The following is a 121,896-nucleotide window of genomic DNA, read 5'->3' as shown; positions in this document are numbered from 1 at the left end:
GACCTACAGTGCAGGTGTCTTTGCTTTCGTGGGATCTTTTTTCATAGTGTGATTGATTCTCCGTCAGTAGATCCAGGATAGAATACCACGGCAATTATTGGGAGGTCCAGGATAAAAAGGGTTAAATGACCCTCCTTTTACCCTCAGGGCACCATTCATTAAAGTTAGAATACAAAACATATTGATTGCGACAACCCCCCCACCCCCATCCCCATCCCCATCCCCATCCCCGAAATAATGTGCAATGTGACTGGCCGGTGAAGCAGTAATACAGGACCCAGGCCTTCAGAAGTTACTATCTGCTGACTTTACTGGAGGCTTTGCTCTCCCTGCTGGAGCTCTTGCCGCGGGGGGCGTGGAAGGAGCCGGAGCGGGCCTGCCTGCCACAGCAGGTCTCCTGGGGGTAGGAGCGGCGGGGCGGGGGGGAGCCCGAGGAGCTGGGGGGGGAGCGGCTGCAGCCCAGGCCTCCGTTGCGGTGCTCCAGGCAGCTGCTGCGGCCGCCGCGAGACGGAGAGGAGCTGAGAGAGCGCTGCAGGGAGGCGCTGCGGGGGGAGGCGCTGGTGCTCCGGTGGGGGGTGGACGGGCTGTTGGGAGGAATTTTGGTGTTGCGCTGGGAGCCGGGGCTCTTGGACTGTGTGGAGGCCCTGCTCTTGGGAGCGCTGCCATTCTGGATGATCTGAGCCAGGCAGGAGAACAGGTCCGAATCGGTGCTGCTGCTGCTCAGGATCCGGTATCGGCGCAACCTGCAAACAAATGTCAAAGAAGATGAAGACCTTCAATGCACACAAACACACACACTGCTATGACTCTCACTGCATATACACACTATACTAGGAACTTCAGCCTGCTACTGATTTCTGTTCATCTTAGCCTAAAAAAATAAATAAATAAAACCTTTTAAACCTAAGCTGTTGTAATGTTACTATTTAGAAAATACTTTATATCATATTAATGCAAATGATGATTTATGCAGAACACAATAGGATATTAGTGAAAGCAATTGAGTATGAGGAACACGCAAACAATATGAAGTATTACTTAAACTTTGATTCCAGATATTTATTTATAATTAAATATTAGAAAAAAAATGTTTGCCTTGTTAGGGGTCTTCCCAAATTGTTACCAAAAACAAAATGTATCTCTATTACATATTTTTATGAAATATTAACAATTTAAAAGATTTCACTGAAAATGTTCACAATGTCACCACAGTGTATGGACTGGATTCTCCCATTGGAACAGTGAAGAATGCCAGGGATGCCTGCGAGGAGAGATGATATATCAGATTAGACATGAGAAATGGATTCGGTGGAACCTCCTACCTGCCATCGATGGAGGAGCGGCTGGGGGGTTTCCCAGGAGGCGGGTGCGGCAGGAATGGTGCAGAGCTGGGGACGAGCTGCTCGGCGCTCGGGACAGACACTGGCCGGGGGATCTTGCTCTTGCGGGAGACGGGGCTGGTGGAGGGAGACACAGAGCCAGGCTCCTCCCCCTGCCTGCTTGAATGCAGCTCGGACTGGGAGCCCAGGCAGGACTCCTCGTCGGAGATCGGAGCCCGATCGTCCTGGGAGCGCTCTGAGGCTGAGGACTGCTCCCCCAGCAGGGCTGCTGCCTGCCTCTTGTCTGGTGGAGGCTGCCAGGACTCGGTCTGATAAGCCTTCTTCTGCAGCAGCTTCTCTTTCGCAGAGATGGCCGTCAGCAAATCCAGAACAGGGTCCACCTCCGGCGCCAGCACAGGGATACGGCTTAGCCTTCTAACCGGATCCCTTCTGCCCTCCGTCACTGCCTCGTTCGTGGTGGATATGTCCGGGGCTGTCTCTGCACCCTGGGCCCCGTTTTCCTTCCAGAGAATGTCGTCTGCTGGGGACTGGACCCTCTCCATATTCCCTAGGCTTCCATCGGGCCGAGCAATACGGAGAAAATGTGGTTCTGTGGATCTGTCGGGGTACCCGGAGTCACTCTCAGGGTCCATTAGCTCCTGGTAGGTGCTGTACTCCCTGATTTGGGGCATTGAGCTTTGCGAGCTGTCTGCAGGTGGGGAGACATTTCCATTGGCGAAGGCGTTGGCAGAGTCGTGTGCTGGGATGAGGTTTGGCACAGGGCTGGAAGTCTTTGGCCTCAGTTCCTGGTCTCCCAGGGAATCAGTTGTGGGAATTTGCTGGCCTTCAGAGGACTCGGGAGGGAGGGGAGTGGGCAGCGTCTCCCCCTCCTCTCCTGCTTCCTCTGGCCTTGCTTCCTCTGCTCCCTCGTCCTTCACCGCGCTCTGTCCCTCCGACTCTGCCCCTTGGAGTGCCGTCTCTCCAGGCCTTTCCTGCGGAGAGTCAAGCTCAGCTGTACTGTCCATCAGCTGGCAGTCCCCATCCCTCCTCTCCAGCAGGAGGCACTGTGGCGCACTCTCACTAGCAGACTGCATGGATTGCAAGGATGGTCGGGGGGCAGTGAGCTGTAAAATAAAAACAGAAGAATGAATTTCAATTACATTTGCAGACCATGGGACTGAACAGCTGGGTACAATTGTCAGCACAGCCGAGTGCAGTCAGCTTTAAAATGAAAGCGCAGAAATCAGGAATTATTGAAGCTTGGACCACAATGATTGAAGCTTGCTCCATTTACCCCCTGATCCTTTCATTTACAATCTTTTTTGTGTTTCTAGCAGTGCTTGCACATCACACCAGCTAATTCCTTGCTGTGAAAAAGCAATTTCTATTTTTCCCCCCTACATAACATCACATCCACTATCACAATGTTTTTTTTTTTCTTTTTTTACGCACTGGACCCTCTTAAGGTTCTTCCAATTCTCTTTCTACAAGTTGCTCATTGTTGACTATATCGGGTTGCTCTTTTTTATTTTCTACATTTTCTTTTTCATCATCCATTCGGTTTGGTAATTTCCACATTCATTGACACTATTTTGGCTTAAAAAAAGTCATATTTTTTTAGCAGTCATTTTAACGTTCCAGCCTCTAGAAGTGCTTAAAACTGAAAACCCACCCCATTCAGCTCTCTGATTGGTTAAATGTAGGGTTAAGACGTAACACAGGAACACAGCTGCCATGTGGTTCCAAGCTGTTTTTTTTTTCAACCGCGCGTGCAAGTGATCTAGTCTGCTAGCAGTGCAGTCAATCCTTATCGTTATCTGCAAGACGGGCGGATAGGGGTTGTTCAGATGGGCGGCGACAGTCACTTAGCCAGGTGACCCGCCCAGCTGAAACGGCCTGGGGAGAACCCTGGAGTTTAGATAATTAAAACAGACCCATAGAAATGTTTGCCTACTTGACATGTGTTTATTTATAGAATGAGATGCTCTTGAGAATTCATTATAGTGTTTACAGTTGAAGTATAACTGCGCAAATATGCTTATACTTGGGTACTCGCTGTTTTGAGACACAATGCAGTTACTGCTTTGGTTTCCTATACAAACCCATGCGCCTGTCCCTGAGTATACCCGCCCCCATGGCTGAAGATCAGTAAAGGGCATGGGGGCCGACATGTTATTAAATATGGTTTACTACAGACCAGCATAGTTGTGACAGTAGATACAAGACCATATTAAAGCCCTGCAATTGGATTTGACTTTGTGCTTTCTCTTCAACTCTTTTCTAAAATAGTTTCCAAGCCCACCTAGTATATAAGCACACTCCGCTGTGTGCTATGATACAGTATAGATGAACTACACACAGAGGCAACACAGGGCACAATGGGGGACTGGGGGCCCTACAAATCCCCCACACTACAGACACATCAGGGTTTAGTCCCCCTCCCAGCTCTGCTGCCTGCTCTTTTCAACTCTCTTCTCCTCTCCTGATAGGTGTAGTCCTGTAAAAATCCTTGTATAGAGAAAGGATTGGGAGGCTTTCTTATTGCACAGTTCTCCAAAGCTCTATTTCCAGCTGCACCGGTACACTGGGCGCAATCATGGATTTCGACAGCAGACGGCGCTGTTGAAATGCACATCAGCTCAAGGCTCCCAGGGGATTACATGCACTATTGCAACATTGCAGGAAAGGGCAAATGAAGAACTAACATCCCACCCAGTAATTCTGCACTGGTAACAAATGAATAATATCTGGGGGATGGATTGCTCTTTCAAATCTGTAGTATGTATGTTCAGATCATTGTACAGAGTATGTCAAGGATACCAAGATATTTAGGCCCTGTCCACACTATGCCTTTAAACCGTATTAGTTGCATTTAAGCCGGCTTAAAAGTGCTAAATACGGTTTGCGTCCACACTGCGCAGCATTTAATACCGTACTCGAGAACCAGACTCGAGACCACCTCAGGAGGTAGTCTCGAGTCCGGTTCTAATTAGATCGCATCAGGTAGTGCGGTTTATCAGAAGTGTGGACGCTGTAATACCAAACTACATTTTTTTGTGTATCCTCCAATATCCCAAAATGCTTTGTGCTATGTTTGGCGAAATACTCAGAGCAGGCGCCTGAAGGACTTGCTATCAGTGTACACTCCGCACTAGTTATTCATTTTTATGCTTCAAAAAATCTGTCAGGACATCTCTGTTAAACTAGTGGAATAACAAAAACACAACGTTAAATTAGGCGATTGCAAAAATGAAATGCGAGTTAAAAGTAGGATCGGGGATGAACAAATTACGTAATTTGTCAGCTCTGTTTGAAATAAAATTATAAGGACCAGAATTAGGCTCAGGCAAGATATGAAGGTAAAAACAAAGATTGTTTTGTAATTAACAGCTTTTTCTGAGTTTAATTATAAAACAGAATTAGCTCAATTTGTTTAAAGGGACTTCACCTGATTAAAAATAAAACCTGAAAACTTCATGCCCTACTTGTGTGTGTTCGGATTTACTTTTTCCACAATACTTGTTATATTTATTTTTAGCAATATGGACCGCTGTTAATATGGGGCATAACACATTATTTTAAAATAAAATACAGTGCATGGTGGGATACTATCGTATTAATTTCCACGGTTCGCTGCGCTGCTGGGAATTGTAACTGTACTATTCTAATGGTGTGTGGATGCATTAAGCCTGACTAAACATGAAAAGGTACTTCAGTGTGGACGCTTTGAGCTGGATTAATTAGAGCAGCTTCGAGTACGGTTCTCGAGATTGGTTATGTAGTGTGGACAGGGCCTAAGTGAAGTGGTTTGTTTGGCATTTATTAATCTATCTCCATACTTCCTGGATGTAGTGTTTATGAAGATACATTTACTGCTGGAAGTGTTTTCTGCTCAAATCACATAGTAAAAACCCTTTAGAGCAATGGTTCTCAATCTGTGGTCTGCCGGCTCCCTTCAGACGTTCTGTGGAAAGGTTACATAATTACGGAAAGGAAGCGACAGCATAGTTTATAGATCCCATTGCAAAACCAAAATGTGACACCTTAAAATGCATACATCGAGAATATCCCCAAGCTAAGGTGGGCGTTGTGTGCATTAACATACTGCTGTAGTTTGGTTTAACCAACAAAGCCCTATGTTAATGCAACACAACACACAAGCCCTGGAGTGTTATCCCGCTTATAAAATGGATACAATAAAAAAGTGTTTTTGTTTTTATTTTTTTAAACAAACAATTTAATTTATATATCCTTCCGCTTTGGAGAAAAAACAGTCCCTCGAACAAGGTTCTATTTGTTGTAAACATTAAACTGGAGGTTTTCAACGTTTCCATGGATTATAATTCATTCAAATGGATGAAGCCTCTGTGCTGGTCTTAATTGCTCCATAAACAGAGCTGACATAACCCGCAATGTTAGCCTTGTTAGTGACCAAGCATTTAAAATGCCAATCATGTATTTTTGCTGAGAATGAAAAGATACAGAAAAGGAGGCAAAGGCAAAGTTCACTGTCCATGCATTACTACCACTGACCTGAAGAAGCCAATACAAAAATACATGATTGGCATTTTTAATGCTTGGTTACTAACACGGGTTATCAATGCGGAGCAACTAAGACCGTCACGGAGGCTAACACAACAAAACTCAGTACTCTTGACTAGCCGAATTGTTTACTGAAGCACAAAATTATCTTAACAGGCCGTTTACATTTTCAAGACAAACTCTTTTTAAATCAATTACTATTTCTTTGTTTAATCAAATTTATAAAAACACCAGCTGTCTAATTTTTATTTTCTTCGATTTAAGTCTTTCTACTTTAGATGATCGTCAGAAGGATCTGCACACCCATTGCAGAGACACTGAAAACATGGCAAAACATGGAGGAGTTTCAACGGCTTCTGGGATTTACAGTTCACTCACACTGTCTCCTCAAGTACCAGGACTTGGATACGAACTGAACATGGAGTATAGGTCAATTTTGTTTTCTCTGACTGCTACAGAAAGAATAACATTGAGAGGCAGATTTTAAGAGGGCAGATTTACTGGAATGAGATTTGTTTTATGTAGTCATAGTGGAGGTGCCCTAATATTTTTGGAGCCCACTGTAAAATTCTTGCAGGTGTGTCTGGCCCCTTTGACGGTGTAATAAATCAAAGCTTTAAAAAATACAAAAACATTTCCAGACAGTTTTCTAGACCTCACTACACGTTAGTGGCACCCATTCATCCTGCAACACTATGTTTGTGGTGAAAGAACACTGTTTCCTCTCCCCCTTCACTTCCTGTGTTCCAGGGAATAGGAGCCTTCCTTGACACCACACACAATGGACAATATTCTCAAAGCTCTTTACTCCAAAGCAGAAACACACTCAATAAAGTAACCAAACCAGATCTAAACAATCAGACTTTTAACGTAGGAACTTGGAAGTAGTCTCAAGCTGTTTCTTGTTTGTTTTATAATTGTAATGTTGTTTTTCACTTTCAGATCAAATGTGCGCTAATGACGACTTGCAGAAAGTAGTTTTGAGAATCTAGCCCAGTGTTTAAACTGGGCTAGATTCTTAGTCTTTTAAGGAAAAATAATATCCTAAAAGGCTGATCATTTTATAGAACTAGAACCAAACCACAAAGAAATGTAATCAAAGGTGGTTTGTTTCTAATTTTGTAAAATGTATGTGGATGTTTTGCCTTTTAAAAAAAGAAAAGTTTCTTAAAGACTGGAGTTAATACGGTGTTGTCCATGGTTTCCTAAGGGCAGCCTAGATCATAGAGCTCAGGTCTGCTCCCTTTCCTCTGACACAGGAAGGAAGAGAGCTCATAGTGTTGAAGCAGGGAAATAGAGTTTGAAAATTAAAGCCACCAGCAAAACCGCAGTTCTACTTTACAAGAGGTAAGAAAAACATTATTTAAAGCCTTGATAACACCTTTTTAGCAACAAAAAAAAAAAAAAAAAAAAACAGCCAATCAGGGGAGCTCCCAGGGGGGTATAGTCACCTGCTGTAGCTGAGCTCTAGAGATGCGAATGACAGAGGGGAGCTTGGCCGCGCCCGGCACAGTGGGCAGCTTCCTGTGCCCTGGGGACCGGGTGAGGACGGCAGTGCGGGAGGCCTGGATGTCGACGGAGTGGCTCTTGCGGAGGCTGGGTGCTTTCTTGTGCAGAGGGTCCGAGAGAGTGGAGAGGAAGGCTAGAGGACTCGGGGAGCGGAGGAGGGGGCTTGAGATCCGGCTGTACTCGGGAAGAGGAGGATGAGAGGCGGGGAGCTGCGATGGGAACAGGTATGAGAAATGGATCAGAACTGCACAGCTACTAGTTTGGAATATCTGAACTTCTTCAAAGGGAAAATGAATCACGGGTGGGTGCCAAATTAACAGTACTTGAACTTTACTTACCGAAATATCTTTTTCAAGAAAACTGATATTCTACTGTCTACCGGTGTTGTACACTGGGAGATTTTGTTTGAGTTACATTTTGTCCAGGACTACAATCCAACAATGTGCTGTGCAGGGAGACACATTTGTAAAGAAACGAGCATATCCTTATAAATGTACTATGCCTTTACCATAGTTTACCCTGGTTTGTCATGTTTATTATTATGCTTTACCATACCTCGTTATTCTTTACAATGCATGGAGCATAGAAAAAACCCAGAGGCTAGAAAGGATTTAAACTAGGCAGGGGGGTGATTGGGAACCCAAAATCAGGTTCTAGTTAGGGCTAAAGGAATAAGCCACATAGAATAAAACATGAAAATGCCTGTGTAAATGCCAGAAGCATCGGAAATACATTGTTAGAACAAGAAGTTTAGTCCTAAAGATTTTCAGAAGAATTTCACATGCAGGGCATAAACTATTCCAAAAAGCTAGACTGGACAAAAGAGGAGGAGGTGTAGCTCTATATGTTAGGGATGGGCTAGACGTAAAAAAACATTGACTTATCACAGACTATTAACCAAAGCGAGTCAATGTGGCAAGAGCAGGTAGATAAAAGCACTAAAGTCTTTTCTATTGGAAATAAGCCATTCCAGGTTTTACTACAAGCTTGATTAGCCACATTGTGGAAGCTCAGGTGTGTTCTATTAAACTCATAGCAAAACCAGGAATGGATGAAACTGCTATGCAATGGGAGTCTTATTTCCATCCCTGCCCAGGTCAGAATAGAAATGATGGCAAATTATTATATGAAGCAATTAGAAATGCATGAAGGGGCAAGAATGCTGTAGTCCTGGGTGATGTGGTACAGTAGAAACTGAAGTGACTGATGCAGTAAATGACTGCTTCCTGACCCAGTGTGTCAAAAAACAGACAGATCAATGTTAGACCTGGTTTTCACAAACACCCAGGACATGCTGTGTGATACAGAAGAAGTTGAACCACTGAGGTCAAGGGACTAAGGCCCTGTCCACACTATGCATTTAAACCATATTAGTTTCTTTTAAACCGGTTTAAAAGTGCTAAGTGTGGTGAGCATCTCCACTACAGAGAGTTTAATACAGGACTAGAACCGGACTCGAGAACAGCTCAAGAAGTAGTCTCGAGTCTGGTTCTAAATTAGATCACATCCGGTAGTGTGGTTTGTTAGAAGTGTGGACGGTAGAATACCAAACAACATTTTTTGTGTATCCTCCAATATCCCAAAAAGCTCTTTGATATGTTTGGCGCATGGACATTGCAAATAGAATAGGTACAGGCGCCTGAAGGACTTGCTATCAGTGTACACTCTTACTGGGTAGTCTATGGTGACAAGAAAATCTGTCAGGACATCTCTGTTAAACTATGTGGAAAATAACAAAAGCACAACGATAAATTAGGCGACTGCAAGAATGAAATGCGAGTTGAAAGTAGATCGGGATGAGCAATTAACGTAATTTGTCAGCTCTGTCAGAAATAAAAACAATGCGAAACAGATTCAGGCTCAGTCAAGATATGAAGGTAAAGACAAGTGACATTGTTTTGTAACAGCTTTGTTGAGTTTAATCAAGAAACAGATACCTCTGTGAAATAATGTATTCCAGAGTATATTTTCTTTTTGTGTGGGGTTTGAAACATATGCACATTCCGAAAGATGCTACAAAGCTGATGATTATGTGCACTATTCATATAAAACATTTCTTCCTAATTGACAATTGTTCAATAATGAGAGTAACTGAACTCTAATGTGGTAATTGACATTTATATTAATAGGCTACATTGTGTATGAGTTCGCTGGTGTGTCGTCATGAGTTCCGAGTCTGAACCTGAAATCCCATTGACACAGATGACATTTTGTGTTATAAGTGAAGATAACAACGAGGACTTTGTTTTAAATTTAGACCATGGTGGCATTAGAAAAATAAAAGGAATGAAAAAAACAAAGGAGAAAGCGGAAAGTAAGCGTTTTGCTGCACCTAAAACGGATGAAGAAGTTAATATCTTTGCAAGCGATCCATTTTCTGGAAGTACTCGCGCAAAATGTAAATGGGCTGTGAATCTGTTTGAAGTTTGGTTAAATGAAAGGAATTCAAAAGCTGACTTTAAATCTGAGATACGTGTAATTAGTGGAGATTTAGTCAATATGGATAATGCTACTTTGTCATACAGCCTTAGATGTTTTGTGACAGAAGTAAGAAAATGTAACGGAGTGGAGTACTGTGGTAATTCACTATACAAACTTGTAATGTGTAGACAGCATTTTCTAAGACTGCAGGGACGCACTTTAAGTTTGTTAAATGACCCAGAGTTTGAAAGTTTTCGCAGTGTTGTTGATGGGAAAATGAAAATGTTGACCAAATCAGGAGTTGGTTTGCATAAAAAGAAAGCTAAAGTTATTTCCGAAGCACAAGAAAATATATTGTGGGAAATGGGACTTCTTGGATCCGATACACCTGAAAGCCTACTGAACACTCTGCTTTACCTGTTTGGAATACATTTTGCTCTGCAGGCAGGGCAAGAGCATCGTAATCTAAGGATCGGAGTTAATAGTCAGCTTCAGTTAGGAAAGGACTCGTTTGGACGTTTTTTAAAATATACAGAAGACGTAACAAAAACAAATAGAGGTGGTCTACAACATCGCAAACTGGAGTGCAAGGAAGTCGTTGCATACGAGAACAGCAGCCCTGACAGATGTGTGGTGCGACTGTATGAAAAATATATGGGACTACGGTATGTTTTTTTTATTTCTTTATTTTTTTATTATTGTTTTAAATTTATTTATTCTAAAACTATTGGGCCGTTGCGCTGTAACTATCGTACATTGTCACGTGTTTATAAAAATGTGTGGTAAAAATAAGGATGTTTTTCTTTATTTGTAATATCATTTTATATATTCATTGTTTTTATTCTATTTACAGATCAAAGGATGGGAAATGTGAATCCTTTTACCTGCGGCCTTTGCGTACTGTTAAATTCAAATCAGTGGTATGGCGACCAACCAGTTGGCATTAATCAATTGACCCAGATTATTGGGAAAATGTGCAAAAAAAGCTGGGTTTGAAGGATTTTATTCTAATCATAGTTTGAGAGCTACAGCTGCTACACGTTTGTTTAATCAAGGAGTTGATGAACAGTTAATTTGTGAAACAACTGGGCACAGAACGAATGTGGTACATTCATACAAGAGGACAAGTGACGAGCAAAAACATGAGATTTCTGAAATACTGCAGAGCAAGAAACCAAGAAGTGGATCGATTTTTGATGATGGGGTTACAAACGTTAAATGTGGTGACATTTGTGGTGATCTTGAACCTATTGAGAAGAAATGTGAAATCAGAATTAGAAAGGGGGATGTTTGTGTGGAAGTGAGTTTGTAATGATTTTTTTTTCTTTTTTCATGCATTTAATTAACACGTTAATAAGCCTGTAGCCTGCGTAATTATTTATTTTTCAGTACTGTGTGCTGAAATTGGAAATCAATTATGTTTAAACGGTATAAAAGTAAAGCTAATTGTTATTATAATTGCTGCTTATTAAAAAGACACACACTTTTTTTTGTGAATTGTTTGTGACTGTGGTTTGTTAACGAATCCCCAGTTTTCTGTGGATTCGTAGCTCAAAGTGTGGATTCGTTTATCAACAATACATCTGCCCCGCACTCCCCTTCTCTTCAAAGCCACACTGCCACTTTAGTTAGACGATTCGTAGATATAATCCACTGAAAGATCAAAGGGTGACGTCACAGAAATGTTTTAAAAATGGGATAAACCACGGTTTATAATCCAGTGTCTCGTGCCTAACGGCACTCGAAACGGTGGATTATTTTACAGATTCAACACTTACCGTGGTTTATCCCTTACGTAAAAAATTTTGGAATAAATTACTTCCAGTCATTATGAAGTATGATATATATTTATATTAATTTCTTCTTTTTCATATAAAATCTATATTTTTCAGAGCAGCCATAAAGTTAATGAAGGCACATTCCACATCAGTTTGCACAGCTGTATGTCACAAAGACGGCCGGAGTGGGTGGCGTCAGACCAGAAACAGGAACACAAACGACAGAGAGATGGGGTTTTGGTGAGGCTGAACGCGTGATCGCGTTCAGCATTTAATAAACAGAACAGAAAATAAAAGGTTGGAACAGACAAAAACACTGGACACGGCACTACACGCCAAAATAAATAGACATACAAAACGACTAAACGCTAAACAGACGGTGCAGGACAGACAGACGAACACGGTGAGTACAAACACTTCTATTCTTCTTCTTATTATTATTACCTCCGTCTCCAATCCCGTTCTCCACTCACTGAACACCAACCACGAGTGACTAAACGTGCATCTATTTATACTGTTGTGCTGGGATTCAATTACTAATTAATTACTCACTTGAATCCCAGCACGTGAATTCATTACGTGAAACCCCATGTTCACATATTATATTTTAAATGCACGTGCGTGATGTGCAATCCCGTGCCTAAATACAAATATACACTTTTTAAATACACGTGAAACACAGACCCGTTTATATCCCGTGTACCAATCTATACACCAACATTTACACACGCAACACGCAACACATAACACAAATGCACACAGGGGCGGGGCGCTTTGCCACATATACCCCCCCTTGTGCGCAGCACACATGGCCTCAATGGCCACCTCCCCCCTTAAAAATCCAGCAGTCCAGGACAAAGTCTCGGGCTGGGAAGGGAGGCTTCAGTGGGCCCATGGCTGGCCATGCTGTCAGCACCCCTGCCGGTAGTGGCACGGCTGACAGCCTGTTGGTCCCGTCCTGCAGCGAAAAAGCTGCGGGGGCAGGTGGTCCCCCGACCTCCCCCTTCTTCGTAGCCGGCAGCTCCCTCCTGTGGGGCTCCGGCCACAAGAACTCCTGCAGCGAAACTGCTGCTGGGGAAAGTGGTCTCCAGACCTCGTCCCCCTTCTTTGTAGCCGGTAGCTCCCTTTGGTGGGGCTCCGACCACAGTACTGCCGGCAGCGAAGAAGCTGCAGTGGGAGCAGGTCTCCGGACCTCCCCCACGATCTCCGGCAGCGAAACTGCTGCAGTGGGAGCAGGTCTCCGGACCTCCCCCACGATCTCCGGCAGCGAAACTGCTGCAGTGGGAGCAGGTCTCCGGACCTCCCCCACGATCTCCGGCAGCGAAACTGCTGCAGTGGGAGCAGGTCTCCTGACCTCCCCCACTTTCTTCGTGGCCGACAACTCCCCTTGGTGGGGTTCCGGCCACAGTACTTCCTGCTGCGATGCGGAGCAACTAGCAGCCCCAAGCAATGCGGCACGGCTGGCAGCCCCAGGCGAGGGTGAAGCGTGGCAGGGAGTCAGGACCAGCCGGGATGCGGGTGTTGGCCCTCTTCTCGGCCTCTGCGACCAGGCGATTCTTACCCATGCTTCCCTCAGCAGCCTATGCAAGGGCTGCGGAGGGCCGCCAGCTTCACGCCCTGGTCTTTCTGGTGAAGGGAGAGGCAGCTCCTGCTTCTCTCCCCCTGATGGTGATGGAGGCAGAGGCAGCTCCCGCTCCTCTCCTCGTGATGGTGGGGAAAGTGATACCAGCAGGCATTCATCCTCTGCTGGTGGGGGAAGTGATACCAGCAGGCATTCATCCTCTGCTGGTGGGGGAAGTGATACCAGCAGGCATTCACCCTCTGCTGGTCGACAGGGACCCAGCAGGCATTCACCCTCTGCTGGTGGACATGGCGGAGGCAGAGGCAGCTCCTGCTGCTCTGCTGCTGCCGGTGGAGGTGGCGGAGGCAGAGACAGCTCCGGCTGCTCTGCTCCTGCCGGTGAAGGTGGGAGCAGCGTGTAGTCTCCTGGCGACGGAGGTGGGAGCAGCATGTCGTCTCCCCCTTTTTCAGGGGACTGGTGCTGCTCTGCCTCTCTTGCAGGGGACTGGTGCGGCTCTGCCTCGGAAGGGGAAACCAGCAGGCATTCTTCCTCTGCTGGTGGAGGTGGGACCAGCAGGCATTCTCCCTCTGCTGGCAGCTTGGTTCCTAGGGTTATGGAAGCCCCGACTTTCCTCTCTTTGGGCTGTGGACGCACCGACTCCTCCCTTTTGGGCTGTGGACGCACCGACTCCTCCCTTTTGGGCTGTGGACGCACCGACTCCTCCCTTTTGGGCTGTGGACGCACCGACTCCCCCCTCTTGGGCTGTGGACGTTCGGGCTCCCCCCACTCAGACGTTGGACGTTCGGGCTCCTCCCACTCAGGCGTAGGACGTTCGGGCTCCTCCCACTCAGGCGTAGGACGCTCGGGCTCATCCCACTCAGGCGTAGGACACTCGGGCTCCTCCCACTCAGGCGTAGGACGCTCGGGCTCCTCCCACTCGGGCGTAGGACGCTCAGGCTCCTCCCACTTGGGCTGTGGATGCTCAGGCTCCTCCCACTTGGGCTGTGGACGCTCAGGCTCCTCCCACTTGGGCTGTGGACGCTCAGGCTCCTCCCACTTGGGCTGTGGACGCTCAGGCTCCTCCCACTTGGGCTGTGGACGCTCAGGCTCCTCCCACTTGGGCTGTGGACGCTCAGGCTCCTCCTCATAACTGCGGAAGGGACAGTTGGCGAACAGATGATCCTGGTCGCAGAGGAGGCACCCCGGCGTTGGCTTGTTAGATCGCCGTGGATGTCTGGCCCTTAGGCGGCACTCCTCCTCCCTGTCCTTCACCTCTTTATCCTCCTTCCATCCCATTTTATTTATTTATATATATTTTTTTTCGTAATCCAACTTTTTTTTTTTTTTTTTCAAAAAAATGCGGTTCCTGCTCTGGCCTGAGTCCTGGAGGCGCTGTCGATCCCACGCAGGACACCACGTGTCACAAAGACGGCCGGAGTGGGTGGCGTCAGACCAGAAACAGGAACACAAACGACAGAGAGATGGGGTTTTGGTGAGGCTGAACGCGTGATCGCGTTCAGCATTTAATAAACAGAACAGAAAATAAAAGGTTGGAACAGACAAAAACACTGGACACGGCACTACACGCCAAAATAAATAGACATACAAAACGACTAAACGCTAAACAGACGGTGCAGGACAGACAGACGAACACGGTGAGTACAAACACTTCTATTCTTCTTCTTATTATTATTACCTCCGTCTCCAATCCCGTTCTCCACTCACTGAACACCAACCACGAGTGACTAAACGTGCATCTATTTATACTGTTGTGCTGGGATTCAATTACTAATTAATTACTCACTTGAATCCCAGCACGTGAATTCATTACGTGAAACCCCGTGTTCACATATTATATTTTAAATGCACGTGCGTGATGTGCAATCCCGTGCCTAAATACAAATATACACTTTTTAAATACACGTGAAACACAGACCCGTTTATATCCCGTGTACCAATCTATACACCAACATTTACACACGCAACACGCAACACATAACACAAATGCACACAGGGGCGGGGCGCTTTGCCACACTGTATTATTTATTGTTTAAAACACAGAACATTGTTTGGAAGAAATGTGTTTTCTCTCTCACTCGCTCCCTCACCACTTGCTGTTCCCTTTTCATATGGGATCGGCAGCGCCTGCGTTTCAGATAAACCTTCCCCTTACCTGGTTAGTTTGAGACACAGTCACTTCCTCTGTACCGTCATCACAATCTCAAAGCTAACATGTAAATGAGGCCACACCCCGAAGGTTATGCCGATCCTTGGCACTAACGCAGACGGATAAGGACGGGGCAAAGCATGCCACCAAAACCGCATTACAGGGCAAAGGCAGTTTGCTCCTGTTTGCGCCGTGTTTTTTCATCAAAATCAGGGGCAACGGGTTTTGCCCTTGTGTTACAGGTTAGCCCTGTCATCAATATCGGGCCCTGAGTGTTTGACAACTGCCATGTTCAGCTGAAGAATGATGCTAATTTAAAAATCAACATTAAAACTGAAATATAACGAAGAAAATAATTCAATTGGAAGCTTGAATATCAAACTGTTCATTGACAATGGCATAAAAGGCTTGGCAGCACTCAAAACACACAAATCACTTAGTAACCCAGACTATAGTAATTCATGCACAAGAGCTTGCACACTATTTCCAAGCAGACTACATAGGCTACTGGGAATACCAGCATCAGCCAAACGCCACAGTATAGCCAGGATTCCAGCTAGGATGCACAGTGCTCAAATCATTCTGCTAGGTGTGCAGTGTCAGCGGGCTTCATCGGAATTGGGTTTATATTTTTAGAGTTATCGGTACAAAAAGGTCTGCCCTGTTTTTTTCCCTTCAATATATATTTTTAAATACAAACCATTTTCATGCTCACATATACATATTGTATTTGTTGCAGATCCAGTGTTCTATGCTCTGTATAAACCTTGTATTCAGTATAAGGAGGATCATCAAGTGAAAAATATCACCAGCGAGCAGTCAACATAACCAGACATGTAGGACTGCAAAATATGATGTGCAAATACTGAAACCAGAAACCCTCTACAAGCCAATACCCTAACCCTAATCACCATGTGCATTCCTTTACATTCTGCCATTAAATAAATATGCACGTGCTAAAACAGGTCTAACCAGATACAGTATGTTAGTAACATACATCTCTCACGAAGGATATAAATATCAGATTACAGCTTCCACGATAAAAATCCAAAACACTGAATCTCGTAATAAATGTATAATGGAAGTATGAAAAAACATGGATGTTACTAAGAGTGTTAATATGTTTAAAAATCATCCGAATGTTAAATGCTTAGAATTCTAAATTCTATCAGAAATATAAATGTGAAAAATAGCTTTAGTTTTTATACAATAGTAACTATAGAGTGTCAGGTTATGTATTTAATATTCATACTCTGTACCTTATACACATCAGTGTTGTACACGTAGTCTTGACCCACATTAACACTGTGGTCATGTAATTTAAACTCTTGTAATGGGTTATTGGAGCGGTTACAAACATTCCCAATGTGTAAAGAGTTTAAATGTTAGAAAATGAAACAGAATAGAACGTCCCTAGACATAACAAAGCTTCAAATACTTCAGGTAGATCGTTAGCAGTTCCTACTTGATTTCTTGCAAGTTTGTATAACATTATCACTGTGTTTTCCTTTACCAAATGAACTGCAGTAAATTGTTGTAAATACACAATGGCTTTGCAAAAACACCTACACTCCCCTTACAAGCTGCTTATTACTGTAACTGATCTGAAAAATCAATTGAAAAAAGGAAAATGTAAACATAACGCCAGATAAAGCCCTATTGATCCCTCAGGCTCATTTACACCGTGACTCCATTCGGCCTCTCAGGCAGTGAGTCAGCCGGGTCCCTGCAGGACAGAAGTGCTGACCGAAGCACTCTCTCACTTTCACACCATCCCCACAGGGGTACGAGATCAACGCTGTGGATCTCTGTATTTGCATCTACTCAAGAGTTCAGGACAGAAGTGCTGACTGAAGCACACTATCACTTTCACACCATCCCCACAGGGCTACGAGATCAACGCTGTGGATCTCTGTATTTGCATCTACTCAAGAGTTCAGGACAGCATGGAAGCAGGCTGACCCATTCTCCTCCTCCCTCACTGAACTAACCTGGAGGCCACTATCAAAACATTCATTATTAATAGTGATGGCAGAGGCGGACTAGTCCTGTTTGAATACTTGTTAAAAATCCAAATCAATATTTTATTATCTGTTAGCTTTTCAACATGTAATTAAACCACCACAAAAGTTTCAACTATTCAATTAAAGAGACTGAGAAAGACTTCTCGTCCAAACATTTGTCACTGAATTTATTAAGTTTCTTTTCGCATTTCTAAATTTAGTACCACTGGGTGTTTAATTTGGATTATAAAACCAGCACATTGTTCTTGTACACCTGTGAAATAAATACTTCCTTGTCTTTGGCCAGCACTCGCCAGCTGTTCTGTGAATGGAACACACAAACACTTGCCCATTACTTTCATTATTCATAGAAATCGGATCATTGTTGAAAGTGCCAGCACCTGGAGGATAATTCCTGTGAATATATTACTATTTACTGTTCAGGAGCATGAAAGAATTGAAGAGCAGGACATGTTTGAATTTGTGCAGGCTGTTTAATTAACACAAATGTGGTTTTGTAGTCATCTTTAACCGGTGGCTTCTCAACAGAGTTTGCCCTTTATTCTTGTAATTCAACACGTTCTCAAACAAATGTCAAGATGTTTTAAGTAAGTGCAAAGACAAAGGGGAATAAGGCATCAGTATAAACCTAGCAAGAAACTACTTGATTGCTGGAAGCAGTTAAATGAACATTCCAAACATCATTGTATTTCAAATTTTGGCTTAAGAATTGAAAAATCATTATAGGAGTGAATGTAAAATCTGTGCAGCCCTATTTATCCCACCTTTCTAATCTTAACCCCCCCTCTCCCAGCCCCTGCTTACCTGCGTCAGGGCTCCCTCTGCCAGGGCCTCTGCAGGGCTAGTGGGGGTGATGGGTGGAAGCTGGCCTCCCACGCTCAGCTCCAGACGGTCAGTCCTGAGCCCGAGTGCAGGCCCCACGTGGCCCTTCCCCTCGGCGCTCTCCTGCCCTGATCCGGGGGCATTGCCAGGCTGCTCTGTGGACGGGGACTCCTCTGCCAGCTGCAGCACCTCTGGCTCCTCGTCTGAGGGGCTGCTGGTTACTTTGGTTCCCTGTATAGAGGCCCGGAAGTCCTGAAGGTCATGCTCCCGGTCTACTAGCACCCACTCCCGGGAGTCCACGTCTTGCCGGCCAGAGCTCAGATTGAGGGCCACGAAGCCACTGCTGGCAGCTCCTTCGCCCTGCTCCTGGGACACAGGGGAGCCCAGCTTGGAGCCTTCAGGCAGGAGCTCCTCGTCATAGTGCCACACCCTGTCCGAGCGGCCTGTGCCTGTGGCTCCACCCTGCTGGGGAAGAGGTGTCGCCGCTGCCTCCTTATCCAGGGCTTCTTTTGGCTTCACAGAACTGCTAACACAGGAGAAAGGAAAAGTGAGTCAGAGGAAGAGAGGGAGGGGGTCGTTGGAGATGAGAGTAATAACTGAGCAGATGGGGAATGCTGTAGATTAACTTTTGCACAGTAATTTTGCAGTTTTTCCATGGGGTTTTTCCATGGTTATACTATGCATTTATCACAGTTTACCATGGTTTGCCAATTTTTTTTAATATGCTTTTCCATACTGCTCAGAGTTTTACAATGCTTAACTACAGTATGCTGTTAACTTTTAATATGGGAAACTTTTTTGTGAGGGAGCTATGTGTGCGAGGGAGCCGTGTGTGCGAGGGAGCCGTGTGTGCGAGGGAGCTGTGTGTGCGAGGGAGCTGTGTGTGCAAGGGAGCTGTGGGTGAGGGGAGCTGTGGGTGAGGGGGGAGCTGTGGGTGACGGGGGAGCTGTGGGTGACGGGGGAGCTGTGGGTGACGGGGGAGCTGTGTGTGACGGGGGAGCAGTGTGTGAGGGGGCTGTGTGTCAGGGGGAGCTGTGTGTCAGGGGGAGCTGTGTGTGTCAGGGGGGAGCTGTGTGTCAGGGGGGAGCTGTGTGTCAGGGGGGAGCTGTGTGTCAGGGGGGAGCTGTGTGTGACGGGGGAGCAGTGTGTGAGGGGGCTGTGTGTCAGGGGGAGCTGTGTGTGTCAGGGGGAGCTGTGTGTGTCAGGGGGGAGCTGTGTGTGTCAGGGGGGAGCTGTGTGTGTCAGGGGGGAGCTGTGTGTCAGGGGGGAGCTGTGTGTCAGGGGGGAGCTGTGTGTCTGGGGGGAGCTGTGTGTCTGGGGGGAGCTGTGTGTCAGGGGGGAGCTGTGTGTCAGGGGGAGCTGTGTGTGTCAGGGGGGAGCTGTGTGTCAGGGGGGAGCTGTGTGTCAGGGGGGAGCTGTGTGTGACGGGGGAGCAGTGTGTGAGGGGGCTGTGTGTCAGGGGGAGCTGTGTGTGTCAGGGGGAGCTGTGTGTGTCAGGGGGAGCTGTGTGTGTCAGGGGGGAGCTGTGTGTGTCAGGGGGGAGCTGTGTGTGTCAGGGGGGAGCTGTGTGTGTCAGGGGGGAGCTGTGTGTGTCAGGGGGGAGCTGTGTGTCAGGGGGGAGCTGTGTGTCTGGGGGGAGCTGTGTGTCTGGGGGGAGCTGTGTGTCAGGGGGGAGCTGTGTGTCAGGGGGGAGCTGTGTGTCAGGGGGGAGCTGTGTGTCTGGGGGGAGCTGTGTGTCAGGGGGAGCTGTGTGTCAGGGGGAGCTGTGTGTCAGGGGGAGCTGTGTGTGTCAGGGGGGAGCTGTGTGTCAGGGGGGAGCTGTGTGTCAGGGGGGAGCTGTGTGTCAGGGGGGAGCTGTGTGTGACGGGGGAGCAGTGTGTGAGGGGGCTGTGTGTCAGGGGGAGCTGTGTGTGTCAGGGGGAGCTGTGTGTGTCAGGGGGGAGCTGTGTGTGTCAGGGGGAGCTGTGTGTGTCAGGGGGGAGCTGTGTGTGTCAGGGGGGAGCTGTGTGTGTCAGGGGGGAGCTGTGTGTCAGGGGGGAGCTGTGTGTCAGGGGGGAGCTGTGTGTCTGGGGGGAGCTGTGTGTCAGGGGGGAGCTGTGTGTCAGGGGGGAGCTGTGTGTCTGGGGGGAGCTGTGTCAGGAGCTCTGTGTGGGGAGCTGTGAGGAACGCACCATGCCTCCAGGAAGCGCTCTGTGCTGGGCTTGGGCTCCAGGGTGAGCCTCCTCTCCAGCTCGAAGCTGTGGATCGAGCGCAGTTTCCTCAGCAGGGGGGCTTCCCGGTCTGACTGCACGGTCTCCGAGCGCACCCGGACAGGAGAGCCCATGCTGGGCCCCGCATGTGGACTGTTGTTCCCCTGGTTCTGACTGTGCTCCTCCTCTGTGGCAGCCTGGGTTGAAAAGACAGCAGAGAAGAAAAGCAATGTTAGGGAAAGGTGCGGGACTGGCAGCCCTGAAGCCCCTTGTCTGTCTGTCCAGAGGAAGCTGTGAAAGGAAGGAAGCTGTCTGTCTGAAGCTATAAACAGGTGACAAAGAATATTACTAGGCATGTCTGACATTGTATAATCCAAAAAGGACAGGATGCTGCTAATTATACAAGTGCTGAAAAATAGCTATTTGAATAACTTTTCATATCCTATGCTACAGAGGGCGTAACTTTGTTTATTTATGTGTAATATGCAACAATAAATATACAGCTTTTACACCGAGGCAGTCGTCTGACCCAAATTCTCCACTCAGTCACGCTGTACATTCGAAGGAGGCAGACGCACTCTTGTCCCCTCTGTAGTTATGATTAGCACGTTATTAGCCAATCATATTCTTCCATTTCTTCTGATGGCTTGCATGGAACGCTGAGTAAAGCCGTCTAAACAATAGCCAAGTGTGACATGCCTCCTCTCCCCTTTTGCCTGTTTAGCCAATCATCGGCTATGTGCCCACATCGATGACCTCGGTTTGCTAATACTGACGAGAGTGAAAGGAACGAAGCGTGGTTTAGAAGGACGTAGCGAATGCCTCTAGATGAATTCATTTACATTGTAATACAGAAAAAAATTATAATTAAGAGTACTGTTTCTGTTTGTTTCTTCAAATTGTGATCAAATTGTGAATTGCTTATTAAATAGATACGTTTCATATGTACAAAACTGTATATCATTATTTTGTTGGTCATTTATTAAGTTTAGCAAATTAAGTCAATAGGACGTGCCTTTCTCCAGCCTTTGTTTAGAAAATATTTTCATCGCATTGTCTTGAGCAAAACACAGACCTTAATAATAGAATAATGCATACTGTGGCAGTATAGCATACATTTACATTTGTAAGCCTTCGTACTTGCATGATGAACTGTATACCCTGACATTAAGTATTCCATGTATTTGTGGATGGTTATCATACCGTGCACATTGTATTCCAGCAGTAGTAGCAGCAGTACTTGTAATTGAAGTCATCAGTGCAAGCACTTTTCAATTCCTCAACAATGTCTTGTCAGTAAGTGCAGTGTTTATGTTACCTACAGCAGTGAGAGAAATACCCTTTTCCTGCCTGTTGGAATCAAACATGTTTCTCGGAGGTTCAAAAAGGAGGGCTGAATAAGGCACAAGCCGAGACGTCTGTTAACTTGATTTCCTATAAGCTTCTGATTGACCTTGTTGAAGTTATAGATGAAGTACCCTGATGGCTTCTGTTAAATCCAGCAGTGTTAACTTCCTGCTATACCCAGAGCCCCCCATTCCTGTGCGCCTGCAGGACGAGTCCCCCTACCTTCCAGACGGGGGCTCTGATGCGGTTGCGGTTGCGGTCCAGCTCCTCCCACACGTCTGTCTCCTGGTTCCGGAGCTGGTGTCCTGGCGAGCCCGGCAGTCTCTCTGGACAATTCTCCCCGTCGCTCAGCTGCTCGTCCTGCAGCACCTCGTCAGTGTTCTCCCTTAGCAGGTCTCCAGGCATCAGGGAGGCATTGGCCATCCTGCAGTCAAACACCAGCACACACATTCACATGTAGGCTCATACATTCATACAGAGAATATCGAACAGGGTGCTGTACCATATAATATCCACTCCAGGAGAGGCTTTGCTGATTAACCAGGTATAAACTTAGAATTATAAATAGCTTTGGGAGTTCATGCAGTGTGTCACCTATAGTAACTGTGCTCACATAGTGTCTTTATATAAGTCTGCCATGACCCCATACAAAAAGCCATTACTGAAGTATTGTTGAAATACATCAAGGAAGTACAGTTGATTTTTACAGTATAAACCAGAAATACATGAAAAATCTACTTTTTGTATTATTCTAAATAGAAACTCTACAAAATCCTGAGTGCAATGCACTGTAGCCAGGACATATTGGTCTTGTCCATTCTCTAAAGAAGCGGGCAGCAATTATTGACTATTTGATTACAAAGGCATGCTTGAGATGTACCTGTTTAATAGGGCAGGTATACATTAAATACATAAAAAAAAACAGTCTGTCTGCTTGAATGGAATGGTACTGGGTCTGGCCTGGGTGGTATCTGTGTGTCTGTGAAGAGTGTGTGTGTGTGTGTCAGTGCGAGTGTGTGTGTGTGTCAGTGTGTCTGTGCGAGTGTGTGTGTGTCAGTGTGTCTGTGCGAGTGTGTGTGTGTGTCAGTGTGTCTGTGCGAGTGCGTGTGTCAGTGTGTCTGTGCGAATGCGTGTGTCAGTGTCTGTCAGTGTCAGTGTGGCTGTGCGAGTGTGTGTCAGTGAGAGTGTGTGTGTGTCAGTGTGTCTGTGCGAGTGTGTGTGTGTGTGTGTCAGTGTGTCTGTGCGAGTGTGTGTGTGTGTCTGTGTGAGTGTGTGTGTCACTGTGTCTGTGCGACTGTCTGTGTCAGTGTGTGTGTCTGTGAGTCTGTGCGAGTGTGTGTGTGTCAGTGTGTCTGTGCGAGTGTGTGTGTGTGTCAGTGTGTTTCAGTGTCTCTACACAGTTTTGGATGCGGTACCTACCCCAGTGCTGCGGGGGTTTGTCTGGTGTGGAGCTGGGGGGTGTTGGAGGTGACATTGATGGTCAGTGTGCCGTCAGTCCCGGTCCTCTCCCAGTCGTAAGGATCATTCTCCACCACACCGAAGGTCTTCATGCTGTTTTCAAACACCGACATCAGCAGCTACACAGACAGACACAGCACACACATTTCAATACTAAACACTTTGATAGCTGTGTTAATGGAAACCACTTCCAGGACCTGTATACATTTAGAAACATAAAACTGAAACATATTGTGACATTATAGCAATGCTCTGATCCCGAATACTGGTTGGAAGGGGTAGGCAGTTAAATATGCCAGCAGACCTGCCACTTGAACAGCGCGTCAATGAGTACAGTCAATTCTCAAGAACACGAATTTCAAGGGACCAAATACAACGGTATTCCTATTATCAGGAGTCTAAGCCAAATGCATCCTGTCAGTTATTATTGAAGTTACAGTAACACTGAAAGCAAATTTCAATTACAGAACAATGAAAAGTACTAAAAGTATTGAGAACGTTACTGAAAATAAAGTGAACATTAAAAAAGTATACATTGCAAATTCACTGCACTTGCAATCTGCATTCTGATCAAGGGCATTTTTAAACCAACCACAAAAGGCATCCTCAACATTAGGCATTTCCCTATATCCTTTACACTCAGCTGTTCGAACTAGCGCATTTCATTTCATTCAAACTTTTCTTCCCTGGGAGGACTCCAATATAATTTGCACTAACAAAAAATGAATGAAAGTATGGCTTCTGTTTCTATGAATTCCATTTTTTCAGTGCTTCTTTTTAGCTATTTTCGAGTTTTATAAAAATCATTTTTCCAGGGCTTTATTATATAATGTATGAAATTATAGTTTTCGGTAACTTTCCAAAATTCTTGGCCGTTTTTTTCTGTCATAATATGAATAGTAACTAGACAATACTTGCACACTTCAATTGTACCTTCTTTTCTTTGCTGTCTTCCACAATGAAATCCTTATGGTCACGGGCACATACTTCTGGGGTTTTTGTGCGTTTAGGCATTTCTTTACATTTCGCCACAATTTGCAATTCTGTTTTAAATTCCATGACCGTGTGAATACTTCCTCTCAAATTGTAATATAGCTTTAAATCTCGTGAGCAAGAACAATCCTCAGTTTCTTGTACCCCCATTTTAAATCTCGCAAGCGTGTTAGAATCCTCCAATAGATACGTAGGAATTTGCTGTCACTCAGTAGTTGGGGGTGGGTTTAAAGTATTCAGAACGAATCAAAGATAGATACAAGTCAGGAATGAGGGACACTGCCCAGATGCACTGGGAAGATTTTTTGTTTTTTTTGTAGGTTACTTTATTTAGCTTTTTCACTGGGAAAAGGGTCAAGTCAATGTGAATTGAGTAACCATTTCTATTGCTTTTTGGTGGTTATTGGCTATACACCGATTTAATTTTAGTTTTATTGGTTTATAGCGGTGTGACAGAGAGCGAATGAATCCTAGTCAACAATCTCCCTCCCGACCTGTGAGGGCGCTGTGTAACAGGAACAATTTGCCCCGGACTGGATGGCTTTGCAGCTCATTCCAGGGTCAGTCGGAAGCTGGCCATCCATGAATGGGGCGGAGCCATAATACCAGAAGTCATCGCCTTAATACGGTAAACGATGTGTCAGTCACGGATTGGAGGAGATGTGATTGAACTCACTACCGAAGAGGGCGGGACTGAAGGTACATCAAGGGGTATGGCAAAGCAATCTGTTCCTCTGTTATGGTTATGGAAATGACCTGGAGGAGTGAAAAGGAAACCGTGAGTGTTTTGCATTGTATCTGTCTGTTGAATCTCTGTCACCTTTGTAACAGAAGACTGAAATCCGGATGCTGTCGCTAATCAGCCAGCATCAAACCCGGACTACACTGTACTACTGTTTCACTGTCGCTGTATAATTCACCACTTGCACCAAGGAGCACTCCCTATTGGACTTGATCGTGTGTGTGTTTAAAAAAGAGTGTCTCTTTATTGTCGTTATTATTATTTCGGGACTGAACCCCACAGTTTTACTGACTTTACACATAGTTGTATATAGTCAGAGTTATTATTTAAAGCAATTAATGAAGCTTCGTTTTCACCACTTGAACTGTATCACTGCATCACTGCTACACCTGTGCACTACAAACCACTTTGCCAAAATCGGTTAAAACCAAAAATCAGAAGCCCTAATTATAAGATGTAATTTACAATAATAAGCAACTGCTAAATTTGGCCAGGGTCGTGTAGAAAACTCATAGTATCAGGAAATGTGTCTCATCTGAGTTTGTTTTATGGAGAATTGACTGTAATTGTCTAAGTTAACATTATTATTTGAATTCTACAAGATAATGAAAGCCAATGGCTTTTCCACCCAGACTCAAAGGAATCCAGCTGGGACTGACACACTAGCATTGTTGCAGCAGCTACAGCACTTCATTCCTGTCTCTCCCAGCTGCTGGTCAAGGGAAGCAGACTAGAACAGCTGAATGCTGAACTTCACATGCAGCCAATTCAGAAAGACTGTGGCTTTATCATTTGTTTTGATAAAGCCAAGGGCTATGACTGATCTGAGCTGTTTTTCCACTGCAAAGATCTCAGTGTTCACCCATCTTCTCAATTGACTAAGAACCCAAATGGGAGAATTTCACTTGAGAGAAATGCAGGTACAGTGAGACAGTGACGATGATAATTTATGGGATTTAATCATCAATTATTACAAAATCATTTACTTTATTAACGTATGTATCCATGTAATGACAATTGGCAGAGTTACAAAACTGCACAAAGATAAATGATTTCTTTTCTTTTTTAATTTTTTTTTTATGAAACAGAACCAGTTTCCAGGTCCATGTCTGTTCTGTTCTGTTCCTTAAGGAAGCAGTGTGTGATAATATTTGTATTTTATCATACTATTACCATAAACAAATTCCTTATGGATAACCCTTATGCTAGTCAGACTAAGAGAGAAAACAATTATAGAATCATGTGTGCGTTTCAGGCAACCCGTTTTGAATTGGGTCAATCTCTCAAATATATTTCAAATTGTTTGTACAGTATGTACATTTTAACAAATGCAGTGGTTGGTATAGGTTATGTGTAGGGCTGTATTCTTTTCATGGTAAATGCTAAATTGTTCAATATTTCATTTTCAATGTCCACCTTTTAAAGACATTGTATGTTCACCATAAGTGAATTATCAAACAAAATAAAAACATAAAAAATATAACACCCGTGAAATGTCCCCTTCTTGTACTGGACAGAGCAATCTTTAGCAGAAATATCTTTGATGCAGCTCTTGTCTTTTTTGTTGAAGACATTGTAAAGAAATCACACAGCTCTATGCAGTGTGTTCAAACTAAACTGGCTGCCAGGTTCCTAAATGCAGGGTAACAGGCGGCACGTCAATAAGGCAAACATTTGCTGTATTTATTTTTAAATGATAAAAATATGTTTATCTACACTATTCTTTCAGAAATGGGACTTTTCACGGGGAACTACATATTACACAGCAATGGGTACATTTACAGGAAAATGTAAAATCTGTGACAACCGTGAAAGAAATACAGCCTAAATCATGTGTTTCTGTCCCTGTTTTGAGACCCAACACACATAATCTAGAACATAGTTTATACTGCAGTCCTGTCAATAGCATAGACAGAGAGCAGCTACTCTGTGAGCAAAAGATCATTGCACTCAAAATGGTGGATACCAGTTCAGATCTCATGTGGTTTTACCGTGTAGTTGGGCTTTGTGAAGTAGTCCAAGCTGAGGATGTGATCGAGGAAGACGGTGAATTCAGGAGGAAGGTGCTTCAGCATAAGCCGGTGGTCGTAGGTGTCCTTCAGCTTCCCCACTTGCTCCTGGGCGAGGGGGAGGGGGTGGGGGAAGGGGGGTGGAAAGAAAGTGTTATCAAACAGCTCTCAGGGAGATCCTTTAAGGTCAGCTCCACCAACCCCAAACACCACTGATTTCAACCCATAGTTGGGACCAGCTACTATAACAGTCTCCCACCCCTCCCCGATGGACTGTTTTGTTAGAGGACACAAATTACGGGAGTATGTATCCATGCCAATGATTAATCATGTTTATTCATCATTCAAGAATCATTGGGTAGCCTACAAATAGTTACTTAGTGGTCAAGATATAATAGATTGTGATTCATTGATGCACAATTAATTGTTACACCCCTACACAATCATGTTAAATATTACACTAAAATAGAGAAAGTAAGTGTTATATTTAAGTTTAGCCTTCATTTAACAGGAATAACCTAATCATCTAATATTTATTTATTTTTTTAATTTAGTGTATCCAATTATAATTTTTCCCCCAGTTTTGGAATGCCCAATCGCTTTTCCCCTCACCGCAGGAATTCCCCACATGGCTCAGGAGACCCGAATGTTCAGTGGGCGTCCTCCGATCCCACGACCAAGCCAGCTTCCTTTATCACCCAGGAACTCGAGAGCAGATGTCAGATAGCTAACGACCTCTGGAGGACAAAGGCCAGCCCTACAGGTGTCTGCTCTGAGCTCACTTGGCGCCTGTTTCCCCTCATCGCTCTACAGCGAACCCTGCTGGCCAGGCGCCCAGTGAGTTCTTCGCACAGTCAAACTAATATTTTAACCTTGTGCTGATCAGATAGCACAATTCTACTGAAAACTATTTTTAAAACTCAGAGCACTAGGCATCTCAGGGATGGAAAGTACTATTGCATAGCAGTTTCACCCATTCCAGGTTATACTATGAGTTTGATTAGCCATGGTGTATAAATAACAAGTTCAGGTGAGTATTACAAAAAGCATATTAAAACTATGAATAGACTCCTATGCAATGGGAGTCTTATTTCCATCCTGTATCTGCATTGCAACAGTTAATCTCAGGTACCCTGGAACAGAACAGAGTTTACCTTATCCTTTATTTTCCTCCAAGGCAGCTGTCCAACCATGAATTCCACCAGCATGTAGAACAGGGACCAGAGATCATCGTGCCGACCCATCTCCTGCACAAACACAGAGCGTCACTGAGAGCAGGCACACAGAGCGGTACTGAGCGCAGGCACACAGAGCGGTACTGAGCGCAGGCACACAGAGCGGCACTGAGCGCAGGCATACAGAGTGGCACTGAGACACAGAGCGGTACTGAGCGCAGGCACACAGAGCGTCACTGAGCGCAGGCACACAGAGCGTCACTGAGCGCAGGCACACAGAGTGGCACTGAGACACAGAGCGGTACTGAGCGCAGGCACACAGAGCGTCACTGAGCGCAGGCACACAGAGCGTCACTGAGCGCAGGCACACAGAGTGGCACTGAGACACAGAGCGGTACTGAGCGCAGGCACACAGAGCATCACTGAGCGCAGGCACACAGAGCGTCACTGAGCGCAGGCACACAGAGTGGCACTGAGACACAGAGCGGTACTGAGCGCTGGCACACAGAGCGGTACTGAGCGCAGGCATACAGAGCGGCACTGAGCGCAGGCACACAGAGCGGCACTGAGCGCAGGCACACAGAGCGTCACTGAGCGCAGGCACACAGAGCGGCACTGAGCGCAGGCACACAGAGCGTCACTGAGAGCAGGCACACAGAGCGTCACTGAGCGCAGGCACACAGAGCGTCACTGAGCGCAGGCACACAGAGTGGCTCTGAGACACAGAGCGGCACTGAGCGCAGGCACACAGAGCGGCACTGAGCGCAGGCACACAGAGTGGCACTGAGACACAGAGCGGTACTGAGCGCTGGCACACAGAGCGGTACTGAGCGCAGGCATACAGAGCGGCACTGAGCGCAGGCACACAGAGTGGCACTGAGACACTGAGCGGTACTGAGCGCTGGCACACAGAGCGGTACTGAGCGCAGGCATACAGAGCGGCACTGAGCGCAGGCACACAGAGCGGCACTGAGCGCAGGCACACAGAGTGGCACTGAGACACAGAGCGGTACTGAGCGCAGGCACACAGAGCGTCACTGAGCGCAGGCACACAGAGCGTCACTGAGCGCAGGCACACAGAGCGTCACTGAGCGCAGGCACACAGAGTGGCTCTGAGAGCAGGCACACAGAGTGGCTCTGAGACACAGAGCGGCACTGAGCGCAGGCACACAGAGTGGCTCTGAGAGCAGGCACACAGAGTGGCTCTGAGACACAGAGCGTCACTGAGCGCAGGCACACAGAGCGTCACTGAGCGCAGGCACACAGAGCGTCACTGAGCGCAGGCATACAGAGCAGCACTGAGCGCAGGCACACAGAGCGTCACTGAGCGCAGGCACACAGAGCGTCACTGAGCGCAGGCATACAGAGCAGCACTGAGACACAGAGCAGCACTGAGACACAGAGCGGCACTGAGCGCAGGCACACAGAGCAGCACTGAGACACAGAGCAGCACTGAGACACAGAGCAGCACTGAGACACAGAGCGGCACTGAGCGCAGGCACACAGAGCGTCACTGAGCGCAGGCATACAGAGCAGCACTGAGACACAGAGCAGCACTGAGACACAGAGCAGCACTGAGACACAGAGCGGCACTGAGCGCAGGCACACAGAGTGGCACTGAGACACAGAGCGGTACTGAGCGCAGGCACACAGAGCATCACTGAGCGCAGGCACACAGAGCGTCACTGAGCGCAGGCACACAGAGTGGCACTGAGACACAGAGCGGTACTGAGCGCTGGCACACAGAGCGGTACTGAGCGCAGGCATACAGAGCGGCACTGAGCGCAGGCACACAGAGCGGCACTGAGCGCAGGCACACAGAGCGTCACTGAGCGCAGGCACACAGAGCGGCACTGAGCGCAGGCACACAGAGCGTCACTGAGAGCAGGCACACAGAGCGTCACTGAGCGCAGGCACACAGAGCGTCACTGAGCGCAGGCACACAGAGTGGCTCTGAGACACAGAGCGGCACTGAGCGCAGGCACACAGAGCGGCACTGAGCGCAGGCACACAGAGTGGCACTGAGACACAGAGCGGTACTGAGCGCTGGCACACAGAGCGGTACTGAGCGCAGGCATACAGAGCGGCACTGAGCGCAGGCACACAGAGTGGCACTGAGACACTGAGCGGTACTGAGCGCTGGCACACAGAGCGGTACTGAGCGCAGGCATACAGAGCGGCACTGAGCGCAGGCACACAGAGCGGCACTGAGCGCAGGCACACAGAGTGGCACTGAGACACAGAGCGGTACTGAGCGCAGGCACACAGAGCGTCACTGAGCGCAGGCACACAGAGCGTCACTGAGCGCAGGCACACAGAGCGTCACTGAGCGCAGGCACACAGAGTGGCTCTGAGAGCAGGCACACAGAGTGGCTCTGAGACACAGAGCGGCACTGAGCGCAGGCACACAGAGTGGCTCTGAGAGCAGGCACACAGAGTGGCTCTGAGACACAGAGCGTCACTGAGCGCAGGCACACAGAGCGTCACTGAGCGCAGGCACACAGAGCGTCACTGAGCGCAGGCATACAGAGCAGCACTGAGCGCAGGCACACAGAGCGTCACTGAGCGCAGGCACACAGAGCGTCACTGAGCGCAGGCATACAGAGCAGCACTGAGACACAGAGCAGCACTGAGACACAGAGCGGCACTGAGCGCAGGCACACAGAGCAGCACTGAGACACAGAGCAGCACTGAGACACAGAGCAGCACTGAGACACAGAGCGGCACTGAGCGCAGGCACACAGAGCGTCACTGAGCGCAGGCATACAGAGCAGCACTGAGACACAGAGCAGCACTGAGACACAGAGCAGCACTGAGACACAGAGCGGCACTGAGCGCAGGCACACAGAGCAGCACTGAGACACACAGCAGCACTGAGCGCAGGCACACAAGGAGCCTGACAGCATCCTTTGCACAATTTTTATAAAAAAATACATAAAATACACAAAAAAGAGCCAACCTGACACGACAGAGCCTCAATGTCAGTTCAATAGCATGTTTTTTTTTTGGTTTTTTTTTAAATGTGTGTGCAAGCTGTTGGATGTTTGTTTATAAGAAAACGTGTGAGGCTTATAATATCCGAAAGCCTTGTTTGATTGATTTGAAAATATGTCAACAGCTTCATAAATTACAACGTTTACATGCACAAGGAATTAATCAATTTAGCAACTGGTTCTTTTGAATCTGAACACAAATGTATAGAGTCTACATGCCAAAAACTCAATGGAGCTTGGTGATTCAGATTAAACCCAGATTCGGATATGTACAGGACATATAGCGGATTTTAGAATCAATTCCTCAAGGTAGTAGCTATAATCCAATTTGATTTTGAATATAAAACAGAGTAAATGATGGGGGAACAAAACACCTCAAAAATACCGCCACTGATTATTGATAGAGTACATCTACGGGCTGTCATTTGCAAGCACACACTGGTGTTTGATCTTGTCTTACTGCCTATTGCTCTGTCATTGTGTAAATGTTTGATTTGTGAACCCTTTCTTACCTTGTTTTTGTGTGCGTTGACGGATGCGTACCGTACCGTGCCTCTGAATCCAGCCACAGGCCGAGGCTGTGAAGCAAAATGACAAGGAGACATTAGCTTGGTTGAATGTACATGCAAAAATGTCACGCTATTTTGGTAGTACCTTTCGGGCAATTTGGGTTAATCTACATGTAGTTCTTTTAGGCAGCAAATTTATTCTTCGAAATGTAAACTAGCCTATTAATATTAAAATACAGGAGGTTATATTTAAATGTTTCTGTCTGAGTTCCAGTTTGGCCTTGAGGATTACTGATATCATGCAGCTTTCTTAAACTGGGTTTCCACAACGTTTGTAGGTTGTTTAGAAGCACCGCAGGTGCAGCCTGCCTCATTTGGCCACCAAAAAAATGTAATAAAAAAAGCACGGGGGAATGCGGTTACATTTTTTGTTGCTGGGGAGCCAGTATACCAGTAGCCCATAAAAGTTCAACAAATTCCTCAGTAGATCCACTGGGACATTTTTGTAACTTTCGCTTTGTAAGTCCTGCAGCAAGCTGATATTAAGCCCCATATTTGTCTTTTTGAACAAATTCAAGGAGCCAACAGGTTTTTTTTTTCATGTCGTTCTTGTGAAACAGTTCTTGCCCTATGAATGAGGGTCAAGAGATTTTACTTCAACTCTATACATGGACGCTCAAGCCCACAGCAATAATGCAGGAGACAAATGTGACTGCTTTTGTTCTTAGTCAGTACCCATGATAGATGCTACTTAAGGCTAGTGTAACATGAACTGGATCTCGCTGCTCCGCTCCCTTTCGCTGCTCGCATCCAATTTGAAACTTGTACTCGCCTATCGCTGTACTGACCTTTCTGCTCCCTCCTACCCATCATTTCTCCCTACACCCCGTCTCGCCCCTTACACTCTTCCATCAGATTAGCTGTACCCCCCTTCCGCTCCCACAGCCCGCTCCTCCCTTTAGTGGTGGAACAACCTACCCACGGATATCAGGACTGCTCAGGCGCCTCCTCAAGCACACCTGCTCAGACAGCATCTGTAAATCTCACAACTCTCCACTATACTGGACTATATGGCACCCAACTGTTCCAGTACTTGCATCATCTTGTACTTGCACTGAACTGCTCCATACCTTGCCGGATTCTACTACTGCTCTTAATTATAACTACTTCCTGTATCTTGTACATGATTTTACTCATAGGTATCCGTATTCACGTTTTTTGTAATTGCTCTTATTTGAAATCGTTCTCATCCACTTATCATACTTACTATGTGCTCTTAATGGACTTTACTTGTATAAGCAAATATTTTTACTATATGTTTAACTGCACTTAGTCGAACTCTCTCTTAAAGGTAAAGGGAGTCTGCTAATAGTCAGCATTTTTTCACACCTGCCTAAAACTTTTGCACAGTACTGTATGTATGCATGTATGTATATACAGTGCCTTGCGAAAGTATTCGGCCCCCTTGAACTTTGCGACCTTTTGCCACATTTCAGGCTTCAAACATAAAGATATTAAACTGTAATTTTTTGTGAAGAATCAACAACAAGTGGGACACAATCATGAAGTGGAACAAAATTTATTGGATATTTCAAACTTTTTTAACAAATAAAAAACTGAAAAATTGGGCGTGCAAAATTATTCAGCACCCTTAAGTTAATACTTTGTAGCGCCACCTTTTGCTGCGATTACAGCTGTAAGTCACTTGGGGTATGTCTCTATCAGTTTTGCACATCGAGAGACTGAAATTTTTGCCCATTCCTCCTTGCAAAACAGCTCGAGCTCAGTGAGGTTGGATGGAGAGCATTTGTGAACAGCAGTTTTCAGTTCTTTCCACAGATTCTCGATTGGATTCAGGTCTGGACTTTGACTTGGCCATTCTAACACCTGGATATGTTTATTTGTGAACCATTCCATTGTAGATTTTGCTTTATGTTTTGGATCATTGTCTTGTTGGAAGACAAATCTCCGTCCCAGTCTCAGGTCTTTTGCAGACTCCATCAGGTTTTCTTCCAGAATGGTCCTGTATTTGGCTCCATCCATCTTCCCATCAATTTTAACCATCTTCCCTGTCCCTGCTGAAGAAAAGCAGGCCCAAACCATGATGCTGCCACCACCATGTTTGACAGTGGGGATGGTGTGTTCAGGGTGATGAGCTGTGTTGCTTTTACGCCAAACATAACGTTTTGCATTGTTGCCAAAAAGTTCGATTTTGGTTTCATCTGACCAGAGCACCTTCTTCCACATGTTTGGTGTGTCTCCCAGGTGGCTTGTGGCAAACTGTAAACGACACTTTTTATGGATATCTTTAAGAAATGGCTTTCTTCTTGCCACTCTTCCATAAAGGCCAGATTTGCAGTATACGACTGATTGTTGTCCTATGGACAGAGTCTCCCACCTCAGCTGTAGATCTCTGCAGTTCATCCAGAGTGATCATGGGCCTCTTGGCTGCATCTCTGATCAGTCTTCTCCTTGTATGAGCTGAAAGTTTAGAGGGACGGCCAGGTCTTGGTAGATTTGCAGTGGTCTGATACTCCTTCCATTTCAATATTATCGCTTGCACAGTGCTCCTTGGGATGTTTAAAGCTTGGGAAATCTTTTTGTATCCAAATCCGGCTTTAAACTTCTCCACAACAGTATCTCGGACCTGCCTGGTGTGTTCCTTGTTCTTCATGATGCTCTCTGCGCTTTAAACGGACCTCTGAGACTATCACAGTGCAGGTGCATTTATACGGAGACTTGATTACACACAGGTGGATTCTATTTATCATCATTAGTCATTTAGGTCAACATTGGATCATTCAGAGATCCTCACTGAACTTCTGGAGAGAGTTTGCTGCACTGAAAGTAAAGGGGCTGAATAATTTTGCACGCCCAATTTTTCAGTTTTTTATTTGTTAAAAAAGTTTGAAATATCCAATAAATTTCGTTCCACTTCATGATTGTGTCCCACTTGTTGTTGATTCTTCACAAAAAATTACAGTTTCATATCTTTATGTTTGAAGCCTGAAATGTGGCAAAAGGTCGCAAAGTTCAAGGGGGCCGAATACTTTCGCAAGGCACTGTATGAACACTGGCTGTCAAAATGATGGTGCCACCAACCTTGAAACAGAATGACAAGGGGTGGACATCGATTAGCCCTTTAACCCACTCAGACCTTTCACTTTGTAAATATCTTGGTATCCCTGAAAAGCTCCTTTCCTCTTTAAATCAGCCATCTTACTGTGCAGTGGTACCCAAAATGTGATCAATTAGGAATGCAGAATGACTTGGGGTGGGGCTTTTACCACCCAGTTTTTCCCACTCAGGCCCCTTACTCACTAAATATAATGGCATCTCTGAATAGACCACTAGCAAACTACACAACAAACAGATGGGACTAACTAAAGAATAATATGACACTAATTATACCCAACACTACCACATTTGCTACAGAGAAATATTAGGGTTGAGGACAGGAAGACATCTTTCAAATGCATTGCAGCAATCAATTTGGGAAAATAAAGCATTTTTCCCCTTGTTGATGACTGCTGACATCACTCTTCAACAGCTTGAACTGACAGCACCTGACACCACTTCCATCCCACAATTATGTTTCTGAAGCTGAGGTGCAGTGAAGCAGCGGCCGCTCTGATTTCCTCCAGTAAACCTCTTTGTGCATTCAGGTCCTGATGACAGAGTGTTGTCAATAATGAATTAGTACAACACTCTGCTTGCAGAGACTGCCTCTCTTTACTGAGCCACCAACACCACTCCCTTGGTGGTCTCTCTCACAGCTTTGGAGATAAAATCAGCGCTCAAGGAGGGGGTATAATAATAATTATTTTCTTCCTGAGCAAGACTCACAAACCTTGTGGGCTTGTCAGCAGATTTTCTCCAGTGAACTCCTTTTTTTGACGACCTCTTGAACTTCCAGATGCCCCATCGTGGCCCATTCTTTGGGTAATTATATGTTAACGCTGTAATGTCATTTTCCCCTCTTCTGGCTAACCTAATCTACAGCAATTTCCCGGAGGTTGAGGCAACACATGCAGGTTGACACAGGAGATTTTATTTCAGTGAGTTGGGCTGCATTCACAATCAGTCACGCTGCTGCATTCAATCAATCATCCATTCAATCTCTCTTAACGTGTAGGTTCTCATTCATAGCTGACTTTAGAAAACCAGAAGAACTAAGAAGTATATGCAATAACTATCAAGGATGAAGGACACTTAGTTTATCCTCTATTGGATTTTAGCTAGGCTGCACCCTTGCTCTAATTCAAAAAATGTAGATTGGACTATTCTGGAGGCTTGGTTTAGGTCTGGCTCACCATAACATACATCACAGCACCTGACTTTAAGACACTTCTTTAGACTGAGTGTCGAGGGTATGGAATGGGTCACATAGCCATGCTGTTTATGCTGACTCACTGGAAACTTTAAAACCCGACATGACAAAGTTTTTAGATGAACCAGCTACCACAGTAGGTACCGGACGAGCACTGATGAGACGCATTAGCCTCCTCTCTACAGCGGCACACTGATTATTTGCACACCACAGGCAAGGGTTATTGGTGCTGATTTTGCTAATTTACCATTCCAAGTGAAACAACTGAAGAGACAGCTACTTGGAGTTGTGGTGGTTGCTGTTCTCCAAGTCAAAGAAAAGCAACAATAGTCACAAATCCAAGCAGCTTTTTCTTTTCCACTTGCTTAATTTTGAATGGTAAATTAGCCCAATCAACAGCAGTGTCAACAAGGTGAACCTCTCTGATTGTCAGCCCCCGATTTTAGTGGAGCACTCAGTCAACAGCAGTGTCAACAAGGTGAACCTCTCTGATTGTCAGCCCTTGTGACAAGTTCAGACACTGGTTGACAGAAAAGCAAAAGTTCACTTCATAATGGTAATCGTAGCATGCTTTCTCTCAAAATCAGTTGCTACTAAACCTGTGTTAAAGATTGTCCTAAGCAAGGTTCATCACAATTGGATATGCATTTGTCTAGATAAAAGTGTGAAGGATGTCTTTGAAGTGTGACATGCTGAAATGCAACAGGGGATAAAAACTCAAACAAAGCCTGATCACTATTAACAGGTTTCATCTTCTAAACTGTCAATCATCAATACAAACAAGAAGATAAACATCATCAAATGGCATATGTGCTTAAGGATCCGATAAAATAGGTTAGCACTTATAGCGATCATTTCATAAATCCTACCTGTCATGTAATGCCATTCTGTAGGTCTCTCAACTGTGAGGAAAACATCATTAAAAATTGAACACTGGAATATAGAAAACGACTAACCTGTCTGACTTCCATGCTGGAATTGGTGAACTGCCGAGCGAGACCGAAGTCCAGCATATAGCACTTTCTGCAGGTACTGGGGAAACGGCCCATTGCGAAGTTGGACTGTGGACAAACCCAGGAGAATCAGTGAACTCTGAATGTTAACACAGCGAGTAGGGCCATGGTCAGGACCCAAGTTAAAGAGATACAATTGTGATAGATCTGTCATGTCCATCTGGACTGATCTGACTTCGAGCGTGACCTGTAAGATCTGTTTAACTTTCTGCTAGGACTGGTACTTTTCTTTGTACAGATCTGTTTCCATTGAAAATTACATAAGGTAAAACTAGAAGAAACTATGTCAAGAAGGTAAACGTTTTGGTTGGTGCTTTCTTCAGTGTAGTAGTCGATACATGTGTCTACTTGACTTATAGTTTTACTCTTAGAATTCTGAGTCGCAAATGAGTCAGAAGTCTAGGGTGAAATGTACTAAACAAGCACAATGCTGTTAGCGACTTTATGGAATGCTTTGCGGTCTACTTACAAGCCTTGAAAACAGATTTCTATGACATTTCTGGTTTCCCCAATGTGTTGGGAGCAATAGACTGCACAGATGTGCCAATAACTCCTCCAGCTCATTCTGAGCAGCTTATAGGACCAGAATCTATTGTGTGTCATAATAATAATAATAATAATAATAATAATAATAATTTAAAAAAATAAAATGCTAAAATCATTTAGTTTCAATTTAAAATAATCTTTTATTTGCATTGTACTCCAATGTGTACAGTGCAGCAGCACGATTTATTTTGTGTTACCGGTAGGCTAAAGTAAAAACAAAGTGCGCTAGGTATCGGTAGTCATTTGATTTTACTACTGTACTGTATACTGTATAGGCCTACTGTACACATTTATATTTTTATATAATGTAATGTGTAGCCTACCAAAAATACATTAAATATACATTATGGCCCTAGATACAATTGGGTTTAACACACAAGACCAGTCAGTGGCTGTCAGTCCTAGTCTGGGTTTTGCCCGTACCGGTTTGATGTCTCTGTGCAGGAAGCCCACGGAGTGGATGCTCTCTATGGACTCCAGTATCTGTCGGCCGAGCCGCAGGGTGGTGCTGATGGTGAAGGTGCCCCGGGACATGCTGCGCCGCAGGTCTGCCAGGTTCCTCCCCTGCGGATAGTACAACACAACACTGACAGCCTGCGACTCAGGAAGAGCTGCGTCTACCCATAATTCATTACAGGTTTCGGTTTACATTTTTAGCAGACAATTAAGATCCCTTAATTAATGCATGCCAGGCTACTACTTCAGAAACAGGCAACCAAAACAGACTTTTAATCCAGATATCAGATAAAACATAGAGGCAGATTAAGTGGAATAAAACTAGCTTGATGTCCGCAACCACCACATAGTTCAGTACAATTGGCAGTCTGTGCTCGGAGAGGAATGGCAGGATTGATGTGTGTTTGCTCGCTTGCAGATCTGACAGGAGAAGCTCTCACGATGCCAGAGTCCACAGTGAATTATGAAGCTTAATTTGGAAAGCTATTTGTCCTTTCTGTTTTGGAAAGATAAATAGCTTTGGCTTTAGTCAAAAGGGAAATGGTGGAGAAAGTATGAAAAAAAAAACCACTTGAGATAATGTTGTTGTGCAAATGAGAGGTATGAAAATGTTAAGATGTCTTAAACCCTCCTATGTGAGTTGCTCACAAATATTAACTCACCTGCAGCTCCATGACCACGTAGTTAAACCTGTCATTCCGTCCGCACCCGACAAACCGGCACACGTGGTCTTTACCTGCAATGAAAAAAAAAAATAAAAAAATAAAATAAAATAAATATATATATATATATATATATATATATATATATATATATATATATATATATATATATACACACACACACATACATACACACTGGTTATTCTACTTATTTTCAGTTTATAGTGTGGAAGACTGGAACCAGAGCACACCACTGAGGTTTATCAGAACAATCCCAGAACATTTTGCCACCTTCCGCATTCAATCTGCAGTCTTTTAGGATATGAATCAGTCACTCTGTTCGGCTCTCAACTACAGAACTTGTTGAGTGAAGCTTACAAGGGACATACCTCAAGAAGCGTTGGGGCTATAAAGAAATCCAATCATATCACAGGGTTTATTATTGACCTCAACCACTATTTAGGGTATTCATTAAAAAAAGAAGCCATGTATTCTCTACCCCAATGCTCTCCCAGCCACGGGGCTGTGAAGCCATGTATTCTCTACTCCAACGCTCTCCCAGCCACGGGACTGTGAAGCCATGTATTCTCTACCCCAATGCTCACCCAGCCACGGGACTGTGAAGCCATGTATTCTCTACCCCAATGCTCTCCCAGCCATGGGACTGTGAAGCCACTCATTACAGGCTGCTGCAGCAGTCAGTGCAGGGAGCATGCAGTTAGAGGTCTCCCTCAAGAAAAAATACAAACGTGACACAATAAGGCTTGCTCCTTTGACGTCTACTGTGCATAGCGCTTACTTAAGATATTTATTGAAATATCATAAAACCTGTTAATTGCAGGGGCTCTGCTACTTAATGAGATCAGTTTCAATGTATTCCTTGATTCTGACCAGCAGCTGACTAAAATGCTGCCAGGGTGGAGATATCCAAACTAAGGAAAATCACAGCAAATGAAAGGGGTGTCAGCTCAGCTGATCAGAAAGGACTCCTAAACTGAAAGTGGTGAAAGCTGTGGTATAATCAACAGGTTTCATGATGTTCTAATGAAGAAACCCAGTCAAATATGTACTGAGTGATGTGATTTATTTTAATATTTGTGAGCCCCCAAGAATTAAATGTGAAAAGGAGTAAGTGTAACAATAAAAAAGATGTTCTTAATTACAAGAGACACATAGTATTACTACGATGAGAGAAACCATTAAATGAAACAACCCCTCTGTGTATGTATTCAGCCAGTGCATCAGCATGGTACAGAAATATGTTACAGCTAAAAATTCTTGATTCAGATAACGTTACTTGAACAGAAGCACTTTCTTGACAGTGCATGCGTTTAGCAGAATACAAATCTTCAAATAATTGCCTAATCAGTACCTTCATTGGAGTGTCCGTCAGCCTGCAGTCTAATCAGATCAATCATGGTTAGAACATAATTGTATCTTGTAGCTACGTGCTACCCTGCTGTGATTGATTCTTTCACAGATTGCTTAGTCATGTCTGGGGTTTCCTGCCTTGATCTGTCTGCCTGTTACCATAGCAACAAGCATGGCTATTAAACAAACACTATATTAACAATATTAAAAAAACACTGAAGTAAAAGTTTCAATTTTGTACATGTTACAAGCATTAGTGTGTCTAAGTATTGTGTTATTTTTAGAATATGAGGACGCTTATTCAGTGATGTTGTACCTTCGGTACTGTGAGATTATTACATGACTGTGAGCACCTCAACGTGGATGCCCTGCTTGTGTGTGGGAACGCTGTGTCTCGGCTTGTACAGTCAAGTATAACATTTAATGTTACAATGCATACAAGTTCTGTATTCATGTATATTTGTATAGTAATCTTAGTAATTACTGGTATTTGCTAGTACCTGTAATTATAATGTATTATCATATTAGGCACTCCCAAAAAACAAATAAATACAATAATTGTTTGTTTGCAGAGGAATTATTAGTAACATCCATGTAATTATTTCAATAACAATAACAACAACAATAATAATGATAATATGTATGTTCCTTTATTTGCGATTTCACTTTAAGGATGAGTCTGCCCAAACCTGCCTGTACTGGGCTTACCTATATGTCACGTATCAAAACTGATTCTTCTGTACCAGAACTAAATAAAACTTGTCTATCAAAATAGCAAAGAATTTGTATAATGATAATTCATTTCATGAGAATATAGATCCATCAAAAACCACTTACTATTAATTTTGATATGAAGTAGTGTAACAAATCAATTTCCAGTCTAGCTGTACTAACCTCAAGGGTACAACAAAGACATGGCACCATAGAAACAGGACAGCCCCTCTGATGAGGAGCTGCAGACCTGCTTCAGACAGTGGAAAGTGTTCATCTAAAGACATGGCACCATAGAAACAGGACAGTCCCTCTGATGAGGAGCTGCAGACCTGCTTCAGACAGTGGAAAGTGTTCATCTAAAGACATGGCACCATAGAAACAGGACAGTCCCTCTGATGAGGAGCTGCAGACCTGCTTCAGACAGTGGAAAGTGTTCATCTAAAGCCAAGGCAGTGAAGCAGGTGTGCTATACTTCAGCCCTGGCTGTCTCCCACACTGCCTCACTCTCAGACCTGCAGTGCTCTCCTTCAGAGCTCACATTACTCAGTGTCCTCTCAGGCAGCGCTACACCAACCAATAACGCAGAGTTTTACAAGACAGCTTGTTCACAGCCTCCTAATGATTTGAAGGAAATTCGATCTTGATGTAATTATCTTGTTTTAGTCAGTGTCACATTGACTCGCCTATAGTTTAGATGTAGTATATATACTCACGAGTGCCATAATAATAATGCTAATTGGGGCTAAAGTAAATGTTCCTGCATTGAAGGTCTTCTTTTAAAACATAATGGGGACGTGGCCTATGTTACCATAAGGTAGGTTTTGTAGGGACTTTTTAAACCCTGTACTCATTATAAACAGTCTGACGTCTTAACAAATGTTTTTTTCTTATGAAGAGAAGAAATGTGCCAGGTCAGATAGGACATTTAAAAGGGTAAAAAATAGATTGCTTCATATAGGTTAGATTACACCGTGTAACAATTTTTTTTTTTTTTTTTTGGTTCCTGGGTAGTAAGTGTTATTTCCTAATTGCTTATGCCTCAAAAGCATAGAAAATGGCTATTATTCCCCACAAACTTTGCTTTTGTGACCAGGACAGTGATATTTTGAAATATGAATCCAAATTAACATGTATTTATACTAAAGTAATACAAAAATGACTACAAAAGATTTAGAAGTGAGTAGTTTTTCGAGATTTACGATTATACTGTAAATCACTTTCACGAATCAGCCCCCAAATGTAGTCTCCCATCATGTTCTCGTTATACTGTCCTTGGTAGCGGCGTTCAAAGTCCAGTATATCCTGGTGGAAGCGCTTGCCTTGCTCCTCCGAGTACGCTCCCATGTTCTCCTTGAATTTATCAAGATGAGCATCAAGGATATGGACTTTGAGGGACATCCTACAGCCCATTGTGCCATAGTTCTTCACCAGAGTCTCAACCAGCTCCACATAGTTTTCGGCCTTGTGATTGCCCAGGAAGCCCCGAACCACTGCGACAAAGCTGTTCCAAGCCGCTTTCTCCTTACTAGTGAGCTTCTTGGGGAATTCATTGCACTCCAGGATCTTCTTTATCTGTGGTCCGACGAAGACACCGGCTTTGACCTTTGCCTCAGACAGCTTAGGGAAGAAGTCTTGAAGGTACTTGAAGGCTGCCGACTCCTTATCTAGAGCTCTGACAAATTGTTTCATAAGGCCCAATTTGATGTGCAGTGGTAGCATCAGCACCTTCTGGGGGTCCCAGCCGTACTCATCATACTTCAAGGCGTCCAGCAAGGTCTTGATGCTGTTGTAATCCTCTTTGAGGTGCACCGAGTGAGCCAGGGGAAGAGACGGGTACTTGTTACCATTATGGAGCAGCACGGCTTTGAGGCTCCTGGATGAGCTGTCAATGAAGGACAGTATAACGAGAACATGATGGGAGACTACATTTGGGGGCTGATTCGTGAAAGTGATTTACAGTATAATTGTATATCTCGAATAACTACTCACTTCTAAATCTTTTGTAGTCATTTTTGTATTACTTTAGTATAAATACATGTTAATTTGGATTCATATGTTGTTTTTTTCTGACTTTATGTGAACGAAAAGACACAAATTCGCCCGTTTTCTCATTGGAAATAGGTACATTTCAAAATATCACTGTCCTGGTCACAAAAGCAAAGTTTGTGGGGAATAATAGCCATTTTCTAAACTTTTGAGGCATAAGCAATTAGGAAATAACACTTACTACCCAGGAACAAAAATTGTGTTACATAGTGTTATAGATTATATTACTTGAGATTTCATTTGATCTTTCCTCAAAGTTACATGAGACTGATGAGGAAAGTTTACACTGAATTGCTTTGGTAAAGCCAAGGGGCAAAATGCTATCTGTAAATGACCTGCAGTGGAGCCTAATCCAAGCTAATTAGTGCTATTATACAGTAAACCTGATCTTGGGGCTCTGATTTTCCTGAGAGCAGATGTTGAAATGCCTTCTTTCAACCCTGTGGCAATGTGCCCCGTCCCTGTGTGCATTTGTGTATGCGTGCGTGTGTAAATGTTGGTGTATAGATTGGTACACGGGATATAAATGGGTCTGTGTTTCACGTGTGTTTAAATTGTATATTTGTATTTAGGCACGGGATTGCACATCACGCACGTGCATTTAAAATATAATATGTGAACACGGGGTTTCACGTAATGAATTCACGTGCTGGGATTCAAGTGAGTAATTAATTAGTAATTGAATCCCAGCACAACAGTATATATAGAGACACGTAGCACTCAGTCAGGGTTGGGTGTTCGAGAGTGGAGAACGGGTGAGGAGAAGGAGGAGAAACGTAAAGTAAAATAATATCTAGAAGTGTTTGTACTCACCGTGTTTGTTTGTCTCTCCGTGCACCGTTTGTTAAGTGTGTAGTCCGTTTTGTTTGTCTATTTATTTTGGCGTGAAGTGCCGTGTCCCGTGTTTTTGTGTTTAAAACCTTTTATTTTCTGTTTATTAAATGCTGAGCGCGATCACGCGCCCAGCTTATACCAAACCACATCTCTCTGTTGTTTGTGTTCCTGCTTCTGGTCTGACGCCACCCACTCCGGCCGTCTTTGTGACACGTGGTGTCCTGCGTGGGATCGACAGCGCCTCCAGGACTCAGGCCAGAGCAGGAACCGCAGTTTGGATTTAAAAAAAAAAAAAAAAAAAAAAAAATGGCAGAAGACGCCATCAAAATGCGGGACTGGATGCTGGAAAATGCTGGGCTGGAGGCCCAGTCTATCCCAGTAGTCGTCCAGTTCCTGGAGTTTATGGATAGGGAGCGATGGGAGGCTTATGCAAGGGAGCAGACCGTAAGCACCTGGGAGGAAGGTGTGGGTTTGGTCCTCAGCTACCTGGAGGCAATTATAAGTGGAACAGCAGCCCAGGTAGCAGTCCCACCAGCAGAGGAAGAATGCCTGCTGTCCCCGTCTCCACCAGCAGAGGAAGAATTCCTGCTGGTTTTGCCTCCACAGCCCAAGCGGGAGGAGCTTGAGTGTCCACAGCCCAAGCGGGAGGAGCCCGAATGTCCTACGCCTGAGTGGGAGGAGCCCGAACGTCCTACGCCTGAGTGGGAGGAGCCCGAACGTCCTACGCCTGAGTGGGAGGAGCCCGAACGTCCTACGCCTGAGTGGGAGGAGCCCGAACGTCCACAGCCCAAAAGGGAGGAGTCGGTGCGTCCACAGCCCAACGGGGAGGAGTCGGGGCGTCCACAGCCCAACAGGGAGGAGTCGGGGCGTCCACAGCCCAACAGGGAGGAGTCGGGGCGTCCACAGCCCAAAAGGGAGGAGTCGGTGTGTCCACAGCCCGAAGAGAGGGAAGACGGGGCTTCCACAGCCCTAGGACCCAAGCTGCCAGCAGAGGGTGAATACCTGCTGGTCCCACCTCCACCAGCAGAGGGTGAATGCCTGCTGGTTCCACCTCCACCGCAGTGGGAGGACTGCTTGCCCCTCCCACCTCCACCAGCAGAGGGTGAATACCTGCTGGTTCCACCTTCACCACAGTGGGAGGACTGCTTGCCCCTCCCACCTCCACCAGCAGAGGGTGAATACCTGCTGGTTCCACCTCCACCAGGAGCAGAGGAGCTGGAGCTGCCTCTGCCTCCACCACCGCCAGGAGCAGAGGAGCTGCCTCTGCCTCCACCACCTCCAGGAGCAGAGGAGCAGGAGCTGCCTCTGCCTCCGCCACCACCACCGCAAGGAGCAGAGGAGCAGGAGCTGCCTCTGCCTCCGCCACCACCACCGGAAGGGGCAGAGGAGCAGGAGCTGCCTCTGCCACTTCCAGGAGCAGAGGAGCAGGAGCTGCCTCTGCCTCCACCACCGCCAGAAACAGAACAGCAGGAGCTGTCTCTGCTTCCCGTACTTCCATCACGGGGAGTACGGTGGCCGGAGCCCCAGAAAGGGGAGCTGTCGGCCACGAAGAAGGGGGAGGAGGTCTGGAGACCACCAACCCCAGCAGCAGTTTCGCTGCCGGAGATCGTGGGGGAGGTCCGGAGACCTGCTCCCACTGCAGCAGTTTCGCTGCCGGAGATCGTGGGGGAGGTCCGGAGACCTGCTCCCACTGCAGCACTTGTGCTGCAGAAGAGACTGTGGCCGGAGCCCCGGAAGAGGGAGCTGCCGGCTACGAAGAAGAGGGGAGGTCAGGAGACCATCCCCCAAGCAGCCTTTCCGCTGCCAGGACTGCCCCTGCTGAAGGAGTCAGTCTGGGAGCTGTCAGCACGTCTGCTGACAGCATGGCCAGTAGCAGCCTGGCTACTGGCAACATTGCCACCTGTGGGCCCCTGGAAGCCTCCCTTCCCAGCCCGAGACTTTGTCCTGGACTGCTGGATTTTTAAGGGGGGAGGTGGCCGTTGAGGCCATGTGTGCTGCGCACAAGGGGGGGTATATGTGGCAATGTGCCCCGTCCCTGTGTGCATTTGTGTATGCGTGCGTGTGTAAATGTTGGTGTATAGATTGGTACACGGGATATAAATGGGTCTGTGTTTCACGTGTGTTTAAATTGTATATTTGTATTTAGGCACGGGATTGCACATCACGCACGTGCATTTAAAATATAATATGTGAACACGGGGTTTCACGTAATGAATTCACGTGCTGGGATTCAAGTGAGTAATTAATTAGTAATTGAATCCCAGCACAACAGTATATATAGAGACACGTAGCACTCAGTCAGGGTTGGGTGTTCGAGAGTGGAGAACGGGTGAGGAGAAGGAGGAGAAACGTAAAGTAAAATAATATCTAGAAGTGTTTGTACTCACCGTGTTTGTTTGTCTCTCCGTGCACCGTTTGTTAAGTGTGTAGTCCGTTTTGTTTGTCTATTTATTTTGGCGTGAAGTGCCGTGTCCCGTGTTTTTGTCTGTTCCAACCTTTTATTTTCTGTTCTGTTTATTAAATGCTGAACGCGATCACGCGTTCAGCCTCACCAAAACCCCATCTCTCTGTCTGTGTATTCCTGTCTGGTCTGACACCACCCACTCTGGCCGTCTTTGTGACAAACCCACAGGAAATATCCTTCTACTTGCCATTTTAAACTAAAGCCCAGGAGATATCAGCAGACTCCGGTTTCAGATCATTTTGGAGTGATTAATGCATGTCCCCATAGGCAGATCGCATCTCTCTCCATGTGCGGGGTGGCGCTCGGCTCTGGGGATGTTACATTATATACATTTTTTTGGCAAGGGAAGCTGCTGTATGTCTCACACAAAAGAAGATTGTTTCTGTTGTGTGCATATTATCTGTGTTAGATTAGTATCTGATAATCAGCACTATGTTAAACTGAATTGAAAAGCTATGAAATACATGTTTGCTTGCTGATTTGGGAGGCCATTGTGATCCAGTAATGTATTTTTTCTGAGTAAAAGCAAAGGGTATTTCTTTCACTTGATGGGATGTATAGTTGAATCTAGATTCTGGGCATGAAATGGACAAATTTGTTTTATGGTTGAACGTTAACCGGGTTCTACTAAACACGTGACTAGGAATCAGGTCCCAGAAAACACAGATGAACTGATAGTGAAATCTCTGCATCACAGGGGGAGCTGAACTGAACTTGACCAGCTTTCTGCATTTGAGTTGTATTTCTCCTTGGATTCATAAAAACTACCCTTCATGAAGCATGACAAACAGCAGTGTACCTACGTCTCTACAAAGTGTCCTATTAGAATGAGTGTTTTCAGTGCAAACTAACACTACCTTGTTTATACCATCTACTGTTTCCCTTCTAGTTTTTTTTTTTTAACTGGTTACCGATATAATTATTAGTCAATATAATACATGTTACTTTCTCACTGTTATCAAGTGCATTTTTATTAAAAATCTAATTTCTATCACTACAAATGGCCTTAAATTGAAGGTAAAATAAGAGCTCTTTTGCACAGCCCTAACGTAGACAGAGATAAAAAAAAAAAGCCTCTTAGCTATGCTTTCTGAGAGCAACTATAACCTACACTGCCCAACCCAGCTGCAATACTGGGATCAAGCAGGATCCCTAATGCAATTAAAAGGGCATGACCCAATTAGGCTAAAATCAATCTATACAATTTATGCATTTATGAGCCTATAAAACGTGTCCTGGAGAGTGCTCAGGGACGATCAATGAGACTCTCCTGTTAAAAGTGCTTCCTGGAGCTCAATACAAGAAGTGCTCACATACTGCGCCTTCATTATGTACTTTACATGCACACTGTACTGTACTGGCATGGGGCCTTCCTGCATCTTTATTAGGACTGCAAAGATTCCAGACTAGAGAAAATGATCAGCCAGACACGGTGAAAACTGGCATTGGATACTTTACTTTGATTGGTAGAGAGTTCAGGATGAATCACATTGGAACAAATTAATAATTTTGCCCTTTCTAATAGCAGTCATCAATGCCCACTGGTAGGAAGGGCGCTAGGTAAGGTTGGTGGTACACTGTCACAGGGATGGAGCGATCAGTCTTGTGGATCACAGTGTTGTTGTTTATTTTTGAATATCCTTTTTGTTTGGGACTGCAAGACCACCGTTTACATCCCCAATACCACTGATGGTAGAGGGGATAGCCTTTTAAAATAAACTAGACTGTTTTATTATTATACTGCCTTTGTGGACATTGACTTTCACCAGCACCACCGCTCACATCCCATTTAAATGAATGATGACCCTGAAACGAGGGGAACTATAAAACCAAACAGAGGTCAACTGAGATCTCCACAGTGAGTGAAGCACATCTTCATCTCTGCACAATGCGTGTGAGCAGAGTGCTGGGTCTCTGCTTGCTGCTATAGCACAACACCTTCCACTATCTGTAACACTGACACTATGTGACACAATTTTTGTTCCTGGGTAGTAAGTGTTATTTCCTAATTGCTTATGCCTCAAAAGTATAGAAAATGGATATTATTCCCCACAAACTTTGCTTTTGTGACCAGGACAGTGATATTTTGAAATGTACCTATTTCCAATGAGAAAACGGCCGAATTTGTGTCTTTTCGTTCACATAAAGTCAGAAAAAAACAACATATGAATCCAAATTAACATGTATTTATACTAAAGTAATACAACAATGACTACAAAAGATTTAGAAGTGAGTAGTTTTTCGAGATTTACAATTATACTGTAAATCTTAGGTAAGAAGTCTTGAAGGTACTTGAAGGCTGCCGACTCCTTATCTAGAGCTCTTACAAATTGTTTCATAAGGCCCAATTTGATGTGCAGTGGTGGCATCAGCACCTTCCGGGGGTCCACCAGTGGCTCCCACTTGACGTTGTTCCTCCCCACAGAGAACTCGGTCCGCTGTGGCCAGTCCCGCCTGTGGTAGTGCGCCTTGGTGTCCCTGCTGTCCCAAAGGCAAAGATAGCAGGGAAACTTGGTAAAACCGCCTTGGAGACCCATCAGGAATGCCACCATTTTGAAGTCTCCTATGACCTCCCAGCCGTACTCATCATACTTCAAGGCGTCCAGCAAGGTCTTGATGCTGTTGTAATCCTCTTTGAGGTGCACCGAGTGAGCCAGGGGAAGAGACGGGTACTTGTTACCATTACGGAGCAGCACGGCTTTGAGGCTCCTGGATGAGCTGTCAATGAAGAGGCGCCACTCATTCTGGTTACAGGCGATTCCGATTGCCTCGAACAGACTAGTCACATTGTGGTAGAAGCAGAGCCCATCTTGACGGGTGAAGAAGCTGGAAAAAGGTTGGTGACGCTTCCTCTGATCTGCGACTTGCACACTTTCATCCAACAAGTTCCACTGCTTGAGCCTAGACGTCAAAAGCTCGGCATTGGACTTGGTGAGACCAAGATCTCTAATCAAGTCGTTGAGGTCTTTTTGGTTGGGGTAGTATGGGTTTCTCTCCTCAGCTCCACCTCTGAAATTGTCATCTGGATCTAGAACGTCTTCCTCGCTCTCTGACTTGCTGCTCTCTCTCTCCGGAGGAGTGGGTACGGGGAGCTCATGGCAGTGTGGCACCGGGGCGATGGATGAAGGAAGGTCCGGATACGTGATAGCAGGTGCATTCTTGCCAGTCCGACGTTTGGAAGGGTCCACCATGCAGATGGTGGACCCTTCATGGCTCTCTTTTCCCCTCTGTACCATCCTACAAAAATACATTTATTTCACCCATGACTAATGTGTAAGAGATTCTCGCAACATTTTTCATATATGATATATTTTTTCAATAACATTGAAAATTGTAAAACATTTTAAAATTAAAAACTTTTACAATTTTTAAAATTTTAACAAATTTTATAACATAAAATTCCGAGCAACAATTGTCCATCTTACCTTCCAGAGTTTTTTTGCAGTGCTCGCAGGTGAAATGAGGTGCCCAGGGTTTGTCTTGATCCCCGACAGGCATGCCGAAATATGCCTTGTAGGCCTCACACATCTTAGCAGATGCTTCCACTGAGTACTTTTTCGCTCTTGTTTTGATAAATTGGCCGCAGACATAGCAAAATGCGTCTGCCGGATGCTTGCAGCCTCTTGATGCCATCTCAGAAAAATGCAGATATGTATCCACTTAGGCAGCTGGAACTAAACTGAACTGGTGGTCTTAAGGCCCCTGTATTTATACTACTATTTATATTACTGGAAAGTTCTAGACAGTTCTAGAAGTTATTCCAAGTTTACTCAGCACTGAATCTATCTGGAATGTTCTGGAAAATAGGTAAATTTCAAAATATCACTGCCCTGGTCACAAAAGCAAAGTTTGTGGGGAATAATAGCCATTTTCTATACTTTTGAGGCATAAGTAATTAGGAAATAACACTTACTACCCAGGAACCAAAAAAAAAAAAAAAATTGTTACACGGTGTAATGAATTGAATACTATAACCTTTCATCAAACCAAAAGCCATAAAAAAGAGGTCAATTTATTCTTCTGATTTGAGCATGTGGGAAAGAGCTTAGCATCACCACAGCTGGGCACTATGAAGAGATATATTGGATTGGAAAGGGAAAGGAAATTGGTTTAATTCCCTTGGAAGTTGCAATAAAATGATACATTACAAAACCACTCTATTCAACACATCTAAGAGTTTTGTTTGAAATGGCCTGGTTCCTTTTTTTAAGATCATTAATATTTACTTGAAAAGAGTTGCCTTTCACATTGCCATACACCTGATTGGGTATTCTGTAAATCACAAACGCTGGACAAGAACTGATCTGAATTTTTCAAAGATGCACGTGTTAGTCAAACAGTGTGCAGAGATGACATCACAAACAATATTACATGTACGTTCCGGCAACATGGACTCACAGCTTTTGCTACAATGATTTGCACTGAAGCACTTTTTTGGAATATTCCTTAAGTGCTTTTCTAAGTTAAAATGAGAATGGATTACATTTGAACATGACTGAAGGAGTTTGTCTGTAACTAAGGATAGTTCTACTGTACCCCCAGGCCTCATATGGATGCTGGTTTTTGAACTAGAAGATTATTTAGGAGATGAACACCCCGTTCAGGTGAGCTGTTTTAGAATCGGAGTGTACAACCTTTATAAGGTAGCCCTTTATACCACAGAACCAGTTATAAGCTAGCATGGTTGTGGCTCCCATTTGCCCTAGAATGTCATTCCACTTCCACTTTCATGCTCATTATAAGGTGGAAGACAAATACTAAGGTAACTCTGGCCCAGATTCTGAAGTCCTAAAGGGAACGGCTTTCATGGAAGTGCTCACCTTGCAGCTTCTTCAGCACGGCCACCTCCATCTTGAGGACCTGTTTTGGCTGCTGTGCCGACTCCACTTTCAGAGCCACACTCTCGCGGGTCAGCAGGTCCACAGCCTCGTAGATCTCTCCAAACCCACCGCCGCCAATCTTCTTGAGCTGGGGAGCACAGAGGTTGGGGGGGGTGGGGCGGGGGTTAGAACTGACCTTTCTGCACGGACTGTTTTAAATATGCATGTTGGCAGCTCTCCATGGATGCAAAGAGAGGCTACTTAATTTAAGATTTGCTCTGTCCGAGTTTAATATAGTAGATTATACGTATTTCAGTTTGACCATTTATGATTTGAACTAGTAGGGAGAGTTGGGGGCTCTGTTACAGTACAGAGGGGTACAGATTGAGGGAGACTTGGGGGCTCTGTTTCAGTATAGAAGGGTACAGATTCAGGGAGAGTTGAGGGCTCTGTTACAGTATAGAGGGGTATGTCCACAAATGTCCAAAAAATTTTTTAAAGACTGTACCGATACTGCAGAAATGCAAATAAAGAAACAATAATATTGTATTCCTTACTGATCACCTTGCTATAGCAATATAAATCCTCCCAACTGTCTCCTAACACAGAATATTGTACTTATTATTAGACTTACCTTCCAAACATTCAGTTGACAGACAGGTTAGGTTGAGGGGGACTAAGACGACACAGACTAATCCTAAAGACAGCTACACATCAGACACCAAGCGACGAGTGAACATGTGCAGCGATGCGACAAAATGAACAGAACCTATATCCTTCACACCACCGGCGACGCAGGGACAACACCAGGGCGACGCAAAATAAACAGGATTCAATCCTATTTTATGCAAGTTTGTCACACGACAACTAGGGAATTAAGCAATCAGAGAACAGCTTCAATGCACAGTACACCAAGGTGAAGCAGTGTCCAAAATGATGGAATAAAACTTGCCATGGAAAAATAAAGAGAGCTTTATGACAAATATCACTGCAATTATAAAGATGCAGAGATGAAAGATAATATATGGGAGTCCATTTCGAAGCAACTAGATACCAGGTATACAAGATTTATTGCTATATATTCTGAAATACAGTCAGAGAAGACACTCAGAAGAAGATATTTCCACATCATGTTGATGATTACCTTGATTATATTTTTGTCAATAGCAATTTTAGAGTTGTATAGAGCTGGCAGTTTATAAATGTGTTGCATCGCGTCTCTGTCGCTTCAGGTGTGTATGGTCATGGCACTGCAAAAGTATCTTTTCACCTGATGAAAAACCGCACCACGTCTGGTGTGTAGCGGTTTAGGCTTATTCACCAGTCACAAACACACATTGCAAGTAAGTGGATTTAATTGCATGTTTTTTGTTGTTTTTAACTGAATACCCATTCTCTCTGGGCATGTGTTTCTGGCAATTCCCAGGCTGTCTACAATTAAATGTACTGACATGATCCATTCTCTAGCTACCGCATGCAGTTTCTTCACAATTGACCATTGAGACGACGGGAACCAACAAAACACAAGAAGCTTAATAACATGTGAACTCAAACTGTGCAAAAAATGTGTATTCTTTACACATTCAATTAAATATCATGCGTAATTCATCTTCTTTCAATGCGTAAAACACCCTTTACACAGCTTATCTGGAGCGCTATCTATTACCGTCACTGTTGATCTCAACTGTTCCTATATGAATGAAGCACATCATGTTAAATGTGTATTTCATTTTTAATGGTATTTTTTTCATAGCATTCGTAAACAATAAAAGTGGCAAACGTCTCTTGCCATGCTGTACTTCCTGTTGAAGTGAGTTGCTTCTGGGAGTCCTTGTAGGAAAACCAAATCGGAAAGTATCATTTTTTTCAGACAATGACTCTTTCTGAGCGTGAACAGAGCAGCAGATTGCATCCAGACCTGAATTTTAATGAGCAACATGTTCCTGCTCAGACCTGTTAGACCATTCTAGATTCCAATTACCTCTCCAAACACAGCCTAATCGTTTTTAATGAGAGCAAACTACCTTTGAGAGGCCTGGAGTGCTTCAAGATGGGGGTGGCAGTCTCCTTCTAGAAGGCAACAGCACTGCCAAAGAATGGAAGGTCAGTAAAGACTGGTGAAGACTGAAGCAGTATGTCTGTTTGCAAACCAACCTGTGCTAACCTGTGGCCTCTTGTAAAAATGTTATTCTTATTTTAAAACTCCAGTTTCTTTACTTTCTAATACTACCAATTCACTTAATCACTTTTCATTGGAGCTATACAAGTTACTGTCACTGGTGAATCTGTGAGTGATTGCTTTATTTTCCATGCTTTATCATTTCATTACCAAAAGAACATTGTGGCCTTGTTGAGAGTCCAACAGCAAGCAGACTAATCCCAGGGCTCAGAAGAAAGAACTACAAAGATAGGCAGAGGGACTGAATGTGTGTAGCCCAGAGCAAAGAAGAATTAGGGGGGTTGACTGAAGGAAGTCAATCTGTACCCCTCTTAAAAGAAGTTGACAAAGATAGTCCTAGTCAATACTGTAAGCATAGCACAGAAACCAGCACTAGAGGACACAGTTGGAAATGAAGTGGAGACAGACCTACAGTAGGACAGAGAGTAGGAGACACTTCTTTACACAGAGTGGTGAGGGGATAGAATGGGTTATCTAGCCATGCTGCTGATGCAGAATCATTGGGATGATTAAGAACGGACTTGACAAAGTTTCGAGATTAGTCAGCTACGAGGAACTGGATGAGTGCTGTTGGGCTCTTTAGTCAATTTTCTTATGTTCTTATGCAATTTCTTTTTCTGGTGTGTGCTGCATCAGTAAATTAAAGCATTGTCAAGTTCAATCTCTTTATACAGATAAAATGAATGCAACTGGATTGTGCTGAAGAGACTGGGCTATTGTGGGCTGATTCATGTCTATCCCCGGGGCAGGTACAGCAGAGGGTTGAATTTACTGCACATACAAGTTTGAATTGAAATATAATTTATTGCGCTATCATTACCTATCTGGTATCTGTCATCTATTTAATATTTCTTTTCTTTCATTATCACTATGTAGAGAATACCGGATGCAAATGTTTCATTTTGTTTTCATTTTGCAAATCTACTTCAAAGTAATCTAAAGGGACAGTAGAAGTCTCCACCTTTCTGTCCCTCCGTTTCTGTGAGAGCAGAAACTGAACTTGAGTAAAGAAGAAACACACTCTTCTCCAGGCGTTCATCAATGAAAATGATATCTGGCTCCTTACCACTTTCCATCGCTCCTTGACCAGGACGCCGCCGGTGAGGAGGTCAACCTGTTCCCCTCCCCCGCTCATCCTGTCACCACGTCCCTTAGGCGCTATCCAGATCAGATCCCAGCATTGGGCTCTAGGGGGCGCCGGTCAGCCAACCACTCACTGTGGAGAAAACACATATATAACCACTGTTTCCACTGTTAAATATGACACCGTTCCTTCATGTATTTATGTATTCACTATCCCCTGCTGGGGGGTATAGTGGAGGAGGTCAGCCGCCACACTTCACCGGTTTTCACATATCTGCAGAACCGCTTGAGAATATCAGATTCTGGGGATATAGGGGGTGTCTGTCTGTCTGTGCATGCGTCTGTCTGTGTGTAACACCTACATTTTTGCATACTGTATCTGAAAAACCGCTGTTGTTTAAGTTATTGCGAGTTCTCTGCTTTGCAGACTGTAATAGGGGAGATCTGTACTGACTGTCTGGTGTATCCGTGGTTCTGCAGGAAGAGGGCAGCAGTCTCGTAAGATCCGCCTGTCAGTCATGGCGATGACACAGAGAGATGGGGAAGAGGGTGTGTGTGCTTTCCCTCTCTCTGAGTGGCTGAGGGGTGTGCCTTGGGGGATTGCTCGGCCCATAAGAACTGCGCTTGGTTGTGCATTCGGGGGCTGTGATTAGGAATATACCGAGACAGTTCTAAGCAGGACAACGAGAAGCTTAAAGTGCAGATTGTTTCTGTACAGCGGAGCATGGAAACTGCGACTGAGGAACACAGCCAGCCTTGTATAAACCATTTATTAAAATCTCTGGTTATGTACCCAAGGGGACATGTGTAGTGATAGGGGAACCTTGGCCACCCTAGTGTATAATGCACAGTGAAGCGTAAGACGGAGACCCGTGCTGACCGGCATAGCGGCAGTGGGGGCACTGCGTAAGCAGCACTTTTGTAGTTTTATTTTCCTTTTTCATTTCACCTTTGGTTTTCATTACTATTTTTGAGCACCTGTGAGTGCGCCTGCCTATACCTGTGTTGATAACCTGTGGACCTGATTACCGTTGCCGGTATACAGGCCACAGACAACAGCGCCCTCTGTGGGCTAAAATAAATACAAAAGAAAACAAATAAAACTGGTGTTTGCAACTACAATCTTCTGTCTCCCGTGTCAGTGAATACCCGCACCCTTCCACACAGACATTAAAAGAGATGTAATTGTAAGTGACTCTGCAGCTGATGCATAGTTCACACACCCTAGTCTCTGTAAGTCGCCTTGGATAAAGGCGTCTGCTAAATAAACAAATAATAATAAAAGAACATTTGAAAACTGGAAATGTTCAGCCTCATGTCACACTCACAATATCCACACTGGAGATGAATGAGCCCTTTATCTTTACACACCCAGAACTGACTAGCTTTACTTCCAAATGTTAAATGTTGTCTCATTGGAAGAAAAGTGTACAGAAAACTTTTCCAAGCAAGCATAATATGAAAAAGCTTATTCTTTTAACGACTTTAGAGATAATATGCAGACTACTTGGGATCTAATTTAGTTAGTAGTTTTGTAGTCGGAGCACACAGATTGCTGGCAGGCAGGCTTCCCAATGACAACTACCTGATTTGTAGCTGGGTTCACAGGAACAAAGCAGGCTTGATTCAATGGAGGCACAAAGCAGCCTTTCCTCCCAGACTGCTCTGTGCTCTGTTCATTTGAGCTGTAATCTAGTGATAATGCTGCTCAGACAGAGGGTTCTGATATAATGCACACCAACTCAAAAATAGGAATACAACAAACAACAATGCTGTTTTGTTTTCTTTAAAGGGAAGTCTCAATAGGCCAGTTTACATGTTGGTTTGTTTCATGTGAATGGACAATGCGTGTGAAACCTGGCAGGGGAAGCTTGTGAAAATGTCCCAAAAAACAGTCTCAGTATTTTAACATGAAAGTCTCAATTCCTTGTAAGATTCCAGGAAATGCTCGTGAAATCAACGCCCACTTACACATCTAAAGTTTCTAGTGAAAATGTTATTTAGCTCGTTCAAGTCCTTTCCTAGCTGCTATAAAAGTCACATGGGAATACGTAAGTTACCGTGGTCCAAAGATGGCAGCAGGAATATTAATGTTTTGTTTGTAGTATTTCCTTTATCAGATTGATGTTGCAGATAACCCCACTTTTTTCTCCATTTTCCCTAGAACTTTGCATAATGCTAATCATACACGGATCTAAATGTGTTTGTAAAGTATCATACAGATTGTATTTACACAAGTTCCTGTTTAAAACTATTACTAAAAATGTTTGATAAACTGCATCGTGGGCTTGTGAATCAGGTGGTTACAGCTACTGTACAGTACTTCAGAATACACTGCAAATAGCTTTCCAAACAACTGTCAAAACATCTTTATTGTAAAGTACTACTAAGTACTATGTTTAAGTGTGTATAACTATACTCCCATGCAATTTCTGTTAGTTACTTATGTCTGATCAAAACCAGAGTCCATCCTCCACTTACGTCCGTTGGAGCGATGAAGAGACACAGGTGTTAATATCCATAAGGGAAGAGGATATGATGAGGCAGCTTGATAAAGTGCACAACACGAACATTGTTTAACCCACTCTCAAAATAAAATGTGGTGTGGAATTTTCGCAACTTATTTCTTGGGAATCAACAATACTACTCAATATTCCAATTCTTCATTAAGCAGAAGCAGTCATACAAGTACAGCGCAAATGAGGATGCTATACTTGGTATAAAGAGATACAAAATAAGCTAATGAAACAAAAATGTTACATAATAAAATTACAACAAAAATAAAGATAGCCGTGCATCTCTAATAGCAGGACCCTCTTCATATCGCTGTTGTGCAATTCTTGCTGGAGGCTGAGGTAGCTGTTCCTCTGCTTGCCTGAGCACCTCCTTACAGTCCTGGCACAGATTGTGCAGGATACAGCAGGCTGTAATAATTTGGGGAACAAGCTTGTGGTTCACTTCAGTATGCTTCAGTAGTATCCGCCCCCTCCCTTGCAATAGCCCAAACGCCTGTTCAATGACCACTCGGATTTGGCCCAGTTTATTATTAATAAAGATCTAACCCCTAAAATCTATTTTTTTTCAGCGTTTGCGCTAGGAAGGAGAAGCAACCCTCTTAATCATAGCAGCAAGCAAGGACTCATTAGAGCCTGTATATATGTTATCACAAACTGAAAATGTGAGGGAAGTGCCGAGATAGAAAAAGATCATAGTTAACTAGGGGATAGAGTCCAGGTAAGACAAAAAACACCTGCATGAGACTTCCCCTTTAAGCCCGGCACAAACAGGCGCGGCGCGGCACGTGAGGCATTTTGCCTCCTGTATCGCTGGTATGGCTTTCATATGGTGTTGGACAGATAAACACAGGACAATACCGCTAGTACCGCAGTGCCACAGAGCGATACCGTCGGTGGATTAACCAATCACAGCCAAGTGCTGACAACAAGAGCTTGCCAGGAAAAATCATGAATGAAACTGTTGTCTGGAGGTGTCCAAGCACCCTGAAGGGTTGATCCCTCCCATATTTCATACAAGGACAGGCAGGTCAGTATTTTATACATCGCCCCTGATGAGCATCCTTCCTGTAGACAATTTGATACTGTTACCACGTTTTGCCTTTTTTTTTTTTTATCATTTCTGTAGTTCACTATTTTTACTAAATAACTGGCTGTAAAAGGATACATTTTCTAACAATAGTAGTAGGCTACGTGCTGTCAGTAACTTATTGTATGTTTATTATTATTATTATTATTATTATTATTATTATTATTATTATTATTATTATTAATAATAATAATAATAATAATAATAATAATAATAATAATAATATTATTATTATGTTTCTAAGCTGATGGCTCATTTCATACACCTGCATATAGATGATAGAAAAACAACTATGATAAAAACAGTGTTTTTATTTAGTAGATTATATGGAGGGCATTACATGGCCAAAAGTTTTGCATCACGCCCTATAGAATCAATAATGTTACGTTGGCATATTGAAATTACATATTGTTTTGTAGTTTTCCAAAAATTGAAAAATGTGACATTTTGAAATGTAACATGAAATACTGTACTATTCCAGACTTTTGAGATACCATTTTGTCATATATAAAAAACACAGGATCAACACAGCAGCTCTTGAGCCTCTATTTAAAAGTTTTAGACAGCAAAAAGTAAACAAACCAGATTATTATCTCACATATCACACAGAGCTCTTTTTCATTTGCCATTTGTGAAACTGCTGCCATTTAGTTAAACTGCTAAAAACTATTCTGTTTTTCAAAATTTCTAAATAATTGTTTCAAGTAAATTTAAATGCAATGTCAAAATACATCTAATATAGGTATAATACTACTACAGTACTGAATTCCAGTAGTAACAGTGTAAACCACTGACAAATGGTACTTGAATGGATTTAAGAAGTAACAATTAGCAGAGTAACTGTGGCACTGGCACAGTAGTTTAATATTAGACACACCTGCGCATACATCACATCGGTGTATTAGTCACTCCACCCTTTTCAATGGCCCCGCAAAAATGCTTAGAAAATCTAATTATACAACGGTTTTTACGGTGCTCTTTGGAAGAATTTAAATAATAAAAAACACATTCTGAACTGCTACCAGTTCTTTCGTTAAATAATTTACTGTGTGCGTTGGGGTAAGTGGAAACTGGCACTGCGGCAGCTTTGTGAAATAGCTGGCATGAAAGGGTTCATTTTCCTTGTACATGAACAAGACACATCACAGAGAATACATATTTGTACCAGGTATGAAGCCAATATCTCAAACCGGTACTGTAGGTCTTTATCATCCAGAAAGCAAAAAGTCAAATGAGTTTACAAGAAATCTATGAAGTTGCCAGCTGAAATGGTTTAGGAGTTCTAGCTTTGTAGAAGCAGTGACAGCAGATTTGCAGATTCACACAAGCTGCCCTTACGAGGGGTCTTAATCCATCACACCTGAAGTGCAGAAAGAGGGTACCCCGCCCACACAATAAAATGGTTTCACAGACCCGGATTAGCACTAATCTTGACCTACACAGAGCCTTAGTAATTGTCACATATGGGAAATTAATAGAGGACTTAATAGCTGTGTCATTTTTAAAAAATATATTTTTCTGGGAAATAATTATATATTTAAAAAAATGAACATACAGTACACACAGAAACACAGCGACAATGAAAAACATGCTTCGTTTAACAAACAAAAAAGCATTTTACACACACCGTTTTACTTTGTTCCTTTACATAGTAGCCTATGGCAGAGCACAGAGATGGTTTAAATAATACACTCTCTGTATCTAGCGTAATTACAGAGATCAAACCAGCACCAGAACAAAACAGTGAACATCTTCCTTAGGGGGGACACAGTATGTATCTGTATGGAGTCAAAGCAGTGTTTCTGAGCTCTGGAGAAAGATAGAGCAGTGCTGGTCTCCTCCTGGGGTTTATAAAGCACCTCTCAGTACAAAGAAAACAGCCTGGAGAACCATGCCACAGGGAACCATGCAGGGAAGCAATTTCTGTACTGTTATACAATCTGTACTAAAAATAACAGCTATCAAATATGAACTTCAACAGGTAAACAGAGATATTAACAGTGCAAGAAACTACTTAGAAAAACATTGAAACTGCCTTCCTCAAGCTGGGTGTTTCTTGCTGTAGTTACCATTGTTTTATTGAACTGCCTGTGTAGTCTTCTGTTTTATTAAAAACAGCTGCTTTTTCACAGACATTCACTGAAAAATTCTTCTCAGGTTTGACTTATTTTGACTTATTCCAGGAAATCCATGACTACATTGGGTAGAATGTCAGGTTCTAGTTTTGTATAATTGTGAGCTGTTCTCCTTTCCAATAACAGGAGTCAGTTACAGACTAGAGGAACATTTGACCCGAAGTATACATTAGTTGGCATTCAGTCAGACGGATGGAGAGATGCCTTCACATACCCCCAGTCTTATACTGTCAATAGCTAAAGTATGTCCAGTCCAAGAGTCACCGCAATTGATTAAACAGATAAACAGACAGACAGGGTCCACATCACCCCAGATTCAGATCCATTTAATAACTTGTGCTAAAGAAAGTTATTTTCATCATAACTAGATAAGCAGTTGTCTCGGTATATTTCAAAATGTAAGTGTGAAATGCATACATACGGATGATCGGACAGACAGTATCCCACAGAGCCTAACTCATTACCTTGTGTTAAATAACATCCCTAGCAAGCATCAACATTTTTCAAGGAGGAACTCTATACTATAGATCAATGAAAGAAATATAAGCCTGCACACAAACTCCACTGTCAAGCCCTGAGAATGTGTTGAAAAGTATCTCACTGTGATATGTACAACACAGGATAGAGAAAAGGTCAATCGGTTTGTTCAGGGTGTTCTGTAAGCATTTAATAGATGTGCTAAATAATATTTTTCTTTTGCTATAGATATTAAATGCTATCAGCTGACTCCATGAAGACTGTAAGTACCATTGTGCTCAACAATCATTTGCTTCTATAATCGCTATATTGTTTTGGATTTCTATTGATGAATTTACTAATTTAGTGCTTCTGCAAAGATTTAAACAGTAGAACATCACATCATAAAACTCCCAAAACAATGTGGCAGAAAGTGGACAACACCTATACTCAAACTTGAAAGAATCATAGAATACAGTTCTTATCTCAAAGCATGTGGTCTGTATCATTGATATGACCAGAGGGTAAAAAAGTCAAACTGTTCGTATTTACTAGAAAGCACAGGTAATGGAACTTTAATGAGAGAATTATAGAATGTATCCATGTTCCAAACATTAAGACTGCCGTCTGTACTCTGTCTATACGGCCTACATCTAAAAAGTCAAGGCAATTATTTATTCAGGGATTGCTAGATTTGTAGGGCACAGAGGGTTGAGTTGGCAAAACAGATAACAAACTCCCCATCCCCAGTCATTCTGCCTTAAATCCCTATACTTGGATGGTGTATAATGTATTTCTGTAATAAAAAGCATGCTTGCTAACACCACGTCTGATTTGTTACAGTTGAATCCTGAATATCAAGAGCTGCTACCAGATAGCAATGGCTCTGTTAAAATAGAACAACGAATTCCCCACATCGTCTCTCCACCTTGCTAATGCATGAGCATTGCCTCGTGTCCTTAATTTTCTAATAACTCAAGCTGACTGTAAGTCTGATGGGAAATAAAAATCAATGGAGAGTCTGCACTGCTGATGGCCAGGCCAGCGCTTGCAGAAGCAGTAATAAATATCTCCTGCCTTGGGGACAAACCCAGAGGCCAAAGACACTAAAACAGCCATACTGTAGCACTTTCACGTCTCAGAAACAAAGGAAAGGTGGGTCCGGTCCGGTCAATACTTGGACTGGGGATCTCAGGAGCTGCAGCCACACTGTAGCACTTCCACGTCTCAGATACAAAGGAAGGATGGGTCCGGTCCGGTCAGTACTTGGACTGGGGATCTCAGAGGCTTCAGTGGGCTACAGCTCATTCAGTTGTGGTCGGGATAGGGATTTCTATTGGACTCTATTCATAACTGAGCTTAAAAGAGAATCACAGCATACAACTTTACATTGAAGGCAGTGTGTCACATTGTGTGATCTTTATCGCTCCTGTGTCACGGCTGACCCCGAACCAGTTATTATGTGTAGTAAGAAATTGGATTCCTTTGCATGGAGAATTTCAGTGGCTAGAGTTCACGGCTCCTCGATTGATTCAGATTCAGTTGTATTAAGTCTGCCCACTAATAATGTAGAGCAAAATAGGTATTGTGGTGTTTGCAGAGCCGACCCGAGCTGAACCCAAGACAGAAGTGGAGTCCTGCTGGGAACGAGCTGAAACATTGGACATGGACTGGATGATTTAAAAATGAAATGTATTAATGAGATGATATGTGCTGTAACCATTTGTAATGTTTGAATAATCTTTAGTCTGTAACAAATACTGTAAAGTGCTCTCTCTGTAAGACCGAAAAACAGAATCTGGTACAACTTGATACACTGGCCGGCCTTGAGCAGTCTCTTATTAAAATTGGCACGATTCCCAGAATTTAGTGCTGAAATCTCTGTTAAGACTTTTCAGCTTGACTACAGAATAATGCTGTACTAATAGATGTATGTTAATATGCTTGTTTTAAATGGTATAGATTGCTGTGGTAACATATAATCATAGGTAGTGATAATTATTGTTAGTATGAAATACTATGAACAATTTTTATGTATAAGATCATATGATTCACTTTGCTTAATATGATAGCATACCTGAAGCTGTTTTCTATCAAGATGAGCATAGTTAAAAACGGAGTCCTAATTCAATGAAAAGAATTACTGTGTGCTTACATTCAAGAATTATAACTTCTGAATATAAAGGGAAAAGGAGTTAGGAGTATTCTTAAGGGAAAGAGAAAAACAGAAAAGGATTAAAAGACCTCGCTTTGAGTAGGTTTCTGCTTGTAATTCAGTTTTAAAATAAGTAGGTGAGTAAGAACAACCTAGAGTAAAAGCAGACTCTAACTTAAGAAAATAAGCATTGTCAGAAGATACACCACAACTAGAGAGCAGAAAAATTGAATAAAATCCTATTGTAATATTGCGGATATACTGCTGCTAGCAGAAAGTAATAAGGTTAGCAGCCATACGCTATAAGAAGTAATGTACTAGTTTGACTCTGAAGTTAAAAGACGCAGCATAAAAAGATGTTGTGTTTAAAATACAAAATAAAAGGATTGAATAAATAATGAAGAATAAAAGCAGGAGATCGGTTTTAGGAGAGTAAACTCTATGTGACCTGTCTTCTTGAACTCTCTATCAGCCTGCCCTTGGAGAAATTAATATTAGCTGCTGGAAGGCCTCTTTGGTGGGAAGAAGCCGGAATTTTTTTTATCAGAAGGCTTATAGTATCGGGCCGGACTGCAAAAATAGGGAGTTAGGACGGATGGTCTTAGCACTTAAGATAGTTAGTTGTCGGGCGGAACAAGCATGTAAGATACAGGTGTAAGGAAAGTTCTAGGGAACATTAATCACTATTAAACTTGGCAAGAAAAGAGGTGTCTCCAGCAAGCTGGTTTTAGCCAGTATGTGTATAGCTGAAACATACAGGGTCATCTGGATGTCAATTAAGTTCAAGCTACCAGGGGCCCATAGGAGAAAAACATTACAGCTTTACAGCTCAGTAAAATAGTTAGGTTTTCCATAAGGAGAAAACTCTACATTAAAAAGATATAAGATGGAAGTTCCCTATAATACCTGCTAAACACACACCTGTAAGGAAAGAATGAAATTAATTTGAGAGTGAGATGACATGAGGGAATATATTTTTGAAAGCCAAGTTCATGTAATCAATTATAATCATTATAACTATAACTGCTATATTATGATATAACTATTGGTGTTGCATATATTCAAAAAACACCACTTTTCTTATATTGGTGTTGCATATATTTAAAACACCACTCCTTTTTATAATGCACCCATATTAAGTAGTGAATCAAGGTTGCAGGGATTTTGTGAACTCTGCTTCACCTAACTTTTCAGATGAAGGAGGGGGGCCAAGAATGAGTGGATGAGAACATGGGCTAGTGTTGATTTGTTGGCATATGACTTTAATTGAGTCTGAGGAGTTGGTTGAATTCTTTAGAGATTACTGTTTGCCAAGAGATAAGGACTGTCAATATAGATTGATGACTGGATCTAATTGGGGCTTCCCATTGCTTTCAATGGGACGAAAATTGTATAAAAACCCTGGGCCGATCACACTGAGACCACCACAATCAAGCTTGGCAGAGCTATGTGTGGTCCATCCTTTGCAGATCTCTACAGAACAGTCCTTCTCTTTTGTTCACGCTACTCTTCCTTATAATAGGAGGTAAGCATATTAATGGTAATATTGTTATCTCGCATTTATTGGTTATATTGCTATGAGGTTTTGAAACAATGTTTTAGTATTAAGAGTGTTATATTGAATGTGCTAAAATATAGCAGTGGGTGCTTGTAGGCTTTGTGCTTAACCAGCCTGAGGGCTGCACTGAATACATATAATTGTATTATGTTATTGAAGTATTAAATGCTGAAGCTTGTAATAAACTTAGGATTGCTAATTATTGTTACATGTTTTCGGGTTTTGGTAGTATGCGCAAACTACTAAACCAATATTAAAGGCATTTTAATAAAACGAAGGAGCGCTGATGTTGCTCTGATTCGTGAAACTTTGAATAAATGAGTCTGAGTGATTTTCTTGATTAAATAAAAAGGTTTTAAGGACACACCGCTCGTCCAGTGCTCGAACATAAACCACTAGGAGTTTTAAACATCTCTGTCCTCCTTAACGTCTCCCCTGAGTTAAGAGTGTGTGCAGAGCAAATAATATAATAAAAGAGAACGTGAAAAGTGAAAACGTGACACCTGCCTCCAGTTGTGGCAGCAATATTACCGTATGTCAGAATATCAAGGCTAAGTTCAAACATATTTTGCGTCAGGCGTTACAAATATGCAGCCGGTCTCATCAATGGTTTCTAAGACGGCTGCTGAGGACTACAAAATTGTTCAGTTTTAATTTTTAGCACTTAGTTCTTTAAAAAAAAAAAAAATCAAGTTTCTGAGGTACTGTACTGTATTACTCCTTAATTAAATCCTACCATAGGTAATTTTGCATTCAGAATGAAATGATTTAAATTTCTGGAAATTGCCAAAATGCCATTTTCAGTCTGTAAAAATCAGAAGCATAAAGCTAAGGCCCTGTCCACACTACACAACCGATCTCGAGAACCGTACTCGAAACCGCTCTAATTAATCCAGCTCAAAGCGTCCACACTGAAGTACCTTTTCATGTTTAGTCAGGCTTATTGCATCCACACACCATTAGAATAGTTCAGTTACAATTCCCAGCAGCGCAACGAACCGTGGAAATTAATACGATAGTATCCCACCATGCACTGTATTTTATTTTAAAATAATGTGTTATGACCCATATTAAGAGGTCCATATTGCTAAAAATAAATATAACAAGTATTGTGGAAAAAGTAAATCCGAACACACACACACACACAAGTAGGGCTTGAAGTATTCAGATTTTATTTTTAATCAGGTGAAGTCCCTTTAAATAAATTGAGCTGATTCTGTTTTATAATTAAACTCAGAAAAAGCTGTTAATTACAAAACAATCTTTGTTTTTACCTTCATATCTTGCCTGAGCCTAATTCTGGTCCTTATAATTTTATTTCAAACAGAGCTGACAAATTACGTAATTTGTTCATCCCCGATCCTACTTTTAACTCGCATTTCATTTTTGCAATCGCCTAATTTAACGTTGTGTTTTTGTTATTTTCCCCACTAGTTTAACAGAGATGTCCTGACAGATTTTTTTAAACATAAAAATGAATAACTAGTGCGGAGTGTACACTGATAGCAAGTCCTTCAGGCGCCTGCTCTGAGTATTTCGCCAAACATACCACAAAGCATTTTGGGATATTGGAGGATACACAAAAAAATGTAGTTTGGTATTACAGCGTCCACACTTCTGATAAACCGCACTACCTGATGTGATCTAATTAGAACCAGACTCGAGACTACCTCCTGAGGTGGTCTCGAGTCCGGTTCTCGAGTACGGTATTAAATGCTGCGCAGTGTGGACGCAAACCGTATTTAGCACTTTTAAGCCGGCTTAAATGCAACTAATACGGTTTAAAGGAATAGTGTGGACAGGGCCTAAGAGTACGCATTTAAGAAAAGGATTGTTTTATCCAGCAATATCTATACATATGAAGCAAATCTATACATATTGGAGGCAGTGTGGTCCAGTGGTTAAAGTCCAGGGCTTGTAACCAGAAGGTCACCGGTTCAAATCCCACCTCTGCCACGGTGTAAGAAAGTCATTTAACCTCCTGCAGATGAGATGTTAAATCAATGTCCTATTGTAAGTGACACTGCATATAATATAAAGCGCTTTGTGATGGTGGTTCACTGTGAAAGGTGCTATATAAAGACATTATTACTATTATAAGGAACACATTTCAGATAATCCCTTAATCATTTAAATTATACAAACAAAATTTGAAACTTTGTTGGATTTATACATTTATGGAAAGCTCATATTACACAGATTGGCTTGCTAGATCTCTAACACTGCATAAGATATGAGATCTACACATCTCTATTTTAACTACAGGAAGTGACAAAGTAAATCAAAAGGGGGAGGCAGAGTGAACCCCAGTTTTATAACTTATTGTATCTAATCTATTACCAGATAGTAACCTCCATGTGGTGTTGGAGGTCTGTACAGAAACATAGATAGGGGGGCACTCGAGTGGCGCATCCAGTAAAGGCACTCCACGTGAGTGCAGGATGCGCTCTATAGCCTGCAAGTCGCGAGTTCGAATCCAGGCTATTCCTTTGCCGATCGAGGACGGGAGCTCCCAAGGGGCGGCGCACAATTGGCCAAGTGCCGCCCGGGGGAGGGAGGGTTGGTCGGTCAGGGTGTCCTCGGCTCACCGCGCACCAGCGACCCCTGTAGTCTGGCCGGGCGTCTGCGGGCTTGCCTGTAGCTGCCCGAGAGCTGCGTTGTCCTCCGACGCTGTAGCTCTTGGGTGGCTGCATGGTGAGTCTGCAGTGTGAAAAAAAGCGGTCGGCTTGACGGCACACGCTTCAGAGGACAGCGTGTGTTCGTCTTCGCCCTCCCGAGTCAGCGCAGGGGTGGTAGCGGTGAGCCGACCGTAATAAATAATTGGCCATTCCAAATTGGGAGAAAATAATAAAAATAATTGGCAACGACTAAATTTAAAAATAAATAAATAAATAAATAAATAAATAAATAGAAATGTAGATAGAAGGGCATAGCTGGAATAGTCCTGTATGGGATCACAGTAGCTTCTCCAGCCAGTATTTTAATGGCAGTATTTACTACCGTGACTCTCAATCTCTCTAACCCTAACCCTAACCCTTTCATGGCAAGCCACCCCAAAGCGCTTTACAAATCAAGCAAAAATATAACTATAATATCAAACATTAATTACAACAATTAAAAATACTAACAATTAAAATATAAAATGTCTATTTTCCACAAGCTTGGAAAAAACAGTAGGTTTTTAAAAGAGACTTAAAGACTCTCGGTAGAAATGCATTTACAAACTTCATATGTGCAGCTTTACATGATAAGAAGAACAAGCCCTCATTGGTATTCATGTCACAACAGAGACTCACCAGCAGTGATTGTGTTTAACCTTCAGAACTGAGCAGGTATACATAACTAAATTATGTCGATACGTAGTACAGCGCGATCGGTAAAATACCAGCATATGCAATTTCATCCCAATCATTAAGGTATTGTGCACAGCAGCTCTAGGGTATCAGGAGCACAGTCCGCAAATACAAATCAATCTGCAAAACAGTGGTGCCATCTGAACTCCGTTGGTAAAGTGTTGTACCTTGACAGTGAAACTTGATCACAAAGGCATCTCAAAGGAAATAGCAGTGCTAGCACAGCTGTACACAAGGATTGCAAGCCCTGAAGTGTCAGTTTGTCTAACAAGTATCTAAGTACTGTAACATACATCCCTCTGCCACAACTGTAATTACAAACGTAGACTGATCAGGGACATGAAACGGCACCATGATCTGTATCTGCAGTGTGTGAAAATGCAAGTCTGCTGTGCATACGGACAGTCCTCTCAATAGTATGATAGAGAACAACAGTGATAAAAAATATTTTACTACAAGAACAATCATTTTTGCCTGTGAGCAGGAACACGTTATCCAATGGCAAATCTTTTAATCTCATGCCTCTGGAATAACATTACGTTAACATTTCAAACAACAGAAAAGAATATAATGAGGGGTTAAAACCGTTATTCCACAACTTCAAACATATAGGAGTAATCAAGATAAGCACGGATACATTGTTCTATATGGGTGGGATCTGTGTACAGTAGACAAAGGGTGGGTATTGTTTTAGGGGTTTTATGGGATGTGTATTAAATGTTCTGTATATTTGCCAGATTCAGCTAAATGTGGTGCTTTGAAAACAAAAAAAAGTAATAAAAAATGGACATGCAAAATAAAAATAAAAAAGATAACAAATGTACTGTTGTATCACAATTGTGGTGTGTGGTACATTTTGTGCTGTACACGGTATAGCTATACTATGTAAAAGCATAACATTTCTACGCACAGCTGCCTCCAATAGAGCTCACTCCCTGTGGGGGAAACAGCTCATGCAGTCACTAAGATTATCTACGCCATTCGAGTGACAACTGCATGGTTAAGACATCCACTGCCGAGGACATAAATAACACCCAGGTGTCACTGTCACTATAGCCTTCACTCACAGACTAGCACAACAAAATCTCATGACAAATGTCTGCTGCTTATCAAAACCAATGAAGCTGTTACCACGTTATAGCATTGGCTCAGCTAATAAAGTGATAATACTGCCCCAATGGAATAAGAAACACATTTCCAAGGAAAATAAAATTTGGGCAATTGGTTCTGAGTATAGCTTTAATGGGCTCGATCAGAGTTCAGAGGTCAGAGGTCAGAGGTCAGAGATCAGAGGTCAGGCTCATAATGCAAAAGCAGCTCATTGTGACCTAGATTCAGACACCTCTGGCAAGGGACCCTTCTCTGTCTCACAAATGGATGAGTAAAATGTGTGAGCTTTGTAAGGACTGTACATAGAGGTGAAACATTTCCTATCACCTGGGATATTTTACCACAAGACTCTTATTTTACCACAAGACTCTTATAGCAGATACTGTATGTTTCACAAAATGGCACAAAACCCATTCTTGCACTATAAACTGCATTAACGTACTGTCACCCAGTAGCCCCAGTTAAGAACAAGCAGGACATTCTACACCTACAAAAAGTATTTTAAAACCAGACACTCTGATAAGTAAAACATTTCTTTTTTCTGAATTTTGTTGTTGTCTTTTTTGCCTAATTTATTTTTTCTCTGAAAAAGTAAGTCATGAAAATAAAAAGCATGCAATAGAAAAAAGCACAGACGAAGCAACTATAATTTTGGTTCAGTTAACACATGACATGAATCAAATTAAAAATGTAAACCACATGCACTCTTCATTTCATGAATTAGTATTACCCAAAAGCCGCTTTTTAAAGCTCATTGATTTAGGCTGTATGTGTGATGGACATGGATTTTTCATACTGAAATATAAAAAAATACATTGTACAGAAAAAGGTTTCAAAAGCAGAACTGTGCATTGTTTTTTTGAGGGTGTTACTTCTACAAACTGATATATAAATATTTGAATATTTCTCCCAGTGAGATAAGAGGCTCACGTCTTATATAATAGCATACAGCATTCCATAGGGACTTCATTATCTTAACAGTATCTCATGTAACTCTTGTCTTGGTTGAATTAGTCATCCTACAAGTTTTACACTGTATTGTTTTATTCATGTCTTTACCCTGAAGGTCTAGTGTGGATTTGTGCAATACTCACTGCATTATTTTACCCTGAAGGTCTAGTGTGGATTTGTGTAATACTCACTGCATTATTTTACCCTGAAGGTCTAGTGTGGATTTGTGTAATACTGTATACACTGCATTATTTTACCCTGAAGGTCTAGTGTGGATTTGTGTAATACTGTATACACTGCATTATTTTACCCTGAAGGTCTAGTGTGGATTTGTGTAATACTGTATTGTCACAAAGACGGCCGGAGTGGGTGGCGTCAGACCAGAAACAGGAACACCAGCGACAGAGAGATGTGGTTTGGTATAAGCTGGGCGCGTGATCGCGCTCAGCATTTAATAAACAGAAAATAAAAGGTTTTAACAGACAAAAACACGGGACACGGCACTTCACGCCAAAATAAAGAGACAAACAAAACGGACTATACAGTAAACAGACAGTGCACGGACAGACACACAAACAAACACGGTGAGTTTTAAATAAACAAGTATTGTGCTGGTCCTACCAGCACGTAATAGCAATTGATATTTAAATGTATTTCTCCTTCTCTCTCACCCGTTCTCCACTCTCTGAACACCTAACCACGAGTGACTAAACGTGCATCTATTTATACTGTTTGTGCTGGGATTCAATTACTAATTAATTATCCACTTGAATCCCAGCACGTGAATTCATTACGTGAAACCCCGTGTTCACATATTATATTTTAAATGCACGTGCGTGATGTGCAATCCCATGCCTAAATACAAATATACACTTTTTAAATACACGTGAAACACAGACCCGTTTATATCCTGTGTACCAATGACTATACACCAACATTAACACACGCACGCAACATACAAATGCACACAGTGACGGGGCACATTGCCACATGTATACACTGCATTATTTTACCCTGAAGGTCTCGTGTGGATTTGTGTAATACTCACTGCATTATTTTACCCTGAAGGTCTAGTGTGGATTTGTGCAATACTCACTGCATTATTTTACCCTGAAGGTCTAGTGTGGATTTGTGTAATACTCACTGCATTATTTTACCCTGAAGGTCTAGTGTGGATTTGTGTAACACTGTATACACTGCATTATTTTACCCTGAAGGTCTAGTGTGGATTTGTGTAATACTCACTGCATTATTTTCTGTGGAAGGCAGGGGCATCAAAACAAGAATCTCAGATTTGCATCCCTCTAAAACACTGAGCCTGTTTAAAACATATATTTCTTCGTGTTTTGACCCCAAGCTCCTTTGACCCTAAGTTCCTTTAGCACAGGGCTCGAATCAGGAGTTTCAATTCCTGGAAAACTTCCTAAATTAGCTACTTTACATACTGCGTGCAAAGCAAAATCCTAGAACACCTTTTTTGACCAGTGCTTCAGTTTAGAAAGGGGCAGTGATCAGACTGAAAAACAGGACACACTAAACATAGATGGAGTACAATGCTGATAGAATCAGGCAGTCCACTAGCATTTTGCATAATGTACGACCGATTCAAATATTTTCAAATGTAACCACATACTGTAAGAAACCATTTTGTTATCAATACTGGATCACAGTAAACATAGTTCATGGATTGTTCATGTTCTCACAAATCCAAACTGCTTAGTTTTTACTTAACTGAAATAAACACAAGTTTTTAATTAACCCTGTACCCTACCGAAATACCATACAAAACGAAGAAGAGAAATTACAAATCTGTGCTCTGGCAGCACCTTGTGGTTTCATATTTTGGTGATTCTGTGTGTGTGCTTTTCCCCGGATTGTGTTAAACTAAGGTGCTCTGTCTTCTGTCCCTCAGGGGTTTGTTTTTGACTTGGTTAACAGCTGGGCGCCACTGAGGCATAATATACAGAAGTGAATGGGCTCCCAGGGGGCCACGCAGGCAGGCAGGCGCTCATAGACACACTCATATTTATACAGAGCACTGTGAAACATCATCATCTGTTCAGATGGATCACATTTACTTAAGTTTGGAGTCAATAACAAGCAGACAAAATTAATTTTAACAGTGCAAAAAAGACCAAATGCCACAAACTTGAAAACCAGGTAGCCTGTTGTGTGGAAGTATCCCGATGCGGTAATCTCAAATTAGGGGATTTTACCTACAGCCAATCCTGGGATTTAAGAAATGGCCCTGGAAGCCTGGAGCAAACCCTAACCCACACTAACCATGAGCTAAACATGATGAAGGATCCTTGTCATTCATAGACAGGCACTGTAAGTTCTTCATGGATAGTTGTTCACACACTAGATCCAGAGTTTGAAATTGGCATTGTGTGTCTGTACTTTTTGCTGTTGTTGTACCCATGATAATGAAAACACACCAAAATGTAAATTTTATAATGTACAGTATATCTAGCAATCCAACCCATTCAAACACAAGAATATAATTCACTGCTCCAAGATACAAACCCATTCAATCCACTGCTCGTTTACTGAGGTACAATGCAAACTGTTTCTGTAAAATTACCGGTTAGTAGCACTGGTGATGGATAAGATCTTGACAATCGATTCCTATAAATCAATCCTGAGCAGACAGCCAGGAGCCCCAGCCACACCTCTGTGTGTAGCCTTCAGCACTGCTCCTCAGCTGGCATCAGTGAAGCTCACACTGGGGTGGGGTATCCAGCTCAAACTACATCTGAATAATGTAAAGAAACAGAAAACAACAGTACGATAAACTATGGAACATGAAATAATCCATAGAGTTATTTCAGTGTCAAATTGAACATGATGGTGGGATTGCAGCTTTAATCTGCAGGGAAGACAGGAAATGCATGCCAGCTGCAAAGAGGCCATAGTAAAAACCAACCCCATAAAAAAAAAGAATTATTTCAAAGAACTCCGACACCCATTTCACAAGTCCCTTTAGCAAGGTTTATAAATAAACACATATATCCAATTTACAAAGGGACAGCTGTTTGCGTGCCAAACGTTTATATACAAAAATAATGACACAAATCATATATAATCATGACAGATTAGCACGAATTCGGTGTATTATCAGAACAATCAGGCATATGGCAATCTGGCATAGTTTTGTCATTTTTGACGCCTTACTGCGGAACACCAAGACAGTCTTTAATCTTCCAGCCCAGTCCGGACTATGAACCAAATACCGGTAATGTAGAAGACATATGCATTCGTTTTAAACAAAGACTGTAGCATATGCCACAGCTCCATTCCGTGACTATTATTATTATTATATTTTTTGTATGCGTCATCTGTTCACGTTACGGTGCGGGCGACACGAGGGCATGCAGTCTATGCACAACGCGAGTCTATGGTATTGTCTATGTTTTTAACTGCGCTGCCTCTGTCATTGGTTGCCATTGTGAAATAGATAAACACTGCCTTCCATAATAAAAGCACAATCCAAACCCGGTAGGATTTTTTGTTTAATTAAGCATGTACTGGCGAGAGACGCAGTTCTGCACGCGTGCGTGATAATTCCACTATCACGGGTAATATCTGTATTATTAATTGTCCCTTGTGCTAGTATGTGTCATTGTAGAGGCCAGATTTACAGTACCGTAGTCAATTAAAAAGCAACATCGGTCACTTTGCTCTCTCTGTACTCTGTGTTTCACAGACGACCTTGGAAGATCTGAAAACAGATCCACACCCATTTAAATCAGACGGGTTTCCATCTGAGTCCATTTTATTTGTTGTCAAACATTATTCTGAGTATAATTTATCCTACCTCTTCGCTGCTCCGTCTTACCCCTCTGTATTGAGGGAGTCGGGTGTGGTAAACCTTTCCGATCTTTTCCTTACAACTGCTGACAGTCTGAAAACCCCATCATTTCAATTTTAATCACAATTTTCCACAGAGCGTCTAAGTTCCAATAAATTGCTTATTGTTGTTTATGCTGGTTTTTAAAAATCGTCGCTTTTCTCCTTCTCGCTGTCAGATCAGCATCTCCTGCAGCTCCGCGGTGACGTCAGCGATTACCCTCGCAACCAGCATCCTGCGCGCGCGCGCCCCCCGTACGCCGTCGCAACAGCCGTTTCGCGTTCATGCGCGCTAGTCCAACGTGACTGCGCATTTGCTATTGGCCAATAGAAGATGAGGGCAGGGTCCGAGGTTACATAATGATTGGTTGGTTCAGTTAGAGGCGTTGGCTTGTGAACGCTGCTAATGCTCGTTCACGCTTCACACGTACGCGCGCATTACAGAAAAAAGGACAGCTTGATTTAATTATTATTGTATTGTTTGTTGTAGCTGTGAGGGCGTAAAAAAATGTAAAGGCTGATTTTCCAAATGAAAGTGTTGCTGACATGAGTACTGAGATAGATATGACTATTTTTCTTGGGCATTTTGACATGGTAATAAATACCTTGTTTCCAAGGCGACAGTGGGATTTTCTTTTCCGACGCATAAATGCGCATGTGCAAACTAAAGCCTCCTGGGACTCGTAGTTTTTTAATCATACACAGTACCGTGTAATCGAGCTAATAGGCACAAACTATGTTTTTGACACCCTATTATCACAAGTGCTTGTATGGGGGAGTATTTCATTTAAATAAGGGTTGAATACAATGAAAAAAGTATATCTACATGTAGTGTTTGTCCCTCAGTATACGGTAATGTGTCCAATACTGGACAGTCCCTGGGTATGCACTGCTTTCTGTGAAACTACAGGAAGCCCGTGCACCTGGGATTTGATGTCAATTTGTATGAATTGCCTTCACCATAGTAATGTAATGGTTCCTGCACATAATAATAACATCACGTGATATGTGGTGCTGGCTCCGCCCATATACAGTGTGTGTGTGTGAGAGAGAGAGAGAGAGAGAGAGAGAGAGAGAGAGAGAGAGAGAGAGAGAGAGAGCACACCTGTTTATGACTGCACACGTCATGTGGATAATTATTTGGCTTCAACTGGCTTGGGAAGCCTGTTGTTATTGTAAAGATGATTATTATTATTATTATTATTATTATTATTATTATTATTATTATTATTATTGTTGTTGTTTTTCCTCCCAAACCTTAAACTGCTCCTGTTCGCTCATGGTGTAACCAATCAACATGAAGCTTGGCAGGTATCATCCTGTGTAGATTACAGTTCAGATGCAAAAAACATTGTACTCCTGCGTCAGCCAAGATTATTATTTTTATTATTATTTATTTCTTAGCAGACGCCCTTATCCAGGGCGACTTACAATTGTTACAAGATATCACATTATACATTATTTCACATTATACAGATATCACATTATTTTTACATACAATTACCCATTTATACAGTTGGTTTTTTTTTACTGGAGCAATCTAGGTAAAGTACCTTGCTCAAGGGTACAACAGCAGTGTCCCCCACTGGGGATTGAACCCACAACCCTCCAGTCAAGATTCCAGAGCCCTAACCACTACTCCACACTGCTGCCAAGATGGTAGCCTGACGCATTTCTTTAAAAACCTTTCAAAATCTTCTTCTTGGGAAGCGGTGAACCAATTGATCTGAAACATTGCTCATCATCAACAACCAAACCCGCTTCAAACTGTAAAGTTTAAGTTGCAGCAATACATTTTAATATGGGGGCTCCTGAGTGGTGCATCCAGTAAAGGCGCTCCGCATGGAGTGCAGGATGCACCCTATAGCTTGGAGAGTGCGGGTTCAAATCCAGGCTATGTCATTGCAGACCATGACAGGGGGTTCCCGGGGGCAGCACACAATAGGCCGAGCGCCGCCAAGGTAGGGAGGGCTTAGGTCGGCAGGGCAATCCACGGTTCACCGCGCACCAGCGACTCCTGTGGCTGAAAGGCCTGCGGATCTGCAGTGGAGCCATTCAGATCTGTGTTGTCTTCCGGCACTATAGGTCTGGTGGCTTCGCTGTGGATCCGTAGTGCGAAAAAAGACGGTTTAGCAGGAACACGTTTTGGAGGACTCGTGTGTCAGGCACCGTTCCCCGAGTCACTGGGGGGTTGCAGCGGTGAACCGGGATTAATAAAAAAAAAAGAAAAAATTAAATTGGGCAATTCCAAATTGGGGCGAAAACTGGGGTAAAATCATTGGTGATGACTAAATTTATAAAAAAAAACAAAAAACATTTTTATATCAAAATGGCTGCTAGCAAATTAGCAAATGCAATGAAACGCACCCCAAACATCAAACTGCTTCTGTTTCAGACCTACATTTTCTTCTTACATTTGAAACCACTTCAGTTGAAAAATGGTTTATTTGATTAACTCCAAAGCTGACAAGCATCATCCCTGTGTCAATACAATTGGTGTTTGTGCGTAAACCAATATGGCCATCTGACGCATTTCTTTAAAAACCTTTCAGAATCTTTGGTCAAATGTAAAACTAGCTTATAACTCCTTACAGAACGCCTTGCCTGCGACCTTTGACCTCTCCTTAAGTTAAAATGTAAAACTAGCTTATAACTCCTTACAGTGTATATAGGTTAATGGCTACTATAGAACACAGATATGAACCCATATATGATCTATTCAAAAATGACCTTGATCGTAAGCTTTCACTTCTCCTTAAGGTTAAATGTAAAATTAGTACTGTGTAGATAGGGTAATGGTTACTATGGTGTTTAAAGTTATAAAGCATCATGAGATAATAAAACTGATCTGTTGCTGACACTTGTGTTGCAATGCTACATCTTGCCAAAATTTCCAACTGGTACTGAGCTTGGAAGCCATAAAACTGGCTGGCAGTTCTAGTTATTATTTTCAAGCATTCCGATTGTGCTCGGATTAATCTGCTGTGAACAGTTCGAAAGGTCTTCCATTTATAAAGCGGACATATTTGTTTTACACCAGATTTCATGTGACTCATTTTTTAAAAGGATCCAGACTCCATTGAAGGTCTGGGGTCCAGCCTCCAGACCCTCACAGTAAGTTGTGAGTGCGCCACCTTGTGTTTCCAATGGACACCTTCAACTTGAACTAAGAAAATTGCTGTCAGTCTGTTGACATTTAGTTTGTAATGTAGATGGGTGTACCCGACACATTAGAGGCATTTCCTGCCCTGTTAGTAATCTCATTGAATGTCTCTTAGACTCAGGAACTTGGCCTTTCTGACTCAAGGTTATTTTTATTTATTTATTTTTTAAACAAAAGATCAGTAAAACAGTAATCTGTGAGCTCCACTGCGGTATTTTTTTCTTTTGTTTGAAAGACAGATCAGCTTTGAAGTGTAGAGCCCCCAAACATTTGGTAAAATATTTAAGAAGCTCTGCAAGTGTTTCCTGTAAAATGCTATTTAACCTTTGGCAGGTGTAATCAAACTAGACTGTTTACAATCTTCTATCTGCTTAAACTAGTACAACAGCTAAAATATGGAGAATGCAATAAATAGAGGCCACAGAATTACATTTTATTGCAAAACTAAAAATGGCAGCTTTTAAAACCCGTTTGGTATCTTCATGAAAGAAAAGTGAAATCCATGCAATTTCTGATTAAAAAATGTTGAGTTTATTGTTATTTATTTGGCATAATACATTTTTTGTTTTTTAACAAACTAGTCCATCGTGAAATGATCATTTGAACTTATTATGCACCATAGAAGTAGTCGATCTGGCCCATCACACGTGTCGTGATACACGCTGTATTGCGATCTGCATATCGTGATATGAACAGTATCATGACATTGGGGTATCGTTACACCCATAATAGCTGAACAACAACAAGATATCATGTAGTTGTCTTGCAGCCCATTCACTACATTACTAAAAGTTTAGACAGAACCTTGATTTTTCCTTTCATTTCTGAAATGTGCGATGAGCATTATCTGAAGAAAATAGTTTTTGTAAAAACACATGTGATTCTGCAATCTCAAATGTAAACCTTGTCCAAGCAGGGGAGATTTCTATGACGTAATATTCCACTGTTGAACAGGATTTATTAACAGGGTCTCCGCATTAATTGTATTGAAGTTCAATAGGTACTGATGATGTCATATGCACTCTCAAAATGTAATGATTAGTGCTGCTTAAACACAGGAGCCCCCCAGGTTAGAATGGAGAAACTCCTGAATCTGCCCCCAGGCATGTGCTTGGGCGTGGGCATGAGCAGAGGGCTGCCCTCCCTCCATCACAGGCACCCCCAGGGTCTGGTCCAGGACTGCCTGGGCGAAGGGTGAGGAGGGTGGGTCAATGCGATGCCCTGCTCCAGGGTAGCTCAAAACTCGGTAATTGTGGCGCCCCCCTTCGCTCAGTTTCTGAACTGCAGCCGCCGCATACACCTCACTCTTCCACTTCCTGTCGTCCTCCCCCACCACAAACAGGAAGTGCCCCTCCGCCTCCTCGATAGGAATGAGGCTGGCCCTGTGTCTGGGGTCACAGGGGTCGGCCAGTGTCTCCGAGAGGTCCAGTACTCCGGAATCCAGCATCCTCGCCAGACTGGCTTTGTAGCTGAGGCCTGGCAGGACCCGGTCTCTGTACCGCAGCTCCCCGCCAGTGTTGGCATGGCAACCAGAGATGCTTACGGCAGCCACGACCTGGGGTAGGAAGGTGACCATGGCCAGAGCCAGCTCCGCACCTTTCCCGGTGCCCACTGCGCCCAGACCCAAGCTCCTCACCTGCCAAAACAAGAAGGGAGGCTGAAGACCTCGGTATGGCTGGATAGTTGCCCCCACAATGACTAAATGACATGCTCAGATTAAAAAGTGTTGTTATCCATTACAATCCATCCAGGTTGTGTTTATATAACCATGAAAATGTCAAGTAACTAACTCAAATCAACTCTGAGATATGAGGCTTTGACATTGCATCAGCTTTGTAAAATTATTGCCACAAAAGGCTTTTTGTACAATCAAACTTCTAAATAATCATAGACTCTGTGCACCAAACACGAAGCCAATATCTTAAAGAGATGTGTCTTATACAGAAACAAAACAGTAGAACAGTATAACAATCTACCAGTAAAAGGTACTGGTAGATTTTTCCTATGGAGTTTCCATAACAATAAAGTACAGTAGTACCACTAGTCTGCACCCGGGCACACAGGAGCGGTATGCACGACCCTGTACAGTAACACCGCTAGTCTGCACCCGGGCACACAGGAGCGGTATGCACTACCCTGTACAGTAACACCGCTAGTATGCACCCGGGCACAGGAGCGGTATGCACGACCCTGTACAGTAACACCGCTAGTCTGCACCCGGGCACACAGGAGCGGTATGCACGACCCTGTACAGTAACACCGCTAGTATGCACCCGGGCACACAGGAGCGGTATGCACTACCCTGTACAGTAACACCGCTAGTCTGCACCCGGGCACACAGGAGCGGTATGCACTACCCTGTACAGTAACACCGCTAGTATGCACCCGGGCACACAGGAGCGGTATGCACTACCCTGTACAGTAACACCGCTAGTCTGCACCCGGGCACACAGGAGCGGTATGCACGACCCTGTACAGTAGTACCACTAGTCTGCACCCGGGCACACAGGAGCGGTATGCACTACCCTGTACAGTAACACCGCTAGTCTGCACCCAGGCACACAGGAGCGGTATGCACTACCCTGTACAGTAGTACCGCTAGTCTGCACCCGGGCACACAGGAGCGGTATGCACGACCCTGTACAGTAACACCGCTAGTCTGCACCCGGGCACACAGGAGCGGTATGCACTACCCTGTACAGTAGTACCGCTAGTCTGCACCCGGGCACACAGGAGCGGTATGCACTACCCTGTACAGTAACACCGCTAGTCTGCACCCGGGCACACAGGAGCGGTATGCACTACCCTGTACAGTAACACCGCTAGTCTGCACCCGGGCACACAGGAGCGGTATGCACGACCCTGTACAGTAACACCGCTAGTATGCACCCGGGCACACAGGAGCGGTATGCACTACCCTGTACAGTAGTACCGCTAGTATGCACCCAGGCACACAGGAGCGGTATGCACTACCCTGTACAGTAGTACCGCTAGTCTGCACCCGGGCACACAGGAGCGGTATGCACGACCCTGTACAGTAGTTGTTAGTACCACACTGTTAGATTTGGAAATGTCAAAGCGATGTGTAACTTCAATATGTCAACGTCACATTATTAATTCTATAGGACGTGATGCAAAACATTTGGCCATGGCTGTAATGCCCCTCCCCCCTATAATCTACCAAATAAAAACACTGGTTTATGTTGTTTTCCTGTCATCTATATGCAGGTGCATGAAATGAGTGACCTGAGCTGAGCAAAGAAACATGCAATACACTGCTGACAGCAAGTGTGAGAAAATATATCCCTTTACAGCCAGTTATTCTTAAAAATAGTAGTGAACTACAGAAATGATAAAAAAAGGCAGGAAGGATGCTCATCAGGGGTGATGTATGAAATACGGACCTGCCTGTCCTTGTATGAAATATGGGAGGGATCAAACCCTTCAGGGTGCTTGGACACCTCCGTAGACAACAGTTTCATTCATGATTTTTCCTGGCAAGCTCGTGTTGTCAGCACTTGGCTGTGATTGGTTAATCCACCGACGGTACTCGCGGTATCATCCCTGTCCAACTCCCATGGTACCACACACACAATCACACCTTTGGGTGGTGAAGCAGGAAGCTGGCAGCCTGCTCGAAGTAGCCAAAGTCTAAGTCACTGAGGGATTCTGGGAGGTGCTCTCTTCCCAGGTAGGGCAGGGCCAAGGCAGCGAACCCCCGGCTGGCCAATAGACTGGCTCGATACTCCGTCAGCCCACCCTCATCGCCGTACATGTCAATCACACCAGGGAAGGGGCCAGCTCCTACACAAATCAGAAAACACAGTGATCTGGAGAAAACCCCACTCAGTATAAGACAGAATAGTCACAGGTTTTACTATACATTTAAGAGAACACATCTGAGCTTGTTCCCTATACATGTGGCTAGTCAAGCTTGTAGTAATACCTGGAAGGGGTGAAAGTGCTATGCCATAGGAGTCTGATTTCCATCCCTGAAGTACAGTGAAAAATCACTTTTACAAGATACTGAAGTTAGTTTGGTTGATGCTTCTGAACGCATATACTCTTCTTCCCTCATATTGCAGCTTTTGATGGTAAAGCAGAATGTTTAGCAAACAATCACCTCATTATAACTTCTCATGAGACTGTCCAGGTCAGCAATGTGTTACACAGTACTGTCACCATGCATAATAACAAATACACTGATGAAAACAAACAGGGCTAGTGAAAGTACAGTGCTGGGGCAGGGTGACCATATGGCTCAACATTTACTGTGACAGTTCAGGCTTTTTAACGCACATCGCAATGCATTCTGGTAAGTGTAGTCCTGCTTCTCTTACAGAAAAGAGACAGGTGAAAGGGATGCAAAGGTATGGAAATTAAAAACAAAGAAAAACCCGTGTCCCGGGGGACATGGAGCCATATGATAAGCCTATTCTGCTTGCGATGTGTGTCGAAAATGAACACTTTCGTATTCTTTTATATTACAGAATACAGACTATATCAATAAGATATCACGCAAAGGAAAGCAATCCATAAATAACACACATTGTACTGTACAGAACAGTGTTTCTCTTTTCTTTACGATGACGTGTTTAAACACAAGGTCTCACACTATGCTGAAGTTAGCTTCTTATTTGCATTCCACAAATGTAACACACATTGAACTAGTAACGGGTAGAGAAATATATATTCTCAGGGTCCAGGGCTAGATGAGTGCTATGCGTGTGAAGTGAGCGCGCAGCAACACGCCAGACACGTCGCTGGTCACAGCAAAGGTGTAGGTCCTACCTGCCCCTTCTATGAGAAGTGGGTAAACGCTGTACAAATTAGAAGTAGATAAACCCCGTTTACCTGCGTACACCCTCGACTACACTGAATTAGGGTACAAAACAATACAAACCCAAAGCCAAATAACACAGAAACAGAGCTGGCGTTTTCCACACGGGCGTACCCTAACCTGCAGGCAGAAACAAACTGCCCCGGACTCGCCCTTCACTGAGCTGGGTCCGCGTCACTCCTTGGCCGGCGAACCACCTCTCAACCCGGGTCTTAGCCAGGACCGGGCCGGGGATCCTGCCACGCTCCGACAGGTCCCGGTGCACCAAGAGGTCCACGAACTGCGGTCCCTTCAGAACATCTTTCTTGAACAGACGCCGCCAGGGCACTTCCATCGGGACAGGTAACAGACTCCATAGCAACCCCATTGCTTCTACGCCCGTGAAAGCGCCCCCAAGGCTAGGTTCCCTAGTTAGGTCCAGCTCCCCTTGCCGGTCTGCCCGGTACTGGGCGGAGGAGTCGAACATGGAGTCGTCATCGCTGATGACCACGGCCCGCACAGTGACCTCTTGTAAGGGACTCAAACCCGACACGCGGATCTTCAGAGCCTCGTCCGCCAAGGCAGTCCGGGGACCGGCCTGAATGCTCACCCCTGACTGTCCCGCTGTGGAGTACAGTCGCACCGCCGCAAGAAGCTTCACATTGCAGACGCGTTGAAAAGACCGTGCAGTAAGTTTTATTAAGAAGGACATTATAAAGGCAGGAATAGCATGCCGTGCCTGCCCCTTGTATTTCTTTCACCTCGTATTTTTGCACTTATACCTAAAGTTGCTTGCGTTTCAGATCGAGGTTTGACCTTTGATCCAGAGTAAAACAAACCCACATGTATTACTCAGTAAGGCAAAACCAGTCGATTGTGTTGATGTTGTAATCAATCCCAGATAATTGTTTCTTTGCTGATTTATAATGGCTGCCTAAACCAACCTAACCCGGTGCTGCCACTTAGTGGACAACAGCTGAACCAAACTAGACCAACATGTTTTATCTTAAAACGAATGTATTCAATTTCACTACATTAGAGACGATAAGATTTAACAGACCATGCTTTGTTCACAACGCTTAAACTCTTGGCTCCTGAGGCTGGTAAGAGGCAACACTAGTGGAAGATGAGTGAAGGGAAGTTCAGCAGAAGCTCCTTTTCATGCAGAGTTATAGATGCATGGGATAGCTTCCGTTAGAACATTCTGCAGCACACATTATTAAACATGATTGACACGTGTCTGTCTGCTGTCTTTCTAGCTTCATTTTTATAGAATTTGCACCTATTCAATTGAGAGAAAACTTAAGGCAATTCTTTACCATATGTTATTGAGGGTATCTTGGGATATATAGAGGAACCTTTCTGCCTGTCCATCCATCTTTTTCAATTAAGAGGATATATATTGCATGTGGATATTCACAGGCAGGGAGTGTCTGTCAAACATGTCTTGCGTGCATACAGTGGTTGTACAGGTCTGTCTCTCTAATCATCCTCTTCTCTTCAATCAGATTCCTGTCAGCTCTCCCTGGACCCCAATACCATGAACAAACACCTGTGGCTGTCTGGAGAGAACAGAAAGATGCAATGGCACACAGCTCAGCATGTGTTGTGCACAGAGGCTCTGTCTGGGACTCGCTGTTACTGGGAGATTGAAGGGAGTGGAGACTGAGCTGTTATGGGTTACTTATAAAGGAATCCGCAGGAAAGGATGGGATAAATCATGTGGCCTTGGGTGCAAAGTCCTGTAGTTCAGATTGCCCTGGCTTGAGTTACACTTGCACAATGCCAAGGGCACTGAACTATCTGAACTATCGGAGTGTGCCTAGACTGCCCTGCTGGAACTCTGACGTTGTGTAGTCTCTACTGACATCATCATTGTGACAGAAATATAATGAGTTCTGGTTGTAAATCTCCGTCCTGACCTGTGAGGGCGCTAAGTAGCGAAAGGGAAAAGCTTTAGACGGGTTGGCCTGACAGTTCATTTCCTGGGTCGGGAAGTCGGTCAGCCTGAAAAAAGGCGAGACTCCGTTGCAGGAACGTATTGACCTGGAAGGTAAACGAGGTAGCAGCTGCAGGCAATAGAGTCAGCTGCAATCGTTTATCAAGGGGTCATGCATGATAGCATAAAAGGGGCCGGAGAATTGTAAATCTTTTCCTTCGCTTGGGTTTCAGAGAGACGAGGAAACTGGAAGGACTGAGGAGATTTCCCACAGTAAAAAGAAGAGTTTGTGACTGTTTTATCTGTTTAGTAACTGTGTTTTTGTTATATAGCACTAGACGGCTAAACACGAATCCGGAACTGTCGCCACGGGCCGCACAAAACCGGATCAACACTGCACTAGTCACGATTAACATTGTTATCAGCACTTGTGCACAAGTATAGCATGTATTATATTGTACTTCACCACAAGCACTGAGAGCACTCACTTTGGACCTGTGATCGTGTGTGTGTCTAATTGTGTGTGTTATTACTGTGCTTATTGTTTACGGGACTGCAACCCTTTTCTTTTCTGTGCAGTACACATTGTTGTGTATTGCCAGCTCATTATTATTTGCTGGCTGGTCATCAGACCATTGGATTAATAATCATTAAACCAACCATTTCACCTGTACTTTGTTGTCTGTTTGTTCTTGGGATTACTGCATCCGCACCGCACCTGCTATACACCTGCTACTAATTACCACTTTGCCACACACATCTACAGATTCCAAACCACATTCATGGAACCCCTCTATCAACCTTGGCCCAGATTCCACTGCAAGTCTTCCAGCTCAAATAGAGGACTTCTTTGTCTTTTAAGAAAACATTTTATTAAAAAGCGTAATAAACAAGGCTTTAGAAACAGTTTGGGTGTTTTTACCATTTAACATAATATCATGCAAACAAGTGCCCTAGCATTTTGCTCAGGGCTGTTTTTAGGGTCTTCGTTCAATAAATGGAGACTGTGATGCGTTGATTTTGCACCAATCTTCACCACATTTTTATCATACATGCCTCGCCTCCTATAGATGTTTCGTATTGCTTTTGGCTATGACTAAATCTTTTTTTTTTTAACTTTCAGGTAGTTTTTGTTCTAATGAAAAGGAATAATCTTAAAAGCTTTTTACACGTTCAACTCTCTGTATATCCTGTATAAAGAGAAAATAGAAAATTCTGTATAATTCTGTAAAACAAACTTGTAAATAAACAAATAGAAATGGGCCATATTTATTAAGATTTTTACTCCAAAGTGCAATTTGTAACAATCTTTGTGAACAGAAAATCAAACAGTTAATGTTACAAAAAGTTACATTGAGAAGGTAATAATAAGAACAATTTGATTTCACAAAAAGGATGAATGAAGCAGTCGGGGTAGCACCGAATAGTTCCAATCCAAAAGGTTTGTCCAAAGTCAAAGGGGACACTTCAATTTGTATGTTTTCTTAATTGATAGATGGAATGGCAGCTGTATTAATCCAGAGATGATAGACAAAGAGGAGGAGATGTGATACCTTTTATTGGACTAACTAAATAATAATTAATCACAAGCTTTCAAGACCTCAAGGTCTCTTCAGGTGAAAGTAAGAAAGAGATTGTTGTTTACATTCAAAAGGTGGCATCAGAACTTTTACAAAAAGAACCCATTTTGAATCACTACAATTCTAATGCAAGAAAAAAGCTGTATAATAAACAGTGACAATGTATATAAATACATATATATATGTGTGTGTGTATATATATATATATATATGTGGCTCCCCTGAGAAAGATATGTACAACATATCGAAACGTTGGGCAGCTGGCTCTTTGAGCTTATATATATATATATATATATATATATATATATATATATATATATATATATATATATACAAAACTGCAATTTTACAAAATGTACACAAAGTTTAAAAGATTAATCAATCTTATTTTCAGGACATTTCGGGTAAAAGCCCTTCTTCACCTGTTGAAATCTTTTTCCAGATTGGCTCCTCAGTGTTATCCGTGGTGCTGTTTCAGAGCCTAGCCTTGGAGGTGCTCTCTCCATCAAGGTGCTTTATAAAAAATGCCTGTATCCTGCCCCACAGGTCCACCTGCGCCTCCCCGTGGCTCCTGGGTTCCCCTCCCCAGACCACCGGAAAACCAACCAGTAAATGCAGCGAAGAGGGGCAGTGAGGGAAGTAGGGAGGCTCCAGATAGTGCCCTGCTCCAGGGTACACTACCACCTCACAGTTATCCTTCCCGTGTTCCCGGAGCCTCTTGGCTGCCTCTTCTGTGTAGAATGGGCTCTTCCAGTTCTGGTCATCCTCCGCAACAACGAAGAGGAATCTGCACTGCGCTTGCTCGATCGGGATCAAGCTTTGGCGATTCTCCTCCTCGGTGGGGTTATTGAGGGTGTCCCTGATGTTTGCGATCCCAGACTTGGTGAGGAATAGCCTGCTTGTTTTAAATGACAAGGGAGGGACGACGGTGCCCTTGTAATGCAGGGGAAACAGCGTATTGGCATTGCAGCCGTTGATGCTGACGATGGCAGAGATGCCAGGCAAGAAGGAAGCCATGGACAGCGCCAGGTCCCCACTTTTAGAGATTGCCAGGACACCTATACCAGGACCTTTCACCTGAATATGATACAGAGCATTAATCACACCGCAAGAAATGAAACCCTCGACGCATTACAGAACATTGGCCTGGATTTGCCACTTTGCTTAATTGGTTGTGTTGGAAATGTAATATACAGTGCCTTGCAAAAGTATTCAGACCCTCTCACAGTTTTCACATTTTGTTGCTTTAAAGCTTGCAGTCATGACACTTTGAAATAGGAATTAATATGTGTTACATACACAACCTACTCCACACATTCAAATAAAAAACAACAAGAAAGAAGTAAATAGATAATTAATATGAAATAAAAATGGAAAAGTCACGATTGCATAAGTATTCAAACCCTTTGCTGTGGCAAACCTAAATTAATTCAGGTGCACAAAATGACCTTAACGAGCCACACAATTATTTGAATGGCCTCTGTTTGCAATATTAGTGGTTCTCATGATTTCAGAATAAAAACACCTGTCTCTGTCAGGTTCCTTGGTCAGGTAGTGAATTTCAAGCAAAGACTCAACCATGAAGACCAAGGAGCTTTCAAAACAAGTCAGGGATAAAGTCATTGAAAAGCACAGATCAGGAGAAGGGTACAAAAAAATATCCAACGACAACATTGAAAGAGCTACAGAGTTCAATGGCTGAGATGGGAGAAAATGTGCACCAGTCAACAATATCCAGAACACTTCACAAAAGTAGCCTGTATGTCAGAAGGAAGCCATTACTAAACATAAGCCATCTCAAAGGCTGCATGGAGTTTGCAACAAAGCACCCGAGTGATCCTGCAAAAATGTGGCAAAAGGTGTTGTGGTCAGACGAGACCAAATTGGAACATTTTGGTCTAAATGCCAAGCGTTACGTTTGGCGCAGACCCAACACAGCTCATCTCCCAGTCAACACCATCCCTACAGTCAAACATGGTGGTGGCAACATCATGCTATGGGGATGCTTCTCCTCAGCAGGGACTGGGAAGCTTGTTAGGATTGAAGGAAAAATGGATGGAGCAAAGTACAGGCAAATACTAGAGGAAAACCTGTTTCAGTCTGCTAAACACTTAAAACTGGGGCGAAAATTCACTTTTCAGCAGGACAATGATCCAAAGCACAAAGCCAAAGCTACACTGGACTGGCTTAAGAATAAGAAAGTGAATGTCCTTGAGTCACCCAGTCAAAGTCCTGACTTGAATCCTATTGAGAATCTGTGGAAAGACTTGAAAACTGCTGTTCATAATCGATCCCCAAGCAACTTGAGAGAGCTTGAGCAAATCTGCCAAGAAGAATGGGCAAAAATTGCACCAAGCCGGTGTGCAAAGTTGGTAGAGACTTACCCAAAAAGACTTGCGGCTGTAATTGCTGCCAAAGGTGCTTCCACCAAATATTGAGTTGATGGGTCTGAATACTTGTGCAATCAACATATTTCTGTTTTTTCTCTTTAGTTTTTGCTGACATTTACTGTAACTTATCTTACCCTTAGAAGTCTTCAGTTTGAGCATTCAAATTTTGAATAAAATATTTAGTTTAAAAAAATGTGTATGCATCATTTTGTAATTTCACAAAATGGGACACCATAGGAAGGGTCTGAATACTTTTGCAAGGCACTGTATATCGTGAAATAAAGAGGGAGCAGTGTACTATTCAGTGCCCTTCTCATAAAAGAGTTTACAGTAAAAGCACTAAAACGTGCTACCTTCAATACTTCCACACAGCAGTCTGAGAAGCAAGAAAGACCCAGAACGGGCTCCAGGCTGCAACTCTGTTCTGCTAGACTCCTGTCTTCAGTTGTTAAGGATAGTGGACCTAAATACCTATAGCTAATTAAGATGAATAACTTAACAAGAATATATATTTAGACTAATGTTGTCTGGCCTTATAGAGAAAACTGTGCACACAAATGCCTTGCCTGCAGTGTTATTAACTGAAAGAGTGAAGTGCATTTGTGAGAAACAAGCTTTTTAAAGCAGTACTTTATACCGTGGAACCAGTCACTAGATCGCAGGGTCTTGGCTTCCACTTGCCCCATAATGCCATTCCACAAGCACTGTCAGTATAAACAACGGTAAGTGTTGAATCTTTAAAAATAATTCACTAAATAAGTGTTTAGGTCACTTAAAGCATTTCTTCCTAATTGATACTTGTTCAATAAGGAGATTCAATTGATAGTTAATTTGGTAATTGGATTTTACTCTTTTGTTAAGATTCAAACAGTTCAAATGCTAGTCTCTGTCATTGTGGGAATGTTGTCATGAGTTCCTCAGAGTTTGAGTTTGAAATCCCACTCACACAGACAAAAGTGTCTGTTGTAGTGAAGATAGTAGCGAGCATGCTTTAGATGTAGAACTTGAACATTGCATTAGAAAAATAAAAATGCAAAAAACAAAAGGAACGTGAACCAGCAATGGAAAGTTAGCGATCGTTTTGCTGAATCAAACAGATGAAGACATAAATATCAATGCCAGCAATCTGTTTTTGAGAAGTATGCAAAATGTAAGACATCACAAATCTTTTAATTCTCGTATCAGGTGGAACACAAATAGCACTGTCTAGTAACTGTTTCAGCTCTATAGCCTGAAGGTAGAGCACTTTATATTGCACTTGATCACCACATAAGTGAACTCTGAATTTGTGCTCTAACTGTTGGACAAAGAAGATGCGATACCTTTTATTGGACTAACTAAACAAATTAAATCACAAGCTTAAGACCTCAAAGGTCTCTTCTTTCCTACTTTCACCTGAAGAAGAGACCTCTGATGTCTTGAAAGCGTGTGATTAATTATTTAGTTAGTCCAATAAAAGGGCTCGCCTCTCCTTCTCTTTGTCTATCACTTCTGGACTGATACGGCTAGCATTTCATCTATCAATGACTGTGGAAAGTGCTCTAATTGAACAATTATTAAATGTTGAACTACTTTGCTGTTGTGAAAAAAAGGTATTCTGGGCTAGATGTAGTTTGTTCTCCTAATAAGAAATATAATATAATACAATGACTCCAGGGCAGAAGGTACATACACCATTGCTAACTGTATGGTGAGGATTGGGGACAGGTGATTGACTGTGTGTTGATACCATTAACCATCTGGTTCAAAACATGCAATTATTTTATCAGCTTAATCTCTGGAGTTTATACATGGTTTCCTTTGCATGCCATGTTTTTGATCCAGTCATTTATAAACTCTGGTACATAAAGCAATACATTTCATGCAGTCTACAGTTAAATAGTCAAATGTTTCTCCCAGCACTCAACCACACCATCAGGTGTGTCCCCACCTGTGGATGTGTCCTGAGGAAGCTCACAGCCTCCTCGAAGTACTCCAGCTCCAGCTCCCTCATGTCCTTGGGCAGGTCCAGGTAGCTGTAGTAGGCGAGGGCCAGGACTGCAAACCCCCGGCTGGCCAGCAGGCTGGCTCTGTACTCGGGCAGACCGCCCCCTGTCCCGTACATGTCCAGCACCCCGGGGAAGGGACCCCTGCCTGTGTGAGGAGAGGCACACACGCACCTATATTACTACTGTATATCAACCTGGGAGAGTGGGGGTCTACAGGCTTTGTGAACACTCTATCGCTCGCTCGCTCACTCGCTCCACAAGAGAAACAATGAAATAGCAACTTGCCAAGACAACCGCCTGCAAGCACCAATGGGGTATGTAATGCAAAAACAACCGCCTCAATGAAACTGCCTTTCAGTTTTCTTTTTGTTTCATATATAAAATAAATAAATGAATTCCGAACCTCACTAATTGTCACAAGTGTGTTAATAGCTTAAAAAATGAAAGATTAAAAATAAAAATAATAATAGTTAAGAGTTTGGGAAACCCAGATGAGTTCATTCTAATCGGACTCCAATGTGTATGGAACTGTCACCCTGCAATTAGTCAGTTTACTTCCCTTGGTAATATTAATATTAAACGATGTATTAATATTTACCATTATAATATTAAAACCACATTGTTATTGATAATTTATATATATATATATATATATATATATATATATATATATATATATATATATATATATATATATATATTCGACATTACATTGTATGCTAAATAAAACTGCTGTGTGACAGGTACATTTTTTCGGTTATATGAACTGAAAAGCAAAACGAAAATGTAAACAAAAAGGGGATCTTGTGTGTAGTGAAACACTACAACTGAAAACATTGTACAGAAACACTAAACAAGCAATTTCATGCGTGACATTTGGAGGACTTGTGTTAACGCAAGGCCACTCACCGGGCGGTAAAAAGAGGGTTGCCCGAACTCTGCCCTCCCTAACGGGCAGTCTCTGTACGCCTTCTGCGAGGAAGCCTCTCTCGTTAGTCTCCTTGGCGAGCAGCTGCCCCTCCGTATCCCCGTCGCTGTACACCTCGATATCGACGAGGAAAGGGGTTCGCACGTCTCGCTTTACTAGTTTTTTGTGAGCATTTTTGGAGCTTAATGACCAGAATAGACCCATAGGGTCGGTACCGGAGAAGCTGCCGCCCAGAGCAGGTGACCGGGACAAATCAATCTCACCGATCCCGTCTGCCCGGTACGCGGCGGAGGACTGGAACAGCTCCCCCTTTTCGTCTGTCAGCTTCGCTCTCAGAACGACCTCCTGGTTCGGGGAGAGTCCCTCCACTTTCACTTGTACCGGCTCGTCAAAGAGGCACTTCGGGCTGGGCAGCAGTCGCACACGGACGGGCGAGTGGCAGGCTGCCGCCGTGGACAGGCAGTACCGAGGGAACAACATTGTCTTGAGAATGCACAAGCGTACAGTGCCCTTCACCACACCGAAATTCATCTTTGAACTCCTGGCGATGTCTGTAAAGTTCACCAAACAAGAACTTGAACTTGACTTGCGTGAATAAATCACACCCCTATCACGTGACAAGTGAAAAATAAGGCTGGAATCAATTTCGCTTTGCTCACTCCGTGTGTTGTGAAACGAAGAGGTTTAATGCTTCAAGAAGTACATTTTAAAATACTGTGACTATTATATGTATGGTTATACTTCACAATGAAACGATCACTGGCAGTGTCTTGTTTATATTTTTTACGCAACCATCCCAAACGAGTAGACCCCTATATATTTGTGTGTACTTGCCAAATTTTAAAGAAACTTCCCATAGTATTATTATTATTTATCTTATCCAAGGCGACTTACAAGTGTAAAGGGTAATACAGGTTTGTATGCAATAAGTATTTATACAAAAACTATAAGTTATAAACAAACAGAACACGAAGAAGTGCAAGGATAGGCTACTGCTTCTACCAACATGTTTCATGAACGTAAACCCGAGGTAGATTTACAAGCACGGAACCCTTTTTAAAATGTTAAATCCTCAATGAAGACTGAGAGAGAGAGAGAGAGAGAGAGAGAGAGAGAGAGAGAGAGAGAGAGAGAGAGAGGAGAGAGAGAGAGAGAGAGAGAGAGAGAGAGAGAGAGAGAGAGAGAGAGAGAGAGAGAGAGAGAGAGAGAGAGAGAGAGAGAGAAGACTGGACAATGAGGATTAAAGTTCTGCACCGCAGGTCATTGACAAAAAACACTGAAAACCACACCTCCCCGGATTTTAACATGGGCAACATCCAGTCAACAATCACAACTGAACGACATTTTTTGATAGTCGGGCATCATATCACCCACTAGGGCTGCCACCTCATGACCGCAAAAATAAGGAACAGACCCTAACGCACGCCACGCAACACCCGTGCCCCCACACCCCCATCTTTTTATTTTTGTACTCTCACAGATACAGTAGACCTCTTAAAACATTAGTTAATGTATTTTAAGATATTTTGACAAATGAAAGCATTATAGGCTTTTTACGTTTTCTTTTAGCCAAAAAAGTTAGGGTCTGTTCCTTATTTTTGAGGTCATGAGGTGGCAACCCTATTTGTACCCCAAGCTTTTTTTGAGTCGTACTCGTATTTTTGATTTGTACTTGTATTTTTGATTATTATTATTATTATTATTATTATTATTATTATTATTATTATTATTATTATTATTATTTATTTATTTGCTTACAATCGTAAGCAAATACATCTCCCTCTGTAAAGTCATCATTGGCAGTCTAGTTCTGTATCTATCTATCGCAGAGACACCCATCCAGCGAGCAGATTGTGGTGCTGAGCGAGGGAGACACTGCCTATCTCAAGCTCTCATTGGTGTGCAGATCACTCAGATTGATTGTAATCACAATCATTTTTAATCTGAAGAAAGTGTCACTTTGCCTGGCTAGATTTAAAGATTAAAAAAGAAAAAAAACATAAAAAAAAAACATTGCAATGGAATAAATATCACTTTTGTAATGATAATAAATATCACTTTTGAAATTTTGTAATGAGAATGTCTTCAAGACTTCAAAACGTTTTTATTTTTTTGTTTTTTAAACTAGGTGTCATGAATTGGAATAATTTCATATGGACTTCAATAAAGAATTTGAGATCACAGATGTCTGGAGCCTGGCACCTTATTTAGGGAGTACAGTGCTGGATTTGCTGGCAATGGACAGAGGCATCATGAAAGGGTTTATAGTGAAAGTGATCACCCTGGGTTTTGTTCTCAGTTTTGTGCTGCAAAGTTTGTAGGTTTTATATAAAAATAATAAAAAAAGCGTCTGTAAATAGTTCATAATTGGACATTCCAAAAACGAATACAAATAATTGTTAAAAAAACCAAACTTTTTTTTTTTTTTAATTTCTTCACTTTATGTTAGCCCCTTAAGTATTTAGCTTGCTTGTCACTGTCTTATGCTTTTGTAAATTTGCATTATTGCTGTGCAGCTAAGGGTTTGTGAAGGTTTACAATAAAAGCATAATTTAGGAAACACATTTCATGAAAGCATATTTCTTTTGGGAAAAAAAGTTATTTTGGAGCTACACACACTATGTGTTAATGAAAAGCATGCTAAAAACTAATGCCATTATCCAAGTAGTCTGATCAAACTGTGGAGTAAACTACTTTGCCTAAGCTACTTTCAGTACAATCATACTTGTATGTTTTTCTATAGATGTACAAACATTTACAGACCCTTGACAGATAATAAGTGTGGTCAATCTAACACACAAAATATCAATGAAGAGACTAATACATTTGATATCAACAATGTTATTAAACTTAAATATATATATATATATATATATATATATATATATATATATATATATATATATATATATATATACATTAGAGTTTTTTGATGAGGGCAAATGATTAGATGGGAATATGGAGATATTTAGTGTAAGGATTTTGAAACTCTTGCTTATGTAGTGCCCTGGTCTCGTAGGGAGTAACTGGCTTTTCATAACTCAGAGTGCAGCTGTGACCTTGGACAGATGATAACACTTTTGTTTTCACAGAAGTTGTTTCTGCTTAGAAGCTGTTCTGAGTCCATGTACAAACCATAATCAAACCAATTAAAAGTGGTTCTAAAACCACTTACTTTTGTTAAAAGTGACCTGCTATAACTTTAGGTAAGTGTCACGGAACATCTAATAACACATTATACAAATTGAACACGTGGGCTTTTTCTGATAAACACACACCTTGTGCGGGGTGGTGTACACATTGTTTTGTTCCAGTTAAATTGCACAAGATCTTACTGTTTCATCAGCCTTTATTCTTTTCCAGTATACAACCCATTACTTATGCTTCCCTTTAAAATGGTAAAGAAATCATTGAAACTGTCTGTAAACATTGTGTGATTTTCCTGTGTTTAATCTGAATCAATGCAGGGTTAATGAACTCTTAAAATCAAGCTGTACATCAGCAGTTTGCAATCATCAGCCTTGTGATGTGTGGGTATAGCACAATGCTGTTTGTCAGAATTCAGCAAAACTCTTAAATGTAACTTCTTGTTATCTGGGTTTCTGCTGACTTGGTGAAGTGATGAAGAAACACAGATCTTAACTTTGTTTTGTCTCGCACCAGGTATCATGCGAGGGAAATAAGACCAAATTTGGTCAAGGAAATTACGTAAGCTAGCTGTAGATCTGTGCTGTTCAAAAGTAATTTCCGGGCAGAAACTAACATTTCTGTGCCATGCCGGCTCAGAAAAAAGCCACCATCTCTGCTGCTATGAAAGCTCAGCAGTAAATAACATCTACACTGATGCCAGCTCAGAACAACCAAGACTTGTGTGTGAGATCACTGATGTATCTTTATGTATTTTTATTGATTCCTGAAAACTCTTTTTGATTAACTTTATCTGAAGATCTGAGTATTGAGTATTGAGTATTATCTGAGTATTTTTGAGAAGAAATTGAACCTCTTACATTAGTAAAGGGGTTAAAGGTTGTTTACCCAGTTATGTAGATTACATAAACAACTGACCAATAGCATGCCTCAATTTCTTCCAATTCACCGTTGCCAGCCCAGCAATGCTAATTTGAATACCTGCTTTCGAGGCTATATTTTTATATCTGCTCAATGAATGAATTTGGCATCTTTTTTAAAATTAATACAGGCACTAGACTAGACTTTTGACCAGTAGCAAAGGATTTTGGAAGATGATAATCTTACCTGGTCATGGCAAATAGGGAGTGGGTTCAAGTTTCTCCTTTTCTGGTACAGTAGTATAAATGTGTCCCATTAACAGTATTTGAGAAAACGTGAAACCTGCTTAACTCAGTTACATAGCTGTTATGCATTGGGAAACATGTCTCACTTGTATTTACTGTATTGAATTTATTGTACATATTGAACACCACTCACACAGGGATCTGGGTTCTTTTTCAGGGTAGGTATGAAAGAAGGGTTGAAGATAGGTATACAAGGGAAAGAGGTGAATAATCTTATTCAGAGCAAGACGGTGGTGGCGGCCTCTGTAAGATACAGACACACATTATCATCAGGGGCCTGCCGCCTCCACACGGGAATTCGATACAATTTAACATGTTTTATACTTAATACAAAACACAGTATTGTACTTAACCAACAATAACAGAATCATTGTTATATTATGTGAAAGTATATACACACGCTATTTGGTTTTCTTTCAGGGTTCCAGTCAAACTGCGCAACAGGTGCTTCGTAACGCAGATCTCTAACCATCCAGAGATTTTCACGAGGTATGACACAGGCCCGGTTTTTGGGATGGAACCGCTTAACAGTCTCGCGTTTTGATTGGTCCATGTCTGTCACATGAATACGTCGTCACACGGGTGGGAAAGCGTGCTGGCATTTTTAACATTGTGATCAGATAGAGAGAGTGATCTGCTTTCCACAGCCTTACCATTAAAATATAATGTGGTATTACACTGTACTGATATTACAAACTATGAGGAATTACTTTATATAAATTATCATGTTATGCACGAATGTAAGAATTGGCTTTCTGTGGTGGTGTACTTTTTTCTTTCAAGTAGCATATATCTATAATCGTTTTTGCGATATATTTTAATATAAAACATATACGCTATTGCAGTTTTGTTACAGGATACATTAGTTTATCTCTAATGTAATCACAGTTTTACATATAGACTGCCCCTGTTTTCATTTACGTCGCAAATTCTGGGCCGCTTTACTTTTCAGATAATGTCCCAAATTCTGGGCCGATTTGGTTTGCAGATAACATCCCAAATTCTGGGCCGCTTTGGTTTTTAGATAACGTCCCAAATTCTGGGCCGCTTTGGTTTTTTAGATAACGTCCCAAATTCTGGGCAGCCTTGGTTTTTAGATAACATCCCAAATTCTGGGCCGCTTTGCATTTCCGAATTCAGACCAGTTTTGGGGAATCAGCTGACAGCCGAGTTTCTAAGGCATGCATGCACAGTTTACCATAAACTGGATCGTGAATTCATTTGAGAGTAACCCTTAGTACATTAATCAAAGTTCATGTATTTTTTACTCTCCCCAGAAATCTTTTTTTTTTTTTTTTAATGAAAAAAACAAAAATGTAAATGTTAAAAAACGTATTTCTTATTACATGAAGAAACTACATTGCACTGAAATAGATACATGAAAATTAATTTAAGCAGTCGTTTTCCTTTATTAAAGGCTAATATTAAAACACATTTTTGGGAAGGAACATGGTATTCCGAAAAAAGGACATCTCGTTTTCTTATGTAACGTCCATCAATATATTGTAGTGTTTCAGGTTCTTTTTGGACAGAAATGAGACTGCAACTGTGAGTAGATGAAGGCCGTTTATTTTGACAATAATTAAATAATAACAAAATAAAATCATAAAGTGAGGGAAAGGAGACTGGGAGTCGAAAGTGAAAATAAATGATTGTAGTAATTTTTCTTTTACCCTACCCTTCCCAGTCTTTTCCCCGCCCCTCTTGTGCGCAAAACCTGAACTCCAATTCCCCTCCACACACGTGTACCACCATGCAACCCTGGCACGCACACACCACCATGCAACCCCTGCACGCATACACCCACCATGCAACCCCTGCACGCACACACCACCATGCAACCCCTGCACGCACACACCACCATGCAACCCCTGCACGCATACACCCACCGTAGCAATTCTTTGCAAAATATATTTTCGGGTATTCAGCCCCATTCATGTCTATGGCAGTGTTATAAAACACATTTTCAGGCATATCTCTCGAACCCGAGCACGTAGAACCACCATTCAAAGTGATATAGACTCAGGGGAGCACCCCAAACCACCCCCTAAAAAGGTGTGGTGGTTCACCCAAAAACTCATGTCATGACGAAAAAATTCACTTTGCCAAGCCGTCCTGGCATTTGAACCATGAAAACGGTGACTCCTTGTGCGGGGCTCTATGGGGCCCCAACGCAAAAAAAAATCAAGTTCCTAACCCCCACAGAACCAGAGATACGCCCTGTCAAAAATGTCCAAAAACTACCCTTTTCGGGGTCATATCTCCATGAACCCGAGGCCTAGAAACCGGGTTGAACTTCCTAGGGTCATGTCTGGGGGCCCTCTTTCACAGGGAGCCACCCGTTTTCAAATGCTACATTTTCAACAAATTTTCACATTTTCAGCATGATGGCATGTCAAGGTTGCATTTCCAATAGCTTTTGAGCTCCAGGTTGGCAAAAAAAAGTCTAAACTGGTGTCCTTTCTAGCTGGGGACACGTCACTTGGAGGGATCGACAGGGGCCCCGAGGTGGACCTCCATACTGATTTTCAAGTCTTGGGGACCCCTGGAACCTGAGATACAGCACCCTGAAAAATGTCTAAGGGAAATCCCATTATAAAACCCCTTTGGGGCAACGCCCACCATCTGGCGGTGGGGTGTCGTTTGAACCCGTGGCTGATGTCGTTCTTTAGCTAAGACTCTTGTGCACGCAAAGAATGTCCTTCTGAGTTTGTTGGCCCAGGGGTCGTGGAGATACGGTTACGATAAGAGACCACCCCCTTCCCTATGGCAAATCCCATTATAAAAATACCATCGGGGTAAGGCTCAGCTAATGGCGGTCGTGGGTCTTACGAACTCGAAGGAACCCATTTTCTTTAGCTAAGATTGTTGTGCATCTAAAAAAGAGTACAGAAGCTCCAATTTAAGTCCATTCCAAGTGTTTTGTGATCACAGTATCAGCCTGAGTGTATCGGAGCACAGTTTTGCACCAAAAGCGAGGGGAGGCGAAAAAAAGCACTATATACCCTATTCTTTAAGATATCACTTTGCAGTGCAAATTTGAGGAACGCAACCACTTAGCAACTTGCAAATTGGTACTGCAATTTAAAGGCCTGTAGTGTCAGACTGGTAGTGCCTAACTGATTCAAGTGTTTTTGGAATGATTCTTGCAAAGACTGATTTATAAGAAAAAAGAGAGATTGACAAACAGCATTTTGCTTTATATGCAGAAACGGGCAACTACAAGATGGTGTCAAACAAGCTGTGAATGTCCCAGGAGGCTACAGAGTACCTCTGAGTATAAATCCAGATGCTCGCAGTACCTGTTCTTAGATGTCCGAAACCACTGTATCGCTGTATAACTGTATACCTTGTAAATATCACTTTTTATTGTGTATTTGAGGAACACAACCAATTACAAACTTCATTTGAATTGCTGTGCTATCAGAATATCAGTGCATAACTTTGCTGGGTATTGCAGTGTATGCTGGGTATCAAAAGGCCTTCAAACTTTTACAAAAGGCCGTCAAAGTTACAAAAAAATAGGTGTGCTCCTAACCCAATACTTGTCTTTTTAATTCTGTGCATCCAAATACTTGTAGTTAAAAGTTTTAAGAATTAAGCTTACTGTTTGTTGTTCTGTCCTAAACCAGCAGTTTGTCACCCAGATTTATTAAATAAACAGGGGGGGGGGGGGGGGGGGGGGGGTCATCAGATTATTCTCCATTTTATTGTAACTGAGGTACCGTTCAGTCGAGCGAAAAATGTAAAGGGGTACTCGAGCTGAAACCTCCAGATAGAAGGGGTACAGTTTAAAAAAAAGGTTGAAAACCCCTGACCTACAGTATAAATGATCAGGAATAGATAAGGGAAATGCTGACTAATACAATACAATAGCATTTATTTGAAGTTGTTGAAGGGCACTGGTCTCTTAAACCCAGAAGTTCTGATAAACCCCTATGCCTCACTATATATTGATGGACATTACATAAGCAAATGAGATTACCTTTTTTTTTTTTTTGGTATACCATGTTCCTAAATGTTTTCTGAGGAGAGTAAAAAATAAATTAACTTTGATTCATGTACTCTTAAATGAATTAACGGTCCAGTTTATGGTAAACTGTGCATGTATGACTTAGAAACTCGGCTGTCAGCTAAGCAGAATATCTCAAAAACTGGCCTGAATTCGAAAATGCAGAATTCGGAACGTTATCTGAAAACCAGAGCAGCCCAGAAATTGGGATGTTATCAAAGCGGCCCAGAATTTGGGACGTTATCTAAAAACCAAAGCGGCCCAGAATTTGGGACGTTATCTAAAAACCAAAGCGGCCCAGAATTTGGGATGTTATCTAAAAACCAAAGCGGCCCAGAATTTGGGATGTTATCTGCAAACCAAATCGGCCCAGAATTTGGGACATTATCTGAAAAGTAAAGCGGCCCAGAATTTGCGACGTAAATGAAAACAGGGGCAGTCTATATGTAAAACTGTGATTACATTAGAGATAAACTAATGTATCCTGTAACAAAACTGCAATAGCGTATATGTTTTATATTAAAATATATCGCAAAACCGATTATAGATATATGCTACTTGAAAGAAAAAAATACACCACCACAGAAAGCCAATTCTTACATTCGTGCATAACATGATAATTTATATAAAGTAATTCGTCATAGTTTGTAATATCAGTACAGTGTAATACCACATTATATTTTAATGGTAAGGTTGTGGAAAGCAGATCACTCTCTCTATCTGATCACAATGTTAAAAATGCCAGCACGCTTTTCCACCCGTGTGACGACGTATTCATGTGACAGACATGGACCAATCAAAACGCGAGACTGTTAAGCGGTTCCATCCCAAAAACCGGGCCTGTGTCATACCTCATTTTCACGCTCTGCCGAACCCGTTCTGATGCAACCTCTTATAACTCAGTGCCTTAAAGGGATAGTCCTGCATTTGACCGACATAAAACTACTCCTTTATTACCACCCGTTTACATATATATTTGCAAGAAGCATAAAGACTATGAATAAACATTAATGAGAATAATGATCATTTTACAGACATGTACAATAGCCTCATACCTGTGAACATTCAGCTTTAATTGAATCTAGAACTAAATTCACCCGCTTTCATTCGTTGCAGTCTTCCGGCCATTACAGCTATTGAGGCCGACAATGTCATGTGCTTTTTGGTATATGTTATAATTCGGGTCCTTCGTTTTAAGTGACCTGTTTTTTTTCAATTGTAATTTAACTGCTATCCCCTAGATGTCCCTGCAGCCACTCCAGTTATAGTAATCGAATTCACAATTAAGAAATCAACACATTACACTTTGACTAATTAGAAAAATGAAAGCTAATTATGATGAGTATAAATGGTAATTGAATAAATTGATGCGTTAAAAGAAAAATCGAGAGACCTAAACTCAGAGTCAAAGACATCGCAATCAAAAAGCATTTAACTGAGCGAACGCACTCAACAGTATCCACCTGGTGTTCTGTACACCGATGGGTAGAATTTATTTTGCACAACTTGCAATTTATCTTTGGACCACGCTTGAATGTCAACAACGGACCCGACATTTATCACCATTAAAACACAGAAAACGAAAGGCTGAGATTGACAGCTATGAGACGGTGTCCTCCAGTAAAAAACGTAAGGGGAACGGAAATTATGAACGCTGACGAGATGTTATTTTCGATTTGACAGAGGCATTTGTTTGTGCTAATATTCCCCCGGAAAAATTGATAATGCCAAACTACATGCATTTCTGAACAAACGTAATAAATGCGGGAGCAATTCCTACAGCAGGTCAACTGAGACGGGAATATCTACCCCAAATTGCTGAGTTGCACAAGATGAAAATAGCAAATAATGTTCCGAAAGCAGACAAGCTGGTTGTAACCGTTAAAATGTTTTAAACATTGACCAAGCAGAAAACTACGTTTTAAAGACCACCTGACAGAAGCAATCCAACAAGAAGGCTGTACTTTACCATAAAGTTGCCACGTGAGCCATGCATGACACGATGGGGCACCTGCTATTCTGCTGCTGAATATTATTCCAAATGCATCCCTTTTTATGCAAACACTGCAGTGTTAAAGGACCTCCAGAAATTGCTTAAAGATGTGCAAAGTTTAAAATCTCAACTCTCCCTAACTGCGACGCATGCTAAGGGACTGGTGGATCTGATTCAGTGGTTTGAAAGCCGTGAAGTGAGGGTCCATCAAACATATAATAAAGCTGCAGAATTAATAAATACATACCGAGCAATGGCACAAGAGGTACACAGCACGGACACCGCAAAAAACAAACTATGTGTAAAAACCTTCCATGACGTTTCTGAAAAACTGACTAATTACTACAACCCGGATCAATGCAAAAAGAAACCACGTTTTTTTTCAACCAGCTCATAACTTTCTGATGGCAGTAAGGATATTCGACCCACAACAAGTGTGTAGTTTGGATCTGGAAACCCTCCCATTATATTCTATTCCAGGATTTGATGCTGACTGTGAATCAAAAATGGACAAATTCCTCCCATATGCAAAAGAAAACGGCAGTAGAATGACTTTGAATGAATTTTGGATTAAAGCTGAAGAATTATTTCCCAATTTAACATGAAAGGCTAAAATATATTTGTCAGTTGTTACCAATTCTGTAGATGCTGAAAGAAGTGTTTCTTCTTATGGTCAAGTTCTTACAGGACAACCTCAATCTATGAAAGAAGGCAGGGTTAACCAACTGACGCTGCTTATGTTTAATAGCAACATTTAATGCATGGGACATTTTCTTTCATGAAACTGTAAGCGACACTTAATGTGCTGCTTGTGAACAACCTTGCATTACTATTATTATATTTGTAATATTTATGATTTCAGTATTTTATATAAATTGTTCTGGGAATCAGTGCTGTTTTTTTAATATTTTGTTGACAAATTATGTGTTCCTACTAGTAAACAAACATTTAAATTATTTATTTACACATTCTAAGAAATAATATTGAATAAGATTTATTAGTAATAAAGGGATGCAGGACTAAATAAATGTCCGTAAATGCTAATCAATCAATGCCTAATCAATGCGCGTTTATTGAACGACTAATTGAGATGATTAAAGGAATCGGGAGATTATTAATCAATTAGTGGTTTAATTAAGCAGACTACATGACCACCTTGCGGTGGGAGGAATGAAGTGAAGCCTAAGAAAGCAGGTCTCGTAAAACGCAGGGCCCGATTATACTTCAGTAGGTGATACACTCAGTTCAACGTGAGTCATCCATGTCAGGGTATTCATTTCAGCATATGTCATTCATTTCAGTGTATATCATATTCACGTCTGCGTATATTAGTCATTTCAACAGGTGTCATTCATTTCAGCATATGTTATACCCATTTTAGCATGTTCTATTCATTTCATCACATCAATCATTTCAGCATGTCATTTACAGAACTGTAATTTTGAATTGAACGGCCTCTCGGTTTTCTATACCAAGACTTCAGTTGTAGAATTCCAATAAAATCTACAGTAGAGGTCAGCTGTCATATAGGCCTAATGTACATATGCAGAATTCAAATAGGCGACAGTTGCATTGACACTGGGTGCAAATAACATATCATTTTAGCAATACAACAAATGTTCCGCAAGGTTACAAATGATTAAAACAAGTGAAGAAATCTCATTCATAACCACAAGTATAGAAAAGTCTATAATATTTTCTAACTACAAATATTGAGGTAGTCTGTATGAAATTAACCCTGGTCCTGTACACTCTCTCTCTCTCTGTATCGTCAGCGTCACAGACACGGTCTGTTACATTTCTGGTTCAAGGTGAGTTTTATACTCTTTCGTTAATTAAAACCCTCCTTTTCCAAGAGCAAATTAACTCCTGATAAATGATGACAGTTAACACACCCCTGCGAGTCAGCTCGGGCAGAGTTTAGTGATTTGGTGAAAGACAGAAGGGCGGTTTCAGTGGAGTGAGCAGAGTGGAAGCCAGATTGGAGACGGTCGAGCAGAGAGTGGTTGGATAGGAAAGCAGAGAGCTGGCGGTGTACAGTACGCTCAAGGGTTTTGGAGAGGAAGGGTAGGAGGGAGACAGGACTGTAGCTCTGGAGGGAGGTGGGGTTTTTTGAGGAGGGGAGTGATAGAGGCTTGTTTGAAGGCAGAGGGAAAGAGACCAGAAAGGAGAGAGGTGTTGAGAAGGGAGGAGATGAAGGGAAGTAGAGCAGGAGCAGCAGCATGAAAGAGGTGAGTGGGGAGGGGGTCCAGGGCTCGCGTGGTGGGTTTGTGACCCTGGAGCAGGGAGGAGATGTCAAAGTCTGAGAGGGGAGAGAAGGTGGAGAAGGAGGGTGAGTTAGTAGGAGATGCAGTGGGTGTAGGAGTTGGAGCAGGAGGAGGTGGGGGGGGAGGGAGAGGTGTTAAAAAGTTTGCGGATTTCTGAGATTTTAGAAGAGAAGAAAGAGGCAAAGTCATCAGAGGAGATAGAGGAGGGAGGAGGAGGGGGGAGGGTTTAGGAGGGAGGAGAAGGTAGAGAATAGTTTACGTGGGTTGTTAGTGGAGGCTTGGATTACAGATTGGAAATAAGTACATTTAGCAGAGGAGAGAGTGGAGGAGAGGAGAGTGCGGTAGAGGTCTAGGGCAGCAGGGAGTTTGGTTCTCTTCCATTTCTTTTCAGTGTGATTCTTGCTGAGCGGAGCGCAGAGGAGAGCCAGGGGAGGGCCGAGCAGGTCAGAAGGTGAGGGGACAGAGGGAGTCGAGGGAGGAGAAGAGGGTGGAGGTAGCAGAGTCTACAGAGAGTTGTGAGAAAGAGTCGATAGGAGGGAGGTGAGAGAGATCAGTGGAGGCAAGGACAGAGGGGGAGAGAGAGCGGAGGTTACGGCGAGAGGTGACAGTGGGGGTAGGAGGAGCAGGGAGAGAGGGGAGAGACAGAGAAAAAAAGAGATGAAATAGTGATCAGAGAGGTCCAGAGGGGTGACAGAGAGGGTGGAGGGGCAGCAGGCCCTGGAGAAGGTGAGGTCCAGTTGACGGCCAGCTTTGTGAGTAGGAGGGGATGGAGAGAGACAGAAGTCAAAGGAGTGAAGGAGAGGGAGGAATCCGGCAGAGTGGCTGGGGTTGGAGAAATGGATATTGAAATCACCTAACAGGACAGTTGGGGTAGACAGAGAGGGGAGGGAGGAGAGTAGATAGTTGAGTTCATCGAGAATGGGACGACACCGAACCCACTTTTAACTGCCCATTCCGTGCAATAAACAGCTTGATTAATAAAGCTGCCCAAAAGCTGCACAGGGGACGAAAGAAAAATAAAAGATACAGCTGGACACATAATACATTGAGTAACATACTTATAAGAACTGTCCAAAGTGTTACCGACCTTTAATTGCCCATTCCCTGCATACAGTGGATTAATATGAATTGAAGTACTGCAAACTCAAGAATGGGTATTCAGCAGAGGGGATGTTCGCAGATTTTTATCTGGTGCTGAAACCACGTGTACGATTCTGTATTTTTACTTTCTAATAATCAGTTTAATAGTTCATGTGGTATGCTGAGAACTCTCTGTATTCATTTCTCTATAAATTACTGGAGCAATCTAGGTAAATCTCTATAAATCTCTATAAATTACTGGAGCAATCTAGGTACCTTGCTCAAGGGTACAGCAGCATTATCCCCCACCTGGGATTGAACCCACGACCCTCAAGTCAAGAGTCCAGAGCCCTAACCACTACTCCAAACTGCTGAATTATGAGACTATAGGGGTTAGAGAACATCAGCTTGCTCCTGGGTTCCCATGTGCTGCTTGGCCCACGTACCACTAATAGGGCAGCAGTGGAGCCGAAGGAACACTCGGCCAAACCTACCAACCCCATTACTCCCCCCTCCCGGGAAAAATAATCCGCATTTTGGTGATCTTTCCCTGCACGATATACCATACGATACATGTAAGGCTGCAATGCCAAATACCACCGAGTTATCTGGGCATTGCTATCCTTCATAGTGCTTAACCATCTGAGTGGGGCGTGGTCTGTGACTAGATCAAATGAATGTCCCAGTAAGTAATATCTGAGGGAGTGAGTCGCCCATTTAATGGCCAAGCACTCCTTCTCTACAACCGAGTAATTGCGCTCCCTAGGAAGCATTTTTTTGCTGATGTAAAGAATGGGGTGCTCCACCCCGTTAACCCTCTGGGACAAGACCGCCCCCAAACCAACCTCTGACGCGTCAGTATGGAGGAGGAATCTCTTGCTAAAGTCTGGTAATATTAGCGCAGGAGCCTGGCACAGTTTGCGCTTAATGGTCTCAAACGCTCCCTGACACTCTTCTGACCATTTGACTAAATTTGGCCCACTTTTCTTAGTGAGGTTCACCAGAGGATCGACCACGGTGGCATACTTGGGGATAAAACGGCGGTAATAACCGGCCAATCCTAACAGTGACCTCACCTGGGATTTAGTTTTGGGGACCGCCGCGTCCACCAAAGCCTGGACTTTGGTGGCTACGGGTTTCACCTGTCCGTTTCCCATGATAAATCCTAAGTACTGAGTTTCAGATTTCGCAAACGCACATTTTTTTAGGTTGGCTGTCAGCCGGGCAGCCCTCAGAGACTGAAGGACGGCTGTAAGTCGAATTACATGCTCTCTCCAGGTGGAGCTATATATCACCACATCGTCAATATAAGCTGCTGCATACTCACGATGGGGATGTAACACCTCGTCCATCAGTCTCTGAAAGGCGGCGGGCGCACCATGTAGCCCAAACGGCATGGTTTTAAAATGGAACAGACCATCCGGAGTTGAAAATGCCGTTTTTTCACATGAATCGCGGGTTAAAGGGATCTGCCAATATCCCTTTGTCAGGTCCAAAGTTGAGATAAACCCGGCCGTCCCCAGTCGGTCGAGAAGTTCGTCGATCCGAGGCATGGGGTAGGCGTCGAACTTGGCGATAGCATTGACCTTTCGAAAATCGACACAGAAGCGATTAGTGCCGTCCTTCTTGGCCACTATAACAATAGGACTGCACCACTCGCTTCTGGAAGGCTCAATGACCCCAAGTTCAAGCATCGCCCTCACCTCGTTCTGGACGCCACTCCGCCGGCTTTCTGGGATCCGGTAGGGCCTCTCCCGAACAGTGACCCCTGGCGGAGTAATAACAGCATATTTGGTAAGGTTAGTTCTGCCGGGCACGTCAGAAAACACATCCCCAAATTTCCCAATCAACTTATGCAATTCCACTTGCTGATCTGGAAGTAACTGTTTCCCCATTGAAATCTGGCTGGGGCTAGGGGTCTCTATACAGGGTCCTAAGTCATCCTCCATCTCGCCTGGGGCTATGAATAAGACCTCCCTTGCCTTCCAGGGCTTTAACAAATTGACATGATAGATTTCTGTTTTATTTCGGCGATCGGGCTGTCTAATTTCATAATTCACTAATCCTATGGCCCGTATCACCTCATATGGCCTCTGCCATTTAGCACACAGTTTCGATTCCAATGATGGAAGAAGCAGCATTACTTTATCTCCTGGCTGAAAGGTTTGAATTCGTGCATTGGTATTGTAATGCCGCTGTTGCCGATGTTGAGCCGATCTGAGATTGTCCTGAGCCAGTCGACCAATTAAATCAAGGCGATCACGCAGTAGGAGCACATGCTGCACTACATTTTTAGAGGAGCCCTTGTGTTCTTCCCAACCTTCTCTCAACAGGTCGAGGATGCCCCGTGGCTGCCGGCCATATAATAGCTCGAAGGGGGAAAATCCCGTTGAGCTCTGAGGCACCTCTCTCACTGCGAAGAGTAGGTAAGGAAGAAGGGTAGCCCAATGTTTCTGCTCCGGACTCACAAACCGTTTCAGCATTTGCTTCAATGTTTGGTTAAAACGTTCCACCAGCCCATCCGTTTGGGGATGATAAACGGATGTCCTAATGGGACGTATTTTTAGAATTTTGTACACCTGCTGTAGCGTTTTCGACAAGAAGTTTGTTCCATGATCAGTCAATATTTCTTTTGGAATCCCTACCCTAGCCATAATCTGACTTAACTCTTTCGCAATTGCAGTGGCACTAGTGGACCGCAACGGAACTGCTTCCGGGTACCGCGTTGCATAATCCACCATCACTAATATGTGCGTGTACCCGGAATCAGAAGGCAGCACTGGCCCAACTATGTCCATTGCAACGCGTTCAAAGGGAGTGGATATAATAGGCAGTGGGACCAGAGGGGCGGGGCGCACTCGACCCGGTGCTACTCTCTGACATTCTGGGCAGCTAGCTACATATTTCGCCACTTCGGTGTAGAGCCCTGCCCAGTAAAATCGAGCCAGTATTCTGTCCCTCGTCTTGTCCATGCCAAGATGTCCTGCAAAGGGGACGTCATGCGCCAGCCTCATGACCTCTGGTCGACAGGACGGGGGAACCATCAACTGTTTGACAGGCTGTCCTGTGCCCGGGGCTGGGTTTACTCTATAAAGCAAGTGCCCCTCTACCACGAAATGGGGATATACCAGCGTCCCAATGCCGTCAACATCCTTACCCTCAATAGACCGGACCTGTTCCCAAGCGTGCACCAGTGTGGGGTCGTTGTTCTGTTCCCACACTAGGTCCGCGCTTGAGGCCCACACGTCCGGGATATTGACAGGGGCTGGAGCAGTCTCTACCCTCGAGGGTCCAGTAACCTCGCCCGCCCGGTCACACTGCGTTCCGACTCCCTTCGATTGACGTTTGGGACCATCAGCACCTTCTCCCGCCAGACCCCAACCGTGTCTTATCGATGCGCCTTCCCACTTTTCCTTCCGTCTCTCCTTACGTGTTTTTCTAGGACGAAAAAGTGGAGAAAACAGCTCTGTATGGAAGGGAAAAACAGTACCAATTACTTCCCTTCCCCGGGGGTCTGCCGTGTCTACACGTGTGGTCGAGGCTGCCGATATTTTCACTAAATCTTTATATTGCGGCCAGTCTCGACCCAGAATAACTGGATGTGGCAACTTTTCGGCCACCCCCACTACTAGGTGGCGCTTTATCGGGCCTACCGATAAATATACTTTTAGAGTGGGGTATGTCGCCGTATCCCCATGGATACAGGAGATTGCCACCTGGCCTTGTGGCTGCCACGACATACCGCCAAGGAGAGCTGTTCGAATTAAAGTTTGCTCACACCCTGTGTCCACTAATGCGTGGGTGTTCACATTCCCCAATACAACATCAACCATACACGGGCCCTCCCGACCATTTCCCCATTTTCCGACGTGGCTGACACGCAGCCACGTCGCACTCCATGGCCGCCGGGCATTATCTGGCAATGTGTCCCGACTGCTGGCACCTAAAACAGACGGGTGGGGCAGAGGGTAAAGGCGGTACATATTTGTCCCGCTGCTGGTATGACAGCGGGGCAGGGGGAACCATTCTACCCCAGCTGGGGGCCAACCTCTGCCTCCATTGTAAGGGGGCCGGGTGGCCCGACGGGGCCGGTGATCTGAGGGCCCTGGGTCCGGGAAAAGGGTTCAACGGCAGTCCTTTGGCAGCGGAGGGAGGGGGGCAGTCCAGCAGGGTGGTTCGAGCGGACACCAGGGAGTCCTCGTAATTTTCAGCTAACGCCACGGCCTGTTCCAGCGTCGTGGGGTTATGCCGGCGTACCCATGCCTGCGTCTCAGTCCCGACCACATGGCAGAATTGTTCCATCACAATGGCCTCCCCCATCTGAATCCCGGTTTTCTGACTGGGGTTCAGCCATTGCGCCATGTGGTCGCATAATTGCTGGGCTACCACCCTGGGCCGGGTGTTGGGGGGGTCGCCGGAACTCCCGGAATCTGACCCGATGAGTCTCCCCCGTGATATTGAGACGGCGGAGGATAGCCTGCTTAACCAGGTCATACTGGGCGGCATCGTCGTCAGTCATGGCCCGGTACGCTGCCTGTGCTTCCCCGATCAAGCAGGGACCAAGTTGGCTCGCCCAGTACTCCCGGGGCCATGCTGCGGTGGTAGCCAACCGTTCAAAGGCTACAAGGTAGGCCTCCGGGTCATCCTCCACCGTCATTTTCTGGGCCCGGGCCTTCGGGGCAACCAGCACGGGGCCCGTCGCCGCTGACGTCATCCCCATCCCAACCCTCTCGATAAGAGCCGTGTATCTCTCCTCCCTCCTCCGTTCCTCAGCCTCCCTCCGGCTGTCCAATGCCTCCAGGATCGCCGACAAAGTGGTTGGGTCCATCCCACGATGACACCACGTGTGACAGAATTGACCGATGGTGTGGTGTAAAGAAATGACAACGAGTCAGGTTTTCCTTAACAAGCCCCCGGTTTTATTGTACGTAAAACCAATGTCAGATGGGCACCAAAAGTCAAGGAGAATAAACAAAATAAAGGGGAGTCAGGGTACACAGCAATGTGTATCCTGACAAAATAACAATAACGAGGGGTTGCAGTCCCAAACGAGGAGAAACACAAAAATAAAGTCAATCCGTCCCTTTAATCCAGGAATGAAAACAACGGGGTAAAAATCCAGCACTTCCGGGTTCGTGCTCCTCCGACGTATTCCCGGAGCGTCCCGTTAGTGCTCTATAAAAATACACAAAAAGACACAGGGGTTAGCAGGTAATCACAACCACCTCCTTCCTTGCTCCCCGTCTCCCTCTTTAATTCCCTGTTTGTATCTCTGTATCTCTGTTTCTCTCTCTCCCTCTCACACACACTGTACCTTGCCAGAAGGAACAGAACCCCGGGCCACGCCCCCTTTTGTACGCCCCGTCCCATCCCCATTGGTCAGCGAGGGCAACCGCCGTCAGCCAATGCGTGATTGCCACTGCGCTTCCCGACCGGGTCTGTGACGTTGCGCACCGCGGCTCTGCCTGCTCCTCCTCCCCAGTGCCCTCACCGGTCGGAAGGGAGATCTAAAACAAGAATTCACTCTCTCTTTATCACAGTCACGTATCAGTGAGGCAGTAACAGCCAGGCAGCAAGACCAGAGTGCAGGTGAGGTGAGGGTGAGGAAAGGTCCTAAAACAGCAGAGATGTCAGTGAGACAGCAAGGTGAGGTAAGGGTGAAATGTCTTAGATAAGAAGAGGTGACTAATAAGGAAGCAGGGATGATTATAGGTGAGGTGATGGAGAAGGAGGTAGGTAGGACTACAGCTCAGGTGAAGGAGGGAGGTAAGACTACAGGTGTGAAGGAGGGAGGTAGCACTACAGGTGTGGTGAAGGAGGGAGGTAGCACTACAGGTGTGATGAAGGAGGGAGGTAGCACTACAGGTGTGAAGGAGGGAGGTAAGACTACAGGTGTGGTGAAGGAGGGAGGTAGCACTACAGGTGTGGTGAAGGAGGGAGGTAGTACTACAGGTGTGGTGAAGGAGGGAGGTAGGACTACAGGTGTGAAGGAGGGAGGTAGGACTACAGGTGTGGTGAAGGAGGGAGGTAGGACTACAGGTGTGAAGGAGGGAGGTAGGACTACAGGTGTGGTGAAGGAGGGAGGTAGGACTACAGGTGTAGGGAAGGAGGGAGGTAGGACTACAGGTGTAGGGAAGGAGGGAGGTAGGACTACAGGTGTGAAGGAGGGAGGTAGGACTACAGGTGTAGGGAAGGAGGGAGGTAGGACTACAGGTGCGAAGGAGCGAGGTGGGACTACAGGTGTAGGGAAGGAGGGAGGTAGGACTGCAGTGTGATGAATACACTGAATATTACTAAACTTAAGGGAGGAAGTCCAACCCCAACCAAACACAAAAAATATAAAGGAAAAAAAGCAAATACATGTATAATAGATTATACAGTAATTGCAAATGCAATTCATGATGTTAAACAAAGCAATAAAAAAACAAACACATTTCAATTTTGGGGGAAGGTTGCTGAGTTACTTAATTGGCCTCACACACGCCCCAATGCAGCCAAAAGAAGTCATTTACTTCTTTATAATATTTGGAAAGAAAACAGGAACAACATACACCAACTGGTAGAACAAATTAATTATTTACACATGGGATTAACAAATTCAAACACAGAGACACTAGTACATTGTACAACAGAATATAGTGAAGAACAAGGCAAGTCATTTAGGGGAGTAAAAAGGAAACTAATAGAAAATGTTAAATATGATAAATAACAGTGGGTCACAGAACATTATTCTAAGAAAACAAAAACTTTCTGTATTTGTATATCCCCAAATAAAAGGAAAAGGCCTATGCTAGCCTGCGATATCTGCCATGAATGGTACCATTTTGAATGTGTTGGCATTCCCAATCATAGTGGTGCGGATATTGACACCATGGGCTTTGTAACTCAGACACATGCCAGCTAAAGGTACTACCAGTACAAAAAGGTTTTACATTTACAGGTAAAAAACCAGACTACCCTGTAACACTACTAAATAAAACTGTTAATGTATGTTCTTCAAGGAACACAAACAGACAATCTGTGTACTCCACTTGACTGTTTTAAAAACATAAGTGAAACAAATGTTGCCTTTTGTGATACTACAAATACAACTGTTAATATATGTTCTTGTAACAAAGGAACACAAACAGATCTGTGTATTGCACTTGATTTCTTTAAAAACATAAGTGAAACAAATTTAAATGTGGATACACAACACATGACACCAACATGTGAGCAATATACTGTGGAATCTGTGGAGGATTCTTCAACTGAAGAAAATGTTTTTAGTCAAGATACTTTACATTGTATTTTATCACAAAAGGTAACATTTGGTGATTTTCCATGTTCAGTTCTGCCATCAGCTACATTCCATTTATCAATGGCAGATTGGTCTCGGCTCCTTGAGTTAAAATGTGGGAGATATTTCCAGAAATATTCATGGGAAAGCACATTAGCAAATAAAATGAAAGATTCCAATCCTTACTGTGTAATATCATTTAAAAACCATTGTTTCAGTACATCTGTAAAAAACATTTTTAAAAATAAATGGATATTGTGCTCATGAAACTTGCGCACTCACATTTGAAATTACTTTAAAGAAGCGTGACAGTATTGATTTTAACGTGTCATATGCTGGTCAAATACTACATTCAGGTAAATCTTTGAAAGCCAGACCATTCCGAGGGCCTGAGAGGGAGCAATTGGCTGGAGAATTAATGTATGTTAAACCCTATAAATTATATAATGAAATATTGGGTAATAAAGATCCCAAGTCATTAGCTGCTTATAATAGAACAGGGGTTGGCTCCAGCACTTCTCTTCTTAGATAAATTAAATCTGAGCACCATATCAATACATTTATAGATAAAGATGAAATTATAGCACTCCAGATGCTTAAACACTTACTTGAAGACCAGGATAATAACAGCACATGCTTGAAAGGGTTTATCCATATTATACAGACAGTTCCCCTGAAAGTGATATGTTTCACAGAAGGAGGAATACGGCTTTGGCATGATCTGACACGTTGCAGTCCTGCTTTTTGGGATGCCACAGGAGGTTTTATAAAATCCCAATACACTAGAAAAATAATTCTGTATTACGAAATTTCTGTGTGTGGTCCAACACCACCTCTAGTGTCAGCTCCTGTGGCATTTATGATCAGTGAAGAGCACACACAGAGTGCAGTTGAGCACCTTCTACAGCTTCTTATTCGTGATTATGAGAGAAACATGTTCAAACAGAACACTCTTCCTGTTCAAATTAATAGCGATAGGTCCATAGCTTTGCTTCAAGCATCCCTGCGAGTTTTGACTCTGAATCTGTGAAAAGCTATTTGCCACGTCGTTGGGGCGTTGTTATAAATGGTGTAGCTGAGGTTACAGATTTGAAGTTCTGCATCATTAGATCCTGTAAAGGGCATTTAATGAAGCAAGCCAGTGAAATCCTTAAAAAGCAGTACAGTGGGAAAGATGAAAGATACAAAGTTGGAATGTATATTTTTAGCCTTTTCCTAAATTCTAAAACTCTTGAGGAAGTCAGTGATGTATTTTATGAGGTATGTATAATATTAGGGACCAAAAACAGCAGTGATTTAGTAAATGAATCACTGTCACATTTAAAACATAGATTGCAAAATATTAACAATGAACATGTATTTGAATAAGAAACAAGTGAAGCATTAGACGAGGAGTATTCATATAATGATAGTTTAGTAAAATCCCCATTTTTTAGTCACTTTGAAAAAATAAAGCTTACGGCAAAGGCAATGACTGCTACTTATAAATCATTAGCACCTAATGCATATTATGGCCCAATACTTTGAGAAGTTGTTTGGTTATTTTCTTCCAGTTATTCCTACATGGTCTGATTTAATGTCTGGAAATTTAGAAAGATATTGTAAATCTTATGTAACTCCCAAACGTTTAAATAACAAGACAACTTCAGTTTGTGAAGCTAGTTTTAAAAACACAAATGTTTTAAACTTTAATGATGAAAACGTAGAATAGATGAATGTATAGAGAAATTATATGTACTATATAAGGCTAGAGAGAGACCTATGTGACAAAGTAAGACTAAAAATGCATAAGAATAGAATTGTTTCTAAAGAACCAGAAGAACCATGGAATAAGAAGAAAGTTCCCAAAAACCTTAAAAATACTTTTCAAAAATCTAAATGCAAAAGATAAGATTGCCATTTTTAGAATATGCTACTTTGTTTAAACCACACAAGTTTAAGAAAAATACAAATGATTCAATTTCTTTGAGTTCAACTGAATGGAATGCTATGCTTCCTGAACAGAGGGAGTGTTTTAAAAGCTCACCAACAGATCTAAACAAATCACAATTAATGTGTAGTGTTAGTGTTAATAGATCTGACCATGAACACCTCATTGACAGTCTTAAAAGTGATCCACAAAAAGTATGGATAAAAGTACAAGAATTTGTACTTTTGAGAATAAATTTCTTAATTGTTGGTTTAACTCTGTTATGCAGTGTTTTCTAAACATTAATTTTAAATAACAACTTGAAATCATTTCCTGAATCAGAAATACAAAAAAGAACATCTATACCCAATGGATTAGATAGTTTACTAACTACAGCAGTGCATAATCCAGGGTGCATTTTTTCTCAAGACTGTTATAGGCCCTATTTTAAAAGAAATAGGCAAGGTAATTCCCCACCTTGAGTTTAACAGAGAAAATGATCCTATCGATTTAATTATACCATTTTAAAAATGGGTAAGAAATGTAAACTTCTGTACACAGGTAGAAGCAAGACACATTGATACTTGTGTGATGTGTGGTAATACAGTAATGACTTCTAACAATGAGTTTACTTCTGTAATAAATGTAATGTTAACTGAAGTTCCAACTACTGTTGAAAAATTGTTCAATGCTGAATTAATAGATGGAGAAGCCCCACAAAAGTGTGTGTCCTGCAGGAGTCAAGTTAAAAGACAGATTTTGTGTATCATCTGCCCAGATATACTTGTAATTTCACTACCTAGAGCACAGCATAACGTTGTTTTGCGCTTCCTCACATACAGTTTATTTAAAAATGTGTGATGGAAAACAGAGACAGTACAATCTGAATTCCATTATCTGCCATGCAGGGAAATCAGTCACCCGTGGGGGTCATTATTGGTCAGTATTAATGAAAAACAATAATTCCAAAAAAATAGCCAATGATTTAAATGTTGTTGATGCATTACCTTCTTGTAACCAAGAAGAAACTTGCGGCGTATATTACTTTTTTGAAAAGACAAACATTATAAAAGATATAAGTACTGAATTATCTGGGAATAAAAAAAAACCATTATGCAAGCTGTGACAAAAAACAACACACTACAGGTCAGAGATCAATCACTCAGTGATAATGACTTGACTATTTGTAAAACTCAACATTTAATAAGCATGGGAAGCGGGTCTAAGTTTAAAATCGTATTGGATCTTCTTAACTGTACAGCAACAATGCAACAATCTTACATTTGTTTACTGCATGCACATTCCAAATATCCTGATAATATTACTTTCAAGAACATTCTTTTGAATGTGGACAAAATAAAGTCAATCTCCACACATCCTCATTCAAACATCAAGCACGAGTTTTCTAATACCGTTCACTTAATTAAAGATTTTTTAAATATAAATCTTTCTGCCCATTTCCTCGCCGACGATCTTCTTTAAACTACTGCTCACATTTGTTTGCAAGTGTGGAGAAAGACAAACATACATGAATAAAACGTAGCATAATAAGCATGATTAACACAGTGGAAATATCTAGAGATGGCTTTGAAAAAACATTTTTTTTCGAAATGCAGTAACATTACAGATATGGTTTGCAAACACTGTGGAAATAGCGACAGTAACAGTTTTATTAAAAACTGGAACATTTTACATCTACCACTGTCACTGTTGGCACTGTGTAGCACTGGACCTTCACATGTTGATGAGGTAGTTTGCCTTCAATCTGTATTTAAAATACATACATATAATATGTCATCTTTAATGATTTTTATGAAATTGTATCCATATGTAATCTTTTTTAGGAAAAATGACAACCAGAAATGGTACTTTAACAATGCGATAAATATTGAGTAAATAGTTTCGAAATTATTCAGAAAATGATTTCAAATTGTTCATTTCTCGTTTGTGCATATGACAGCATTTTTTCAAAAAAACTAAGAGAAAATAACAGAGATAAACCATTTGTGTTCATCAGATTGCGATTATAAAAAAAAAATGTAGAATATAAAAATGCCTCTGCTAATGCACCACTCCCATTAAACATAACAACTGATGACTTGAGGTTACTCCAGGGAGCTGGAAACTGGTTAAATGATGCAGTAATCGATTCGTACCTTAGTAAATCACCAGAAATAGTCAAGAAATGAATAGCCTGTACTGTGAAAACATTACAGTGTTGCCTCCATTACCTAACTGTAAAAGAAATTGGTGGCGTTACAACGTAGTACTTATTCCTGTAAATATACATTCCTCACATTGGGCCTTGATCGTTCTAAAAATGAACAGGACCAATGATTCGTCAAATTCCATAATATTTCATACTTTTTTGATAGATTCCTTTAAAATGTACGAAAAGCAGCTAAAAATAATCCTTTGTCGTCTGCAATTATTTCTCACTGTACAGTATTTGTGCCTGACAGGTCTAATGTGTAACATACATTTTTCAGTTGAGTACTCACATAGTTGTCCACATTTCCCCAAACAAACAGATGGCAGTAGTTGTGTACTTTATGTCTGTTTATTTGCCAAAACAGTGTTGTTTGGGGGTAACCACCTTGTTAAGACCCCTGAACAAATGAGAGAAATTGTAGCATTAGAATTACTAAGTAATGATCTTGATTTCTGTAAATCTGAATGAACCAAAATAAGTTATAAAGATTCCCATCCACTTGACAACATTAAATGCGGTCATTTTTTCAGTTGTTTTTATTTTTTTATTAATTAAATCGATAATTATTTCCAATATTATAATTTTTGTTTAAAACACAGAATCTCCACAGGCCATTGTTCGTTCGTTAAAACTTAAATATTAAAAGTAAAGACTATAAATATTAAATTACAGAATAACTTTATAAGTTTTTATTTTTATTTTCTGCGTACTTACATTGTGTTTTATATTCCATTCTTCCATACTTGAATGTTGACTTTGTTTCTTTTTTCAGGTCTCTTCCACTGCAAGGGCTGGAGGAGGCAGGATAAGACTGGACTGTCCTCTTATTTTACAGCAAACGTTGTCTCTGTTATATTTTTAAATGTTTTCTATAGCCTAGTCGTTTATAGCCTAGTCGTTTGTAGCATGCCCTTAGAAGGGGGCAGTTCCCACTAATCGTGGACTTCTGGAGATTTCCCCCTGTTAAAACAGGAGGTTTTTTCTCCCCCTAGTACTATGGAGAATATTTCTAATTTTAAATTTATATTAGTTAAAACAAATATAAATTAAAACAAATCAATTTAATTAAATTTATATAAATTAAAACAAATCTTGACTCGATGTTGGTTATTTTCCAAAGAGATGTCATTGACATTCAAACTACATCATCAACTGAATTCCAAGGTTCACATGTCCATTGGAATGCCAAAATGTCATATTTTCAGTGCCCGGGCACTACTAAAACCCCAGCAACAATAGCAGTGACGTAAATCTGGCACAACCAACCCCATTTTCTATTCAGATAGTCTGTTCATTACATTTAACCCCCCTTTTACTGAGTTACAATCCTTATTTTTATCTGGAATCACTGAAATATACAAATGATAGTTTTTTACATACAAAATATGTAATAGAATATAAATATAAACAAATAGAAATACAATAAGCAATATAAACAAAAATAAAGATAAATACATAAGGCATTTTCTTTGCAGATTATTTGAGACTTATTTTGAAATACGCTTTCGACCCTCTCCTACTGACTTACTGGTAGTTGCATAATGTTGCCAGCAACTGTTGCTCGCTTCACACTAGTCCTCCTCAGTAGGGAGATCTCGCCCAGCTCTTCCTCGGTACTGTCGTGCTCGGAGCTCCAGTCAGGAAAAGAAGACAAAAGGGAAGTTTGGGGGAAATGGATTAGAAACTGCCGCTGCCCTCAGGGTAAAAAGAGTTATATTCCGTGAACAATTGCGTTTGATCAGGTTTTTAGGTAGCTGGGTACTTTCAGACTGGGAAAAAGACTCTCTGTGTGTGTATATGTGTGTGTTTTTAACGGTTTTAGAAATTAGTATTTTAAAGGCATTGGGGTTTTGGAGACGAGGAGTGCTGGAGACGGGGAGTGCTGGAGACGGGGAGTGCTGGAGACGGGGAGTTCTAAAGTATCGGTTTTATTGTTGTTTTTAATAAGCCCCGGCTCCATGATTGTGTTGAGCAGCACTGCAATTTATTTTGTAATTATAATTGAACATCTATTGTTTTTATTGTATTCTAGACTTGTCCTATTTGTTGAATATAGTTAAGCACCTGTATTTTATAAAACGATGTTCATTGCCCTGCATATTGTTGTGGTCTTAGTTTATTTCCATCTGGTATTCTGCCTGTCTGATCCCACCCCGATCGAAAAGAACAAGTGCCTCTCCCGGGTGCCCCTCAATGTTACTGTAGGTTAGGTAGCCTGGGAGAAGAGCTAATCTGCACCTGTGAAGCTAGCTGTAAATCACACAAGCCAACATTCCTGACCTTTAGTTATCTTTTGATGACCTTTTCAGCTCTAAGTATGTAATTGAAAAAAAGTTTAATTCCAGGTTTTCTAAAATCAAACATGGTTTATCATGTCATTTTTAAAATTAGAAAGTTTTAAAAAATGTCCTCTTTTGTGCATGACAGTAAGATATAATAAGCAAAACTTTGTTTTCATAATCAAATTCCTCTGCTTTAGCCTCTATTAGTCAAGATGCCTTACCAGGTGATGTCACTGAGTAATTGTTGAAAATAGAACATTTCTGTACAAAGGAAGGTGGGGGCGAATTGGGGTGAATCTCTTAATCAAACACACGACAAAAACATATTTCTAACTGTCAGGAGCACAAAGCCCAGACCAAAGCAGCTAGAAGCGATCTGCTATCTATTATACCATTTTAAAGAAAGAACTACGAGCCGGATAATGGTGAGCTTTGTTTTTAACGAGATGTGGCGTGGAGCAGGAATGCTGAGTGGGAAGATTAAAAACACGAGTGATCTGCTATTGACTGGAGTGTCAGTGGTAGAGATGCAGGATACAGGCTTGAAAGAACGCCACCTCATTTGGAAGAGCCTCATTCCATGATGGAATTATTTCAGTTATTTGTGTTGCATTCGCTGGTTATCAGATCCTCAGTGCTGCTCATGGTGTATGCAGTTCTACTGTGCAGATCAGATCCTCAGTGCTGCTCATGGTGTATGCAGTTCTACTGTGCGGATCAGATCCTCAGTGCTGCTCATGGTGTATGCAGTTCTACTGTGCGGATCAGATCCTCAGTGCTACTCATGGTGTATGCAGTTCTACTGTGCAGATCAGATCCTCAGTGCTGCTCATGGTGTATGCAGTTCTACTGTGCGGATCAGATCCTCAGTGCTGCTCATGGTGTATGCAGTTCTACTGTGCGGATCAGATCCCCAGTGCTGCTCATGGTGTATGCAGTTCTACTGTGCAGATCAGATCCTCAGTGCTGCTCATGGTGTATGCAGTTCTACTGTGCAGATCAGATCCCCAGTGCTACTCATGGTGTATGCAGTTCTACTGTGCAGATCAGATCCTCAGTGCTGCTCATGGTGTATGCAGTTCTACTGTGCAGATCAGATCCTCAGTGCTGCTCATGGTGTATGCAGTTCTACTGTGCAGATCAGATCCTCAGTGCTGCTCATGGTGTATGCAGTTCTACTGTGCGGATCAGATCCTCAAGTGCTGCTCATGGTGTATGCAGTTCTACTGTGCAGATCAGATCCTCAGTGCTGCTCATGGTGTATGCAGTTCTACTGTGCGGATCAGATCCTCAAGTGCTGCTCATGGTGTATGCAGTTCTACTGTGCAGATCAGATCCTCAGTGCTGCTCATGGTGTATGCAGTTCTACTGTGCGGATCAGATCCTCAGTGCTGCTCATGGTGTATGCAGTTCTACTGTGCAGATCAGATCCCCAGTGCTGCTCATGGTGTATGCAGTTCTACTGTGCGGATCAGATCCTCATTGCTGCTCATGGTGTATGCAGTTCTACTGTGCGGATCAGATCCTCAAGTGCTGCTCATGGTGTATGCAGTTCTACTGTGCAGATCAGATCCTCAGTGCTGCTCATGGTGTATGCAGTTCTACTGTGCGGATCAGATCCTCAAGTGCTGCTCATGGTGTATGCAGTTCTACTGTGCAGATCAGATCCTCAGTGCTGCTCATGGTGTATGCAGTTCTACTGTGCGGATCAGATCCTCAGTGCTGCTCATGGTGTATGCAGTTCTACTGTGCGGATCAGATCCTCAGTGCTGCTCATGGTGTATGCAGTTCTACTGTGCAGATCAGATCCTCAGTGCTGCTCATGGTGTATGCAGTTCTACTGTGCAGATCAGATCCCCAGTGCTGCTCATGGTGTATGCAGTTCTACTGTGCAGATCAGATCCTCAGTGCTGCTCATGGTGTATGCAGTTCTACTGTGCGGATCAGATCCTCAGTGCTGCTCATGGTGTATGCAGTTCTACTGTGCAGATCAGATCCCCAGTGCTACTCATGGTGTATGCAGTTCTACTGTGCGGATCAGATCCTCAGTGCTGCTCATGGTGTATGCAGTTCTACTGTGCGGATCAGATCCTCAGTGCTGCTCATGGTGTATGCAGTTCTACTGTGCAGATCAGATCCTCAGTGCTGCTCATGGTGTATGCAGTTCTACTGTGCAGATCAGATCCTCAGTGCTGCTCATGGTGTATGCAGTTCTACTGTGCGGATCAGATCCTCAAGTGCTGCTCATGGTGTATGCAGTTCTACTGTGCAGATCAGATCCTCAGTGCTGCTCATGGTGTATGCAGTTCTACTGTGCGGATCAGATCCTCAAGTGCTGCTCATGGTGTATGCAGTTCTACTGTGCAGATCAGATCCTCAGTGCTGCTCATGGTGTATGCAGTTCTACTGTGCAGATCAGATCCTCAGTGCTGCTCATGGTGTATGTAGTTCTACTGTGTATATAAGTTGCTTAGCTCTCAAATCCTTGGTTGTGATACTTCTGTAGATTAAGCTTTTATTGGATTTCAGATCATCCAATACTGTTAGCTATGATTACTATCTTGTATATTGTATTTAATTTGCTGCCCAGGTAGGGTTCTGTGATGGTTCACTCTCTCTGCTATTCTCTATGAATGTGCTGCACTTCTCATCCACAGTACCCTAGTTCATCACATTCGCTGGCTCTTAATTCCCCTTTAACTGTAAGTTATTTGTACAATACTATTTTGAATTTGTTGGTTTGCAAATTTCCCTTTATAGAGTTATCTTGACAACTGAATTTGCTGGATCCCGTTGTACAGAGCTGTAAGTGTTATGTTCCCTGCATTATGCAGCATCCGTTTGATGCCACTCTTAGCAATTGTTTCAACCTGGTTCTAAACAAATCTGTATTTACATTGGGATCTGATTTGGCATTTGTATAAAATAACTATGAAGTGATAATGCACTAAATTGTTCTATATGGATATCATGTACAGGTAGAAGATATGACTGCACATTCACAGAGTACTGTGATTATCAGTGGGGTCATTTCCATGGAAAAAGAGAAAGAAGTCTCACCCTTTTCTCACGCTATTTTGGTTGCACTTTCAGGTAGCCTGGGTTTCCATGTAGTTTTCCTTTAGCCAGAGAAATTCTCCTTCCAAATGCAAATAACCTTTTTATAATAAAATACGGGAGGCATATTTCAATGTTTCTGTCTGATATCAACGACTGATATATCCAAAGCGACAGAGGCTAGGGGTGAACTATGCAACTACTGCTCCAGAGTCACACACCTAATCTGAAGAATATACACACACATACATGTATAATATACAAGTCTTCCTACTGAACCGTAGCTTCAGCAGAAAAAGAAATACCTGAATCCGAATCCAGCAGTGACAGTGCTGGATATATATATATATATATATATATATATATAAGTATATCAGTAGTCCATACGAGTTCAGCGAATGTATCTGTGGTGTCCACCCGGACTTTCTTGAACTTCATTATGCAGCAAGTTGATAAACTTTTTTTTTCTTTTTCATGTTTTCATACATTTAAACAAATTTTGCTCAAGCCTAGTGTTGTCGGTATACGGCAACAATAGTACAGCTATGCTAATTTAATACAGATTTTGGTACAAACTTTTTTTTCCTTCGTAGATACCCATGATAGATGCTACTTAAAGCTAGTGCACAATGAATTGCATCTTATTGCTAGGGAACAGAACACTCTAGGCCAGCGGTTCCCAACCTGTGGTCCCCGGGCCACTTGTGGTCCATGAGTAAACTCCAGGTGGTCCGCAAACAACTCCCAAAATTTGGCAGTTCTAAGCAACACAACAAACAGCTTGTGATGGTGTAAACAAGATCATACTGAATAAAAAACGCACTTTGTTCCTTTGACTTGCTGGGCCACCATAACTTGCAGTACAGCTTGTTAACGCACATCATTGGAAAGGGGAGGAGTTGAATTTCACTGCCTGCTTGTTGTTTTTTTTTTGTTTTTGTGATGTCACTGAGATGGGCTGTGGCAGGGAGATCCATGTCCCTGGTTCCTGCACAAGGGTGTGCAGCTGAGACGCGTTGCTGGGCAACCAGTTGGGTAGTTAGGCTCGCCCAGCACTGAGGGGATCGGGAAGTCCGGATTGGCTGGGGGGCGTACCTGGGGATGCTGCGCGAAGCTCAAGCGTTGGGGCTACTGCACGGCCATTGCCACACAGACGGGCGCTGAGTGAAAGCTTGCTTGTTTACATCCAGGAGGAGAGCGTCCGCTCTGTAGGAAGACTACTACGGAACACCTTGACTGCAGGACGGTGCCTGTGAAGACTGCTCAGCCAGGACCGTCACAACGACCCGGCGGCGCTGGGAGGCCAGGACTTCGGAAGACGGTTCCTGTGAAGACTGCTCAGCCAGGACCGTCACAACGACCCGGAGGTGCTGGGAGGCCAGGACTTCGGAAGACGGTTCCTGTGAAGACTGCTCAGCCAGGACCGTCACAACGACCCG

General features: G+C 42.8%; 3 protein-coding genes across 6 annotated transcripts; all 3 read right to left on the bottom strand.

Annotated features, from left to right (window-relative positions):
* Positions 1-220: 220 nt before the first annotated feature.
* Positions 221-73,546, bottom strand: LOC117422380 (tau-tubulin kinase 2-like). Of its 4 annotated transcripts, XM_034927739.2 has the most exons (17): positions 73,215-73,546; positions 71,982-72,152; positions 54,060-54,209; positions 50,815-50,962; positions 38,566-38,639; positions 37,871-38,011; positions 36,845-36,949; positions 31,562-31,627; positions 28,036-28,128; positions 26,864-26,989; positions 23,099-23,256; positions 21,902-22,103; positions 20,315-20,529; positions 18,126-18,669; positions 7,313-7,579; positions 1,323-2,443; positions 221-743 (listed from the first exon to the last, which is right to left on the bottom strand). In XM_034927739.2, the coding sequence occupies exons 3-17, from the start codon at positions 54,126-54,128 to the stop codon at positions 296-298; spliced, it is 3,777 nt and encodes a 1,258-aa protein (XP_034783630.1). In that variant the 5' UTR covers positions 54,129-54,209; positions 71,982-72,152; positions 73,215-73,546; the 3' UTR covers positions 221-295. The 4 variants fall into 4 exon arrangements, with proteins under 4 accessions (XP_034783630.1, XP_034783631.1, XP_058843224.1 ...); XM_034927740.2 differs by lacking the exon at positions 71,982-72,152; XM_058987241.1 differs by lacking the exon at positions 71,982-72,152 and having other exon boundaries at positions 18,126-18,666; positions 73,215-73,545.
* Positions 73,547-76,917: 3,371 nt separating this feature from the next.
* LOC117422385 (acyl-coenzyme A thioesterase 1-like) lies at positions 76,918-82,142 on the bottom strand. The gene is made up of 3 exons (XM_034037367.3): positions 81,370-82,142; positions 80,011-80,213; positions 76,918-78,045 (listed from the first exon to the last, which is right to left on the bottom strand). The coding sequence occupies exons 1-3, from the start codon at positions 81,938-81,940 to the stop codon at positions 77,458-77,460; spliced, it is 1,362 nt and encodes a 453-aa protein (XP_033893258.2). The 5' UTR covers positions 81,941-82,142; the 3' UTR covers positions 76,918-77,457.
* Positions 82,143-84,420: 2,278 nt separating this feature from the next.
* LOC117422386 (acyl-coenzyme A thioesterase 1-like) lies at positions 84,421-90,643 on the bottom strand. Its single transcript, XM_034037368.3, has 3 exons — positions 90,035-90,643; positions 89,068-89,270; positions 84,421-85,824 (listed from the first exon to the last, which is right to left on the bottom strand). The coding sequence occupies exons 1-3, from the start codon at positions 90,582-90,584 to the stop codon at positions 85,222-85,224; spliced, it is 1,356 nt and encodes a 451-aa protein (XP_033893259.3). The 5' UTR covers positions 90,585-90,643; the 3' UTR covers positions 84,421-85,221.
* Positions 90,644-121,896: the final 31,253 nt, after the last annotated feature.

Source organism: Acipenser ruthenus, chromosome 15 (assembly GCF_902713425.1).
Source record: "Acipenser ruthenus chromosome 15, fAciRut3.2 maternal haplotype, whole genome shotgun sequence".
In the NCBI taxonomy this organism is placed as follows: Eukaryota; Metazoa; Chordata; class Actinopteri; order Acipenseriformes; family Acipenseridae; genus Acipenser; species Acipenser ruthenus.
This window is presented reverse-complemented; position numbering and strand designations above follow the sequence as displayed.

Coding starts and splice junctions, on each gene's coding strand:
- LOC117422380 (XM_034927739.2), bottom strand. CDS start 54,128: ATGAGCGGGGGAGGGGAACAGGTTGACCTCCTCACCGGCGGCGTCCTG. Junction 38,012..38,565: donor ACGTGGTCATGGAGCTGCAG/GTGAGTTAATAT, acceptor TACTATCCGCAG/GGGAGGAACCTGGCAGACCT. Junction 36,950..37,870: donor TGCACAGAGACATCAAACCG/GTACGGGCAAAA, acceptor GTTTGTCCACAG/TCCAACTTCGCAATGGGCCG.
- LOC117422385 (XM_034037367.3), bottom strand. CDS start 81,940: ATGTCCTTCTTAATAAAACTTACTGCACGGTCTTTTCAACGCGTCTGC. Junction 80,214..81,369: donor CAGTTTGTTTCTGCCTGCAG/GTTAGGGTACGC, acceptor TGATTTGTGTAG/GAGCTGGCCCCTTCCCTGGT. Junction 78,046..80,010: donor TCCTGCTTCACCACCCAAAG/GTGTGATTGTGT, acceptor TTGTTTTGGCAG/GTGAGGAGCTTGGGTCTGGG.
- LOC117422386 (XM_034037368.3), bottom strand. CDS start 90,584: ATGAATTTCGGTGTGGTGAAGGGCACTGTACGCTTGTGCATTCTCAAG. Junction 89,271..90,034: donor AACCCTCTTTTTACCGCCCG/GTGAGTGGCCTT, acceptor CTCCTCACACAG/GCAGGGGTCCCTTCCCCGGG. Junction 85,825..89,067: donor TCCTCAGGACACATCCACAG/GTGGGGACACAC, acceptor TATCATATTCAG/GTGAAAGGTCCTGGTATAGG.